Source organism: Camarhynchus parvulus, chromosome Z (assembly GCF_901933205.1).
Source record: "Camarhynchus parvulus chromosome Z, STF_HiC, whole genome shotgun sequence".
NCBI lineage: Eukaryota > Metazoa > Chordata > Aves > Passeriformes > Thraupidae > Camarhynchus > Camarhynchus parvulus.
This window is the reverse complement of record NC_044601.1, coordinates 29882293-30026471: the sequence shown is the minus strand read 5'-3', so window position 1 is coordinate 30026471 and position 144179 is coordinate 29882293. Positions and strand designations below refer to the sequence as shown.

At 39.5% G+C, this 144179-nt stretch overlaps 2 protein-coding genes across 9 annotated transcripts; one reads left to right on the top strand and one right to left on the bottom strand.

The window, feature by feature from the left end:
• The first annotated feature begins 26875 nt into the window (after nt 1-26875).
• On the top strand, nt 26876-83283 carry CHD1 (chromodomain helicase DNA binding protein 1). Of its 6 annotated transcripts, none has more exons than XM_030968056.1 (37): nt 26876-27052; nt 29345-29554; nt 46598-46811; nt 47810-47911; nt 49194-49261; nt 51407-51556; nt 51870-52144; nt 54531-54756; nt 55647-55747; nt 55998-56176; nt 57200-57327; nt 57906-58122; nt 58774-58863; nt 59715-59905; nt 60964-61152; nt 61468-61630; nt 62051-62203; nt 62692-62763; nt 64432-64581; nt 65163-65311; nt 65549-65645; nt 65739-65834; nt 66773-66949; nt 67117-67277; nt 68591-68632; nt 69351-69481; nt 69870-70008; nt 70743-70893; nt 71853-71975; nt 72345-72482; nt 74687-74950; nt 75356-75496; nt 78228-78406; nt 80266-80362; nt 80583-80640; nt 81567-81777; nt 81983-82346. In XM_030968056.1, exons 2-37 carry the CDS (start codon nt 29502-29504, stop codon nt 82344-82346), a joined length of 5439 nt encoding a protein of 1812 aa, XP_030823916.1. In that variant the 5' UTR covers nt 26876-27052; nt 29345-29501. The 6 variants fall into 6 exon arrangements, with proteins under 6 accessions (XP_030823916.1, XP_030823917.1, XP_030823918.1 ...); XM_030968057.1 differs by lacking the exon at nt 26876-27052 and adding an exon at nt 27081-27581 and having other exon boundaries at nt 81983-83283; XM_030968058.1 differs by lacking the exon at nt 26876-27052 and adding an exon at nt 27081-27581 and having other exon boundaries at nt 46598-46802.
• Nucleotides 83284-127152: 43869 nt separating this feature from the next.
• Nucleotides 127153-142851, bottom strand: RGMB (repulsive guidance molecule BMP co-receptor b). 3 transcript variants are annotated; one of them, XM_030968762.1, is made up of 4 exons: nt 142522-142851; nt 140280-140389; nt 139652-140163; nt 127153-130640 (listed from the first exon to the last, which is right to left on the bottom strand). In XM_030968762.1, the coding sequence occupies exons 2-4, from the start codon at nt 140281-140283 to the stop codon at nt 129972-129974; spliced, it is 1185 nt and encodes a 394-aa protein (XP_030824622.1). In that variant the 5' UTR covers nt 140284-140389; nt 142522-142851; the 3' UTR covers nt 127153-129971. The 3 variants fall into 3 exon arrangements, with proteins under 3 accessions (XP_030824622.1, XP_030824621.1, XP_030824620.1); XM_030968761.1 differs by having other exon boundaries at nt 140280-142851; XM_030968760.1 differs by lacking the exon at nt 140280-140389.
• Between the last annotated feature and the right edge of the window lie 1328 nt (nt 142852-144179).

Sequence of the window (144179 nt, the reverse complement as noted above, 5' to 3'; positions counted from 1 at the left end):
TTACATGACTGTTAAGACACTCTAAGGTACTTCTAAGATCCTGTAGTAAACAGAAGAGGAGGAGAGGTTGTGCCTTACTTCTGACTTCCTTTGGTTTTCTTTTCTTGTTACTTCCTCTTGCTGTTTTTCATGTCACCTTTCTAAATACTGTGGTTTAGATTTAGATTTGCAGTTTACTAAACTACATTTTTTGTCTGGAATTCTTGGAAATTTTAAAAGGAACCCAACCTGTAAATATGCATATTTTTATGATTTGCTACCTACATATAAAATCTTCCTGCTGCTCCAAAATGCTTTTATTTGATATGCATTTTATCACCATTCAAATTAAAACATAACAGTTTCTATATTCACTGCTTTTGTACTGGATTCAGTTCAACATGCACTAACAGTGAAAAATGTCCTGATAGAAAAAGGATCTGCATACAAATTGACCAAGACACATGGTACAAGGGTCTTGTAAAGGTTCAAAGTTTCTCTACCTTTCTGGCAGTCTATCTTCACAGCAAGATTTGATGAGGTATTTGGCTAGTATTTATTTGACAGAAGATAGCAGCAAAATGTACATTACCCTCTCTGCTATTTATCATTGTCTAAACAAATTTATTCTTGCTGTATTACATAAAGTCTACTTACGACAGCACCGTAAAGATGTTCTCATAAGTTTGTCCACTCAGATGATGGATGCACCTTAGGTCACTTCTACAGACCAGTTTTCATAAATGTCTTTTTACAGATTCTGTTAGCATTTTAAAAGTGGGAATATTGCTGCAGTGGTTTAAAATACATCTCATGCTCTTTATGCTAGTTTTCTGCCAGACACAAAGCATAAATGCCTGCCTGCACTGCCACCATCCTAATTCAGAGTCTAGTAGTGCCACTAAAACCTGACGATGTTACCCTCCAATAGATACATGCTGACAAATGCTGGGAAGCACTGGGAGTAGTCCTGACAGTCAGCAGCCCATAGTCAAGGGGTCTGTCGTTTCTATGGACAGAAATGTGTCACAACTATTCGGAGTTGTTATCTTTGCCCAGCTAATTACTTGGCCATTACAAAATATTTGCTTGGCCATCAATAATATTTGCAATGTTGTTCTATTGGAATATAATCCCAATATTACTGGGTGGAATGTGCCTGAGCTTGTCTGGCCCTCGCTGCTTGACCAAAGGCGGCAGCTGTGGTGTTTCACCTCAGAGATACCTTTGGTTAACTGTATGTTGCAGCTAGGCACTTGGAACAAGTCCAGACAACAGGAACTCAGGCTTGACCTCTGATGGAGAAGCTTTAGGCGAGGCAAAGAGGAAAAGGAGACGGATCCGGCTAGGGGGTCATAATCCAGAGTTTATTCCTGGGCACACAGGCCTCTGAATGTTGCAACAACCCCAACCGAATCCCGACCGCAGGGTCCTGTGTCTTTTTAAGCTCAGGGAGAGGGGGAGGGAAGGGGTAGGTGTGCCACCAACCAGGCAGGAGCGGGGGAGGCTCAGGGGACAAATGACACTTGGATGGCCCAATTGTCCCCAGGGCTGAGAGGCATCTTTTGAACTTCACCTATCAGACGACGGCCTTGCTGACCTACTGAGATTGATGGACACCTCTCAGCAGGACGCAGGGAGAGGAGAAGGGGGAAGGCATTGCTACACCTGGGAGGAACTGGGATAGATAAAACAGGACATTGCTACACACTGCAACATTGTTCCCTATTTCTCCAACAGCAGATGTTAATGGAATATACAGTTCATTTTCTGAATGAATGGAGAATATGTATGTGTGGTCAGTGACTAACAATATTCCAGAGAGATCTGCAATTATTACACTGTGCACAAGTACTGATTTATCTGGAATTATTACACAGTGCACAAGTACTGTATTTTTTGTTACTCTGCATTGACAACATTTTTTTGTTTTGTTTTTTTTTTTTAATTCTGAGCTATATTGCCTTTGTTTTTTCTCTTACTAAGTCTATTTTTAGCTTCCATAAGAAGGTCATAGTCCCTTGTGGACAAAGGGAGATCCAACTGCATCACAAAAGCTTAGAAAAAACGGAGAAAAATTACTTTTCTTTTCTGTAATGTTTAGCAGACAATTACGCATTTTGAGCAATTGGCTTTATTAAAAATTTAAATATAATTACAACAACACATGAGGCTTAAGTAGTTTTAAAATTGACTAGTTTTTACTGGATGATTTACAACCTAGCTTCAATACGTTACACAATGATTTCATCATCTTCCCTGAATACTAGGTATTGTGAAAATCTCACCTGTCAGAATAGGCTTCTTTTGTTGCAAGTTTATGATCAAACTCCAACTTTTCAACTTTCTTCTTTTGTATACTGCAATCAACAACTTTTGCATATTGCTAAGCAGCAAGTGTAAATTAATACTCTTCTCAAAGTTTTCCATTTCCCATAAAATTAATTTACTTGTATTGAACTCTTTTGTAAACTCATAGCAGGAAAACCTAGCCCTGTCATTCTGTCTCTGAAGAAAACATGGTCAAGTTCCCAAATCTGCTGTCACACCGTTACTTAAACGGGCCAACTTGTTGTGAACAGTTCATCATCTGAGACCTTACCACAAGTTGCAACATTCTTATAAGCCCTTCTCAAGTTCCTAGTAGAAGAATTAATTTTCTCCTTAAACAAAAAAATTCAAAAATTTGCAGTTAAACAACAGCCATGGACTCTTTCTTACTGACACCTTCTCTTGTGCACAGGCAGTTTCCCAAGAAAAGGTAATCAGTTCTCTGATAAACCCAGGCCTAATTTTTTTTCTCTCTCCTAGAAAATTCCTGCCTAGACATATTTATTTATGCACTCTTACTCTTGTTCAGTACAGGTGAAAAAAAAAACCTTTCCTGGAAGCAATTCCGTGTGTTTTGCAAAAGCCTGTAGGTAGGGCACCACATTAGGAAGATCTGGGCTTTTCTCCTTGATACATGTTTTTGTGGACTTTTATGCCAGCATTTACTTCCTCCTCCTTTCTCCCTTCTCTAAGCATTAATGTATTCAAATTCAAGGTAGTTTATTACACTCTAATACATGTATGCTACAAAGGAGTCCAAATTAAACAGCAATTTACCTGGGTAATACACATAAATTCCCACAACCCCAACCATTAAAGAAAAAACAGAGCACCTACCAAGAAAATGACCATGTCCTTCCTACCATTCAAATAATCATCTGTTGAAATTGATATATGCCTTTGGGACAACTAGCAGTACATTAAGGAATCGGATTTACTTGACATGCAATTGAAGGAAATTTAAAAGAACATTCAGACCACCAAAGATTTAAGTCCTTCTTCTCACTCTCCTTTTGTTTACTTTAAACTCTATGTTTCTGAATAATACAACAAAAATGTGTTAGAGATGGCTAATCATTGTATTTGAAAAGAAAGCTTTCTTGTGAAAAATTAAGCTTGCCTAAAATCTTCATTTACTAAATTCTGAATAGGTTGGACAGAAAATCCAACAGCTTGTTTTTCCTTGTAGAAAACTTTTGTAGAAAACTTGGGAGTGAAGTTTTGCTTTTCCTGCCTTGCCTTGGAAAAAAGAAAATAAAGGAAACCAGAAATTTTTTAAAATCCTGACAAATTATGGAAAAGAATAGCCCTCTCTCAAACAACATTAGTGGTACCTTCTTGTGCCTCTGCCATTTGTTATAATCACTTTAAGCAGAGCTGTGTTATCTAGGAGAAATAAATAGTTTAAACCACACCTACAGAGCTTGAGATCGATGTGACAAGCTCTTCCTCAGATGAACATTGTCAACAATAGTCATTATTCTGTTCCTTTGACAATGTTATTGTTTTCTTTTATGTTGTTTTGCTATATCATTTCATTTTTTTCTGTCACTTGGATATTCTATCCTTCTCCTAAAAAAAAAAATAGAAAAGAAAAAGTAAAATTGGTCTAAGGCAGCTAGAAACAGTATAGGGGCACTCAGAGTCCACTTCTCTGCAGAACTGGATCTGATTTTTTTTTTAATTCTCTCTTCTTTTTCCCACTCCATCTAACTGTCCATCTCCTTTGATTATTTTTATTAATTTGGGTATTCATAAGTATTTTAATGTAAAAGAAATAGCTGTTAAAAATTTAAAACAAACAAAATAAGCACAAATGAAAAACCAAAACCAAACCCCTCACAACAACAGCTGTCAATCTTACAGCAGCTTTTCCTTCTATATACTTGTACAGCAATAAATTTTAAAAAACTCCAAAGGAAATTGCAGCATGAGAGTTCTTTTAGCTTAATAAAGATCATCCAATTCTGACACTTTATGTCAGCCAAGTCCTGCATTGGTTGCCTTGTGTAGCAGAATTGAGGCCCTGCAGTGCATTGGTCAAACATCCTTCAATGATTTTCTCATTGTATCTGTATGGGTGAGCCAATCTGCCACGGTAATATTGATGCCTTTTCTCACTAGAGGGAGCCAAAATCCCTCTGTATATAACTGCAAATATGATATTTCCAAGTTTTCAATCCAGTCCTTGTGTTAGCAGTTACTATATAAAAGATAAATGTGCTACTCTTGGAATATTATTTTTATTATCAATAATTTTAATATGTTATTGCAGCAGCTGAACTTAAAAATCTTGGCTATAGCAACAAATTTTGACTTTGCATCCTAATACTAGTAAGGTAGCCACTTTACAGCTAATCATCTCACACTAATTCATGCTCAGAACAGGGTCGTCTCAGTGTCTCTGTTTTCACTGACAGACAATGGTCCAGAAGATATGCTAACTTTAAATATGCTAACTAATTGCTAATAATTGCTATCAGACAGGCATATCCAAGGCTCCGTTTCAACAAGGCAAAACAGGGGTAGTGATTACATGGAAGAACAAGAAGTATGAGGGACAGCACAGCAAAGAGCTAGAGTAAATCACCACTCAACTTTGGCAGTCCTTCTAAGATGAAGATTTTGTACCAGACCTCAGAGCTGAGGAGGAGTTGTAGAACAGGATCAGCGACATTACTGCAGCTTGGCTTCATGACATGTATGTTCTGCAGTAACTCAAAGGCAGCATTCACCAAGCAAGCACTTGGGGAAACTACACAACTAAACATGGCTTAACCATAAAATCACAGCTAGAGAACACAGTGCTAATTTTGAGTGTAACAAGGAGAATGCTCAAATGGGTTTTTGGCTAAAAAACTGATCTTGTCCATCGTTTTGATAATGTGAGAAGGGTCAATTTTTTTCATATGTATGTTTGATGATTCCAGTGATGTTGCAATACTGGATTTCTATTTGGCAAAAGGCTTCATACAAAGAATGAAAGAATTGTATTTGGGGACTTCAAAGTTTGGAATTCTCTTTCAGGTTTTCTTCTTTTTCTCTTTCCTTTTTCCCCCCCCCGTTTCCTTAATAGCTTCTGAAAACTATGGCCTTAAGTTACTGAAAATCAAATGTACATTTTCTTAGCTATAAATCCTCTTTAAACCTCGGAAAAAATTTATACAAGACAGTTTAGTTTCCATTTGTTATCTAGATTACTATTATATTTTGGTTTATATTTGGTCTTAGCTGTTTAAAAAAATTTATTTATGACTAACAGCAGCTCACATCATCGCCATTGTATACACCATCACACAATGCTGTTTCCTTAAATTATTTACTGTATGAAATGGATATAAGGGAAAAATGCTGATGCTGTTGGAAAAAGACCCCTAACAACCCAAACCATTCTCTGAATCTATGACATTAGAAAAAAATTGTTAATAATAATAATAAAGATAGCATCTGATCACTTGTTAATCTTGAAAGCAACATGTCTTAGTTTCTATCTGAGAAGGAAATCATCATGCTGTTCTCCAGGAAAATTTTTATTGACCACATCAAAATATCTTTTAGAGGATCCATAATAGAGTTCCTTTTTTTTAATCTTCCTAGTCAATTTCAGTCATTTCAGTCAATTTTTTTCCCAGTTTATTTTTTTAACCTAAAAAAGTTTTACCTTTCATCCAATCTCATTGTTTTGGAAGGGGAAAACATGCAAGAGAGTAGGGGAAATAATTACCTTTACCAGGGAAAAGTAACTCTCATAGATTTGCAAACATAGCAGAAGGACAGCAAAGTCATATTTTGATATATTTATTGCACTGCATTTGTGCTTTGAACTTACAGACATATACTTGCAAAGGTTTGATGAGATTATAGGCTTGTTTTAAGAAATTACATAAATAATTTGGACACAAAAGTGGAAATTTCTACACACAAGAGGAATTAAGGGGAGGTAACATTTTTTATTTTAAAACATGACCTCGGTCTAATCAAAAAACAAAGTGAACAAAACCAAAATATAAGAACATACCATTGGCTTCAGAATCTAAAATTCCTTCAATCTTCAGTGGACAGTGTCAGATTGTGAATGCATATCTAGTGTCTACATATTAATGACCACTGCAGCTTCAGCTCTCTGTGCTAATCACTCATGACAGTCACTCCTGCCCTCCACTGCGTTACTGAATTTAAGAGCACTTACAGCTGTCTCTGTTAATGGCACAGTTTCCTTGTCCATAATATCTCTCCAAAGCCCAATAGCCTTCTCTCCTTCACCCTCCACCTCTGCACTGTCCAAGTCTGGGTGCAAACACAATGCACCTGGGGATATTTTTTAAGGAAGCTCTCTTGTTGAACCCTAAAGGGGTTCAAACCTTACTTTCCATAACAGAACTGTGCTTGAAAGCCCATTATAGATCTAATAAAGCTCTCTAAGTACAGAAGGAGGAAGTAGCGGCTAAGCAAATAAAGATTGCCTAATAATAATTTGCACCATAGTAATAGAGTTATGCATTAGCACCTGTATACCTGTATTGTCCCTGCTTGGTATATAATTATGTTTCTTAATTTCATAAAGTGTGGAAGAATGGCTGGATGAACAGGGCCATGGGTCCCTGGAAATGTTGTACAAGCAAACCCCATGTTAGCTTAGCATAAGTGGGCTTCACTTGACATAACTAGGCCTTATGCCATGATAAGGAGATTGCAAAATATGCTGCATCATGCTGACAAGGTTGAAAGGGCAAGGACAGTAGCAAAAATAAGGAAGAAAAGAGATTTTGCAATATAAAAATAGAGAAGTAAAAGCGACTAGAATGAGGAAGAACCCCGTGTTAGAAACCACGAAGTAGGAGGAGTGCGTAAAAATAACCTTTTGCTTTAAACCAATGAACTAACGATGAGTATGAATAATTACTGAAAACATATAAAAGCACCACTGTACTCAAAATAAACTGAAGCTTGCTTTACCAATCATATTGATTGATTGCATGCCTTCCCTTGCTGCCATTAATAAAGCAGCTTTATGGTGCCTCACTCTGCATTTGTGACCAAAATGTTTTGGTTATTGAACCGGGCTTGCACAGTCCAGTGCCTCTCTGTTTGTCACTCTGTCCGGGCAGCAAGCACGTCAGGCGTGAGCAAGAAGCTGGGAAGAGAAGCAGCCAGGACAGGTGACCCCAACTGAAGAAATGCAAACACCATATGCCATACAATGCCATGCTCAGCAGTCAAATGTGGGTGTAGTCTTTCCAAAGTAGCCAATCCTCAGACACAAGCTGGGCACTCGTGCTGTTTGGAGATGGCAAGTCACTGCCATAACAATACTTCCTCTTTTCCCCCCTCTCTTGCTCATTATCTAACTGTTCTTATCTCAACCTATAACTTTCTCTTCATACAAAAAGCAAGAAGTACCTCTCTAATTATTGTGCCTATTCAGCCCATGGATCACCTTGCAGAATTTTCATACAAGAGGAAGAGGAATGTGGAGGTTGATGTAGAAAATATATTTACTCTTTAGGTCAAATTAGTATGTAGCCTCTTCACATTTTCTCTGAAGGAATAAATTAATTACACAGAAAATAATTTTCCCCATCTTTAATTCTATTAAAAAGAAAATAAAATTGTTGACTAACAAATTCAGTTTTGTTAAGACCAGCAGCAATTTCATGGGTCTTTATACTTCAGTATGTTATAAAAGATCAATTGAAAGCTAAACTATAAAAAATGCAAAAATATTTATTTATCTTTTTCTGGGACCAAAATACGGTCCTCAAAACTACCACAGCCAAAGAGACAGCATCAAGCCCAGGATTTCTAACATATATTACAAGTATAAGAATGTCAAGAATCTTAAGTTGAAGTTTTAACTCCTAATTTTAGAGATCTTAGGGAACAGAATCATAGAATCACATAATATGCTGACTGGGAAGGGACCTATCATTGAGTCCAATTCTGGGGCTTACACAGGACATGCCAAGAATCACACTATAGGCCTGAGAGCATTGTCCAAACACTTCTTGAACTATTTCAGGCTATCTGTTGTGACAATTTCCCTCGGGATTCTGCCCAAGTGCCCAGCTATCCTGTGGGTTAAAAACATTTTCCTGATATCCAACCAAAACCTTCCCTGACCCAACTTTGTATTAAACACGTTTACAACAATACATATACAGTAATATATTATACAACTATACTTATGCATTACAGTAATACCTTATACCAGTTACATTACACCAGCATCTATCTCTATTTGTCGAGGCGGTCAAAGTAAATACCTTAAATGTCCCAAATCAAATCTCTCAACATAATTATTACTGGTTGGTGGCTCACCTATCCCCAGGTGTCTTGATTAGATAATCAGGTCTAGACCTCTTTGTGGCTTCCACCTGCCACTCTCAGCTTCACCAACGCCGCCTCCCCCACTCCGTCCCAGTGGGTCACAGTAGCCCTAAACACTTTACACTAATACTTATACATTAAACAGTAAACAATGCAACAATACTTATATATTACAGGGAACATTACAACAACAGAGTCCAGCCTCTCCAGGGGCTTTTCCCAATGCATGTCCATCCCCTCCAGGGGCTTTTCCCAAAGCACACAGCCAGAAGCATCTGCAGCTAATCCAGCAGCGATCCAATGAAGGATATTGCTGCCAGACTGCCACAGAGCCCTGGCATGTCCGACGCTTCTCCAACCCTCTCCTGGGGTCTACCCTCGTGGGGTCAGTCACAGAGTCCATCCCCTCCAGGGGCTTTTCCCGATGCATGTCCATCCCCTCCGGGGGCTTTTCCTGAAGCACCCAGCCAGGAGCATCCGCAGCTAATCCAGCAGCGATCCAATGAAGGATATTGCTGCCAGACTGCCACAGAGCCCTGGCATGTCCAAAGCTTCTCCAACCCTCTCCTGGGGTCTACCCTCCTGGGGTCAATCTTCCTCTGGAATTATTCATCCCCTCCAGGGGAACTCACCATCTTCTCCTCCTGCAGTCTTTTCCTGAGCAGCCTTCTCCTGCTTCTTGCAGTCTTCCTCTGCAGTCATCTTCTGGGCAGCCTTCTGCTAGCTCTTCTTGCAGCCTTCTGACTCTTTGTCCGGCTCCACCCTTTTATGGCCCTGGTTCTCAATTACTTACAGGTGTCAACACAGCTGCATCTCATTGGGGAATACTGTGCCCCCTTACAATTCTCCCTACACAACTTCATGCGATTTACTCGAGTCCGGTCACCACAGAGAAGAGATCATTGTCTGTTTGTGACAATATCTGGGCAGCAACAAACAGACAATGTGCCTCACAAGGAAGTTGTAGAGTCTGATGAGGTGTCTCCTCAGTCAGATCAAGTGACCTTAGCTGCTTCTCGTATGACTTCCCCTCTAGACCCTTCATCATCCTCATGAGCCTCCTTTGGATGCTCTCTAATAGTTTAATGTCTTTTTTATATTGCAGTGCCCAAAACTACTCCCAGTGCTCAAGGTGAGGCTGCCCTACTGCAGAGCAGAGTGGGACAATCCCCTCCCTTGCCCACTGGCAATGCTGGGGCAGGCTATAGTTGGCCACTTGGGCTGCCAAGACACTGCTGACTCATGTTCAGCTTGCCATCAACCAAGACCCTCATGTCCCTTTCCATGGCACTGCTGTCCAGCACCTCATTCCCCATTGTATACACACAGCCATGGTTGCCCTGTCCCAGAAGCAGAATCCAGCATCTGTCCTTGTTAAACTTCATAGTAACGTATTCTTGACAAGTTAGAGGACTAGGCTAATCCTAATCCTCTAATTTGTCAAGAATACCTTTTTTATAAGATTTTCCTGCTGGGTTACCACTATTGGATCATATGTTTCTCCATAAGCAACACCTTTCAATATCACTGATTTAAAATTTGATGCAAGAAAACCAGTGACATATCTTATATTCTATTAGAATGATTGATATCTGCTTCTAACAAAATCCTTTTTTCCATAGAGGTTTATGTAACAAATTATGTTTCAAAACATTATAATGAAACTCCCTCCTCTATTTCAGACCTTGTAAAGAACATTAGGCATACTGAGATTCTCTATAGGTAACTAATGATTGATTAATGTACAGTCCTAATGCATTTTAATATTCTTTACTATAATCAATTTACCCTGCTTAAGCAGTAATTTGCCAGAGCTGTTCATTCAATCAAGAAAGAGCATGACAACACTCTGAAGGATAGAGTTAGTAAAATACTTATTCCAAAATTGACTCACCGTTATGTCCTCAGTGACAAGGTATCTGCATTTTTAAAAAATCAAATAATTTTCTAGTTAGTGATCCAACTAGCCATTTCTTTGTCCCTTTCTAGTATCCATGTTGTCAGATTAGGTATCAAAAAGATCAGCAATGAGAGATGAAAGATAAAGGTCTCAATTACAATTTAGTCATTTTGCTTTAATATTTCTCAATTATCTGTAGACTTCATCCTTCTAGAAAGGAATCAGATCTTCCAGTTTTTGAGTTAATGTAAGTTACCCTTAACAATCTAGGAAAAAAACCAACCCCAAAACAACACACCCAGTAAAACTGAAAGGCAAATCAATAGCAGTGGTTTAGAATTAGCGTATCCACATAGCAGTTTAACGAATATCTTCTGTAGAACATCATCATGTGAGTTATTACCGCTCAACTATGACTACTGCAGGACTATCAGTTCTGATTAAAGTAATACAAAAGTACGTAAAACTAACTAACACTTAAAAACTATACTGAAGATTCAATTGAATAATTCTGTTGGGTCTAGCTGGAATTCTCACTGATGCGCCTTCTATTGCACACTGGCAAATTGTACCAAATTTCACCAAGTTTCAGAATACAAACACAAGAATATGTTACATCATGGTTTTTTTCCATTTAGTCTGAATTAAATTTCAAGTGCCAGTAGTATCTCACATTGTAACTCATCAATGTTAAAACACAGATGTAAAAATTATTACAAAAACCATTCCCATTATTATTAAGAATTATAAACTAAAATAGGGCAGATACTTTACTAGTATAAACAGTTCCAACATTACAGAACTAGATCAATTTAATAATGAATAAAAGACTGTCATTGGAGAGCATCCACAATTCTAGTTTTTACAAATGCTGATAATTCCACTTATGGTTTTCCAGAGCTTTTTTCATAACAAAATTGTTAATAATGTGGGGGATTTCCCCCTGAATTTTAGTGTATGTTATGAAAAACTAGTATTTCAAATTAAAATTATTAATACTACTAAAACTACTACTACCAGTTGTAAACTGACTGTGAAAGGCTGTAGTTACATACTTGGGAAAAAAAGTTTAAAAACACAGACAAACTACTTACATTAAATTAGTTCCCAAATAGAATTTCCAATGAAGAACAGTTTACTTCAAGAAGTAAAAGAGACATCTATTAAAAAAAGAAAATTTACTGTACTAAAGAATATTTCATTTCAAAAATCACTAATTTTTACTTATGCAAGGAATTAACACCAATTACATCTCAGATTTCAGGCACACACAAGTACTAGAAGGTACTGAATACAGACTTTTGCACAACAGCTACACAATAACCCAGAATCTCTAAGTGAAGAGCTACTATTTTTAATTTACCAACAGCTTTCCAAAGTGGAACAGCTGCACAGCATATTTCTTTTTTATTTTCCTAATCTTGGGTAATGTTGGCCACCACAAAAATTCAATTTTCTTCTTAAGAATGACCAACAGGATAGTACAAACCTTAGAACTCAATATAATTTATAGTACAAAGAAAGACATGATACAGCTATGGATCCACCCAGATGGAGGCAACTTAACTGGGAAATGAAACTTCAGAAAGTCATGACCACATACTTAATCAGCACTTTGACATAACATAAAATACAAAATTACTAAGATTTTAAATTACAGCACTACTTTTCTCAACGTCACAGAATGTTGACAACTCTTTTCAATTAAATTCTTGAACATGATTCTCAATAACATGAAAGTGATCATCTGTTTCTTACACAAATATACACTTCAGCTGAAGGCTGAAGTCTTGTAAGTTTCAATTTGCTCATTCTTTCATACCATATTACGTCAACACTTTAACCATAGGCTGCAGTATTCACTAGCTGTCTTGTTTTCCTTCCATGTCCTGACTTTGATTCATTGAATTTTCTTGGAAGAAAGAAACTAACCTTTTGCGATTTCCTTCTTTAGCCAAAATGAGGTTAAAATCTGATTTCATAATGAAAAAGGTTAAATGTTACAAGAAAAATCTACCAGAACTTAGATTCAACAGTTTAATTACTAGGTTCCAACAAAAGAAAAATGCATGTGCAAAATCTACTACTGGGACAGAGACAAAAAAATTAAACCAATGATCTAAGTGACAGAGGAGGAGCCAAACAATGGATTTACTACCTTTTCTGATTAGTTTTAACTTTTCCTTTCTTAAATATCCTTTGCTCCTCTCCTGGTTGATTCCCAAGGTTACATGCTTGTAAGGAAGAAACTACACAATCTGCTGTTTCCTTTTTGGTAGAAATATGCTTTGTAAATACAAAGGAAAATCATCATTTGCAAGCAGCTTTCCCAATCTTCCATTTTGGATAATACAATTAATTTTGAGTCCTAGATCCCTTAAATATGCTTGCCCAATTATCCCATCATAAAAAAACCAAACAATATTTGAGATAGCAGCAATTTTAATTTAATAGTTTAGAAAATATATATATTGACAATACAATTTGATTAAAATAAGGGATAATTTGGTTCCAATAATAGCACATAAGCAAAAGATAACCAACGGGGTACGGAGTGCAGGGCTCTTGGACCCTTGCTACCTCATGTACGAGCTTGCCAAGTGAATATTCCCCCCTTATATGCCAGGTGTCAATGTCATCTCCTCCCACTTTCTATTCATCACACTTTTACCTCCGCCCTCATCACCACCTTTACTGTGCATGCTCCACCAATCATTTTGGTGGTTGCACAAGTCTTTGGGGGTTGTCACTGATGAAGGGTGTCCTCTTCCTCTTTGTCCTTTAATTCACCTTTGGGTTACATATGCGCACAAAGCCAGTACAACATAAGCCAAAGCTAGCATATTACTACATTTTAGCATCAAAGCAATAAATCTCTTATAGCTGGCATTTTCCTGGGACCCAACCAGATTTTCCCTTCTTTCTGTTAATTTTTAGTAACTGTTATCTCTTGTTTTTCCTCCTGTCCTTGAACATCTGCAGGGAGGGGGGGTGGAGTCCCTCCTCTCCCTTTCTTTTTTGGCATTACAACTTTTAACTGTTTTATTATTCCCAAATATTAATTACTGCATCAATACTGATTACTGTTTCAATTTTATCAGCACGAATCATACCTATTTACCACAAATATATGAAATTATCAGTGTGTATTGAAGGAAGCAACACTATTCATATTGTAATCCAGGCCTTTCTACCAAAGATAGAGATATACTGTGGCTCTCATTTACAAGCTGTACATGGGCCCCTAAGGTTGTTTTTGAAGGGCTGATTTTCAAAACTATTTAAAATACAAACAAACAAACAAATAAAGCCCTCAAAACCACAGCACTGCAACAGGAAATATTTCTTAGCTAGTAGAAGAATGATTTTAAGACATATTTATTCGGGACAAACTGATTCAATTCTTTGTTACAAAACCGTATCTTAATTTTCCAACAGAAGAAAAAATGTCTTGGAATTTTAAGAAACTTTTTTCAGGTTTGACTTACCTCATGATTGTGACAGTAAAGAAAAAGTTTTAAAATAGACATTATTTTAAAAATCAGTATGAGAAATCCTCAATCACATGATTTGGAAGGCGTATCTCCATTGTCCACTTATCAAGTATAATCCATTCCTGTATCTAGGAAAATTTTGCTTAATTGCCAGAATTGTCTCACACAGCTCTGTGATCTCAAGCAATTCACAATTACTATTTATCTTCCCACTTCCATAAATGCAGCTCTGAAATTTTTTCACAGCATTAGTATGCACCAAAGCACTCTGCACCAAAAGCATTCTGTATCTTGAAGCACCCTTTCTCACTTGTCTTTACATTTCTCTTATTTTTGGAGCTCAGGAATAAAATTTAGTAATATACAGCCTAAGTAAGTAGCTTTCTCCCTTTGACTGTATATTTCCTTAATGCTGTCGTGGGTTTACAGGAAGCAGGTTTTCTGGGAATGGAGTGGCCAGAGGCCAATAGGTGTTCAGATTTTAAATTGACACCAGGCTTGGCCACTGAGGGTGGATGCGCCTCTGAGAACACAGGGGTTAGAAGCAGAGCACTCCCTTGGGAGCTCTCTCTTTGATTTCCGGCCAGCAAAGAGGGAAGGCCTCCCCAGCCCGGCTTCGAGCTGGGTGGGGGAGGAGGAAACCTGCGGCCCAGCAGAGGTAGGCCTGACCCCTCAGGATGGAAGGGTGGTGGGGGCACCAGGAGGCGTTGGGCAGCCCCCCCCAGGAGAGACAGAGGCCCCGAGAAGATTTGGGCAGCCCCCCAGCCAGAAGACGAGAGAGAAAGCTGCTACGGGCCTGTGGCCTTGAAGTGATATCGGCCTGTGGAGAAGGAGGGGGAAGGGGGGAGTGCAGCAGGGAAGGAGCCTGGCCGCGTGCAGAAGTTTGTTAACTCTTTTCTGGACAATGAAGACCTCACAGAGCATTTGGACCTTTCCCGGAGGGGAGATGGAGTGGATGATAAAGAGGAAATGGGCAAGTGAATGACAGTCGGAGCAGTGACTGAGGCTGGGAGAGTAAAGAAGAGGCCGGAAAGAGATGATGGAGTAGCTGGTTGCTGGACTCTTTTTGGTACAGCCATGGACAGAACCATGCTTCCTCGCGACACAGAGGCTGCATCCAGGGGGGAGGCAATGGCTCAGAACTGAGAGGGTTCAGTTTTGGAGACCCCCCGGCCCCAGGGGGTAGACAAGTATGGGGGGGACAAGAGGTCCCGAGAGTGAAAGAAAACTGTGCTTTTTTTTGGAACTGGTCAAAGCACCCTTAAAAGGATAACCCTTGAAGCAGCTCTGTTCCATGTCCAGTGGTGGGAGCACTGGGCATGCAAGGAAGAGGTCACCATGGCCCCAAGAAGGACTCCTCTCCTCTTGATGGACTGGAATTGAGTATTTGCAGGGTGATGGATGGAGAGTTGAAATTTGGAAGATGTATTGGAAATGTGGTGGGGGGGAGGAGGAAATGCTTTTTGTGGAGTTTTCATTTTCCAGGTGTGTGTGTGTGTGTGTGTGTGTGTGTGGTTTGTTTTCCTTTTGTAGTTTAGTTAATAAACTTTTTTTTCTAAGGTAGAGGCCTGCTTTGCTTATTTCCTGGTCAAATCTCACAGCAAACACCAGGGAAGTATATTTTCATGGGGCACTGGCATTGTGCCAGTGTCAAACCATGACAAATGCCAACATAGATTTTAAATGATTTATCAAACTGTTTGGTAAACAACGTGAAATAAAAATAAACTAAAGATAGCCCTCATTCCTATTCAACACTCCCTTCATATTTAAAATTATGAAAATATTTTCCTGTCTGGTACTCTTAGCAAAGTTAAGAGTTAAAAGCACTATCGGATTTATCTTTCCTGGACTTTTAAAACAGAAAGGGCCATTTTATCTTGATCTAGGACTTCTCCTTTCTTCAATTAAAACTCAGAACTTTGTCGATTTCAAATTCAGTAATTGAACTTAGTTTTTATTTAAGTTTTGACATTGAAAAGAAGGAGGGAGGAAAAAGCAGAATCTCTTTAAGTCCGTGTTTATAGAAAGATGTGGTAGGACATCTAGTGTATGAAAGTATCTTCAATCAACAACAACAAAATAGGAAACAGCATTTTGTGGGACCAACTAAATTGAGGTAGTAATTTAACTTGAACACTTTTATTACATTTGCAATACTAGTGAGAATCATCATGATTCCATGGACTGATCAGGGGAACTAACTGACCACTAGAGATTTATTTGAAATGAAGACAGCTGGTATGGTTCATTGATTTGGTCATATTATTGTATTCTCCATGCCTTCAATGAAATAAAAAACAACAGTTACATCAATAGTGAAGTTTTGGGGGTTGGGAGTTTTTTTCTTTTTTAAATGGGTATTCTAAAAACATGTATTAATGTATTTTTGCAGTAGGATTTCTAATTTATGTATCTGGAAATATATTTCAAACTAAAAAGTTAAATTAAGACTCTCCAGATACACTTGTCTTGGTTTGAAAAGATAGGCGTCTGCTAAGGAAGACAGGAGCCTCCCCTGAAACTGAAAATGTAAATCTTCTCCCTCCGAATTTTTATAATTTTGAAATTAAGTGGGCTCTCAGGGAAAGATGCCTGGCAAAGTTGGGAGCAGGAATAAGGGTTCTTTATTTGGGAAGAAAATTTCAAAAAAACCAAACAAACTAAACAATGCAGTAAAATACAAAACAATACTGACAGAGTCAGAATATTACCTGACACGCTGTTGGTCAGGGTGTTGGTAGCAGTCCTCCTGTAATGACAGATGGGGTTCTGTTGAGTGATCCTGCAGAAGGGTGTAGTCTTCTGTTGTATTGTGTTCTTACATGTTTTAGTTGCATTAAGTTGTACTTTGGTTTATCCCAGTTCCTCCCTGTTATAATGGCTCTGCCCCTACTGCCTCCTCCCTTCTTCTTAATGTCAATCTCCCTACCTCCTCCCCCTGTTCCCCAAAAGTGGCTGAATCCTTCCATTAAGCCCTCCACAGTGTCCTGTCCTTCACTTGACAGCCCATCCCCTCCCTCTAGAAACTTCTACCAAGGGTGTAGAGTGATAGGTTCAGGCACTGGGGCCCCTTTCTCAGGTGGCCCTTATTGGTCCCCCTATCTGCCTGTTTCCCTGATCCCCACACCCTCCTATATCCCCATTAGCAGGCAGGCAAACCCCTCCCTGGTCTACTCCTCTCCTTTATAACACTGCAGACCCCACTCTGGTTGTCTTCATTTGGCTGGATTCCCTTTAGGGATCTTGTTTGAGTTCTGGAATAAACCTGGACTTTGCCGGCAACTGGAGTCCACTCTCCTTCTTCTGCCTACGTCGTGCTGCTGTCTCGTCTGAAAGGTGAAAGCCTTAGCTGCTCTCCTGACCTCCCGAGGAATGGGAGAGTGTCCCCCGCTGCTCGCTGTGCCAGAGCAAGCCAGGGTGACTCCAAGCACCCACTCGGAGAGGCACTGCAACAGGCTTCCTCTGAAGATCCAGCCCCATTGGCCAATATGACCCATCCTCTCCACCCCCCTACCCCAATTGGCCCCAGATGCTTATTCCTCCCCTGAGGATTCCCTATTGGTTAGCTGTTTGTATCCACCCCCCTGACTTGTATCTGTACAAAACCCCTTGGAAATACAGCTGGGGGGTTTGTCCTGCTCTTTTCGCTTGGAATAAATCGTTTCTTGTGGAACCTTGAGACAGGGAGCCTCTTCCTTTCTCCTCTGCCTGGTCTCTGTTGTGGCTTGTGTCTAGCATCTTGGAGCAAGTGGCTCTAAAGGTTTTGCCTCTGGTAAGTCCTCACACTGAGGCAGTTCCCCATTCCTGGTGTGGCACTGGAGTTCTAAGAGCTAGCCCATGTTCTGGCAGTCACTTCACGGTCCCACATTCAAATTATATGATACTGTTGCTTTACCAAGTAGTTTGGTATCCATATCACTGAATGTTCTCAGTTTAGAAACACAGAATGGCCAAATACAGTCCTGCCAAATATTAATTTCCTGTGATGCTTTTCTTTAGGAAACAATATTATTGCATCTTCCTGCTTCATAATAATTTACTAAGTTGATGAAATGTCTCGGACTTACAGCAGTGCTTTTACTTCCTATCTCCACCTAAAGGGCCATACCATTGAAAGTTCAATGCTGCACAGCAGCTGAGAGAGAGGAGTGAGGAATATGTGAAACCAAGGTCAGAGAACAAGGGGATAAGGCGCTCCAGGCACTGGTCATGCGATTTCCGTACAGCCTATGCTGGAGTAAGTTTATCTTGACAGAACTGTAGCCCATGTTGAAGCAGTTTGGGAAGGACTGTATCCACAGAAAGGGCCCACTTGGGAGTACTGGAAGAGTGTGATAAGGAAAAAAGGGCAGCAAGGAGCTGCTACAGGTTGATCCCAGTAGCCATTTCCTGTGTCCTGGCACCACTCAGGGAGAGGAGTCAGGATTGAAGGACTGAAGTTGAGCCTGAGAAAAAGCAGAAGGATGAAGAGAAGGCAGTATAGATATTTTGAATTTGTTTTTCACCATCCAGCTCTATTTTAATTGGCAATAAATTAAATTATTTCTCCCATGCCCGGTCTGCTTCCCCTGTGATGTTACTTAGTAGGTTTTTTCTCTGTCTTTATCTTGACCCATAAATTTAATCTATATTTCTCTCCATCCTGCTGATGTTCAGGAATGAGAAAACAGCTCTGTGTGTGTCTTGCAAGCAGCCAAAGTCAACCCACCTCATGTAGTGGAATTTGTCACAAAGAAGAAACAGAAAAATCAGATAAAAGGATTCCGTTTCATTGACAGACAAGCTATAAGGACAAAAACACCCTGCTCACTTAAGATTGCAAACTGTAGCAGAAACAAAAAAGAAAATGTTAAAACTCACATTAGAATTTCTTGTTACTCATGATACCTTCGAAGAAAGTCTATGACACTTTAGAACTTTATGGTTCACAACTGCCAAGAATTCACAGAACTTTATCTTTTTGCTCCTGCCCTCACATACAGCTTCATATTTTCTAGCACGTGATGTAAACCCTCTTATACTTCCTTACCTTGTATGATTGGACCATGGAGTCTTATATGCTAGTCTGACAGCAAAGGGATTTCTCTTAAGTTTCTTTAAGTTTTAGGGTTGACTTAGCTCTCTTCTGCCTCAAGTAACAAATCCCTGTCTCTAAGGTGTTTCTTCCTACTAAACTGAGTTCTCAGCTCTACTTCTAAAGTTAAATCAATAACTTCTATAATAATCCTTTGAAAGAATTAAGTCTTGGTATCAATAATTTCAGAATTTTTATCCAATCTTGTTGGGAAGACCTGTAGACAGGGATCTATATTTTAATACATTAATGATCTGTCTTAGACAAGACCTCAGAAATCTGAGGTCCCATTGCTCTACTTTTATTTACATTAGCAGTAAAGGATTATGTAATTAGCTTAAAAATCAACTTGAGAAAATAGATACAGAGATACTCTTATGTCTTCAGTGTCTTGCTGTAAAGCACTGTTGAAGATTGCATGCAAGATGTTTTCCATTACCATCTGTATAGCAGATTACCTTGTCAAGTGAGCAGTTTGCCTTATCTCTCTCTTTGAGTGACCACATTCACACCTCCCTCAAGAAGAGACCTCTGCTGATAACAGACTATTGAATATCAGTGCATGACTGATAAGAACTATAACATCCCATTGTGAGATGCTCCGCCCAGAGGGAGGAGCCAAGCATTGCTACCCCGATATACTCTGAGATTCTGAAACTCCAGCAAAGCTTTTCTCCACGAGATTCCCCAGAACAGCAGCTGCCTCTTCCTCCACTTGATCTTCAGAGGAAAGAATACATCCTTCTCTACAGATCCTCCTTGCTCCAACAGAACCACACCTGATACTTCAGAAGACTGCAGCCACATTTTCAATCGGACTGCCACCAGCACCCTGACCAACAGGGTGTCAGGTTGAGTTCTGATTCTGTCAGTGTTGTTCTAGTGGACTGCATTGTTTATTTTATTCTTTTTATTTCTTCCCTATTAAAGAACTGTTATTTCCTGCTCCCATATTTTTGCCTGAGAGCCCCTTAATTTAAAATTATAGCAATTCGGAGGGGTGGGGAGGGTTTACATTCTCCATTTCAGGAGAGGCTCCTGCCTTCCTTAGCAGACTCCTGTCTTTCCAAACCAAGACAAGTACATGCAGTTAACACTTTGTAGCCATTTTTTCTTCCGATGCTATTGTATCCTTTTAATTCTTATTTACTGTGACTTGCAGGAATATTTTGAGGATTAAATTCTGAATGACAGTACAAACACTTTGAAGGAATAAATATATTTTGCATTTTTGCAACTCTTCTCAGCTTCAAAATCACTGCTTTCCATCACTCTCTCTATCAAAGAATTGATTGGTTTTGTTGTACAGAGCAATATAGTGCAGGTCTTTTCCAAACACGCCTTCATATTTTATATGTTACATGTTAGGTACAGAAGCACGATTCCACTTCAGACAGTGCTCCTGCTTATCCTCCATTTAGTAACTGGAATAAACTGTTTACATATGATTCCTTCAAATTCTTTAGTATATTTTTCCTAACAGCATTAATATTAAGTAACAAACCTTAGCTTTGAGCTGAATTCTGCACACTCAAATAGCTCTTCTCAGAAAGAGACTCAGACACTGAAAACTGTTACTCTTTATAAACTTATTTATACCTAGAAGTACTGAAGTATCAAAAGACTACTCATTAGTGTAACTTCTATTATGACCTACCCATTACACTGCTGCAACTCAGAGGGAAACAAACAGTCTTATACAACTTGCACTAAGTCTAATGTAATATATTTTTTCAGTTGGTCCAGTTGGAGAATTACATTTCTCCAGTATAAAGGGCATAGTTTTCAAGGTTTTGACCAAATATAGCCAATATACTAGCATAAAATATGTTGGTTCACTAGAACTGATGCCTAAGAGTGGCCTTCCTGTAGCAGAGAGGAAGCTCCAAACATCTGCATTTGTAAACACTTGTAGTGTAAGTTCTGTCAGATTGGAATATGAGCAGGGGAAGCTTGTGAATGAAATAGACATGCAAATAAAATTTCCAGGTATAAATATAGTGTTATATATAGTAGCATATAGTTATGCCAGTTTATGCTTCTTAAATTCAGTAAATTAGAAAAACTAAGGCAACAGTGATGTGTTACAAAGAATTGGCATTATATGCATAAGGCTACATAACAATGCTTATCAAGCGAAAAACAGGTTCCTGCTAACACATGGTCACAGAGGAGGGCCTGCAGCACAAGAAATGCCTTATGATGGGAGCTCATTAAGCAAGGGTGCATATTCCAACAGACCTGCCCAATATAATGCCTTTTGCTGTGATATTCTACCTGCCAAGTGTACCTGATCAACACTTTACAAACCAGGCCAGCTGGCCAGCCACATGAATTTGGGAAGATAAATCATGAATGAGATCTCTAGAAGTTCATGATACACCACCAAGCAAACAAGGAAAGCAAGAAAGGTGCCAGATGAACAAGACTTGGATGATATGACTGTTGCAAACCCTGAAAAAGACAGTCTGCCCTAGAAATGGTATAACAGATCTCTAAAGGAGAGTTATGGCATATTAAACCTACCAACATGTAGAACCTGACATATTTTGATTGTTCAGGTTAATATCGAAGAAGAGAAAGAAAAGTACAGTTTACACTCAATTTATACTTTTGTTAGCTAAACATTGAGAAGGAAACAGTAATACACATAACGCTTATTTGACATCTATGGTCTACACCCTGCAGCTGCTTTTGGAGAGAATTAATGCTTCCAACAAATCTGTGGTAACTTAGACCAAACAAAACAGTACTTCAAAGAAAACTGTGAAGTTTTCTCAGATGTCCTGATGCATATTAACTTTAAAGGCTCATTATAACCATATAAATGCCCTCGTTTATATTAGTCGTTTCAGCTTTTCAGCAAGATATTCAGCCAATGCAGAGATACAGTGTTTCTGTAGAGGTCCAATTGTGTACAGATACTCTGTTCAGACAAGGTAGCAATCTGTTAAAACTTTAGTTCATTGTAATGTGCAGTTTTAAGTGAAGTGTTAGTCATGCTTGTCCAGCGACCAGTTTGCTGTTCAATTTAATTAAATCCATATGGTTAAGAAATTTTATGCATACATTTGTATCAGCCAAAGGTGTTATTTTTAAATTGAAAATAATTTAAATTATGTACTGACATTTTTTTTACAAATCGCACAAATAATGTAAGAAATTTATATTTAAATAATAAAAAAAATCTCTATGCTTAGTTGGTCAAACTTAACCAATATATCTAACTACTCACTCTTTCTTTTTTCTTCCATAATTCCAGTTTCTGTGCACTGCAGTTGACAAATCGACCTGCACTTTAAGTATTGGCAGAAAATTGACATTTAAATCTAGCAAGACTTTGCATATTACATAAAATTCTTTTGGAATAATCACTTCTGATCAAATGTTTGTGAAGACCTAAGCAAGTCGCAGATCTAAACTAAACTGATTTCAAACAAGAGTAATCTGAAAGAGGCCCACAGACTAAACTGATAAAAAAATTCAGACAAGCTTTTTCCCCCTAGACTTGAATGCACTGAATAAATTTATTTTTCTTTCAACTAATTCTATAAAATAACTGGGGTTTTTGTCGCTGTTGTTTTTCTCTAAATCTTACTCTAGTCTTTAGTACTTTGCAGTTGGCTGGTTGGTTAGGCCCAAGTGAGGACAGGACTCTGGGTATCGTAAAAATAAAAGGAGTGTGAGAGGCAAAGAAGGCAAGAAAGAAGGCAAGACTCAAGTCACAGGATAATGATGGTGTTACTTACATGAATTGCTATTGATGGCTTCTTAGTAGAAGGGAGAATGTAAAATTAAATGGAATAAGAGTAGGGATACAAAATGAATGAAAAGAAACTAACTAGACTATACCTGCTGCATTTAACAGCTACTCAAGAGAAAGAAAATCTTTGCTATGAAATTATATCTCAAGTTGTGGTCTTTGAGCTCTTCAGGACATGTTTTACAACTACCTGAAGGGTAGAAGCAGAAGAATCAAAGTACTAAGTGTGATGAAGGAGTTGTTTAGAAAGAAGAGAACAAAAAGCAAAGAAACCAGAATATAACTTAGTGTATAGTTAAATCTTAAGGCTATTTCTTGCATCTGTCTTGCCTCACTAAAACTGCTAGATGCAGTATTGAAGGCTTCAATACTTTAAAAAGAAAAAGCTTCTTTATCCAGAATTTCTAAATGTTAAGAATAGAACAGTGGTAAGTCCTTTCTAAAACATAAATTACTGTGATAAACATGAACCCCTACCAGTGTTAGAAAGATAAATAATCTGAAAACATAGACATTGAAAGTGATTCTGTTCACTGCATAGCAGTGCAGCTGTCTTGTACAGTGCATTGATTATCTCTTGTCTATAAGCAAAAATCCAACTCACAAACTGCTGGGGTGGGATAAATCAGTGACTCCTTAGGCACAATAAATATTCTCACCCACACCCTGGTGAGGTGCCGTGCAGTAATCCGTGGCTCTCTGGGCTTTATATAAATCCGACCCGGCTTGCTCGAACCCTTAGCCCACACGGACTGCATAGACAGAAGATAAAGACGAGAAGCGCTCTTCCCCACGTGAGAGCGTGTATCCTATTTATTGGCTTGAGACAGGACACTTCTGGTGAGAGTGACCACCCAGGTAGAAAAGAAGCAGAACCACACCTGCAGTAGTGTTTTATACCCTAGGGGATGGGGGAGGGGAAAGAGGACCGCAGTCAATGGGATGCAATTGGGGAAGGGCAAGGGGAGGGGCCACCCATGGGTCAAACCACAGAAACGGGGGGGTATGTGAGGGAGAAACCATGTGAGGGGGAATATATCATCCACATGACCCAACATACCCAGTAACATTTTTCCCATCACCCAACACAAAGACAGCCACTAAATAAACTATTTAGTGCAATACAACAGTGCCAGAAACTTGCAATACAGTTTCACAAAAAAAAAATTAATTCTTTATTTTATATTTAATTATAGTATATTCCACAGGTGGTAGCTTTCTGTAATGAGAAAAAGCTTTGTCCATCTGTCCATAAAATGTTGTGCATTATGTGTATTTCTTTCTTGATGTAGACTGAAAGCTGTGCGTACCAGAAGTCAGTTTTACTTACGGTATAAAATGCTGCTAAGATAGCAATACCATCTATGGCATCTGGGAAAAAAGGAATTGGTTAAAGATGCAATATGAAGAAAGAAAAGTGAAAGAAAAGTCCTTCTCTCACATGGAAGTGGAGAAAGATCTCTAGACAATGTTTTGGCAATTTTTAAGTACTCTAAGTAACAACTGCTGCTACTATCACACTGCACAGGGATCATTGCATGTGCAGCTGCATGGTGACCTAGTTCAGAGAGTTAAGTGGTTAATTTTTGGCTCTCATAGCAGATGAGGTTGGTATCACAGGAGTTCTGAATCCAGTTATTTAAATCATTGTAAAAATATACCTTCAAAAGGGATTTCCAAGGCTCAGAACTGAGAAACTCTACTAAACATATCTAGGATAAAGAAAACTGAAAAAGCCAAGAAGATTATTAAGTAAAATACAACAAATATGTAGATGTGCTAGTTTTGGCTGGGATAAAATTAGTTTTATTTACAATAGCTGGAATGGGGCTATGTTTTGGATTTGTGCTGGAAACAGTGTTGATAAAACAAGTATGTTTTAATTACTGCTGAGCCAGGGTTATGCAGAGTCAGTGCTTTTCATGCTCCTCATCCCATCCCACCAGTGAGGAGGCTGGAGGTGCACAAGGAGTGGAAGCCAGGATAGTTGAGCCCAAATGACCACAGGGTCAGACCATATGGTGTCATGCTCAGTATATAAAACTGAGGGGAAAAGAAGGATGGTGGGACAGGTGATAGGACGCTGCTCCCCTAGGGATGGCTGAACAACCACCTGCCCGTGGGAAGGGGTTAAATATTTTTTTTAATTTACCTTAATTTAAAAGTTATTTTTATTTTGACACTCTTCAATTTAAACTTGAGTCCATTGCTCTTTGCAGCACTCTTATCTATCACAAAATACTCTCTGTTAAGATGACTTAGGCAAACTTCAGTGCTTCAGTAAGGAACATAGTATACTTATCCCCTTGTTGTAAACTTTCAAGCTGTTTTCTTGTCCAAGCAATTCCTAAATGTATCTTTCTTAACTCCAGAGGGAAATTTTTTTTCTCTCTGGAGTTAAGAAAGATACATTTAGGAATTTCTTCTTCTCAAAATCACTGAGATTTTGTCGTAATCTCCTATATGGTGCTTGAGAACTGAGCCAGTGTATATGCCTCATCTGGCCTCTGCAGCCCCTCAGACAGGGAATTGACAGCCAACACTACATCATGCTTGGTGCACTGAAGGTTCCTTGGTAGGCTCCAGGAAACCTAACCAACTCAGCTGCAGGGTGGTGCGTCTAACAGCTGTCCCACACATCACTGAGCACCAAGGCAGCCAGCATTGCTCACCCTGGAAGAGTAACCATGAGTTAAGGCCTCCAGCTGAATGACTGTGGCTCACATCTGGGTTCAAACCAACACAACTCTTCAAGACTGAATTAATTTGACAGCTGCTGTGACTATATTCCTCTAGTATACCGACAGGGTGAGTAGCTTCCTTCAAGATCTGCTTCACTGATGATGGAACTGTTTTCCTGCTGATCTGACCTCTTTCACCCTTGCAGGGTGTTCAAAGGTCTGCTGCGAGATGTCAGTCAGTAATGTCCCCACAATCCTCTTGCAGAGTGACAGAGCCTTACAGCGCAGGTGTGCTTTCATGGGGAAGAAGGCAGGTAAGCTCATTCCACTTTCCAGCGCCATGCTGTGTTTACAGCACTCTTTCACTCAGCTGCGACTTTCCTTTGCCACTCACTCTGGGAACATTTGGACACAAAAATACTTTTTTGCTTGTGTGTTGTAGTGTATGATAGACATAATTCATGCTATTATTGTATAAAATATTGTAAGATCCAAACTATGTCTTTTGACCACCCCAGCCGGGAGCAGTGTCTTATTCTTATTCATCCAGTTCCCTGAGGAGGTTAAGATAACATCAGGTTATTTAACGTAAGAATGGGTGATGATCACCGACTTCCTGGGTGATCATCAACCTTCCTGGGTGATGATCACCGACTTCCCTGGGATGCCAGGGACCACCCAAGAGTGATTTTCACCTAGGAGATTGCATCTACCACGGTGATCACCGGCGCCACCCTGTTACATGTGAATGCTGACTTCTCCGGAGTTCTCTGACAACATCTAGACACCTGGATTGGACTTTTGTCTAACTCTGCACATGTGTAGCCCCGGTTCTGCACGTGAGGGAACACAAAGGAACATTCGGTCATCTCTGCCACAGGCGGAATAAACTGTATAAGAACTTGCTGTGCAAAGCAGCATTTGTGAACAGGGGAGACTCTGACATTCGGGGGTCAGGTCCGTGTGTTCACCCAGCGTCGATCCCGGGCTCGACGCTGCCCTTGGCTGTGGTGGATTTTGCCGATCGAAATTCTGTTTCGCTGACAATTTAATAAATCGTTGCTAAATTTTCTTAGAAGTTTGGCTCTCGATTTGATAATTTATAACGTGTTGGTTTTTTCGGGGGTGAGTTGTTCGGTTTTTTCCAATAACGACCATGCGTCTCGTTAAACCATGCTGATCACTGGCAAGAAGCGGGCGTAGATATTTGGATTCAAGGAGGAAGGCCAGCTCCCTGCCAGGGAACAGTCCAAACCTCCTTAAGCACGCTTCATCACCGTTTGTGACCACGTGAAGTGAGAAACGAGGTTGCATTTGTAGTCGGGCCGTAACTTTACACCGATAACCGCAAACAAAACCGCTGCGCCGCGTAGCGCAGTATCAGGCGACCCGCTCCGGGCTGCGGCTGCGGCCGCTGCGCTCAGCTCATGGCGCTCCTCGGGCAGCGCCCTGCGCCCGCACACCGGGATGGGAGTATTCCCAGCGCTAGGCAGAAGGGAGGTAAGGGCGGATGGCGGGCGGGAGCTGCAGAGAGCCCGCTCCCACAGCGACCGCACGGCTTCCGCAGTACTGTGCGAGGCCCGGCAGCGGGGCTGCCACTCATCGCCCCCGCCCGAGGCTCCTCCTCCCACTGCCGGTCGGTCCCAGGGCGCAGGGCTGACATCACGCCCGGGGTTTCCATCCGACCGTGGGAGGGGGAGGCTGAACGGAGCGGCGGCGTGATGGCGGCGGTCGGCAGGACGTAGGAGTCGGCGGCGGAGCGGAGCTGCGCCCACCCCAGTTCTGCCTGCGCCCCTCCCAGCGTGGTCCTGACCCCATTGTTCGAGCGACAGAGCGAGCGAGCCCGCGGCGCGGGCAGCGAGGAGCCGGCAAGAGCAGCGGCGGCCGCCCAGGCCCGGCCGCGGCCGCGGGAGCCGCCCGCGACCCGGGGCTGCGGTACGAGCGGCAGTACGACCCGCGGGGCGCATCGAGGCCTCGGGCCTTGGGGGTCCCGGGGAGGGTTGGGCCGGCCGGGCCCCACGCACTGCAGGTAGGCAAAGGCCGCCATGGCTCCTTTCGCCGGCCGGGAGATGCAAGCCAGAGGGGGGCGGGCGGTGCGGAGGAAATGCGAGCCCGCTGCCGGTCTCGAGGAGGGTCGATGCCCGGCGCCGGGCTGGCTCGTCGGGCCCTCTGCCTGTTCTCTGTGGAGAAGGGGGAGGGATTCTCCGGGACCGAGGTGGGCAGTGTGGCCGAGCTGCTGCCGCGCGCTCCTGCGGGGGGAGCCAGTGCGGAGCCACCCGGGCGGCCCGAGAGCGGCTCCGCTCCGGGCCTTGGGGGGCGCCGGGGCAGCGATCGTGGAGGGCGGCGGCGATGGCCTTGGAAGCGCTGCCAGAGAGCGGCGCCCGTGCAGGCCGCGCCGAGCGGTGCGAGCGGGCGGCGCTGCCCGCGCTCCCTGTGGGCGGGCAGCGACAGAGCGGCGCGGGCGGTGGAGGATGAGAGTCGAGATCGGGTCGGCCCGGAGCAGAGAGCAGGCGGCGAGGAGAAAGTTTTGCCGCCGCCCGCGATGTTTCCTGGATGCCCAAGGCGCGGCGGTTCGTGCCGTCGCGGGATCTCCCGGCGCCCCCCGACTTAACCCGCGGAGTCTCCCCACTCGTTCTTCGCGGCCCCGCTGTGGCTGCGGGGTTCCTTCCGATCTTGCTGCCGTTCCTCATCGCCATTGTTCGCGGTCCGGAGCGGCCCGGTGGTGTCAGCGCAGGACAGTACCAGCCCCAGAGCGAGAGTTCCCTCACCACCGCCTCGATGGGCTTGGGTTTGGGCTGTAGCTTGTTCTTGGGGAGCACCCCGGGGCAGGCAAGACCCTAATCACCTTCACACCACTAAGTCCATGAGGGCGCGAGTTGATCTGATTATCACTGAGCTTATACTTGCGGCCTGTTTACCGTGAGCCTAAACTTCCTCTGGCTGCATTGAATACTGACTGCGTAGTAATCAGACTTAGGAGACTAATGTGTATGGAGTAATGATCATTCCATTTCTGGGATCTTGCTGATTTGATTTTGTGGAAGCTCGTGTATAGTTTTTATTTTCCTGCTCCTGCCCACAGGTGTAAGTGGGTAGCACTACGTGTGTTCCTGGAAATGCTTGCGCTATGTTTTGTGTAGGAAATACATTTTACTAAGAAGATCTTAGCAGAACATTAATATTTACCTACCTCATCTAGTAGGCGCTTTTTCTTTACTATTTAGGTCTGTTTTGTCCTGCATTCAGTACTATGCCCAAAGTTAAGACACGACGTATAGTGCAGATAGGCAGTAAATTGTTCTCACCTCACTTAATGAAAATGTGATTTCTGTAATTTTTCCTATTCTGGAGCTAGTAGTTCAGCAGAAATTGCCATCTTTATAGCACTATCCGTGAAAAGTTGCATAAAGAAGCATAATGACAAAAAGAAGTGCACTAGAACCCTGCTGCAGTCAAACAAAAAGCAAGACAATCTTTCCCTGCATTTTGTGTATTTTATTTAGATCTTCCAGTTTTTAAAAAATAATTAATATGAAGACCTGTTGTTATCTGGACATTATTTTTTCTTGTTTTCACAGACAGCAGGAATTTTTTTTTCCTCAGAAAAGGAAATAGTGATAAAATGATCAGCCATGAACAGGTAACACGCACACAAAAGAAGCTTTCTTTGAGTTACAGACATGATGTCAAACATGCCCCCTTTCACTGCTAGTGGAAAAAAAGTTTATTTTTGGTATCTTTAATTGCAAACATACTTCAAAATTGTGTTAATGTTTTCCTTTCCTATTTTAGGTGTTTTGGGAGAAATCTTGAATACCCGCTGAGAACACTAAAGCAAACACGTACGGTGTCTGGAAAACATACAGAGTAGCAAGAAGTGGATTCCTGATATCCACCTTGTACCTTGAGTGGACTTCTATTTATTTTTTTAAACTTTTTAATATTTACAATGAATGGGCACAGTGATGAAGAAAGTGTAGGAAACAGTAGTGGAGAGTCAAGGTAAGCACTTGTTTATTTCAGTTCTTCTTGGCTATGTATTTTCTTAAATTTTATTTACTAAAACTAATTTATATTTGAACTGAATGTTGAAATGTAGTGGTTAGCAGGCAGATCATCATTAGGAAGACTGGCTTTGTTTTCTTACAGGTTCTTAATCTGCTTGTTACATTCACATCACTTCAGCTAAGAATGGGAATGATCATATGTATGTCTTACATAATAAAGCTGAAGTAGCATTAAAGCCATGTCAGCATCCAGCAGCATAGTATCTCTCTTGAGGGAAAAAAGTGCCTGAAAAAACAAATTCAAAACCATTGAATTAAAGTGTTAAAGCTGTCCTCTAAAAAGTGCAAGACACACATGCATAATACATGTTGTATAAAACCCTAATTAAGGTGTCTTTAAAGAAGCAGTGGTTCATGTCAGTTTTTGATATGAAATACTTTATGATTCTGTCATTCTTCAGAGCTGTCAGACTTGTGTAGCTGAAAGTGTTAACTTTGTTTTTGAAAGTGAAAGAAATGTTGTCCAGCTGTGTTCTTAACTTAAACCTAAAATCAGTTCTCTAATGTCAAATTATAGTCTTCTGTCAAGTGCAGGACGTTAAGATGTTTGGAGAAAGATTAGAATGCCGTTGTGTTTATGCAGGGTGACAGCCAGTTTGTAGGGGGTGGAATTAAGTTCACTTACTAGAACAATTCTAAGTTCAAAAAGCCCCTCCTGCGCTACAAAGTTTAGATTTCTAAAACTGGAATATGATAAACCTAGAGATTTAAAAATCAACTTACCAATAAAAGGTGAGCATTAGACTTCTCCTCTAAGAGGTGGTTTGTGACTGTGCTGTTTTTCTGCCCCTCTTCCTGTCAGATTACAGCCTGTTCAGCTGGTTAGCTAATACTGTCAGTCAGAGGGCCATAAAGAAAACTACGTTCTGCAGACTATGAAACTTCCAGCTGGGTAGAGAGAGATCTGAATTATTGCCTCAAGAGAAGAAATGCAAGAACCACATATAACTGCCAGCTAATCAGACAGCCTGTGCTGGCCATCAAACTTCTACAGTGTGTGATGGACTGGGAAGACAGGGAAGAGAGAATTGTTTAGGAGACCCTGGGTACAAATCACAAGGAAATTTATGAACAGTGAAACTAAAGAGACTTCTATTATTGTGTATTTTTATGTCAAGATTCCAGTTATATGCAGAAGTGTCCTAGAAAGACAGTAGATTTTCAATTTTGTGAATAATTCATAAGCTCTTAACACACAGTAATTTTTGAAGATTTCTGCTTCCTATAAAGTTGATACTGTTACAGTTAACAAACAGGTATGAAGTCTCTTATGGGAAATAATATTGCTTGTTGCTTAAAAAAAAAAGGCAAAACAAAACCTTCTAAGGAACACAAACGTACCTGGGACAAGTTAGCATGTGAATTTTCTTACTGCTTGAAAGAAGCCACCTTGCTAAAGGTCTATGGAAAAGCTATTTTGTATTGAACTGTGATTGCTCATAACTATCTGTATATCAAAGTTACTTAAAAGCTGTAGCAGTTCTCAAGACTAAAGTAATTAAATGTCATAAAGTTCCCATGAATTTAATGAAAAATAAGTATCAGGAGGATGCACAGTGCTCAAAATTTCATTTTTGCCTGGAAAGTGAGACTTTATTCTTCCTCTTAAATGTCCTGCTGAGCACATCTTAAAACTTTTAAGAATTTTAAAATCCAAGCAACTCTTTTTCCTAGACTTTTGTCACTTGATAACCCCATAGTCTAATTCACAGGCAGGCCTTGGAAAGTTTATTTCATGTTCATTATCAGAAAGCTGTTTGTATAAGTGAAGCAAGAAAACTTGGCATTTAAAATGATGGAACTCTCATCTGTCTAACCTAGTTCCGTTATTAAAATAAGGCAAAATATTTTTATATGACTTAGCCTTGGGTTATAGCTGAGTGGTTTTTTATTTTAATGTGTAGATTTCAAATACTGTAGATGATTTTCACCCTGAGGTGAGGTACCTTAGCAAGCTGCCGCTGTAGACAGATACTTTACTGTAACTTGGGATGTGTTGCTGTAATTATCCTTCTAATCTGGATGTGTGAATTTTAGAGCATGGAGGTAGAAATTGGCAACGGAATATGTTTCCTAAGCTTATAGTGATCCCATTCTGTTCAGAATGCTAGGGGTGGAAATGACATAAGTGAAGAAAGCAATTTGGAACTGCTGCTGGGAGTGAATTGCAAAGAAGATCAAATTCAAGAATTAGTAGGAAAAAAGAAGAGGTGACGATGAGTACAGTGATCATCTAAGCGGCAGCATTGGTGTTAGTAGGAGAGGTCTTTGAAAACTTGTGTCAGTTTGCAAATTTGGTACTTCAGAAGTGCAGTAAAGCAGTTCGCTTGCCTTTTGTATATGGTGTCAAGTTCCATTCCTGTGTTGTTTTATTTTCATTCATTTTACATTCATTTCATGGAAACACCATGACTTGAAAAACTTGTTGAAAGCTTGTAGTATTCTCAGCAGTAGGAAGGCTGGAGAAGGGACTGATCATAGACCTTTCACTTGGTGCACTGTGGTAAGGGATTGTAGCTTGCTTTTATTCACTGTGTCTAGCTATGAAGGTGATTGTTTTTCTTAAGTGAGAAGAGTGAACAGTTTGCCACACTGCTTCATACCTTTCCAGCATTGCATCTATTCATCTGTCTTCTAGGTCACTAGGAAATTTTCTCTGGTTGCAGGTATTCATCCTGAAGTTCTCTTTAGCTGCAGGTGGAAAAGTGCATGGCCACACCATTTGGACTTTCTTTGCCTATTTCAGCCTCTGAAGCTCTAAATCACTACTAGAACTGGGCGTGATGGAAATTGTTGTAAACATTGTTAACTAGTCTTGTTTCTTGGTGTTCCAGTTTCTGTCCAGTAATCACAATGGAGTCTAGTTTCCAGTTTCTTGTTTACTAGAAATAACTATTCTATAATGTTTTTATGTGGCTCAAGGTAAAATATCACAGATACTGTTCATCTGGATAGCAAGGGAGTGTAGACGCAGACTTATTAGCAGTATGCTGAGGAGCTTACTCAAGCAGAGTATCTTCGTGTAGTGTTCTTGACGTGATTCAGTACAATTCATCATATAAACTTCAATATGAATACAGACATTCAAGTTACATAGCAATAAGAAAGCTTAATCAGCAAGGAAGGTCAGTTGTATCTGAACTGCAAGACAAGTGCCAGGTAGGACAAGGACTGCAGCAATGAAATGTTGGCACTATTTGAATAACAATCTGATTTCCTATCTCTTTGCTGTTTCGTGTTTCTGCAGAACAAGGTATAGAGGGCTTGAGCATACCTTTCTTCCCTAGGTAAAAAGGCATGTGCTCAGTGTTGCTTGAGTGGAAGGTAGCTGGCCATTTTTGCAATAACCAGGAAGCAGCTGTTTACAATAAAGACTTCTACAAGTTTTTACACACTTGAAAGTTGATGTTAAAATAAGATAGGAATTTCAGTGGGTTTGATTTATTTTGTGGACTGCATAATCTGTGGCCCACATAATTAAGTAACGAGTAAAGACGTGGTCAACAGGCTTCAATTTACTATATAAATGCATACCTTCCATAGAAAGTAAAGAAGATTTGTTTAAAGTTGTGACTTTAGGTTCTTGCTTTCCTGAAATCTAAGTGGGAGTTAAAACAGAAATTGTCCAAGCATATTTGCAGAATTACTTGTATGCACTGGCTTCTTTTTAGTAGGAGTTTAATAGATGCTATTAGTAAAAATGTGTGTATACAGCAAGAGAGAGAGCCTATAAATAAAACTGCATGTATTTAGATACACATTTACTGCACAGGAATTCTCAGATCCAACGAAAGTACCTGAATGGTAAAGAAAACTGTTGGTAGCATGTACTGTAAATAGCTAGTGGATAAAGCAGGCTCTTTGCAGTATTTTTCTCCTTAATTAACCAATGGCTATTTTATCAGGAACAATCTCTTAAAGAATTAAGCATACTAAAGCATGATAAGGTGTCCAAATCCAAGTTAAAAGCATCTTTTCCCTTCTTTTTGGAAGAGTTCAGAGAGAGCATGTATCCAAGCCCAAGTATTTTTTTCCTAGAAACCTTTCTAACTAAAGAAAAAATTTAAAATTCATGGTCTGGCTCTTGATCTGCATGTGATTTTAACTTTGGTTTTGTAACTCTTGCTGAGTTTATCCCTGTGTTTTGTGTAACCCAACTGGATGTCACATACCTGTACCACATATTTTAAATTAAATTCCTTTATTCTGAGAGTTTCAGGATTTTAGCTGATACAAGCTTTTCATGTTCCTCAAAACGAAGTGTTATGGTACCAGCAGTATATACATACATCAGACCCGTCCAGATGTGGTCCCTCAGCTGTCTTCAACTGTTTTCTTTGGTTGGTTGGTTTTTTTTGTTTGTTTGTTTGTTTGGGTTTTTAAAGGTTTGGTTTGTTTGTTTGTTTGTTGAATTCCATGTAATACTTTTTTGCTGATAGTCTCTCAGAAGCTTCCTGTAAAGACATCATTGTGTTGCTGCTGGATCCAGCTATGTGTTGAAGGTTTCTCAGATTACACAACAAAGTAGTAGACCCCTGAGTAATCACTGATACCTCCTGCCTGGGAAGGGTTCCTGAAACAACTTTGTACTCTTAAGATGTGCGACTTGCATCTTTCAAATAAAGACTTACAATGTAGCTCATAGGTTCATGAAACTTGGTAGGTAATCAGTTTAATTTTGATAACATTGCTTTGCTTACAGTAGTAGCAGCAAATAATTAGTCTGCAGGACATGAAACACAATATTGGTGAATGTTAGCCCATACCAGGAAAATTCAATGCAGTTCATACTCTGTAATAGCTGAGAACAGGAAGTACCATTTGGCAGATTGAATATTATACTCTTTGTGCCCTCTTTACTGGCAGTGATGAACAAGATAAATCTGCCTTATGCATTGTAATTAAGTTAAATAGTTAAGATTTCTGGAAGAAATAAAACTACTATTTACATAATGTTTGCATATAGAAACTTACTTGTAATTTTATGAGTTTGGCATTTAGTATCAGTTACTTCTGCATGTTTTGAATGGGCTCTTCATATTCCTATGCTTTTCTTCCTTCAGCTTTTTTTAAAAAACCCAGCAACCAAGCATCAAAGGAGACAGTCCATTGTCATCTCAGATAAGTTTCAAAGAATTTGCAGATAGTAATCTCTACTTTTTAGTGTGTTGAGCTTTAGTTTGCTTAAATTGTTACACTCTGTCTTACTAGCCTTGAAACAGAAGATAACTAAGGTAACATTGTCTAATGAATGCGCTTGAAATCAATGATGTTAAATTAACTGTTATTGGATCAGTTACTGTCCTAGACAGGAGTCTTAAATTTTCTGTCAGTTCTTTCACAATGTGGCTTGTTTAGCTTTCCATTTTAGGATTTGTATTCGTAGTGCCTAGTTTCTCATTGTACGATCCTCTCAGAGGCATCTTGTTCTAAAGAATCAACTAGTGAAGCTGAACTTAAGACTGTGGCAGCTAAACTAATGGCTGTGTGGCAGAATACTTGTTTTGAGCCTGTCATTTCCCCAAAGTGTTCCCCAGTTTCATTGTATAGGTATTTATTTGGTGAAATTGAGAAAAAAATTATATTTGTTTTAACCTGTTACCTGCTTTGGTACCTTCTTTAACCTATGTTGCTTTTCTTTCAAAGAGTTCACAAATAAATACTGCATTCAGGCATAGATTTGAACATGTAGGGAGTACCCAGAGACAGTGTTCATTAAAAAAATAGACTAATTCTTTTCAGAGTGTTTCTAAATTCCATACCAAATCAGATTTGACATGTGCTGCTGTACGGTTGGAACTATCAAGGGCTAGAAGTAAGAGATTTCTTAAGTGCATATCCTGGAAAATGCTCTTTCTAGACTTTACACCTCAGTTTGTCAACATACACAAAACTAATTTTTCATGTACAACTTCCATCCTGACAATTGCTATTCATTTTCAGTATATGCTATTGGCCTGCGACTGAAAGTTACTGCTGACTGGTAAATTTATCATCATTACTGGGGTTTGTTTGCACAGTAAAGAAATCGTCTCACTTCAGCAGTACCAAGAAGATCATTAGTGCTTTATCCATCATGCGTGTTTCTTATTTTCCATATCCTTATGAAGGTTCACTGTTCTGCAAAGTCTTTTATACTAGTGTTAGTTCAGTTTGGAGAGGGGACGTTGGGTTTTTGAGTGTTTGTTTTTTCTATTTCAGTTAGGCAAAGTGAATGCAATTTAAGGTTTCTTATTCAGGAGCATCTTTAAACAAATAGTGACATTTTCATATTACTTTTTAAAAAATAAGTAATTTGCTTGGAGGCAGAGGAGGGAAGAAGGGTTATGTGACACAGAAGATGGACTTAAATTTCATTTTGATTAATGGAGTTAAGTGCTAAAAAGCATAAATGGTCTTCAGTGGTTATCTTAGCAAACATCATATTACTGTATCTAGTATAATAATACCTTGTGTTATGTAGCTTAAGTTGCTTTGCCCTGTTTGCATCTGCACTTCGTGTTGTGGTCTTGATAGTCTTTATAATTTCTGGAGCCATTTGGCTTTTTGGAATCCCAGTCATCTGGGAAGAAGGTAAGAAAAGAAGACAAATTGGACAATAAAATACAATTGGTTTGAAGAAGTCAACAGTACAAGACCAGAGCAAGGAAGGGATAAACATAATGTGATGTGGTAAAGTAGGGTGAATTTGACAAACACAGATTCACGACAAACATTCTTAGTTAACTGAGAATGAAATCTGTTATGCTGATAGTTCCTCTGATTATGTTAGGTAAAGTGACTGTTCTGCCAGAAGACTTGAATGAAAAAGTAGGTTCCAGCTCTTCACTGTCCTGTTGAGAGACCATTTTGGCTAAGTTTGGAAAGGCTGAGGGAGAGACAGAGGTAGGTCCTAATTTGTGCTGCCTAAAAATGAAGTTTTCTTTTAGTTACTTGTTTTAATCAGGCGTTTTTGGAAGAAAGAATAAAGTAGATACAGATGCACGGGCAAAATAAAAGGCTGGTTAAGTTGTATCTAGGCCATCTGTCCTAGTCTTCCTTAGATATCTACAGGAGTGTCAGTAAGGTATCGGCCTTTGTGCTTTGCTGAACTGAGGTATTTGCAGGAGTGTTGGTAAGGTATTCACTTTTGTGCTTTTCTGAACTGTTTCCAATAGAGCAACTTAAGCAAAGACCCTGGCTTGTATTGGAAGAAGAATTGTCAAGAAATAACACATTTGGCGTCTCTTTTTCTATAAAACAAACCCTTAAGAGGGAGAGCCAGCAGCCCTGTTCCTGAGACAGTATTTGTGTGATAGCATTACACAGCAGCAAACAGCAAGTTGTTACGGTATTCCAGTCATTGTTTTAGGAAATGCCTAATGTTCCTTGCCATCGTTCCCCTAGAGATATGGCACCAGAATCTCAGTAATTTGTGAGGTCAATTCAGGTGATTAATTTTGTGAAAGTCAGTGGTGCTGCTTTGCACTAATGGGCATTACTTGTTGCAAAGAAAGTTGGTCAGATTAGGGACCCTAGTTAAACTGTATCAGCTGATGCTTAAAGTTCTTCGGCTAGAAAATAAATTGCTTGTAGACTGTGCCTGGAAAAATGAAGATGAAGTTAAAGAGTCCCATAGGCCACCATAGAAAAGAAAGCAATCAGATATTATGAGTACCTCACTGCTGTTATCTCCCTGTGTTTTTAATACCTTCATTGCAGAACTTAGGTTCTGTTTCTTAAGTGCAAGTAAACTGCCTTTCTATCAGACAGGGTTTTTGTCTTTATCGTAGCAATAATTTTAAAAGTCAAATTTTAGCATAGTGTGAAATATTCTCACTTATCATTTGGTTTGCATTAGTAGCTTCCATTGAGTATTTTCAGAAAATACATGTTTTCTTCTTATTTCACGTTTCCTTTCCTTTTCCACTTCAAGGAAGATTAAACCATTTCTGAAATTCTGCTAATACAAGTTGTTAAAATCAGAGATGACTTAAGAGATCATTTGTCTTCGTGCTCTGAAAAGCTTTTAGACCTCTCTCCAGCTGATTATAATTATTTTTGCCTTGTTATAGCTGATTGTTGGGGTGTCTCATTTCAGCAGATGAAGAGAATGTCAGCTGAACTACTAAAAATCTGTCTGAAACTTGTGTATGTATTTTCCTATGACCTTCAGAAACTGAAACAATTGCATTTCAAAAACCGGTAAATGGGCTCTAAATTTGCAGTGGTGCTGCTAGACACTGCAGTGTGGTTTGAGTTCTCTACGCTGTTGCCTGTTTTATCAGTCACACCTGCAGTTCCATGTACTAGGGGAAAGGAGAGAAGGTGTTACACCATGTAGTAGATGTGCTAAAATTGAATAATATCAAAGACACCGTTTTCATTTGAAATTGGTTTAGTGTTTTTTCCTAGATTCTATGTTGATTTCCACTGGTTTATGCCTCGGTTTCAGGACAGCAGTCTCAAGAAATACTGCCTGATTGTTCCTGCTTGTTTCTTCCACGTATTCATAGATGCTTAAGGATGTTTATGAGAACAGAAGTGGTTTTGAAAAGCTCTGTCTTCTCTTTGACACCATAGGGGACATTGAAGAGGGCAACAATATCAGTGTCAGAAAAAGTTGGTTTTACACATCCTCACCAATAGATGAATATATTGGTGAGGACTGAATGTGTTTTCAAAGTGTTGCCAGGCATACTGTTCCCAGTATGAATTGTGTAAATATTTCTGTAACTCAGAGCAAAGGTAGGAGCAGTTAAAGAGAAGTTTTACAGTCCTGTTTCTTGTTTCTGTGTTCCCCTTTTACTATGAGGAGATGACAGATGTAGATGCTCTCTTTGAATCCATGTGTGTAAATGTATATACCTCTTCTTAAGTAATTCCATTTCTACTCTTAAGTTTAGCATCTAGCATACTAGGATTTAATCTGAATTATTGCTCTTGTGGAAGAGGGCCATAGTTAATTTTGCAAAATGGATTACAGACTGATGTTTGTTTTCAATAACCAAGGCTTGCTCCTTGTCTAGGTGAAGGAGGACATCTCTCCTTTACCTTTTTTGTTTAATGCCTTAGTGCAGTGGTCTCCAAAATTGTTGTTTGTGCACTCCTGTCAATATTTCAGCATGCATCTCAATGTATATATATCTCATTTATGAAGTACATAAATGTAATACTTGTACTAAAATCTATCTTTATAAAACATATACAAGAATTAGAAAATTTAAAATTATGAGATAAAGATTCAATATTTGAAAATATTAGATTTTTATTGGTAAAAGAACCCTTTTAGCACTTAATTAAAATATTAAGAATATTCTTGTTTAGTAATATCTTGGTTCAACATTTTGTGACACAGTGGCTTGAAGGTATGGTTCCTCATTAAGTTTATTGTTGCATTATTTTAATGACTAGCACATCTAAGAAGATACCCAGCAAAGATACATGGCTTCATATGGAAGAAGTGCATTGTCTACTGAACTTACTAAGTTGTAGTACTATTTTTTTTCAATCCCATCAGCTAATTATGTGAAGGTTTTTATTAAATTTTGTCTGGTAAATTTCCAAGTACCCTGTCAATCATTTCATGCATGCTAATCTGAAGGGGTAGCAGTTTTCATGTTTTTAACAAATGGGTTCAAAACCCACTGAAACGTCTTGGAAGATTTTTATAAAGGCTGGAAATTTTTATCTCCCAGCTTTTAATGTGTATAAATACAATAGCTTTTTTAGATAACAGCCATTGGTTTTAGTAATATGATCATACAATGATGGAAACTTTTCCAAACATCTGTTTTCAAAATGCTATCTCTATGGCATGAGTTTCTTTTGAAAAGTGCCTGCTTTTTCACTGTTAAAATGTCGCCTTCACTTGGAAGGGGGGATACATAAAGTCTGTTTATTTTTTTCAAAAATATCTGCTAGGTAGCATACTACTGGTAACAAATTATTTCCACAGAAATGGTCAGTGTATTTGAAGCACTCTTCTTTTTAAAACAAACACCCTCAGAGCTCACCCAGAACTAATATTCCTTCTCGACAGTGCTTCTTAGCAGTTAAACCTCTTATGGCATAAATAGTTTCTTAAGTTAATTTCCTATCTTGTTACAAAATATGGTAAATATTTTACTATTTAATAGACTTATTTTCATAAAATTAAGAACATCAGTGACTTCCTGCATTCTTCTGGCTCCAGAATCTTTGCTACAATAGCTTGCCTGTTGTTGATGGAGTGGATGAATTTATTTTGTACTGCAATCTCTTACCACCCTTACTAGACTCTGTTTTTTATTCCAGTCAAAGCAACCACACATTCCTAGTGATATTTGCATAGCTTTTTAATAAAAGTTTTTTTAACTTTTTTTTTTAATTAAAGAAGTAGTTTTATGTTGATAAAGTAACTTCCCTAATGCTTTTCCTTTAGTGGCTTAGGAAAAGTAATTTTTAATGTACCTCATTATTGAAATTCCTGAATTCGAGACATGTTAGAAACATCTGTACTTTCATCCAATTGTAGAGCAAACCTGAAATGGATTTGTTCTTGTACTTGTTTTTTCAAATCTTCAGCAATGTTTTCTATGTGTCTTTGAACAGCATTGCTGACAAAGAAATGAGCTCCAGTTTGTCACTGTAGTTTTCCATGCATTATTTTAGCTATTTTTAAGTCACAAAAATTCAATTCTCAGATGGTATGATGTTTTTTTCCCCTTAATCTTAGGTAAGAAAACTTCAGAGTAGGCTGCTACTTTAATTTATCATTAAAATAAGGGACATTTTTTAAAGTACAAGATTTGCTATTATTGCATTACTTGAAACATTGCTGGAAAAAATGATGATTTATCTTTGTGTTTTGGATGGTTAGTTTTCAGATGTCTTGTTAATTGTGATGGTTTCATGCTACCATTGGCTAATATCTCAAGATATGATACACATTTAGGGTATTGTTAACAATGGTAAATAGTATTTTGAATAGTCTTGATAACTGAAATTTTCTTTAATCTAAATTCTTGTTAGATGTCATTAATTGTCATTGTTTGTTACCTTGGAGTGTGGCTTATGAAGAGCTTGTACTGTAGTAGAAGTGTAGTGCTGCCATTTTCTTTTCACATGCACTCACAGTACTTTCAGTCCATTGTTTCCTTACAGGACTCTTTTTAAACTACTCCATTCTGTAAGGGTTAATTTGGTTAAAACTTAAGTAATACTATCCAGGAATCCACCTCAACAGGCTGCACACGGGTCTGTCTCACTTGCACACAGAAGGAATGGAGTGATTGCACCACTGTCACCTGTCTGGGTTGTGGAGCACATACTTACTCCAGGGCCCCTCAACTGCCTTATGTGACACCAGGCCATCAGACAGACATACGGGCTGAGTGAGCTTACAGATGTCAAACTGTTGGCGATGGAGAGAGACTGGGAAGACTGATTCGTTGATCAGAATCCAATTTTATTGTTGGATACAAATGCTTATATACCATTTCAGAGAGACTAGTAATGTGTACTGCAATGATTAAGTTAAAATCTCATACACAAACTTAAGCATATAACATCTCTTCCTTGCAGAGTTTAATGGGATTTTTTTCTCCAATAAACCTGTCTGATTTAGTCTTCTTGCAATCTAGGTCTAATTTCAAAGTTCCGTTTGCTTTTTCCAAGGCATCCTGTAATCAAATCTCTTATGTTAACCCGGTCCAAAGTCCATTGTCTGTCTTGTGTCCCCCAACATTCCAACATCAAACCATTTATTAAATAGTTGAATGTTTGTAGAATTGAATTTGTGGTTTGGAGTCTCCCTGCCTCCCCTTCCTTCCTTTCTGTCCCTTGCTGTCCTTCCCATCCTTTCCTTCTTGCATTTCATAGGTTGTTACTTTGGTTTTGGGTGGGGTTTTTTGCTTTCTTTGTTTGTTTTAGATAAAAATTAAAGCTTAATATCAGTCCCAATATATTCTTTACATAACCCCACTGATTGTCTTGTCTGCTTATGTGCACTCCTCTTTGATAACCATTGTCTTCATGTGCCAGTTTTCTCTCATCGGTGAAGTGTTGGTAAGGCTGGGAGAGGGGGAAGCTGTTTCTCATTCATAGAACACCTTAGGGCAAATACTGCAGCTCCAAGGCTGGCTCCTTGGAGCATGATAAAGCCTTTAGGTAAGTCCTGGCATTCCTCACATCAGTTTGAAGTATGGATTGTCTTTATCACTAGGAAGGCTGTCTTTAAGAGATCGTTTCTCAGCTAAGTCCTGAGGCAGGGTCAGTCTGGCTAATGCGATAATGTGAAGCAACGACTCATTGTTTTGTTTAGGTTAGCACTATGTGTGAAACAAAAGTAGAAGTACAGATAATGTCCCAGTGATGTTACATCTGCAGAGGCAAAGTGCTAGAAATCATTGGTCTCTGTGTGTTAAATGGATATGATATAGTAACTGCTAGTATCTATACTTAATAGAAGTTGAAATGGAAAACTGCTGCTACATTGGGTTTTTAGTAAGACTTAATTTTTACTGCTCGATTTTTTCATTATGGACACTGCTTAAGAGATATGGCTAGAAAATGCCACGGATATATTTAACTTTTCCATTTGTTGTGAGGGGAAACGTAATTCTTTATTCTCCTCTTTACATAACTCTTCTCCCTTTGTCCCAAGTAAGTCTGTGCGTGTTTTGGTGGATTTGTTCATTGTTAGAAAAAGTTTCATAGGTCTATGCTTTTACTTCATTGCTGCTGTTTTTTTACAGGTGTTTTGTAAAAAACAAATAAAATGCTCTGTTATATTGAAAGCGGATTGTTAGTTGAGTCTGATATTGGTCTAAAACTACTTTGCGTGAGATATGTGAAGAAATAAAAAAAAGGAAAAACAGTTGATAATCAACTCTATTCTTTCTGTGTCTTGTAGATACAGAACTTTATAGCTAATTAAGAACTAATTCTTGGACTGAAAAATTATATTCAGTTTCTATTTGAATAGATATCTAGTCCTGTTAGACAATAGAGGTTTTGTTGTTGTTGTGTTTATACAAAAATGTTTTATTTAAACTGCTGTGTTACACAAAATATTATCATTGAAAGTGCTAGACAAATTTTTTTTTTTTTTTAAGTACAGGAAAAGCAAAAGGACAGTATGCATCCAGAAGTGTATAAAATTTTGATCTTGGCATAAACATGCTCTCTTTTGGGTCTTTGACTTATAGAAAGAAAAATACTAATTTTCTCTCTAATATTGAAAATACTTTACGCACTGAAAACTGAGCCCTAAACCTGTAGTTCTTCCTGTGGATGTGTTTTTTGCCTTATGTGCCCCATCTCTGTTACTGTTGCTTCAAATCCTTCATATTTCTGTGGAGGAAAGTCCTTTGAAGTATGGACTGTTGCAGCTGTCGGGGATTTGTAAGTGTTATATCTCATGCAGTGCTGCTTGTCTATACTGTCTTAAAGATCTGCAATTTGTCTTTATGCAGAGCTTATTTATTATTTGACTTCCTATCTCCTTTGCAAACAAGAGCTTTAGGTTTCTGACTTATAGTGCTGTCTTTGTAGAGTTTGTGCCTTCAGGTTTCAGGCTGAAAGAGTGTATGAAAGTACATGATAAAAGAAACATTGCTTTGGTAGCCCTCAAGAGAGCCTGTCAGTTACTTGTTCTGTGGTAAGTCAACAGGCAAGTCAACCGTAGAAATAAAAAACTATTCATTATTCTTATGTAATTTTCTTAATATACACTGTAGTTCTGTGAAGATATCTGGGACTATGTGGTGCACAGGCAGAACTTGTAGTTCACACAAGTTTCACGCAACTGCGTTAATTTGGATGATTATAGTTGAAGTAGGCTCTTCCCAACATAGAGTAGCCTTGTGTTCTGTAGTGCTTTTTGTGAGTTAATTTCAAATGTTTTATGCATGTATGTAAACTGTCATGGATTACTAAGCTTTGATAAATATTTCAGCAAGTTGTTGCTGTTACCCTGGTTGTAAAATTATTTCAGGCTACTCAGTTTGTCTTTTGCCCTTTCCTTGTTCTGATTTGACGCTGTGGGATAAGAAAGCCTAGTAAGTTATTATGGGTGCTATAGTGTTTGAATTTCATTTGACTATTTTTTTCTGTTCTGTGTACCATATGTTAATCTCTGGTAGGGATCCTGCATTGTCCTTCATGCATGGTATCGTTAGGGAAGCTCTAAACCAGTTGTGGTGAACTGTATTATTTGTTTTTTTCTTCTTGTAATTTCTTGTAATTTTCTTGTAATTTCTCTCTGCATTTCTTTTACTTCTGTGTGCAGATTTGTTTTGTAGTCTTGCATTTATTAGTAATGTAGTTGAATTAAGATTTTTACTCTTTGTGAGGTGTTACTATGTGTTGTGATGTGAGTTCTATTAGGCTGCTCTTCTCCAAATCAGGCAAATTTATTTTGAGAAACAAGGATTATGGAATAGCTCTTACTTTGCTGGTCCTTCTTATAAGCCTAATGGAAATTCATTACCAGACTCAGAGCTTCGATGAGAGCTAGCTGGCAAGATAAGGAGCCCATGTTCTTTTCTTTGAATACTGTATGATCTACATCAAAATCCACATGTTGACATGTTGGTATTGTTTAACAGAGACCTTAGATGATAGTTAGCTGATCTCTTAGTAAATAATAAAATCTGGCATTAGCTTTTTTTTTTTTTTGCATCGAACTCTACAGCAAATAGCATTACCCACTACAGTTTTATTTTCCCTATTTCAGTCCCCTTTGGTTTTGAACTTAATTTCTGGGAAGAACATAAAACAACTTAAAATTTCCCATCAATTGTTTATCCCTGGAGATGTCCAAGAGGCATTTGGTCTGGTGCTGGGTGATGATGTGGTTTAGGAGTTACAGTGATAGTGCTGGGTTCACTGGATGTTCTTGAAAGTCTTTTCCAGTCTTGATGATTCTGTGATTCTATCTAATCAGTGTAATTCTTCCTTACTTATCTGAGTAAACTAAATTTTTTTTCATATTTTCTTTTATCTCTCCACCGTTCTCTTCTGTATCTGGTTTAGATGTTTCTTACAGTGTTAGCAAGTTAACGAAGATGTATTATTCCAGTGTTAGTTTCCCCATGCTACCTTAGAAAACAGGCACTTTGTTTTGGTTGCCTCTGTCTCTATATGCAGTTAAACCTATGGTTAGCACTGTATTAGAATGTGTGAACAATTTTACTGCTATATGGAAAGCTAACTTAATTACAATCGATATGGCTTAGTGTTTTGCATAAGTTTTTGATTTGGTAATCCATGTTATTAATGTCCTCTTTGAACAAGCCTTGTCCTGCATGAAGGTATTTGATTCCTTTCCCCTCCTTCAAGGTTCTGTAGGATTTACATATTTTTGTTGGCTTTTTATGACAAGAACTTTGTCAGGTATTTACTTATGTCTCTCCATACTGAGTTTTCTTCTATATATCTTCATTTACAGTTAGTGAATGTCTTCTGTAGTCTCTCTGGCATGTATTTATGGCACTTTGCTTTGCTGAGCAATATGGTTGTTTTATAAAGGTGCAATTCACCTAGGATTTAAGGTAAGGCAATACTTGTGTGCAAAAACTCTATTACAATAGTTTTTCTTCTCTTAAGAAGACAGTCATGGAGTGTCACCAATTTCTGGTGTCATCTAACCTCCAGTCATATATTGTAGCATCATATTCTGTAACCTGCTTTTTGGGCAAGTGGAGTTAGTGTTACAGCACCATGCCTGAAGTAAGACTTCAATGAAAGAAATTGGAAATTTTGGAGCAGCCTTCTTGTTTCCCAGCTTTCCTCTTGGCAAGTGCAAGGAACCCAGTAGCAACATGTTTCTCCACATCTTGCCCTTCAGAGCAAGGACGCTTCACTGTGTTCGCTTTGCCCCTCTTTATTTTCCTGGTTGCTGGTTGCAGATGGCTGATGGAGGTGCACTCTGCAGGGATCTGTTAATGAATAGCTTTGTTTCTTCTTTTCTGGCACAGTTTTGTTGGTGGCGGCAAAAGCAGAGGAGTGATTTTGCTTTGTTCTGCAGTTCTAAAATAGTCAGTTAAGTATATTCTGGGGCAAATGATCAATCTTCCCTCTCTCCCACCTCACCTCCAGCTGATTGTCAGCCAGATGAATTGTGCTGGCAGAGACCAGCTGGGCTTTGATACAGTTTTGGCTTTAACATTTTCAGTTCCAACTTCATGTTTACTCTGGTTTTTAAGCATTTGTGTCAGTCTGTACATAATTTGAAATTATTTTTCTATGCGGTGTTTCTTTCTCATGATGTCTTTGAAATATAGTATTAATCTAGTAAGGAATTTTACTAAAGTTTCAAACTCGTCTACTCTGAAAAACAAATGCTAAAATTATAAAAGAAGTATCTTGAATTAATGTGTGTTCTAATTATGTTAAATGTGGTTAAGATGAATATACAGATGAAGTAATTTAGACAGTTCAGGTGTATGCCAAGGAAAGTGCTTTGGCACAAGTCATACCACCTCTGACAAATTCAGAGTTGCCTGTGTGGGAAAAGTTTGTGCCGCTCTTTTAACAGAAGACCAGAGTCAGTGTAGCTTTTTGTTTTGTTTTAAGGACTACCACAGCTTTATGAAGATTGAAAACAATATTGGATAGTCTTTTGTGAAGTAGACTAAACCATTAGCTAGTATGGCATTTGATGGCACTAAAGCAGGGATTTTGAAGGGAGTGAAGCTCGTTTGTATGGCTACAAAGCATTTCTACCACTTTTAATTTCCCTGTATGACACTGCTTGTATTAATTTGAATAGTTTTGCTTTATCTTTATTTTGGCTTCACATAAGGTATCTAATTACACTTTAAATTCTTATTCCCTGTTTATTTTTAGCTTTATTCAACTCAGCTTATGTAGTCGACTGCCTCCATTTGTGTGTTACCCATTTGTCTGGTCTGACTAAGCAGTTGAGTTATAGGTAAAGCTAAGGTGACTTATTTTGTCTTTTAATCCAGTTACTTTGGCACTTGTGTAATATCCTACTAACTTGTCTTTGCAGCCGATCAGATGATGATTCTGGGTCAGCATCAGCTTCTGGATCTGGTTCAAGCTCTGGAAGCAGTAGTGACGGAAGCAGCAGCCAGTCAGGCAGCAGTGACTCTGACTCTGGTTCAGACTCAGGCACTCAGTCAGAATCAGAGTCTGACACATCTAGAGAGAAGAAACAAATTCAATCTAAACCACCAAAAGTTGATGGATCTGAGGTAAACAAGGTACATAAATGAATTCTTTGTCAAGAAAATGGCAAAGGAAATACTAAAAAAGTGGCAAGGAAATAGTAAAAAATATTTTAAAATTATTTTTAAAAGCAGTGCTCATTAAAAAACAAAGAGGTAATGAAATGTTCTTAATTAGATTTTAACTTGATTGGGTTAGTGAAAGCATGTACTTTGCTGCCTTAAACATTGGGCAGGTTTCTCATATAAGTGTTTAAATTTGTGCTTTTAAAATTCTCACATTTGTAAGTATTTTCAGTTAAAAGGCTACCTAAATTTCATCATACAGAAGCATGTCCTAATTTACTGGAACTTATGAAAGAGAAAGATAACATATACTGTTGTTCCTGAATTCTGTTTTTACATTGTTTCTCAAATGCTTGGTTTCATTGTATGTATAAATAAATTGTGTAAAAATTTCAAGCTTACATATGGTTAGCTTTCTTTATCAATAAGTCTGCTAAGAGCAGGAAAAAAGTGGTGTTGAGAAATCTCTTCAATCCAGTGGGCCAGAATTACATGCACTCTCCCATGTTTATGGAGTGGTATACCATATTTATGAAGGTAGTTATGGATGAGTCACACCAAGAAGTGAAGACTGTTAAGAATTCTCTGTTAAATTTTTTCCCATATGTTTAACTATTACTGTATGAAACAAAATCATGGCAGTTGAGCAATCTGAAAGAATTTATCTGTGTGAATTTAAAAATGTACTTTATGAAGTTTTGCTTTAACAATTACCTACACAACTATGGTTAAACATGTTTCAGTAATTATCCTAGTGACTAGCATGTAACATTCTGTTTTGTAGAAATCTTACGACTTTAAAAAGCTGTCTGATATTGTTAGTTAATGTTAGTGTTTTGTAGTGAATTATTTTGTAGTGAAATGTTTTAATTGATAAAATTAGGATGCTACTTAGGAAGAGTAAGTATGTGGTAAACTGGAGATTTTCAGTATGTTTAACTGACTCTTGCGTGTCTATTCCTGTTTAGTTTTGGAAGTCTAGTCCAAGTATACTTGCCGTGCAAAGATCAGGAGTACTCAAGAAGCAGGAACAACAAAAGGCAGCCTCATCAGACAGTGTTTCAGAAGAGGTGATTAATGTAATTTTTAAAATGTACACATTACAATAAAATTACATTGAGCGAATTTATATTCTCAGAGTGAGCATAGAAGCCTGGGGTTAGTCTATAAAATTAATGTTCAAATAACTGACATTTTTATGCAGAAAAGATACCTCTGGTCACTTGTTTCCAAGTGAGTTGTCCCAAAATTATAGCAGTGCTATTCTGTGCTTTTTTTAGGTAGCTATTCTGTGTTGTCCAGACAAAATTTTCAAGCCACGTGGTACTGACTTACGCTGTATTTCTGGCTTCTTGAGTTTATTGTAAAGATAAATAAAAATGCTAAGTTATTTTTTCAGTGTGTTTTTGGAAAAGATGTCTGCTATAGTTTTCAGAAATTCCATATGAAGTAGAAAACTATTTTTTACAAGTCTTGTAATAGTTACTACAGAAGAATTCTTGTATTTTAAGTATGAGGCCTGTATTCTAGGTATTTCAAAACCTAAATCGTAGGCTGACTTTTTGCAGTAGGAATATCTTTTAAGAACACTAATCGGAACTATGAAATGTAATCTATTTCTAAAGCTGTCTTTTTGTCCTGTATTACAAAGACTTTGTACTGTAGTCACACTCATTTGGTTGAATTTCTGTTTTTGTCTGATTTAGGAGCTCATCTTTTAAAGAGGAAACTTAATCATCTATCATTAAAATTTTAATTTACACCTGTTAAACACTCTCTTCCACAAAGATGCTTTTCAGGATAAAAGTTATTCTAAACTAAGTCTCAGACAATGAGACTGGCCTTAACAAAACTTAGCTTTAAGGGGGTTCTTGTTTTTACTTTTATTGTAAAGAAAGAAGGGATATGCTATTCTCAAAATTTTCTTGTACTGGTGTTTCAATGTGAACAGATATGAAAAGTGAAAAAGCTCTTGAGGGTAGGAGATTTCATTAGGATTTTTATAGAGACGTCATCTTGAGTAATGTGGAGCAGCTTACACCATGACTGTTCTTATGCGGGCAGAGTGTTGGTTTTTGAAGATGGGGGTTTTATGTGGTGTTCTCCAGAGCAGTATTGGCATAGTGTATTCATAGATGGATAAGTACAAAAACAATACCAGTATCCAAACAGCTAAATTGGAAGGCATGAAGAGGGTAAAATGTGACAGTGGAAACTCAAATTTGACAGTGGAAACTGATACATCTTTTCAAATTCTACTTGTTAGAAGATTTTTTATGTAATTATTTTTTGTAAAAATGAGTTGTCTTTGGTTTATTTCCTTTGGCTTTGGTTTATTTCCTTCCTCTGCAGGACTCCTCAAGTAGTGAAGATTCAGGAGATGACTCATCCAGTGAAACCAAGAAAAAAACACATAAAGAGTAAGATATTTTCCTAAGTAATAGCACACATTTTTTTATCATAGAGACAGATGCTTATGTTTGATTTCCTCACTCTTGAAATGCTTAAGTTCTCTTCTTAATTTGTCTTGATCTTTCATTTCTAATTTTGTAATTATAAAATGAAGAGTCAAATGAGTATCTCTGTCACACTAGTTTCTCAGCAAAAGAGTCCGCAATGTGTTTGAAAACATTCATCAGTGCTTTTATTTCTAAAATACTTTGTTGCAGTTTAATAACTACTTAACTGTATTAAGTTGTTATTTAAGGTATTAAGATTGAATTTTCCTGTATAAAGTCAGAGTTTGAATCAGGATACTGTACATCATCTTTCCTGTCACAAAGTAAAATATTTCAGTTAAGCAGAAACCAGGGAATCCTGCTACTCAGAGTTCTGGGTTGAAAGCAAAACCAGTGAGAGACTCCAAGTCAGACATACAGTTTATTAGGAAAAGGGAATAAAACCTGAAGCGGCCAGCTGAAGAAGGATTGTCCTTCTTGGATGTCCTGGCTAGCAATCCAGCACTGCTAGCAGTATTGGGGCACTATCCTGATTTCAGTGATCCAGGACAGCACCTAAGGCAATCGCCCTGTGCTATGATAGTGGCTACAATCAGCAGAAGAAGAGAGTGGACTCCAGCTGTGATGAATGCAGGTTTATTGGGCCCCAGGGGAACCAACAGCCAAAGACAGTTTCAGAGAGGTTACAATAGCTTATAAGGGGGGAAGGAGACAGGGGAGGAGTCGGTCCTCGGGTGAATAGAGTTTCAGAGGAGAGTGAGATACAAAAGATTGACTTAGGGAAAGCACCAGTGGGGATAACTTGAGAGTGGGGCCCCGGTCTCTGAGCCAATTACTCCAGCTCTAGCTGGAAGTGTCTAGAGAGAAAGGTGGGAGTGCTGAGTGACAGACAGGACACTGGGGGGGGATTTGAGATAGGATACATTGGTTGCCATGGCAACTGGGGAGGAGTTGGGATAACTGGCAGCACAAGGGAGGGAGGAGATAACCAGGGCAGAACCATTACAAGAAAGGGGGAAACTGAACAATCCAACTTAAACAGACACAACAAAAAACAAATTACATGCAATAGTACAAAAGAAGAAAACCACTGACAGAGTCAGAATACAACCTGACACCCTGCTAGTTAGGGTGGTGGTAGGAGTCTAGATAAAATGGTCTTATTGAAGTGGTGATCCTGTGAAAAAGATCTGGAAGCTCTTGTCTTCTGGAAACAGGTAAGGGCTGCCGGTTCTGTCCCAAAGCCCAGATTATATCCAGGTGGCGATGCTTAGCTCCTCCCCCCTGGGTGGAGCATCTCACAATGGGCTGATACTATTCTGAGTCATGCAGTGGGTTCTTGATTACCCAATAAATAGAAATGGCTCCTGGAGGGAGTTGTCTCTGAGTCATGTGGCAAGGCATTGTTGGGCCCATTAACAGGAGATGAGGAAAAAACAATGCCCCTCCTGGTTTCAGCAGCTCTTGAGGATGGGAATAGAATGCATCTTTATATTGTAACCTAGGACACTCAGTAACAAGTGTCTTACTCATAGTACCTTGCCTGTCTGTGAAGCACTGATTTGAGAGTTTAGTGGAAGCTTTTGGGAGCCAGTGCCACTCACCAGTTGTTTTCAGTTCAGGTTTTCAGGTTTTTCTGCATTTCTCAAATCTGCCTCTGTTATTTTTCATTTCTCGTGCCAAAATTGCTAATTCTTCACATGGGCCACAGGGACCATAGGCATTAGACAATATGAGACCCTCCGCAATACAGTATGATAGAACTTTATGATTTGAAAATGTCTAACTTCTGATGAATATGTATCTTACCAGGTAGACTTGTTTTCTTAATGTCACGTTAACTCATTTCTTCATGTTGAAATTTATAAAGAAATCCAGATTTTTGTTGTTATTTTAGATTTTAAATCGCTTTGATGCCATTGGACATTTTTTAACTTACCTAGTATTCACTGAGGACAAATTTCTATCTCATCAACTGAAATAACTGTTACAAGATTTTTATTTCTGTGAAGAGTCTTGAAATAGCAGCAGATCCCTCATGGATGAATAACTGTTCTAAAAAATGCAACAATATGAAATTACTGTTTTGTCTTTCATCATGTACAGTGAAGACTGGCAAATGTCAGGATCAGGGTCAATGTCGGGAACAGGTTCAGATTCTGAATCGGAGGAAGACAGGGAGAAAAGCAGCTGTGAGGAGAGTGAATCTGACTATGAGCCAAAAAACAAGGTCAAAAGCCGTAAACCTCCAACCAGGTAAGAAGTTGGGCATTTGAATGCTCTATTTTAAACTATTTCTAAAAAGCAATTGAGTATTTACTACTACTATGCATGAGACTGAAAATGGTAGTACTTACTGAGGAAAAAAATAGGGTTTTTTTTAATATACATAATATGATAATATATTAATGCTTTCTAGTGACTATCTTTTCCTGTCTGCTTTAAATGAGAGTAATTGCGCATTCATTAAATACTTGTATTCAGAAAACAATGCAGAAAATTAATTGTTGCCTCCATTGAAACATCATTGTTGTGTCATACATTATTGTCTTATTGTCTAATTGTGAAGAATTAAGCCCAAAAGTGGGAAAAAGAATGCAGGACCAAAAAAGAGGCAACTTGATTCTTCAGAGGATGATGATGAGGAGGAGGAGGATGATGATTATGATAAGAGGGGATCTCGTCGTCAGGCGACAGTCAACATTAGTTACAAGGAAGCTGAAGAAACCAAGACAGATTCTGATGATTTGCTAGAAGTTTGTGGAGAAGACGTTCCACAACCTGAAGAAGATGAATTTGAAACTATAGAGAAATTTATGGATAGTCGAGTTGGCCGTAAAGGAGGTATATTTTTTTAAGTGTTTTTAAAGTCCTTGTTAAGATCATGGTGCAACTTCAACGCATATTCTCATCTATAGGTTAAAAAGCAATTGTTTTAAAGTTACAAAGAAGTCATACTGTTGCACCTTTTATATTCGTAAGAATGCTTCTATTCCTTTCTAAGTATTGTAGAATACAGAAAAATTGCATACCTGAGTAGAATATAAAAATTAGGTGGAAGATAACTCTATATTGCATGAATGCATGCCATGTTATTATGACACTGTACAGTTCAGTGGTCTTGATCAGTACAAATTATTATGTATGTGGAGAAAGTAGACTACATGGGAGAGCTGACTAGTAGTTTGAACATAGAAAGACAGTGTTGGTAAGGCTGAACCACTGAAATAATGATTTCAGGTACTGCTGTACAAATACAGAACAATGTGTGGAATGGCTACCAAAAATACATCTAAAATTGCAATGGTATCTAGAATTCTGCCTTGTATTTGAGTCTGCAGGTTAAAATCTTAGACTCATAGAATGGGTTTGGTTGGAAGGGACCTTAAAGATCAGCTAATTCTAACTCCTCTGCCATTGGCAGGTATACATTTCACTACACCAGTTTGGTCAAAGACACATCCAACCTGGTCCTGAATACTTACTTCCTGGCATGGTGAATCAACAGCTTCTCTGGGTGTAGCCAGGCAACTAGTTATGGTGCCTCACCCCCCTCTTAGCAAAGAATTCTTCCTAATACCTAATCTAAGTCTCCTTCCGTTTAAAGTCATTACCTCTTGTCCTACTACTATGTGCCCTTGTCTAAAGTCCCTCTCCAGCCTTCTTATAGCCTCCTTTAGGTACTAGAAGGTGCTGCAAAGTCTCCCCAGAGGCTTCTCTTCTCCTGGCGTAACAGCCTCAACTGTCAGCCTGTTTTCATACCATAGCTGTTCCAGCCCACTTTACCTTGTTGGTGGCCTCCTCAGGATGTACTCAAGAAAGCCCACATCCTTGTTACAGTGGGGAGACCCCAGACCCTGGGGTCTTTCTTTTTTCTCTTTTTTGAAAATGAAGTTTATATTTTTCATTTTCCAGTTAGTGTGAACTTCCCTGCCCCATGATCTCAAAGGTTATGGTTGTGGCTTAGCTATTTCATCTGCCAGTTCCCTGTAGATGTATCTTATCTGGTCCCATGCACTTGAAACTTCTCAAACCTGATATTTTCCTGGAGTGGGTGATTCCTCCTTCTCTCATTCCCTCCCTGCCTTTGCTTTCTCTGGTGTGGCTTAGTCCCTTGCCTAGTGAAGACTGAGGCAAAGCAGTTGTCGTGTATCTCAGCCTGCTCTTTGTCCCAAGTAACCAGTTCTCCCATACTACTCTTAAATATCTAAACAAACACATGAAAAAGCCCCACCCAAATGCTGAGCCCTTACACTGCAGGGCTACCTTTCTCCATTGGTTATACGTACTGTCTTAAATGATTGACCCTTGTCAGAATTAGTACTCTTCTCTCAAATTCCCTCTTCCATGCTGTCCCATATCCTCTTCCAGTATATGTTGTTACTGCTGTAGTCAAAGTCTTAAGAACAAAGCTTCTTTCATTCTTCCAGCACAGATGATATTGCTACTTTTTTGGCATTGCCTCTCTGGGCAGAGTTTATCTGCCCCAGCAGCTTGCTGGTCTCATTTCCTTTTCAACACTGCTGAGATTAGCTCACTTGGTTAGAGGTGGATGGTAATAATGCCAGGGTTTTGAGTTTGATCCCTATACCAGCTGAAGAGTTGGACTCCATGATCCTTGTGGGTCCCTCCCAGCTCAGAATATTCTGTGATTCTGTACCCTGTCCTCACCAAAATGAGCCCGTTACCTGCTGCTAATGTGCTGCAGCTACAACACAGTCTGTGCTTAATCTGTACTTTATAATTTTTACCTTGTAAGATAATGGAGGCCGGACAAACAACAAACTTGTTTAGGAAGAAGGAGATTTATAGTGTCCCTGTTTGTAGTTTTTTATGTCTTGAGGCTGATCAGACATAACATCAGATGTCTTTTTTATGCTCAGAGATAAGACTAGTGTAACAGAAGATGACAAGCGTTATTAGTGTGGAGCATTCCCTATTGACTGCTTTAAAAACCAGGAATACAAATAAAATTTTCATGAGGAAAGATAAGGTATTGCAGGGTAGGTGTAGACGTTTTGGTTGCTCTTTTATTCTCTTGACTACTTGTGCATATCTTAATGTATGTACATCATAATCTTTCAAATAATAGTAATGACATGAGTGCAGTAGACACTGGTCAAGTATATGCTCATCTAAAATTACCACCAATTACTTTGCTACATTTTTAACTGGTTAACTTATGACAATGCACACTTACTCAAGGCATATGATGTGGTTTCTTTCTCAGCCACAGGTGCTGCAACCACAATATATGCAGTTGAGGCCGACGGTGACCCAAATGCTGGGTTTGAAAAATCAAAGGAGCCGGCAGAAGTACAGTATCTTATTAAATGGAAAGGTTGGTCGCACATCCACAACACTTGGGAAACTGAGGAAACACTGAAGCAACAAAATGTTAAAGGAATGAAGAAACTGGACAATTACAAGAAAAAGGATCAGGAAACAAAACGATGGTGAATATATTTTTTTAATCAATTAATATATTTTTAAATTATTTTGAAACACTGTAGGTATTCTGTTGTGTTTCTGAGACCTGTTACCTGGTTTTGAGAAGGTAACAGGTTTTTGTCTTTTTGGGAAGATGACAACTTTGAAAGCCAAAGCCCCTTTAATATGTTCCAGTAACATAATTCTCTGAATCTGGTGTGTGTGTGTTTGTGTATGTGTCTGTATGGTGTGTATGTGTCTGTATGGAGTTTGAACAAGGTGGGTAGTATTTAAAAATGAATAATAAATTGTAGCTTTTGGTAATTTTTCCATTATACTTTGATTGGTGTTCTTCAAGAATTGCTTAAGGATCAATGTTTTCTTGGTGCATTAGCCATTTCAGGTGACTTTGCAGAATTCAGTTTTCTTTGCTGAAACCTGAGGTTGAAGCTTGAGAATAAAAACCATGAAGAAATACATGCATTTTAAAGTCATCTCTTTGGTGTCCAGTTTTATTAGTATGTTTAATATAATCAATGAATGTTGGTGGGATTTTTAGCAACTAATCATTAGATGGATTCTTACAGAGTGAGCCACCCTGAGTGCTGTTCCATGAAAATAACCTGTAAAGTGTACTGCTTATCTGGAGACATAGCTACTACAGCTATCAGTTGTACTAGTCAAGCAACTAATGGAGAATACTAATTTTCAGCGATAAGTATTTTCAGTCATTAATGGTGAGGCACTTAGGCCAGACACAGCCATTTTTTAGTAGGGATTTTTAAGTTGTTCCTTCAAAAAAACTTTCCAGGGAAGATTCATGGGATGATTACATTCAGAGCTGTAGAGTTGCTGAATTTTCTTAGTTTTAGAAGTATATGGTGTAATAAGTGTTGTGAATTAATTCCTGCTCCAGGCTGAAAAACGCTTCTCCAGAAGATGTGGAATATTACAACTGCCAGCAGGAGCTTACAGATGATCTACATAAACAATACCAGATAGTGGAAAGAATAATTGGTATGTTACAAACTTGTGGACAGAAATCAACGTCAGAGATTCTGTATGTTCTCAATGCTCTTGTATTTATAGTTAAGAAATGTAAAATATTGATACCACAAAATTTTAATCCAAAACAAAACTTCAGGTAAAGAGAAGAGCTGTCAGGCTGTCTGTATGGGTCTAGCTTATGTTGTATTATTATGTAAAATGAATGTTTTCCTACAGTACAGAAGTAAAATGCTGATCAGAATTCTGATGCATTTTGCAGCTCATTCAAATCAGAAATCAGCTGCTGGTTATCCAGACTACTATTGTAAGTGGCAGGGTCTGCCTTATTCTGAATGTAGCTGGGAAGATGGAGCTCTCATTGCCAAAAAGTTTCAGGCACGCATTGATGAATACTTCAGCAGAAATCAATCCAAGACCACTCCCTTTAAAGATTGCAAGGTGAGTAGGTAACTTGCAATGGATTTATAATCAGTTGTACTGGGTCTGACTAGGATAGGGTTAATTTTCTTCATAGCAGCCTCTGCAGTCTGTGGTTTATTTTTGTGACCTAAATGGTTTTGGTAACACATATTGGCTGTTACTGAACAGTGCTTGCACAGTGCCTTCTCTGTGTCCTATGTAGTCATTCCCCACCATGAGTAGGTTAGGAGGGAGCACACTAGTAACAACTGAACTACCTGCTGACCAAAGAGGTGCTTGGTTCCGTTTAATGTCTTACTCAATAAATTAGGTGGGCTGAGCAGGGGCTGCCTGTTGCCTGGAGATTTGTTTGTCATCAGTCTGCTGGTGAATTGATGTATGGCTCATTCTGTCCCTTGTGGGATTTTTTTTCTGTGTGTTTTTTGTTTTGATTGGGTGGGTATTTTTCCTTCACCCAGTAGACTCCTTATTTTGACCCACAATTTTTTTCTCACTTTTTACCTCTTCATCTCTCTCTCTTGTCCCTCTAGGGTGGTAAGTGAGTAAGCAGTTGGGTGGCAGCTTGGCTCCTGGCCAAGTTCAAGCTACCACGTCAGTTGCAATAGTAAAAATGTGATTTTTTTTTTAAATCTACATATCAAATAGACATTATGAGTTTTTTTGAAAGTTTTTTCAGAATACCAGTAATGATGTATAGTAGGATGTATGGACAATAGCACTACTGAGAATAGGTTTTGTAGATGCCAGTCCCCTGCATTTTTACTAGCATTCAGAAATGGATTTGTTCAGTATTGTAGTTTATTTTAAAAGAAAACTTTGAGTGAGTTAATGTCATTCATGTTGTGACATTTAGGTTGGCAATCAAACTAGTTTCAATTTGCTAATTACTTGGTGGTTTTATATGGTCTGGCTTACATTGATAGATAAAAACTAGAGTTGATGAGCTAGTAAATACCTCCTGTTACTTTTTCTATAGGAAGATCTTTTGGTAATTTCAGTTACAGTTCAATCATTGACCGATGATCAATTTGCTTTTCACAGGTTCTAAAACAAAGGCCACGATTTGTTGCACTAAAAAAACAACCGTCTTACATTGGAGGACACGAAAGTTTAGAGTTAAGAGATTATCAGTTAAATGGGTTGAATTGGCTTGCTCACTCATGGTGCAAGTAAGGACTCTCAATTTTGTTTGTAAATTGCAAGCATTTGTAACATACTGAAATAGTTTTTTCTCTTGGGTGGGGTTTTTTTGAAGTTGGAAACTTTCATACTGTAAGCTCAAAACAGAGATCTGAAGGGACTGGTTTTGCTCTAAGTAGTACCAAAAATATCATTTTATGGCCATTCTGAACAAAAAGCAGCTAAGATGTGTCATTACTTTGCTTTTAGTTTCAATGGAATAAGTAATATTTTTAAAATAACCAACAGACTTAAAACAGTAAAATGAGAAAAGCCAAACAAACATTTATGGAATGTCAATATTACTGTTAAAATTTAAAAATTAGACTCAGGAGAACTATTTGCAACCTTTTTGTTAATTCAGGGGGGTAGGAGGAATTGGAAATCTTTGGCTTGAAAAACAATGTAAATAAATGTCTTCAAAATGTGTAGTAGTAAAATCTTGAAAACTGTTATGAGTGGATTTTATATTCAAAAGATAATGATTTCTTTTAATCCAAACCTTCCCCATCTCCACACATCCCCTAAATAGTTTTGTTTCCTTTTTTTTTCTTCTTTTTTTTTTTAGAGGGAACAGCTGTATTCTTGCAGATGAAATGGGTCTAGGTAAAACAATACAAACAATTTCTTTTCTGAACTATCTGTTTCACGAACATCAATTGTATGGGCCTTTCTTGTTGGTTGTGCCACTTTCTACCTTGACATCTTGGCAAAGAGAGATTCAAACCTGGGCTCCTCAGATGAATGCTGTAGTTTACTTAGGAGATATAACTAGTAGAAATATGGTGAGTATTTCTCCTTGTCATTGGAAAGTCTTGTTCGTAAACAAGACATACTTAATATTTTTATCATCTGCATATCTCAGATTTTTTGGTTGGGACTGAGGAAATATTTGCAGAAGCCGTATGTCTTTAAAATGTGAATTGAAGACTTGAATTTTGATCTCAGTAAATGTGTGTGAGAAGTTTCCTTTCTACTTAATAGTGGACAGAATTAAGAATTTTGCATCTGAAAACCAGTTATCTTCTCCCATGTGATTATTTAGGTGGATATAGTGAAAATAAGTATATAAGAAAGCCAGTCATGGTCTTACTTTATTTCCTGAAAGGTTGTTGGTTTGTTAATGTTATTAATCCTACCTGTTAAAGTAAAAAGTTCTTGTCTGTTATAAATGTGTATGTGTGTGTGTGTATATATATATATATAGTGTGCATATGCGTGTGTACATATTCATGTATAAAATGTGTATATATTCATATGTATATATATTTATATGTTATATACATATTAATATTATATATATGTGTGTTGTCCTTCTGTTCCATTATCATATTGTTTTATGCTAGTAAATATCTACATTGTTGCAGTATTTCAGTTGATTCCAGTCAGCAAGACCTTTTTACTGGAGCTTATAGTTTACCTGTTTCTTTTTGTAGATAAGAACTCATGAATGGATGCATCCACAGACCAAACGATTGAAATTTAACATACTCTTAACAACATATGAAATTTTGCTAAAGGATAAGGTAATTGCCCTTCTTTGGGGAGGCAAAAATAATTTCCCCAGTATAGAATAAATCTGCTTAGACTTGCATATATTTGATTTATGGCCCATTAAATTAATGGAGAGTCTGATAGTTGTGCTGCAACAGTGTGTAGTTTGGGGTTTTGGTTTTTGTTTCTTGGGAGTCTTTTCTTATTTTAAGCAATTCTGGATTTTACATACATGTGGTGAGGCTTTCAGCCTTTTCCCATTTTATGAGGTGGGTAACACTTAATTTTCTTCAGTTTTCTTGAGAGTCTCATTGCTGTAATGATCTCCTCTCAGCTTCTTGCTCTGCTTCTTTGCAGACCACCATCAAGGAACTGAAGCAGAACCTAACAGAACCTTAATCCCAAATTTGATACAAAACTAGGAAATCCCAAATAATTTTTCTGTGATATTCTGCATATGTATGTGCACATGTATTAATACTGTCTCTGAAGTGATAGCACACAGAGTTATTGTTAATACTGCTAACAGTATGTGGAAATTGATACAGTTATTAAAGAAGCACTTGACTTTGTTTACTTCATTGTTTGTATGGGAAGAAGTCAATAATGATTTTTTTTTCCTGCCATGTAAAAAAATGTGGGTCAGAATTCTGGGCATTTTTTAAAATAAGAAATTGAATTTATGTTTTCTTAGGATGACTACACAGCTTTTCATTGAACCTGAAAATGTAAAAGCCATAATTAGTACTAAAAACATATAGCTGTTATTTTATTGAAATAAACCAAGAAGTGACCGGGTTGATAGCTTGTTTATATTATTTGGAAAATAATGTAATTTGTTGATTTCAATAATGTTTTTCCCCTTCTCCATTTCCTTTTCAAGTCATTCCTTGGTGGTCTGAATTGGGCATTCATAGGAGTTGATGAAGCTCATCGTTTAAAAAATGATGACTCTCTTCTGTACAAAACTTTAATAGACTTTAGGTCTAACCATCGTCTTCTTATTACTGGAACACCTCTGCAAAACTCTCTCAAAGAGCTTTGGTCTTTACTCCACTTCATCATGCCAGAAAAGTAAGATTTTTTTGTTAAGTTTTTTATTGTGAAGTAGTGTAGTGATGTAAGAATCAGTAGAAATAGGGAATTGTACTGAAAGATAGCTTAAATATCCTGCATAAAGTATCTTTTGATGCTGCTTTAGGGAAGTAATGCTGGTAGCAGATGTCACCTTTTCCCATTTTAACAGTGTGCTAAAATGATGGATTGATGTGTGGGTCAGAACCTGGGGAAAAGGCTTCATCTTCACCTAAGAGAAAAACCATATAGGTTTGCTCTGGGGGAAGAAGAATGAAATTCTTCATATGTTAATACTATTGATGAAAACAAATTTGTGTCAAGATGCCAAATATACTGTAATTCAATCAGCTAGCTGGTTTTCCTTTGTGTTTTGAATACAGTAAACTTATTGCATTGACCTGATTGTGTACTGACTTGTTTAAACCTAAGGTAAACTAGAGGTCGTGTGTGAAAGCACATGTTCCTGTTAGACATCTTGTTAAATCCCAAGCACCATAGCTCTGTTTAAATTGAGCTATGGATTATACAGAACATTACAAGCAAAGCCACTTAGGTTGGGTAGCCATTATTCATTTGTTTGATCATAAACTCCATTCTCCAAGTCTATTAGTACCGACAATAGCTACACATTAGCTAGACCATACAAGCTGCAAGACATATTTTAAGTCTGTTCTTATTCTCTTGCACACCCTCTGGATATGGAGCTGGCTTTTTATGCTGTCTTGATAAAATATAATAATGGACTTTTCTGCAACCATCAAGACAAGTGTCCTTGCAGAAAAACATTGCATTTCCATTGTGGATCAGAAGTTTTCATTCTGTAGACATTTTTGGAAAATTCCATTCTTCTATTTACAGGCACAGTATCTGGGATTTCTTGGGAGGTGAAAATTCAGAAATGCGATTAAACAGAAGGGAGTGGGGAAGAAATCTGAATGTATATGTGTTTTTGTGGTATATGTTCTGTGTCAGTGTTACCTATCTTCCTGAATTTTGCTTCATCAGGGTGTTCACAGTGTGTCATTATTTTGCGCTTATACTTCTTTATGTTAAAGGTTTTCTTCATGGGAAGAATTTGAAGAGGAGCATGGTAAAGGGAGAGAGTGTGGTTATGCAAGTCTTCACAAAGAACTTGAACCATTTCTGCTGAGAAGAGTTAAAAAAGATGTAGAAAAGTCCTTACCTGCTAAAGTTGAGCAAATTCTGAGGATGGAAATGAGTGCATTGCAGAAGCAATACTACAAGTATGTACCACCTCTTTGTATATTCTGCTGTTTCAGTGATTATACCTATGTACAACTTACTGAATTGCAGTGATTTGTATACTGCATGGAAGTTGGGGCTTTGATAGAGTTTCACAGCAATAAAATTCTGTGAAGCAAGGGCTCAGGAATTGCATTGGTCTAATGTCTGTCTGTGTAGTTTCTTTTGTTTGGTATATTGATATACTCTTCTGGGAGATGCTTTTAATCTTTAGCTTGTTCGTATTTTGACAGCTACATCTGTCTTGCTTCCACATACAGTTAGAAGTTACTAATATTGTACATTTTATTTCATAGGTGGATTTTAACCAGGAATTATAAAGCCCTTAGCAAAGGATCAAAAGGCAGTACCTCAGGCTTTTTGAACATCATGATGGAACTCAAGAAGTGTTGCAACCATTGCTACCTCATTAAACCGCCAGATGATAATGAATTCTATAATAAACAGGAGGCCTTACAGGTAGTATCACTTTTTTTAAAAAAAAAAAAAAAAAAGAGAGAGATTTTACATCGTTAGTTTTCACAGAATTTTATGATTTCTTGGCAGTTCATTACTTCTCATTGAAGTATATTAAGGAAAAACAGGTTTTCCATTAAATGTGCATCCTGTGTTTTTACATTGGAGTATGTTTTGATTCTTAATTGGAATTGAATAATTGACAGAGAATTGAGTAAATAAATATGCCCAGATTTAATTACACACTATTGTATGGATATTTTAAATTGTAAAATTCTTCAGGAATGTCATAAATTGCCTTTTATTTTTCTGCCCACAGTAATAGAAAGAAAGGCAAACCTCAGATGGATGTCCAACATACCCCAGTGTGTATTAGTGTTGAGATTAATTGATTTTGTAATGTGTGTTTCTTGGTTTTTGTAGCATTTAATACGTAGCAGTGGGAAGCTGATCCTTCTTGACAAGCTACTGATTCGTCTGCGAGAACGTGGCAACAGAGTCCTAATTTTCTCACAGATGGTAAGGATGCTGGACATCCTTGCAGAATATCTGAAATATCGTCAATTTCCATTTCAGGTAAGAAACTTGCTGGTGATAGCAGCTAAGAAGCTTTGATCTTGAATATGAATTTTTTTTTCTTTACTGTGAGGGTGTCAAAGCACTGGAACAGGTTTTCCAGAGGTTATGAAATTTCTGTTTCTTGTTGAGGTACAAAAGCTACTTGAACATGACCTTGGGCAGCATGATTTAGCTGTCCCTGCCTGAGTAGGGAATTTAGACAAGATGACTCTCAGCAGTCCCTTTGAGCTTTGTTTGTGATTATGTAGCCTTTACCCCTTTGATTAAAAAAAAAAAAAGGAGGAGAATGTCTTCTTTTTCCAGGACGGGACTGGCTCTGTGATGAATGTTATTTTGAAGTGAAACAGATGAATTAAAAATTATGTGAGCTGTTTATTTACTTTTTTTCCCCTTCAGGTAATAGTTTGGCAGCTGGCAATTGAAATTGCTCTGATGTTGAGTACAGTATAAAATTACTTTTTAACTGTAGTTCTCAATCTCTCTAGAGACTTGATGGATCAATAAAAGGGGAATTGAGGAAACAAGCACTGGATCATTTTAATGCAGAAGGATCAGAGGTAAAGTTTTTTTTCCCTGGGGGTCTGTCTTGTTTTTTCCCAAGTACCAAAAGACATTGCACAAAAAAGGAGTGAAGAAAAAAGTGAGGAATATATCAGTAAGGTTGGAAATTCATTGCTACTGCCTAGAGTATAAGGTTTATGTAATATTTTTTTAAGATGTTAAGTAGATAACACATAAATTAGGAAAGTGGTAGCTGATTGCTTTATAAATGCTGCAGAATTTTAACCCCAGCTTTGTTTCCCTGTAGAAATTAGTAATATTTACAAAAGTAGTGAACTTAAGCAGTTAGTATCCAAAAGTCCTTTGGCAATGGGCAGAACTAACTTCATATATCCTTGCACAAACAATCATGTTTTACTTGTTTCAAATACCATTCCCGTTGTCTTCATTTGTTGACACCTGTTACATGCCATGGAAGAAATAGTAAAGTATTGATTTCTAGCAATTCTTAGTGAGCAACCTGTGAGTAGGTAGGCATCTGTCATGATTCTTTAGATTCTGAACTGGAATATTTGTACCTTATTTAGCACTCCTATTTGGCATGTCATTCCATACCGTTGGATTGTTTTAAATCTTTTGTCCTACACTCTCAGATTTGAGGGAGAGGAGGTTGGTTGGTCATTGATTTTGGTTTAGTTTAATTTGTATTTGAAGACCGCATTTCTTAGTTGCCGCTGAGCTTGCTTCTGCTTTGTGTAGGGAGAAGGACCAAATTCCATGTTAAATACAAAAGCTAACTCTCTTTCAAATTTCCTTCTTAGACAGTGTTGACATTTTCTGAAATCTTAGCAGTAGCACTGTACTTTTTTTAAGATGAAGAAGAATTTATGCATTTGAAAAATTGAGGCAAACTCTGCATTTGTGCAGCAAAAAGAAGAAGAATGCTCTGAGTTTTATTTTTTTATTTCCTAAAATTTCGTAATATTTTTGGGTGGATTTTTTAGAGTTTTTGTGTTACTGAGCTACAGGGTACCTGAAAATCTTTAACACAATTCTCAGGACTCTTTCCTTATTGTAATGGTTGCTGTTTCCTGTAACTGTACTGAAAATTTGGTTTGGTTGGGGTTTTTTAACCTGCTTTACTTTAGTTTGGATTTCATATCTTGTTTTTCGCATGTCTCAATATCCTTCTACAGGGTCATCCTTCTCAATAAGTTTATATTGCCTACAGGGTTTTTTCTCCTTGCTGCTTATGCATTTTCATATTGTTCGTGAATATGCTGAACAGCATTGAACTTGGGAGAAGATTTTTGCTTCTGTCTCTTAATCAGTTATGTGTAGGCTCAAGTGCTTTCCCTGCTCTGACATGACTCTTTAGTCTTTCAGGGCTTGGGGCAGAGAGGGTGGGAGAGGGTTTTTGTAGCATTAAAGGCTTTGACAATAGGATTTGGTAATTTTTTGGCCAGTCTGGTTTTGTTGGGATGTCTTGCTCAGTGATCATCATCTAGGACACTGCTTCCCTTAAACCGACTTGAGAAGTCAGTAACTTTATGAAAGAAATTGGTAATAAGCATTTGCTTTATATTTAAAGATGCTTTAAGCATAGAACAATTATGGATCTGGTAGCACCACATACTGCATAAAGTATATTATGAAGTGTGTTTTCTCCTTTAGGAATAGTACTAGTACTGTATATAAAACTATTTCCTACTTTATGATTTCAGGACTTCTGCTTTTTACTGTCTACCAGAGCTGGAGGATTAGGTATCAACTTGGCATCTGCTGATACGGTGGTTATATTTGATTCTGACTGGAATCCACAGAACGATCTGCAAGCACAGGCTAGAGCACATAGAATTGGACAGAAGAAACAGGTAGACACACTCAGTTTAAGCTCCAGACCTGAAAGATAGTTCTGTACATTAGCTGTCCACCCTCAGTCTGCACCATTCAGTCCTCATGTATTTTTGAGAATAACTAATACTTTCTGCATATCTCCTGAAATGTTAGTAATGTTAATTTCTTTTTTCCTAAGTCTCCATACAGGAAGAAATAATATGGCAGCTGTGGTATTTGGGTGGGAGAGGGAGAAGAGTTGTCAACTTGTCTGTCTTACATTCATTGGTATGATGTCATTCTACAGAATAACTGCTACATCAGCCGCGTCCCCAATGCTTAAATATTCTAGTTCTCAAGATGATTTTTTCCTTCTTACTAAAGACATACAGTAACAATTACAAATATGGCATTATTGCCTCTGGCAAAGCTTGTGCCAAGTCACTGAAGTTTATAAAGAAAAGTCTAAGATGATTTCATATAAAACATTTCTGTAAAGACTGTGGTAATGTGATTAAGTTAGTATTTCATGTTTGAAACCCTTGAAAAAGTTCAGAAATCATGTAATGAAGACTGAGATTTCTGCTTTTAAAAATTTTTATTTTTTAAATACACATAGGTTAATATTTATCGACTAGTCACAAAAGGATCGGTAGAAGAAGATATTCTTGAACGAGCCAAGAAAAAGATGGTTTTAGATCATTTAGTAATTCAGAGAATGGACACTACAGGGAAAACTGTGTTACATACAGGCTCTACTCCTTCAAGGTACCTTTATGTTTGTTTCTCTGCCAACTTACTTTAAGAATATTTCAGTTGTAAATGAAAGTCAAAACAGAAGATGCCAAGTCTTTGTAGATTTTATTTGCATAATAAATGCATATCACAAATATATGAAGAGTTTATATTTAACAGTAAGAGGAATGCTTAATTGACTCATGATTATGGAAAACTTTTCCAAGTTTGTAAGTTAAAATGTTTTTCCTGAAACACCATTTATTTCAGCTCAACACCTTTTAACAAGGAGGAGTTGTCAGCAATTTTAAAGTTTGGTGCTGAGGAACTTTTTAAAGAACCTGAAGGGGAAGAACAGGAGCCTCAAGTAAGTAGTGCTTCTGGACTAGGTAGATAAAACAGCCCAAAATATGTATGAATTATTTAGTTGTAAAGAGAAACTTCTTTTTTTTACCCTCAGGAAATGGATATAGATGAAATATTGAAGAGGGCTGAAACTCGGGAAAATGAGCCAGGTCCATTAACTGTAGGAGATGAGTTGCTTTCGCAGTTCAAGGTATGGCTCTGTTCCCTCCTTCCTGCCATAATTATACTTTCCTTTTTAAACAGTACTATTTCTCTTCTATGTATCTATCTCTTGATTCTTCAGAAATAGATGCCTCAATAAGTCAACTGTATCACTTCCTAGTAAAATGTTTTTTTGCCTCTATGTGACATCTTACAATCAGTATAAACAATAGTAATATATTATGTATTTTGATAATAAAATTAGATGTATTTATGAATGTGTTAATGCTCAGAATTTAAGTTTGTGTTTTATTTGCTGTCTTTGTTATTAAGCAGCTATAGTACCATTAAATGCAATGTGTTCTTTGTGTTTCTTAACTGATCATTTCTCCAAGTTGCTTTTAGCCCCAAAGTAAACTTGGAATGTCATGTATTTTTAAGTGTTATCAGTTAAATGTATTATGTGTGCAAGAAAATAAAAATGCAGAGCATGATATATTTGTTTAGTTCAGGAGATTATTAAATAGCTCTCCTGCTAATCACTCATTCACAACATATTTTTATATCAATACTGTATGAATGTTTGATTAATTTTATATTATTATAGTTTCACATTAAATCAGGCATTAAATGTTGTTAGCCCTATTTTGAAGGAAGTTAAAAACCACATTCATACAGGTGTGAGTGGTGTGATTCTTGTTGTGTCTCTTCTTAGCCCATGCTGAAAGGAGTCTGTCTTTCCTAAATGATTAGAAGTACTTTCATTAGAGTATGTTTTATGAAACATTTTGAATTTATAAATCTAATATATATCTTATAAAACAATAGCATATATATATAGATAGATAAAATACGTAAATGTTATGTGTATAAATGCATAAAATATGGGCTCTGTAACCTTGTTTTCCTTAAATAGTAGTTGATTAGTTTTTTTTAAATTGTGTTATGTATTGACTTGATAAGAATGTATATGTTTTGATGTACAAGGTGGCCAACTTCTCCAATATGGATGAAGATGATATTGAGTTGGAGCCAGAAAGAAATTCAAGAAATTGGGAAGAAATCATTCCAGAGGTCCAGAGGCGAAGAATAGAAGAGGAGGAAAGACAAAAAGAACTTGAAGAAATATACATGCTTCCAAGAATGAGAAACTGTGCAAAACAGGTATCTCTTGGTTTTGACTGAATTATAGTTCTGTGTTGCTTTTGATGTAGTTTGTTGCTTTTGGGGTTTGGGGTTTTTTTTCTTTTTCTGAACACTTTTTTTTGACAGAGCAGGTAAAACTTGCTTATATTTGTTACTTACATAGCTTGCTTGCTCTGGAATTCCAGATTAGCTTCAATGGCAGCGAAGGGAGACGCAGTAGGAGTAGAAGATACTCTGGATCTGATAGTGACTCCATCTCAGAAAGAAAAAGGCCAAAAAAACGTGGAAGACCACGAACTATTCCTCGAGAAAATATTAAAGGATTTAGTGATGCAGAGATAAGGCGGTAAGATATGGGAGGACATACATATTTAAAGGAACAAGAAATTACGATTATTTTTATTAATAATAATATTATCATCAGTCTGGAAACTACAGCTGGTGATCTTTTTATTCCAGACATTTATAGTTTTTACCTTGTGGTGCTGACATAGTGAAGAATCTGAACCCATTTTAATGAGGTGTAAAATTAGGTTTTAAAAATGTGTATGATTGGTTTAAATTTTTTAGTTCCTGCAGCCTATGAAGACAGTAATTTCACTGAATAATGACTGACAGTGATTTTACAAGGGGGGCTTTTCTTTTAAAAATAAACAAGCAAAATAATCTGGTTTCCATCAATTTATCTAAAACTTGCAGTGTTCAAAGACTATGTTACATCTCTTTGATGACAAATGAAAGTTTGATTGGATTTTGTTTTCATTTTAAACTTCTTGGCACAATAATTGAATTGTTACATCCTGCTTTTTTAAAACTAAGACAATATAAAATCCTATTTGAAACTTGTATTATCATTGATCCCTTCCGTATATGCTAAATATTTGCTGAAGTATTGTTTTGGTAGGAGGAGGAGGAATTCTTTTGGTTAGCATTTTTGGGTTTGTGAAATGCTACTTTGCTTCTGAAATTGAAGTATGCATGTTTCCCTGAATTGCTGTAAAGTCTTCAGAGTATTTTTTTTAGAGGAATAACTTCAAAGATCCTTTTTGGCTTTCTATCTCATCTAACAGCAAGGCAAATTGGTACTTTTTTAAAGACTATTCTTGTGCGTGAACAAGCAGTTTTGTCGTTGAGGAAGTTTTCTTTCTTCTTCTTCTTCTTCTTCTTCTTTTTTTTAATTTTTTAAAAATTATTTCTATTTAATTTCCTTTCTTATTCAAGTATTTCCAGTTTCCATTGCTTAGATATTTGAACAGAGAGTATTTTTCATGTAATTTTTGTAAATCTTCGAGTTACCTGTTGGAGAATGCTCTTTTTAGTAACCATACATAACATGATATCTGAAATCTTCATTTACTGTAAATCCACATTCAGTTTTCATTTTTAGATACGTACAGCTGCGGAATCCTCAGTCTTGTGAAATTAATAAAGTTATTTCGGAAATAAATTATATCTTCTATTGTTTTATTTATATCAGTTCTTAAACCCATAAAACTGATTTTATTTGAGTTATCTGAATATATGAAGCTGCTTTACTTTTTTTCTCCCCATTGTCCACATAGTATTATACTAAGATTAACAATTGTATCAATGCAACTTTAAAACAAATGTTACTTGTTAAGCATATATTTAAATGGTAACATTATTTTCTGTTACTAGGTTTATCAAGAGTTACAAGAAATTTGGTGGCCCTCTTGAGAGGTAAAGTTGTTTGATTATTATTTGTGTGGCAGCTTGGAATCTCTTTTTTTATAGACATTAGAATGTACCATGAAACTTTAGGCAGTAGGGGAAATACATCATCTTGAATATAGAGTGACTTTAGTGTAGTATCTTCCTTTTCTTCATGTATGGTATGTGTGCAGACAGCCACACAACAGACTTTGCCATTTGGAGGAGCACTTCCTTTATATGTATCTGCTGACTTGTTTACTCTTCATTGGTGATAATCATTCACTTGTCATGTTTGATAAGTCTGTTGAAAGCCTATCAGTTTATCCACTCTGTCAGAGTTAGTTTTGCATTTTACATATTGTCAATTGTCATTTTTAAGTTTCTCTCATTATTCCTATTTTAAGAAAAACTTCCCATCTTTAAAAATATTAATCCTTAGAAATATTTGTAGTGCATATGATCATATGATACATATATGTATGTATGATTTAATGATTCGTTTTCTCTTCTAAAGAAATGTGCAACAATTTACCACTAGGGTTAGGGTTCTTACAGTTCTTGTTTTATTGTCCTCATATCTCAGTAATGTAGAGGTTTTTCTCTTGGATTGAAATTGTACACCAAACAGAAACCACAGCTGACTGCTAACTTATGTGATCATATTATTTTGTTTTCAAGTCTAAGGAATCATTTACAACTGCCAAATTTCCAGAGTTACAAAAATTAGTCTTTTTTTTTATTACAGGTTAGATGCTGTAGCTAGAGATGCTGAGCTTGTTGATAAATCAGAGACAGACCTCAGACGTTTGGGAGAGCTTGTACATAATGGATGCATTAAAGCCTTAAAGGACAGTTCATCTGGACAAGAAAGAGCAGGTACAATATTCAGGGGGCTTGAGAGGACAGTGAAAAATGACAAGAAAAATTAGTTACTCTTGCACTCTGATTATAACAAAAAACAGGTTTTTTTGGGAAATACAAACAAAAATGTTAGGGTGCATACTGGATAATTTAAATAAACCCAGAGTTATAGTAAGGTGACTTTTTCCCCTTTCTGTGTGACTTACCAGTGAAAAATGAAATAGATTTTTGATTTGCTGTGAAATTTAGATGTACTCCAGTTATATAGGGACTTTTCAATTCTGAAGCATTTAATTCAAGCATTTTGTCAAGAAAAGGTGATGTGATATAATTGTTTTCTGTATGTTTTTCTGATGTTATTTGTAGTAGTAAATATTTTAATAGCATTGTCATTTATTTTAAGGAGGTAGACTTGGGAAGGTTAAAGGCCCAACATTCCGAATCTCAGGAGTGCAAGTAAATGCAAAGTTAGTCATCTCTCATGAAGAAGAGTTGGCACCATTGCACAAATCCATTCCTTCAGATCCAGAAGAAAGAAAAAGGTACTGATTTTTGCCTATTTTTAAGGGAGTAGTAATGCAGAAAACTTCTCAAGTTTTTTTTTTGGGGGGGTTTTTTTTTTGGTTTTTTGCAACTTTGATTCAAACACTCTATTAAAAGCATTGTCCCTCTATTCCTCTATTCCCTTGAAGAACTGGCAGCAGCAACCTGCTCCACGGCTGTACTTTGTTTTTTCTTCCTTTGCCACAGAAGCCAGTAAGAACTTTAATTTGTCAATTGTATTCCCTATGAACTGTGTTCAATTACTAATAATAATTTGGACTAGAATTCAGGCTTGAGGAGGAGCTAAATATGTCACCTCTGCTTGAGAGGAGTATCAAAGTGCAGCAGTAGTTGTTCCTACCCTCTAAACTTGCCGCCTTGTGTATTGCAGTTCCTAAACTACCCACTTAGTTAGAACACTTGGATGTTAATTTTTGCTTTTATTCTTGGCTAGCCAATCCTATCACAAAGCTCATGGCTACAGACAGATATCTGTTCTTCATATTTTAGTCTTAATCAGCTTTAAAACACATTCCAGTGCTGATTTCAGTACCTGTTTTATAGAAATAGTAAGAAAATATTATTATAAATATTTTGATTAATTTCTTAAATTTACCAGCATCTCAGCAGAGAAAATGAATCTAGTTATATTACCTTCAGTATGTTCTCTTTTCCCTCGCTAAGTTTCAGATGTAAAAATCATGTATTTTTCTTTCAAATGTATTTCTTCTAGATATGTCATCCCATGCCACACTAAGGCTGCTCATTTTGATATAGACTGGGGTAAGGAAGATGACTCCAATTTGTTGATAGGCATCTATGAATATGGTTATGGCAGCTGGGAAATGATAAAAATGGATCCTGATCTCAGTTTGACACAGAAGGTATGTCGTCTACAATAGTTTATCAAGGACTGTTTGCTTAGGTATTCATGCTGCTAAGTAGTGTTACTGAAAGAACTTATTTTATGATAAATGAAATTGCAAAAATATTATATGTCAGTTGTACTTCATACATAATTCATATCCTTCCCATAGTATAGTACTAGATTTTGGGGTCTTGAGTATTTATTTTGAAGCATGCATTCTTGCAGTCAGTGTGTGTTTCCATATTCTCATGTGGTTGGTTCTATGTAATTTGATTTTTTTCAGTCTTTTCTTTCTTTACTTCAGATGTTCTGCTTTTGTTTCTCCATCCCTGCTTAATCCCCAGGTTCTTCACCTGAAGCTGTCTTCCACTCCCAACATTGAGAGTAGCTATACTAGAATTAGTGCAGTAACTTCTTAGCAATAGTGAGCAGCAGATACTGAGGAAAAGTCTGGGGTGAGGTAAACTTTGTGACAACGACAACAACCTATAGCTTTGGGATTTGAGAAGACAGGTTTGTGTCCAAATTTGCTTAGTAATGATTCCTACACCTGCTTTTCATTAATTTGTCTGGCTTTTGAAACCATGTATTTGTGTTCTTGGCAGCTGCATTTAGAAGATTAATGAGTCAGAGGCAGGAGTTCTGTGACTGACTGGTACAGGTGCCCATAATTTCTTAGATGAAACATCAGAGTGGAGACAGAAATATGAGGCTTGTTTCTTGAGCTAGTTTTAAACTCTGAGGCAATTTCCAAGACTCTGCATTGGTTACTTGCATTGGTTTCATTGGAGAGAAATGAAAACTTACATGAAATTGTCCTTCGCTTTAAACATTCTGATATATTTACTGGGTATAGTTGCAATGGATTGTTTACCATGTCCTTTTGCACAGCTTTTTCTGTTCTGTGTGCTCCAGGCTACCATCTGAAGTTGATAATTTGTACTCACAGCTGTGATGCTACCCTTTTCTCCTCAGATTTTGCCTGATGATCCAGATAAGAAACCCCAGGCAAAGCAGTTACAGACCCGTGCGGACTACCTCATTAAATTACTGAATAAAGACCTTGCAAGGAAGGAAGCACAAAGGCTTGCTGGAGCAGTAAGTAAAATGGGGCATTCATTAATAAGGTAAAACAGTATGCTTATTGGCATGTCACCTGATCCTTTTCATTTTTCAGTTCCACACTTTCTATTTGTATACTATTACTATGTTCCTAATTTTAGAACATAAGACAAACTCAGGATATTAATTGCAAGTGTCATATTGTATTAGTCTCTTATTATTTGTGTGTATTCTCTACTGTTGCACTAAGCTCTGTCTCCAGTCCTGAGTAAAGTGTTGGTCATTAGTGGCAATAAATAAAATAAAAGGAGCCCTCTCTTTGATGTAAAACCAAATCTTACTTTGCAAATATGGTGCAAGGATGCCTGTCAGTTGACATGATTAAAGAGATCAATTTATATTCAGGGCAATTCAAAGAGGCGGAAAACAAGAACTAAGAAGAATAAGGTGTTAAAGCCTGCAAAATTAAAAGAAGAAATAAAAAGTGATTCTTCACCACAACCCTCAGAAAAATCTGATGAAGATGATGATGAGAATAACAAGGTGAGTATCTTTCACACAGTAAAGATACTTACCATACATTCAGTTCTTCCTGTTAGTATCAATTTGTATTTCATCTTCTGCCTGGTTTAGTAAAATTATAACACCTGAATGTCATTCTTTTCCCGTGGCCACTACAACTGATGTTGCATCAGTACAAGCACATGGAAGACTGTATCTATTTTGGTTTAATGATAAATAAATATGGAATTATGAGTTTTCCAAATAGTTAATAAAATATTATAGTCTAAATACTAGTGACATTGGTCAGTTTCAACTTTTTTTTTAACATTAGCCCTGTATTTGCAAGAATTGCAAATCACAGTTGTAAAACTACTGGATTTCCCTCATGTGTTACTATTACTGGTAATGATTCTTAAGGTAAAGACTTTTTTATTGAGGCTGAGAAAAGTGTCACCAAGCTCAATTGGAATGCGCAGCATAAAAAGTTGTATTTCAAGGCTTGCATATGAAAGCTCATGTATACATCATGGCTCTCATTTTTCAGAAAAACTAACCTTGTTGGGTTTTTTTACTTACAATTATTAATCTTGGTATTATGCTTTTGTTGTGTCTTTTTATTTTCGTTGTTTATCACATAGCAAAATCACTTGACAAAAAATTTGGATAAAATTTAGGGTCATGTCACAGCTAATTTGAAAGCAGTTGAATTAAGTCACTGCAATTCTGTAATCAATAAAATACTTAGTTTAGAGCAAACAGTTACAAGCCATTGTAATTGTCAGCTTGTTCTGAAAGAAAAACTACTTATGGAAATACATAGTTAAAATTGGCATTAGAAAAGCCATTATAAATCTATGAAAAAATAGTAATTTTTAATCACTCAGTGTATGTATTTAAATTGTACTATAAAGAATAAAATGTGAAGCCAGCAATTAAAAAAAAATCAGTGTAGACTGCCCTGTGTTTATAGCTAGAATAATCTGCCTAGAATGTAAGACTAAGACCTGCAAATGTTGCCACTGTCCCCAGTACATTAATGGGGACAACTGGACCCTAAAACTAAGCAAATTAATTGTTCAGACTACTTTAAAAATTAGTGTTAGTCTTCATCTCCACTCATAAGTAAAGACACTGCCATCAGCTGATGGACTTAATTGTGTTTTGGGAAACTGCCTAGAATGCTGTCCTCTCTGTTAATAACAGGTACTCATCACTTCAGTACTTTAGGACACTGAATAACAATTCCATTTCTGAATACTGGACTGTATACTACAACCTTCCTAAACTACTGGCTTTAGCTACCTAGATTGCATACTGTGTGCAGTATCTAAAACTTACCTATTTTACTGCTAGAATTAACAAGAAAGTTTTTAAATAATTGGATTTTTGCTAGAAAGTTTCCATGATACCTGAACACTAAAACCTAGCCCTGGTTGAGCTCATAACTTCATGCTTGTTCTAAGTAACTTGTTCAGTTCAAGTACTAGACAGTCTTTAGTCTGTTTTCATGCAACAGACAAGCAGTTTCTGTATGTGCCTTTCTGGTATGTTCAAATAAATTCAAACATGATAATGATTCTTCCATCTGTGTTATAATGATACTTTATTTATAGTATTTTTCTGTGTCTGAAAGGATATTAGTTTTTATCTCAGACCTTCTCAGTGAATATTACAAAGAGCAGTGAGTAATACTTTGTTCACCTCCAAACAGTTAAATGGGCACGTAACAGAGAGTCTGTAATTAAAGATTTTTTTAAAGCCTAGTATAAAATGAACAGTTCTGGAAAAGAGAAAGTTGGGATTCTGTTACCTTCTCCTGTGAGTGTTTAACATGGGGCTGGGACAAAGCTAATTAGATCAGAGATCTTCTAACATCTCCCATCACTTGACTGTCTTGACTGACCAGGTCAGTTTTGCAAAATCATACTTCATTTTAGATTTCAATTCTTCAGTCTAACAGCCTTTAAAGGGATCAAATTCAAACTTTATTCCAAGTTAACCAGATGCAACTTCTCATGCCCACTGCCTCCACCAATCAGTACTTGCTTTGTCACATCAAGGAAGTGAGTGCATAGCTCTCATATTTCTTGACCAACTGCATTCAGTTGGATTTAGAGGTGATTTGATAAATCTACGTCCAGAAATAAAAAATTCACAGATAAAAAGTGTTTTAATCTTACAGCTGCAAAACTTGTATAGATAGGAACCCAGTTTGATGTGACATATATGCTTGCATATTGCAGGATGAGATTGTTTCAGTGAAACATCTGCATAAAAAATTTAAAGCAGAAAAAGAAAATGAAGAAAAGCCTGAGCCAGATACTGTTATAAAGAAGGAAGCTGAAGAAAAAAGAGAGACAAAAGAAAAGGAAAATAAGAGGGATTTGAAAAGGGAGAAAAAAGAAAAAGAGGATAAGAAAGAATTAAAAGAAAAGGATATTAAAGAAAAGAGAGAAAACAAAGTAAAAGAATCCACACAGAAAGAAAAAGAAGTAAAGGAAGAGAAGGTAACTAGGTTTACTTATTTTACATAGTGCTAGAGAAGGCCACCAGTTTTATGTAAATGATTTTGAGATGAAAAAGTGTTGTGGATCTGATTAGTTGTCATTTCAATAAAGTATTTTATGTTATTTGAAGCTTTACTTTTACTACCTGAAGTCATTAGGACAGGCATTTGAAATGGGGAAGTTCAATTAAACAGCTCTTAATTGGATTGAATGTGTGCAAAAAATTCTGTTTTTCCATTTTCCTTTTCCATTTCACAGAGAAAGTAAAATGTACTGTCATTGAATGTCAGCATAGATTTTATTCTTATATATTGAAGAGAATGCAGTGGTTATGGGTATTGTCATCTGTTATAATTGCAGAACCAAAATAAAATGTAGTTAAATATTTTTGTATCTTGTTCTTAGGTAAATGAAATCAAATCCGAAAATAAGGAAAAAACTAAAAAAATTCCATTGCTGGATACTCCAGTTCATATTACTGCATCTAGTGAACCAGTTCCTATATCAGAAGAATCTGAAGAGCTAGATCAGAAAACTTTTAGTGTGGTAAGTCGACTTTTAATAAATTAGTGTGTATACTTAATACTCTAAATAAATGAGGACAATTACTGATATTCTTGATACTGTTACTTGGCACAGTAGCACAGGTGATCTTTTGCTACATCTCGGATCAATGAATGTTATTGACAGTGTACTAAAGTGATTTTTGACTCTGTTCTAGCAGTTTTATTTTGGCTTTTTGTTGTATATATGCAAGATAATAGAAAAACTTACCCAACAGTGTGTAGGATTAATAGGTTGAGAATATAAACTAAAGATTTATCTGTGAGAATCACTTGTGTATCCTGCTTCTTAAGAGCAGATGTGAATGAATGTTATTGGAATTGATGGAGTCTTTGGCTTCACCATATAATATATGCTTTTCTTCTTTGTAAGATAGCAAGAAAAACTAGGATTCAGCACGTCTCTTCTGAAGTATTGCAAACTTTAGTTAGTAAACACAGGAAGAAACAATGCTAAAGCGCTTAGAAATATCTTGCTGACGTAATGTTTCTGACACCAAAAGAATTCTGTTTAATCACTACTGCTTACAAGAATATAATTAACATTTGAGAAAAATGTATATGCACAATTTGTATGAAATTTTATAGGTTGGCTGAGGCCCACGGAAAAGTATCAGTGAGTTATTTTGAACAGCTGTGGTTGTTTTGTCATTCAGATTTCAACAGCTGTGTTTTTGCCAGCTAGGTCTGTTTGGTGTATTGTGGGTACTGGCCGTGAGAACTCCAGTAGGATTCTTATGAGTATGGCAGTTACTGTCCATGGGTTTATTCTTAACTCGCCTGTGATTTTCAGCATGGGCCTTGAGTGATTCAGGTGGATATGTCAGTGTGGGTAATGTCAGAAATTAATTTGATTTCCATGTGCAGTTATATATTTCTGATCACTTCTCTATTTAGGAATTGCACTCTATAAGCTGTCTTTTAAAAAGCTACTTTAGTCTGTGGCACATTTAATATGTAAAACAGATGCTTAATTCCTTAGTGGCATGTGATGGCAATGGAACAGCTTCCCCAGTTTTTCTGAGTTGTCCCTAGATGCTTACCTGGTAATGGTGATATTCCATTTCATTCCATTCCAGGTATTTGTTTGATTTTTCTAGGTTTGGTGGCATATAGTGGGGTAAAATGGGGGAAGGAGGTGATTGGTGTTTATCATTATGCCGTGGTCAGGTGCAGTCTAAACATACTAGTTCAGTGCACTTTCAAAAGGAAATGTTGTTCAGGCTTAACTGACAGTGACCTTGATGACAAGGAGGATATTCTTCTGGTCCTGGGTACCATGCTATTGGAGTTTGATGTATGATTAAGCAAGTGTCTGCAATTTAAACCATGCCAACTGGATTTGTCTGGATTTATTATTAAAACACTGGGTTCAAAATACAAAAATTCAAGAATGCACGACCTTTATCTGTGGCTAGTCTAAGCATTCCCTGCAGCCACATCTCAAGTGTTCAAAAAGGACATTTTGGTGCCAAAGCCAGTCCAAAGAAGGTAATGGAGCTGGGGAAGGGTCTGGAGCACAAGTCTTATGAGGAGTGGCTGAGAGAGCTGGAGTTTTTGAGCCCAAAGGAGAATCGGGGGAGACTCTACCACACTCTACAGCTGCCTGATAGCAGGTTGTAGCCAGGTGAGGATCAGGTCTTTTCCCAGGGAACTGGTGAGAGGACAAGGAGAAATGGCCACAAGCTATTTCAGGGAAGGTTTATGTTGGATGTAAGGCAAGATTTCTTCAGTGAAAGAGTGGTTGAGCAATGAACAGTCTGCTCAAGGAGGAGATAGAATCAGTATGCCTGGAAGTGCTCAAAACAACAACTGATGTGGGACTTGATGTAGTTCAGTTGGGATGGTGGTGTTCAGTCAAAGGTTGGATTTAATGATCTTGGAGGTTGTTTCCAACCTTTATGGTGCTATACCCAAACTAGCTTTCTTCTAGGTAGCTTAACTTCTGCTAATATCTGCAAAGGATTGTGGTTTGAAAAATGCTCAGGGAAGCAATTTTGATCCTTTGTTGAATGCCAATTGTAATGGTGGCATGAAAGTATTTGTTTGAAATGTACTGAACACTCTCATATTTAATTTTGACATTGAGTTTGTATAGCTTTGTAGGCGGTAAGTCTTGCCCTACATGATTATGCTCAGAGTTGTAATTGCAAAATACAGTTGTAGTAAGTCCTTTTCCTCAGAAATCCTATATATTAAATTAGTGCTTTCTCATATCCTAGTGGTGTCCTACCCTTAAGGGGAAGACATTACCCTAGATTTGTGGAAGCTTGCAAGAGAAAGGAACTTCGAAAGTGAGTGGGTCTGCAAAAGCTTAGAAGGTTTTATTAGTAGATTACACGCTTTGAATGAAAATCAGTGTGCTAGTCCCTGACGTGCCATATAAGCCCTCAGCAGGGGGTTTTGAACAGAAAAAAAATGTGGCTTCACAGCTATCTGGCTGCTAATGTTTGAGATATACACATTAGCACCTTCTACAGCTTGATATGTGTATTTTATACAATCTGATGCTTTCATAGAGAAGTGAATTTCCAATTGGATTTATAATCTTCCAAAGGGAACATTTTTTGGACCTCTGAGACAGTCTTGTGTTTCATTTGACTTCTAACAATCCTGTCTTCACCTGTGGTTATATATCACAGTAAAAGGTGAGTCATGCTTGAGAATGAATTTTTTTCTTTTGAATCGATACATTCCTTTTTTCCATTTTATAGTGCAAAGAAAGAATGAGACCTGTCAAGGCAGCATTGAAACAGCTTGATCGACCAGAGAAGGGCCTTTCTGAAAGAGAACAGCTGGAACATACTAGACAGTGTCTTATCAAAATTGGGGATCATATTACTGAGTGTCTAAAGGAGTACACAAATCCTGAACAAATTAAACAGTGGAGAAAGTAAGTTATTTTTTTGGGTTTTACTTGAAAAAGGGAAATCTACAATTGGTTCCTTTAAGAATAGTAGGTTTTAGTTATTTCTCCTGTTTATTTTTCCCCTTTTCTTTTATCTTTCTGCTGTTTTAAATAGGAGTCTATTAAAAGGTGATTAATCATTATTCTGACTTGTAATGGATTGACTTTAAGCATTGATGCAGAGCCCTGTATTGTAGAGCCCATCAATGTATTTGGTCCAGAGGGTGGAGACATCTCTCTCCTTAACACTGACAGCAAATGCTGGGGACTGGTCACTGTCACTGTGTTCAGTGAAAACCATTCTTACCTTTAACGATCTGGTTTTTCAACTTCAGGTCATTTTGGTTTTTTAATAATTCATGTTGAAAATACACAGTTCTAAAATTGTGTTGAATGTATGATTCCAAGTTGTAAAATTCTTTCTTTTTTTTTTAATGTACTCTAAAATGAAATTGTGTATTATGTATTAACTGTTACTTGATAACAAGTATTTGTCATAATGTACTCAGATGCACTTGAAAAGTGAGGGAAGAGTTTGCATCTATATCAGATGACAATATAAAAAGAACTAAGAAAAAAATACTGGTCTTGTATTTCATTGATATGTTCTTAATGCAATTTGACTCACTTTTGTCAGAATGTTCAGTTAATGTCTCTATGCTTGAAAATACATCCTGTGATTATATATATCAAATTCTTAAGTCTTGCATTTTCTTGAAGAATTCTGTTAGTATAATTTGCTTCTGCTGATTTTACTTCCTTTACTTGAAAATAGTAAGATGATCTGAGATACAAAAACGAGATCCGTGTCTTAGGTTTTGGTAATTTTTTTATTATTTTAAGTGGAAACTTGTAATAGAGCTGTTATTGAGAATAATGCTATGATGTTATGTGTAGATAAATAAAATTATTTTAGCTACATCTGATAAGAAGTATTGTAGTTTATATTAAGTTAGAATGGTCTCATTAGACACAGCATTGACTGGCTGCGTACTTAGTCAAACTTGTTGACAGAAATTACAATGTTTAAATAATCACAGTGAAGGAGAATCCTGCTGCTTTGTGAACCTCCACACTTCAAATATTTTTGAACACCGTTTATTCTGTAGACTTTTCTAAGCATTCCACCTGCAAATTTCACTACAAAAATCAGTATCTGTTAAAAAAACTTTGCCTGTGATCATGGAAGAAAAAGTTTTCTTCAGAATTTTGGCATCTCGACAGCAAAAAAATTGGCTCTTCTTCAGTTCCTTCAAGCACAGATTTGGCACAGGTTTATTACCCTATGACTTCTGTCCTCTTTCACATCTCTTACTTGGTTTCCAAAAGCCTTGACTACTTTCAAAAGTCTGTGGAAAATTTCTCTTGCGGATGGTTTAATTCAATAAGGTTTGTTGTGTCAAGTGTGTTATCCTGTAAGAAATTTCATGTTTGAAAGAGTTTTTACTTCCTTTAGGTACTTAAATTTTTAATTTACAGACTGGTAAACACTCAGAATTCAAACAAATTTTTAGAAGATATATATATAAACTGATAGCTATGTTTTAAATAAGCATTTCACAAAAATTTAACAATTCTTATTAGTACTATTGTCCTTGCACTTCACACTCTGAAGTACTTACAACAAATATTAAAAAGTGAAAAATTTTTAAAAGAATCAATCTTTCAAATATTTAATTTACAACTGCATAATATTTCTTGTGCAATTTGGCAATATTGTGTAGCTTATATACCATTTCTGGTTTATTGAAGTAGTGTTCAAATAATTTCAGTCAAATCCATGTTCTGCTACATAATAAAGGGCAAAGAAATTTAAAGACAACTTCTTTTTTCTTCTTCCTCAGAAATTTGTGGATTTTTGTCTCTAAGTTTACAGAATTTGATGCCAGAAAGCTGCACAAACTGTATAAACATGCAATCAAAAAACGTCAAGAGTCTCAGGTAATATTTTTAAATTGTTTTGAGATACTCAAATACATATCTTAATTATTATAATTTTTATTAGATTTAGAGGATTATGAAGAACATGGAAATACACTTCAAGTTGGTATTTGTGTTTGCAGTGTAAGAGTCTCTTTTGATAGGATATTTTTCTAATGTATTCAAATGAACTTTGGGATTTACTAGTAAGTACATTTACCAGTGTACTTGTCTTTTTTAGCAACACAACGATCAGAATATTAGCGGTCATGTGAATACACATGTAATTAGAAATCCAGGTAAGAAACTTTCAAGTATATTCTTGTGTTAAATACCTTAAGCATTCATGTTTATTTCATTTCACATATCTTCTGGTTCTGTTTTCCACATGGTTAAGTAGCACAGTAGTAGACTAATTCGAAAACCTTCACTAATTTGCTCTTGAAATCCAGCAGAGCGCAGAGTGAAGCTGGTACTTACCAGATTATTTGAGCATCCTTTAGAAAAAAACAATTTTTGTGTTAAATTTTGGAGAGGGCAAGAGGTCTACTTAAAACCTGTGAACTTATCAGAAATTCTGAGACTGTCGCTGTCACAGTTATCACTATGATGAAAGAAAGCAGTTCATTAGTCAGTCACAGTCTGACAGGGGCTGTCACAGCTGTTAGTTACAGGGGCTGTCTTTTATTGTTGTCAGTAACACTGATTTTTTTCCCCACATGTTCCCACACCTGCCTTTTTGTATGTAGTGCTTCATTTAATCTTGTGTTACTGAACCTCCAAGTATATTGTCATGGACTTAAAATCAACAATAACAAATTTTAGGAATACCACTGAAATTTTTTTGCTAACAAGGTGTTTCTTTAAACTATTACTCATACTAAGTCTATCCCTTCTTAGAGAGGAAGTTGCTGCCATTCTATCTAAAATTGCTCTACTGAAGGTACCCTCTACTCACTGCCCATTTGGACACTCAGCTCCATAGGCTGAATGGAGAGGTTGAGAAGTCCTATGCATCTACATTCTAGCTTGATTTCCTCTTAAATCTGAGATTTTCTTCAATTCACTGGCATTAGTGCATTTGATTTTCAGCTATTTAGATCTTCTTTCTTTTAAATTATGTCCATTTCCTACTGGTTTACAGCTGACAGATAGAAGTGCTGTTTGAATTAGGTGAAGTAAAAATGTTATGGTATTTCCTTTTAACCTCTGCTTTATTAAACAGATGTGGAAAGACTGAAGGAGAATACAAACCATGATGACAGTAGCAGGGACAGCTATTCCTCTGATAGACATCTGTCACAATACCACGATCATCATAAGGACAGGCATCAGGGAGATGCTTACAAGAAAAATGACTCCAGGAAAAGGCCTTATTCAGCCTTCAGCAATGGAAAAGATCACAGAGACTGGGATCAGTACAAACAAGACAGCAGGTGAGTTTCTTTAGCAATTTTGAAATCTGGTCAGAATTCCCTTTGTGTTTTTGTAGTTATGCTTGTAGGAAGCGCCAAACAATCTTTTCTGAGTAACACAAAATTGCAACAATTATCTTTCTCTAATGCAGTTCTGTCAGTTTTACATAATTGTGGCTCTTGATGTGTTACCAGTAGCAAATACAAATAAGTTCTTGTTTTTTAGGTACTACAGTGATAGTAAACATAGGAAGTTAGATGACTACAGGAGCAGAGACCACAGGTCAAGCCTGGAAGGGAGTCTAAAAGACAGCCGGGTTCATTTGGATCACCGTTCCCATTCAGACCACAGGATACATTCAGATCACCGTTCCTCTTCCGAGTACAGCCATCATAAATCTCCCAGAGATTATAGGTACCACTCCGACTGGCAAATGGACCACAGAGCTTCAGGTAGTGGCCCAAGGTCACCCCTGGATCAGAGGTCTCCTTATGGTTCAAGATCTCCCCTTGGTCACAGATCTCCATTTGAACATTCATCAGATCACAAAAGTACACCTGAATATACATGGAGTAGCCGGAAAACATAACAAAGACTGATATTTTCTGGACCTTCTTTTAGCCATATACAGTAAATTAACACAGTAATTGCCTTACATGACTTGAAAGATACAGATGGGATATTCTCTCAGTAGCAGTATTGTTACTTCTTTCCAGGATGCAAGGTCTATTATCCCAACAGAAGAAAAATATTTTTGTATTTAAAGTTTATGCTGCACTGTGCTGCAAATGCTGTGGCACTTTTTTTTAAGAAATGGAAGATGTTTACTTTTACAGGGACCTCGACACTGCCCATTTCAGACTGGATCTTAGTATAACACTCTTCATGTCAAAGTGGTTTGAGGCTGATAATGTTTTAAGTTATGTTTGTAAATGAACTTTTAAACACTGACCTGTGCTCATATTTCAGGAGGGAATGGGGAAAATATTTTTTTTCTTAGTAAAGAATTCTCAAGGACTTTGTTCACTTTCCAAAGCTACTTGTTTACATTGTACACTGCGACCACCTTGCCGCTTTTCATCACAAGCTTGAATATTTAAATTCTGTACCTATAACTGTAAAATAGTCAGGATTTCTCCTGTTTGTGATCAGTTACAATGCCTTTTTACAAAACAAACAAAAAAAATAAAAGCAAACCACAAACTAATGGCTGTAAATTGTTGTAAATTTATTAAATGAGCTTTCCCCCCCCCCCAGCCTTTTTTTGGCTGTTCCTTTCCCCAAGAACTCAGGACTTCTTGTCACAGTTATGAAACAAAATCAGTGTACATACATGTTTCAATAAAAGATTTTGATGGAGTCACTGTTCAGAATGTAAAAATGGGGAAAGGAAACTATTGCATTTAGTGCTCCCTTTTTTTGATACTTTAGACACGTGTTTTGTTTTGTGGTTTTGGGGGGTTTTTTGTTTGTTTTGTTTGCTTTTGTTGGTTTTGGTTTTTTGTTGTTGGGGTGGGTTTGTTTTGGTGGGGCTTTTTTTTTTTTTTTTTTTGGGGGGGTGGGTTCTTTTTTCTGTATTAAGCTGTCAGTGTTGTGATTGTTTGTAATGAAATGGTAAGAAATATCTTGCTAAACTGTGCTCTGGAAAGCTTTTCAGGTGCATTGGTTTTAAAGGAGGTGTGTCAAATACCTGAACAGTTCAGTATCCAAATCAATCAAAATTAATTGTAAATTCATATGTTCCCTCTTCAACATGGGCAATAATGTCAAATGTGCTATGCAGGTAGTTAATATTTTAGAAGATTTGAATTATGACTTTATTGACAGAATTGTTACAATGCACACTGATTGTACATAGATAACTTCTATCTGACAAATTAAATTTAAACTAAAAGGACATGTGGGTCTTGTAGTTTTCTGCTGTGTTTTTCTATACTGTGTTACTGTTGCCCAGGTTTACCATAAAAACATTAAAAGTACTGAATTTTATTCCTGGTGATAAATAGAGAAGGTACCTAGCCTGGCATCAGGTGGCAGGAGCTGCATCTGCTGCTGCAGTTTTTCTCTGCTCCTGCAATATAGAGTATTTTTTCCAATTAAGCAGGTTTGTATGGAAGCATTTCCATAGAAGCACAATCTGTCCACAGAGTATGTCTAAGGACCTTACTATAGGCACAGTTGCTGCACATTAAGTAGTTGCTGCTCATTTAGTGTAGGCTCGGACTTGGTTAATTAATGCTGCTTCATTTCTTAACTTTTCATCTTGACAGGAGCTGAGGGGCTTGAGTGGTTCTGCTTTTCAAGCTTAATTGTTGAACAGTGTTGTAGGCAGCAGAGTCTGATAAGGTTGTTCATGGGTACCATGCACATTCCACTTCAAGGGTGGAAACATAGAAGTCAGAACATCTCCAGACATGGACACAATTCTTCCTGGCTAGGAAGCACACAGTTGCATCCTATAGCATAGACAGGGCATACCCATGGAGTCTGGTTTTCCATCAGTGTGGCTGGGATACAACATTGTGGCTTCACACGACATGGTTGGTCTGTACATTTTCACCGAAGGTCCCTCAGGTCTCTGAACTACTTGATGGCTTTGATGATGTCAATCTTTGGGAATTAGTCTCCTTATGCTTTGTAATTAAAACTTTTACTCAGTCATATTTACAGATCACATTTCCAATAGTTTAATTTTTCCCCTCTGCTTTCCATTACATTTTAAGTATTTGAAGTTTGATGATGGAAATAATCTTCATCGTGGGTAATGGCTCTTACGCTGTATCTTACTTTTCAATTCCATATCCTCTGCAAATGATCCTTTTATCATTCAGTCTAAATGTAGATTTGATCTTCTTTTGCTCATTTTTAATGAAAAGTCTTCAAGGAGTGTGTCCAGTTCTGAAGCATCCATCAGATACTAATGTTGCCTGTCTGTTAAAGATTTTGGGAAGAATTCTGAAGACTGCAAGTCCTCATGTGGCTATTGATAAAGGCTTAGGTGTTTCGTCTACCATGCATGGAAGTCTAAGACTTCCATCTTAATCCAGTTACGTGTTTCTATCTACCATTACCAGTACTACCCAAAAAAGAGTAGATTGTTGTTAAGTGTGAAAAAGCATATTAAAAACCACATTACTGCTCTTAAAGTTTTAGGGTCAGAGAAATGCATTTTCTGGTTGCTGTTAGAGAAATGCATATTCTGGTTGCTGTTAGTTGTCAAGGGTGATGATGTGGTCATAATTTACCTGATCACAGTTGCTCTATGTTTTCCCCTATTCTGATCCTCCATGCATATGTCATGGTGTCTGATCAGCATGCAGACAGTTGCTGGTTTCTGTGAGTCTTTCACCACAATCAACAGGAATTGCAAAAGACTCGGGCACCACTCACTGAAGGATTGGCAGTTCCTGCGATGTTAACATGACACTCCTATGAAAGGAGTGTGCCCTGACCTCCCTTTGAGACACCCACTTCCTAGGATAAGTATCTTTGATGCCCTTTTGAAGCTTGATTGCTTGTTTTGTCCCTGTGAGATAGTTTGTCATCCACAGACATATCTTGTGAGTTTCAAAGCCCTAACTGGGTAGCTGCAGGGCTCCACTTAAAATATAAAGTCTCAGGGAAGTACTCTGGTAGCAAAGCAGTTTTAAGGAGTTGTTTCCATCTCCAGTGTTGCGCCTAGTGTTGTGTTCAGTGACAATAGCTCTTCTTGGTAGGAAATTACCTCACCATTACTTAGGAATTACAGGAATCAATGTAGACAATTTCTTGTTTCTGTTAGAGAGAGTAAATGATGTTAAAATCGTAATATCTGGTATGAGTTATCCATTTGTATCAAACAAGGTTTGTTTTACTGAACTGTGTTGGGACAGGTGTGTGCTGGCATTTTGTCATCATTCTTTCAACAAACTAGTGTGGCTGCAGCTGAAATTTCAGTTTTGTTCTTAAAATTTTATGCTGAGTCTTTTATTTGTGAAACAGTCCAGAAGCAGTAGCTAAGGAACACAATTTTGTGGGGTGCTGATAGAAGCAGAATGAAGAGAAGGGTCATGGAATTAGTTGTTTGTTTCTTAAGCTTTTATTTTCCTCTCTATTCCATTTACTTATCTTAAGATAAAAGTGGAGAACACCTGAGTAAGGTAAGTACCTTCTGGTCCACTTATCCTTAAACTCCTATGGTGTATTTGGATATGTCCAACACAAAACCAATATTTCTAGCATGTATTTTCTAGGCCCATAGCCCTACCAATTTTTTGGTAATTTTTTTTGTATTTTTAAAGCTCTTAAGAAATGAAAAATTTGTCATAAAAGCTAAAATTTAGTGATTATTGTTAATTTGCATAAAATGTAAGAATTGCTGTTTAATTGTCCTGATTAAAAGAAAATAACTATTTCTGAACCTTGCATAACAAAATAATTCTGATTTGTTAATTATTTTGGCATCTTCATAAACCTATTCAAAAACTACTGTTGAGATTGAGGCATTACCACAGTTGATCCCATGTTTGCACTAACAAAAAGAAGGGCTTTGCTGGAAGGCTGACAGTCTTAGCTGTGTTAGGATGCCTGTGAGGGAGTCAGGTGAGTGCATGTTTCTTGTATGCCAGATAGGTGACTGTGAAGGAAATGGTGCCCCAGGGTGCTGCAAGTCCCTTTGATGCCTGCTATTCAAACTTGAAGTGTCCAAACCCGGCCTGATAATGAGTGAACCTATTTTTATACCCCAAATTCCCACCCTACTACTTCACCCTCAGTGTTTCTTGAAGACTTTGGGAATCGCAGCTGCAAGACTTCTGAGACATTTTGACATATAAACTTTAGATCTATATTCTAGTTCAAGAACTAAGACTGAAGCCTGAATAACACACTTGAACATTACACATTATTTATTTCACACAGGTTTTTCATGAGACAAGTTTGTCTTCTCTGAAAATAAACACACAGTTATCATGGCAGAAAATCATGTGACACTGATCCCATGAGAGAAAATAATCAGAGAGCTTTTATTTCTGCAGTACTCTTAGACATCCATTGTGTTTTATTTGCAACTAGTATTTGCTGCAGTAACTGAAGCGTTTGGAAAGTAATCTCATTCATCACTTAAAATTAGCTACCAGATTTGGGTTTCCCTAATTCTAGCATTGATAAGTGGCTACCTGTATTGTATAGACCAAATATACTTGACACTTTGACATTCTTTTTAATCACTAAGAAGCACAGCAAACTTCAAAGCTTTGATTTGTGTAAGCATACTAGCTCATCATTTTTTTCCAGTCTTGGAACTGTGAAAAGTAGTCAATGACTGAGAAATGTCTTAGTTTGAAAGACAGGTGTCCACTAGGGAAGGCAGAAGCTTTGAAATGGAGAATGTAAACTCTCTCCCTCCAAATTATAATTTTGAAATTAAGGGGCTGTCATGGTTTGACACTGGCACAATGCCAGTGCACCATGAAAATATACTTCCCTGGTGTTTGCTGTCAGATGTGACCAGGAAATAAGCAAAGCAGGCCTCTACCTTAGAAAAAAAAAGTTTATTAACTAAACTACAAAAGAAAAAAAACCACACACACACACACACACCTGGAAAATGAAAACTCCACAAAAAGATTTCCTCCTCCCCCCACCACATTTCCAATACATCTTCCAAATTTCAAGTCTCCATCCATCACCCTGTAAATACTCAATTTCAGTCCATCAAGAGGAGAGGAGTCCTTCTTGGGGCCATGGTGACCTCTTCCTTGCATGCCCAGTGCTCTCACCACTGGACATGGAACAGAGCTGCTTCAAGGGTTATCCTTTTAAGGGTGCTTTGACCAGTTCCAAAAAAAGCACAGTTTTCTCTCACTCTCGGGACCTCTTGTCCCCCCCATACTTGTCTACCCCCCTGGGGCGGGGGTCTCCAAAACTGAACCCTCTCAGTTCTGAGCCATCGCCTCCCCCCTGGATGCAGCCTCTGTGTCGCGAGGAAGCATGGTTCTGTCCATGGCTGTACCAAAAAGAGTCCAGCAACCAGCTACTCCATCATCTCTTTCCAGCCTCTTCTTTACTGTCCCAGCCTCACTCACTGCTCCGACTGTCATTCTCTTGCCCATTTCCTCTTTATCATCCACTCCATCTCCCCTCCGGGAAAGGTCCAAATGCTCTGTGAGGTCTTCATTGTCCAGAAAGGGGTTAACAAACTTCTGCACGCGGCCAGGCTCCTTCCCTGCTGCACTCCCCCCTTCCCCCTCCTTCTCCACAGGCCGATATCACTTCAAGGCCACAGGCCCGTACTGGCTCTCTCTCTCTCATCTTCTAGCTGGGGCGGGGGGGGGAGGGGGGGGGCTGCCCAAATCTTCTCGGGGCCTCTCTCCCTCTGTCTTTCCTGGGGGGGGGGCTGCCCAACACCTCCTGGTGCCCCCCACCACCCTTCCATCTTGAGGGGTCAGGCCTACCTCTGCCGGGCCGCAGGTTTCCTCTTCCCCGCCCAGCTCGAAGCCGGGCAGGGGAGGCCTGGCCTCTTTGCTGGCCGGAAATCAAAGAGAGAGCTCCCACGGGAGTGCTCTGCTTCTAACCCCTGTGTTCTCAGAGGCGCATCCACCCTCAGTGGCCAAGCCTGGTGTCAGTTTAGAATCTGAACACCTATTGGCCTCTGGCCACTCCATTCCCAGAAAACTTGTTTCCTGTAAACCCACGACAGGGGCTCTCGGGCAAAGATATGAAGATAGTGTTATAAATGATCAATCAAAAAGCCAATTTATCAAAAATGTGAAAAGATTTTTTTTTTCTTTTTCCGTGACAAAAATACAGTCCTCAAAATCACCACAGCCAAAGAGACAGTGTCGAGCCCGGGATCGGCACTGAGTGAACCTAGATCCGACCTCTATTGCATGAGCTCTACCCCCGTTCACGTGCACTGCTTTTTGCAGGGCTGTTTTATACAGTTTTTCATGCCTGAGGCAGAGGAGTCCCAGTTTCTTTTGTAACTCTGCATATTCAAGACTATTTCTTTCACTGTGCAGAGCTGGAAAATCACTGTTTCCTGGTCGATAGCCAGTGTTAATCACATCCGGGGAAGTCACGTATTCAGATGTATCTTTCTGGCAACTCCTGCTATCTCACTCGGGATAGCAGTGATCATTGCGCTGGGCACGTCTATTCATAAGTTAACTGAGTATTGTTCTCCTGCTGCCTCCAGGAATCTCAGAATTCAAGTAGATGTCTGTCTTTGGGTTGCTTGTGGTCAGAGACTCGTTTGGATTTCATAATCTTATAATTCTCTCTATAAGCATGGATTATTTCATAACATATATTACAATAGGAATAATAGTTCTTTACTAGTATGTGTAACAAGGCAAACAAACAACAAACAGAACCAGGAACCCCGTGACAGCCTTCTCGGCCGAGATGGGAAGGGATGGAGGAGCGGCTTTGTTTCATTAAACCCTGCAGCAGTAAATTCTTAGCGCCCCTGCAGGACTCTCAGGTGCACCAGGCTGGAAAACAACAGAAATGAGCAAAAAAATCCCAGAGTGGTGGACGGGATGTATCAGAAGCTCGGTGGCGGTAGCTGGAACTGCAGGACGTTCTGGCAGGGCAGAAGGGTGCGAGTTACAGCATGGGGAAACCGAGAGCAGTACAGAAGAAACAGCGAGGACAGGGGAGCGGCCTGCCGGCTCTGAGCAGGGCCGGGAGAGGTGAAGCTCAGGATTCCTGAGACACGCGAGCAGATGGTAATTGGTCCCTCAGGGCTGAACTCTAGCAGTGCCAGTGAATTCTCCCCACAGTAAGTGACAGCCTGACCGTCCTTCTCTGGATGCCAAAGAATGATAGGGAGCAGCTGGCCCAGCCCCTCTCTTTTACCTGCCTCTATTCTCTAAGAGTCTCTCCAAGAGAAACTCCTCGAAAAAAAAGTAGTCAGATGCCACACTCTTCTCCTGACTTCAGCTACTTCTTTTGTATTTAAGTACCCATAAGTACCCAGTAATTATTTTCCTAGCAACTTACTGGAAAAAATTCTATAAGTAAAAGAAAAAAGAAACCCAACCCCCAACAACATAAAACTACCATGGCACCAACTACCCATAATAAAGTTGTTACATGTCCACAACCTTAAATGTCCTTTAGTCTTTTTTTCTGGAACTTACCGTTCCATCTCTTTTTAGTACTGCTTGCAAAGTAGTTGTTAATATGAGAGCTTTCTAGTTTAAATTTTAACTGAATTTCACTTGGGATTATTGTAGATGAGTTAATGAGATGATTGGCTCTCACAATTAAGGGGTAAACATTGCTCATGTTCAGAGTATGTTAAGAGAAGTTTTCTAGATGCGTAGTTATGTTACCTGCAATATGTCCTCTCCTCCCCACATTGTTATCACAGGTTGGCCTTGGTAGTTCGGGCACTTGGGGAGGGTTGGCTTGTTACTACAGTAACACCTGACCTCCAATCAAGATGTAAGAAAGTGATCTCCACCACTGGACTGACAAGGAGGGGCTAGAGTTATAAAAAGAGGGGCTAGAGTTATAAAAGGAGGGGCTAGAGTTATAAAAGGAGCATCCATTTTGAAGAGGTGCATGTGGCTGGTAGTCACAGCGGCTGCCAGAGCTGTAGTTTTCCCTTATTTAGCCCTTTTTGTTGTAGTTTTCGTTAAAGTTTTAATAAATTTTTTAAAAAGTGAGCAGTCATTTCTCATAGGAGGGTTGATGATATTCCTTCTGTAATTAAATCTGCAGGTGAAACCTCTATCCAGAATACAATAAGCAGGAGCTCAGTTTTGAAACACCTAGACTACAAAATTGTAATTCTACCTCACAGAACTCTATTACAGCTATAAAATCTGGAAGGGTAAGGTTTAACTAATTTTTTTTCCTTGTCATGTAAGAAAACAGGGCTGGAGAACTACTTTCCAAGTGTTCAATAAGTCATGTCAAATTCCAAATAAACACATCTGAAGAGTTAGGTTGGAGTTATGCATTAACCATAATGCTGCAGGGAAACATGCACAGGAATATGCACCATGAGCTTTAATGAAAAAGAAAAAGCAAATGAAGCCCAACACTCTCTAGTTTGATGTTTTAAAACTATTCTTTCTTTTAAATGACTCTGCTAATGACTGAAGAAAGGTGAACTACCACAACAAATCATCTTCTAGCATGTTCTGGACAAGTTTTTAAAATACAGCTTTCATCTGATGTGTTACCTTTGACAGTGCAGCATTTTGTTTTAATAAAATTTCGTTTTAATTAAATGAATACATTGTAATTGAATGGACTTTATCTTTGGTGTAGTATGTGGCAGAGATAATTCATGCTATTAATGTATAAAATATTGTAAGATCCAAACTATATCTTTTGACCATCCTGGCCAGGAGCAGTGTCTTATTCATATACATCTAGTCCCTGGACTTCGTTGAGATAACATCGGGTTTTTTAACGTAAGAATAGAAGCTTCCAGGGCGATAATTACTGGCTTCCCGGGTCGATGGGTCTACCCAAGAGTGATTATCGCCTCGACGATTGCATCGGATGCCTGACGATGATTGATGATTGATGGTGCCACCCTGACGCATGTGAATGCTGACTTCCCCAGAGTCTTCTGACAACATCCAGACACCTGGACTGAATCTTTGTCTACCTCTGCACATGTAAAGCCATGGTTATGCATGTGAAGAGACACAGAGAACATTTGGTCGTCTCTGCCTCGGGCAGAATAAACTGTATAAAAACTCTCTGTGCGAGGCAGCATTTGTGAACAGGGGGAGACTCTGACATTCGGAGGTCAGATCCGTGTGTTCACCCAGTGCCGATCCCGGGCTTGAATGCTGACCCTTGGCTGTGGTGGTTTCGATGACCGAAGTTTGGTCTCACAGACTAATTAATAAATCTTTGTTAATCTTTGATTTTCTTATAAGTTTGGCTCTTGATTTGATCATTTATAACAATCTAGTGAAAACCTGTTGTGATTTGATATTGGGGTTCGGGACTCCCCTTCCCACCCGGAAGGCGCCCCACTGATTTCAGCAGTCTGAGGGGGATTGGAGTCCGAAAAACCAATCAAATTCACAAGAACTGAAACCAGAGACACAGCCAAGGGGGATAAAAACGGGCCCAATTCTCGGCAACTCAGTGCGATCGAGAAAGGTCTCTGAGCCCGAGGGTTTTTTTTTCACTCAGAAAAATCAATGTGCACGAAGAAATCCACATGGGAAAAGGAACTGTAAGTATCATGTGGTTGAGTGAGGCGTGACCGAATGTGTGTGTGAGATGTGACTCTCTCATGAAGCGAGTGCAGACCCCACGATCGCATTTCCACCATCCCACAAGGGACATGGTCAGTCAAGGGGGAAGTGGAATGTTTTGCTTCACGTACACGAGACCCCAGGCTCACGGGGAGTCTAGGGGGAAAATCAGTCACGGTTGGGGTCAGGAGGGGGAAGAGACGATCCTAGAAAATTCTAGGAGCCTGTCTGCCTTCTGATCCTGAGGAAACAGGTAAAAATCAGTCTAAAAAGTCAGCAGAATGGTTCTCTGCTCGACTGAGTCAGACTGGTGGCTTTCACGAGCCCAAGAAACCGACACTGGACAAAGAAATGGGACCCGCAGCAGATGTCCCAGCGAAAGGAGACAAAGCAAGAAAAATCATAGAAGTCCTTGAAAAAATGGGGTTGGGAAAAAGTAAACTCTAGACAAAATCCCAGGAAAAACCTCCCCAGGGTCCTGGGAAAGTTCTACCAGAGATCCCAAGAGATAGTCCGCTGGGATGGGTGTTAGAACATTGGGATGAAAGCCCGAGGAGAGTGGGGAAGTCCAAGGAGAAAATGGTCCATTTTTGCATGGAAAAATGGGGAGGGAAGGAGATTGGAAAATACGTGGTGTGGCTGATTTTCAGCACGTTTGAAGCTTGGATTTGCGCGTCTTTGTACGATCACGTGTTCAATTGCAGCCTGCAGGATTCTGAAGTAATTGAGTATGCCGAAATATGGAAATACGCTTGTACGAGTCTATACCTGATACGAGCTCTCCAGCATGCGGCAAAAGTGGGAAAGGAATGGGAACTGCTGGAAAATCTTCCACCCCCTTACCTTGTGTCTCTGCAATAACCCAAACCTGTGCATGCACAAGCAGTGCCTGAGATGCCTCCCGATGCAAGGGTTCAGCAGGCTTAGGCAATGGTGCCGCCACCCCTGCCAGAGCAGGCAGCTGCATCCACCTTCCCACATGGCCAAGCAGCGGTGGGGCAACCGCTGCCGCAGGTTTCTCCCAAAACCGAGGAGAGACAGGTAACTGTCTCCAGGGACGCCTCTCCCCCTGCCCATCGGACGAGGCGGCAGACAAGGAGGGTGACCACGGGGGACAGTGGGGATGAAGAAGAGAAGCTCGGCATCTTCCCTTTATGGGAAGTGCCAACGGCTCCAGGGGTGATTGGGTTTGTACATACCCCAATCGACATGAGTGACATAAGGGCGTTCAAGAAAGAGATGGGAAAATTGATGGGTGATCCTTTGGGGGCAGCAGAAAGGTTGGATGAGTTTTTGGGAACCAACATATACACCTATGAGGATCTCCAAGCAATTCTAAGATTGCTGTTTAACAACGAGGAAAGAGACACGATCAGGCAAGCCACAATCAAAGATTGGGAAAAGAGAAACCCTAATAGGGGAGGCAGGGAAGAAAGGTGGCGCCAAGTCAGAAACCATCTTGGGAAGCCCGGACGGAGAAGGGGAGGCAGAAAATGATAAATCTGAGAAATATGGTCATTCAGGGTATCCGGGAGGTGGTACCGAAGGGACAAAACATGAGCAAGGTACTCCGAGAGTGCCAGGGGAAAGATAAGACCCTCACGGAATGGCTGGAGAGACTCCACAAGGGTCTGAGAATGTATTCAGGAACGGACCCCGACTCTCCAGTGGGGATGGTGTTGTTGAAAACACAGTTTGTGGCAAAATCTTGGGAAGATATTCAGAAAAAGCTATAAAAGATATATGGGTGGCAAGAACAGGGGTTGCAGGAACTGCTTCGGGAAGCTCAGAAAGTCTACATGAGATGGGATGAAGAGAAACAGAAGATTCAGGCCAAGGTTTTGGTGGTTGCAGTAAGGGAAGCACAAAAGCAGGAGCAAGGTAAGGACACGGCAAAAAAGTGTGCCAGCGAAGAAACAGGGTTCTTCACAGGGAAAGGGTTTGAGTGAACAAAGGCAGGATTTTGAGTGCTATTACTGCAAACAAAAGTGGCATATTCAAAGGAATTGTCTCAACAGAGCCAAGGACCAGGCAATGTTTCAGGAAGATTAGGGGTGTCAGGGGCTTCTCAGTTTGGGGTCCGGAACACCAAGGGAGCCCTTGATAAAATTAAAAGTGGGAGCCCACAGGGAGGAGATGTGGTTTATGGTAGACTTGGGGGCAGAGTGGACAGCAGTGCAAGAAATGCCAATGGGGTGCTCTCTGAGCAATGATTCCATGATGGTAACTGGAGCAAAGGGGGAAGCTTTTGAGGTTCCATTCATAAAAGATGTAGAAATAAAGCGGAAAATAAAAAATGCAAAGGAAATATATTGTTGATAAGGGATGCTGATTTCAATTTGCTGGGGCAGGACATGATGGTTGCTCTGGAAATTGGGTTGGCAGTGGAAAAATCCCAGCTCAAGGTGAGAATGTACAAACTCACTGTACAAGACGAGGAAAAGATAGACCCGAGGGTGTGGTATGTTCAGGGGGAGGCCGGGAGTCTGGACATAGAGCCGATTCAAGTTGAGATTGAGAGACCGGAAGACCCAATACAGGTCAAACAATATCCCATCTCCATGGAAGGGAGAAGGGGTTTGAAGCCAGTGATTGATGAATTAATAAAGAAAGGCACACTGGAGCCGTGCATGTCTCGACGCAACACCCCAATTCTGGCAGTGAGAAAAATAGATGGCAGCTTCAGGCTGGTGCAGGACTTAAGGGCTGTGAATTGGAGAACTAAGACTTTGTTCCCCATGGTTTCAAATCCTTCCACTTTGCTGAATAACATTTCTCCCGAGGACACTTGGTACAGTGTGATTGACTTAAAAGACTCTTTCTGGACCTGTCCTCTAGCTGAGAACAGCCAAGATTACTTCGTGTTTCAGTGGGAAGACCCGGAGATGAACAGAAGGCAGTAGCTCAGGTGGACTTTGTTGCCTCAGGGCTTTCTGGACCCTCCGAATTTATTCAGGCAGGCACTTGAACAGGTTTTAAGTCATTTTGTACCAACAGAGGGGACAAAATTGCTACAGTATGTAGATGATTTGTTGGTTGCAGGGCCAAGGGAGGAGATTGTAAGGACAAGCACAATCAAGCTTTTGAACCTTTTGGGGGAAAAGGGGTTGAAAGTGTCAAAGTCGAAGTTGCAATTCACAGAGCCCGAGGTCAGGTACTTTGGACATTGGTTCACCAAGGGCAAAAAGAAACTGAACCCAGAGAGGGTGGCAGGGATTATTGCCTGCAGACAAAAAGGGAGGTTAGACAGCTTTTGGGATTGTTGGGATATTGCTGGCAGGGGATTGAAGGGTACAGTGAAAAGGTGAAGTTTCTATATGAGAAACTCACCACGGACCAGATCAAATGGACAAAGTGTCATGGTTTGACTCTGGCACAATGCCAGTGCCCCCATGAAAAAAATACTTTTTCCCTGGTGTCGGCTGTGAGGTGTGACTAGGAATAAGCAGCCTACTTAGGAATAGAGGGAAAATAAGTTTATTAACTAAACTACAAAAGAAAAGGACACACACACACACACACATACACATGGGAAATGAAAACTTCACAAAAGCATTCCCTCCTCCCCCTACCAGATTCTCCCAATACATCTCCCAAATTCTCATCTTCCATTTCATCACCAAAACTTTCAAACAATCAATCAATCCTCAGTTCATCAAGAGGAGAAGTCCTTCTTGGGCCATGGTGACCTCTTCCTTTTCATGTCCAGTGCTCTCACCACATGAACATGGACCAGAGCTGCTTCGAGGGTTGTCCTTTTTAAGGGTGCTTTGTCTCCTTCCCAAAAAGGGCACAGTCTCACCTTCGGGACGTCTTGTCGCCCTCATATTTCTCTGCCCCCTGGGCCCTGGGGGTCTCCAACACTGAACCCTCTCAGTCCCGAGCCTTGGACTCCCCCTGGATGCAGCCTCTGTGTCAGAAGGAAGCACGGTTCTGTCCATGACTGTACCAAAAAGCGTCCAGCAACAGCCACTCCTCATCTCCTGCCATCTAGGGTTCTCTCACAACCCTGCATCACACCACACTTGCCCATTTCCTGCTCCAGAAAAGGTCAATACTCTGCAAGATTTTCATTGTCCAAACAGGGGTTAAAAACTTCTACAAGCGGCCAGGCTCCTTCTCCACTGCAACCCCCCCTTCCCCCTCCTTCTCCACAGGCCGACATCAGCTTCAAGCTTCAAGGCCACAGTCCCACCGAGCGCTGGCTTCTCTCCCTCTCGTATCCCGGGGTGGGGGGAAGGTGGGGGGGGCCTGCCCAAATCCTCTCAGGGCTTCTCTCCTGGAAGGGCTGCCCAATACCTCCTGGTGCCCCCATCACCCTTCCATCTTGAGGGCCTCTTCACCTCCCCTCTCTGTCCAAAGCCCGGCCTACCTCACCCAGCACATGGCTTCCCCTCCCCTGCGCAGCAGCAGCAGCTGGACGGGGGAGAGATATGAACTCTTTCCCCACCGGAACTCAAAGAGGAAGCTCCCAGGGGACAGCTCTGCTTTTAACCCCTGTGTTCTCAGAGGCGTATCCAATACCTCAGTGGCCAAGCCTGGTGCCAGTTTCAGAATCTGAACACCTATTGGCCTCTGGCCACTCCATTCCCAGAAAATCTATTTCCTGTAAACCTACAACACAAAGACAGACAAAGAGGAATTTAGGGGAGTCAAGGAGGCCCTCACAGCAGCACCAGTGCTGAGTCTCTCTCATGTGAGAAAACCCTTTCAGTTGTTTGTGTATGTGAGCAGTCACACGGCACATGGGGTGTTGACGCAGGACTGGGCGGGGATCAGGAAACTTGTAGGTTACGTGTCCCAGCTTTTAGACCCAGTCAGCAGGGGCTGGCCCACCTGCTTGCAGGTGATTGTAGCTGTAGCATTGCTGGTGGAGGAAGTGAAGAAAGTAACCTGTAGCGCACCTTAGGTAGTATTTGCACCGTACAAAGTGCAGGACATACTACAGCAGAAAGCAGACAAATGGCTCACTGATGCAAGGTTGTTAAAGTATGAGGCCATTTTGATTCACTCTCGGGACTTGGAACTGAGAACAACGACTGCACAGAACCCTGCGCAGTTTCTGTTTGGGGAAGCTTCAGAGGAATTCCCAATTGCATGGAGGTGGTTGAATTGCAAACCAAAATCAGGGAGGATTTAGAGGAGGAGGAACTGGACGAGGGGGAAAAGTGGTTTGTGGATGGATCAAGCAGAGTGGTCAAGGGAAAAAGGAAATCAGAATACGCAGTCGTGGATGGGAAAACAGGAAAGGTGATTGAAGCGGGCCCCCTGAGTGTGAGTTGGTCGGCACAAGCATGCAAACTGTACACAGTTCTGAGGACACTGAAGGAGCTGAAAGGGAAAAAGGGAACAATTGTTACAGATTCAAGGTATGCCTTTGGGGTGGTTCACATGTTTGGGAAAATTTGGGAGGAAAGGGGACTGATCAACATAAGGGGAAAGGGACTGATGCACGGAGAATTAATCCGGCAAATCTTAGAAGCTCTAAGGGGGCCGGAGGAAATTGCAGTGGTCCATGTAAAGGGACACCAAGCAGGAATTCAGTTCCGGACCAGGGGGAACAACTTGGAAGACCAAGAGGCCAAAACCGTGGCGTTGATGATGGTGGGTACCCGAGAGATTGAAGGGGCTGAGGTCCCTGACGATGCTCCTCAACCCTCCCAAAAGGAGATTGAATGTTATGAGAAGATCAGGGGAGAATTGAAAGAAGGTAAGTGGAGATTACCTGATGGGAGAGAACTAATTTCCAGAGGTTTTACCAGAAGGATTTTGCGACAATTGCACCAGCGAACACACTGAGGGGTACAGGCCCTGGCAGAACTATTTTTGAAATTTTTCGGGTGCAAGGGAATTTACGAATTGGCCAAGCAAGAGGTACAAGGGTGCCTGATTTGTCAGAAAGTTAACAAATCAAGAGCAAAACAGGCTGCCCTGGGGAGCCGCTCCACTGTGTACCGACCATTTGAAAGAACTGAAGTTAATTTCACATTGTTGCCAAAAGTAGGGAGGTTCAAATTTGTGCTTGTAATTGTGGACAAATTGACTCATTGTGGGAGGCCTTTCCCAGCTCGGAGGCAATGGCTCAGACAGTGACCAGAAAATTACTGGAAGAAATTGTACCCCGATATGGGGTGGTGAATTGCATTGATTCAGATCAAGGGACACATTTCACATCAAAGGTTATTAAGCAGATAGCTGATGCACTAGGCATCCGATGGGAATACCACACTCCGTGGCATCCCCAGAGTTCAGGACAAGTGGAAAGGATGAATCAGACTTTGAGGCGCAGTTATCTAAATTAATTTTAGAAACGCAGATGTCCTGGTTGAAATGCCTGCCTTTGGCACTGCTTAATATCCAAACCATGCGTCATTCAGAGACGGGGCTTTCACTGTTTGAAATGTTATATGGAATGCCATGTAGACATGGAATGCCAGTGGGACACCCCAGGTTTGAGGATGGTCAGATTCAACCATATCTGGTTGCAATCAACAAAAATTTGCAGGAACTCAGAAAACAGGGGATAGTGGCCCTGGGATTCACTATTCACAAAATCCAACTGGGTGACAGAGTGTTTGTGAAAGTGTGGAAGGAGATGCTTCTCTCTCCTCACTGAGAAGGTCCTTTTCTTGTGCTCCTGACAACAGACACAGCCATTCGGATCGTGGAGAAAGGCTGGACACAAGCATCTAGGGTGAAGAAAGCCCAGCATCAGGAGGAAGTGCCCGAGTGGAGGGTCACTTCTTCCCCAGGCGACTTGAAACTCAGACTCCAATGTCCTTGTAAATGACCGACAGCGAGCGGATAAGTTGTGTATGCTATCCATTTGTACACTTTAAGTGTGAATACTGTCAAGGGGTTTTTGTTATTCACTGTAGAAGGGGACAGAGGCCAAAGGGGCTGTGTACTCAGTGTTTGGAGGAAGAGCTTGAGCTGACTGACCGTATCCTAACCTTAGCCACAAATTTGGGAATCATTGAATTGGACTCACAGGAGTGGTTCTGCATTTTTCAAAATGGGGTGCGTGGGAAGCTTAGATCACAAGCAGAAATTTTGGGTGTGGAGTGCTGAAAATCCATCAGGGTACCGTGCAGTTCCGATGCAATCAGAGTGTCACGGTGGGGCACCTTTAAAAGGAGGTATGCGGCCTAGTCCGAGGGCGTGTTCCCCGAAGAATACTCCTGCTGCCGTAAAGATGGTCTTCCTCGCCGGCCGCTGGTGGCACCCCAGGGGGCGGAGGCAAAGGCAGAGGAGTACGCCTGGTGGGAATCCTAATTGGCCTGAGCCTAGTCGTGTGCGGGATGCAGAGCCTGCACACTGAGGTCCCGATGAGAGGCAGAAGTGAGAGCTCCACAGACGAGTGTGGAAATTGCACTCAGGTGGTCCCAGTCGCAGGGGATGGGGGACACTCAGCATACCAAGCCCCAAAGGAATGTCTCAGGGAACCTGGCAGGTACTGTTGGAAGAATGGCACAAAGGTGAAATTGTGTGAATTGGAAACAGCGATTTGGTGTATCAGTCCTGAGGCAGGGCTAAGGAACAGGCAGTCAGATGAGCACAGGCATCAAATGAGAAAACGAAGTGTGGAAACAATGTCAATCCCCATTTGTAGCCAATGTAACTGGACCATGTGGGTTGGGGGAAAGACAGAATCAATCTTTGTCGCGTATCACCAGGTGAATCCATTGTGCTACGACAATGCGAGGCTGGGGATATGCATGATGAACGGGAAAATGTATTGGATAGTGAGAAATGCTAAATTTGACAGCAAATTTACTTTGAACAGAGACCCACTCATATTGGACTTGGCACAGGCAAATGACGACAGGGTGTGCCTGCAATATGATCAGGTTGTCTGTTTCACAAGAAATAAAAATTATGAGGATCCTGAGGGGAGAATGAGAGACATAACACAGGAACTGAGGCGAAGGGAGTCAGAATTGAGGAAGAAAAGATTTGAAAAGGAAAGACTGAAAACACTGGGAGAACAATATGAAATGCTGGAAAAACAATATGCTGGTGGGGCACTACCTTCCCCAGACAGGAACCTGTTCATTGACTTGATGCAAGAGGTTGCAACTGAATTAGGATTGTCAAATTGTTGGATTTGTGGGGGGCTGAAGTCTGCAGAAAAATGGCCTTGGAAAGGGGAAGGTTTGGGTCCAGAACAGCTTTTGATATGGGACAATCCCAGGGTCTCAAAATTGGCACAGAAACCTGAGGGGTGGATTTTGGACCAGAGGGTGATTGGAACCATCTGCATCAGTGGAGAAGGAAGGGAGTACACTGAAATGGTGGGATACACTCCTTGTGTATCTACCCTGACGGCGAACTCATACACAAAAAGCAAGGTCTGGCAGCCAGAACCCCCTTTGGGGTACTGGAGCCGGAGGAACAAAACAAATTGTGAATGGAACAAAAGAATGGGACTGTGTTGGGTCAAAAATCCAGGAGCCAACCCTTTCCAGTCCTTGGAGGGCATGAGGGAATACTGGAGACACCCAGAGAAAATAAATATCAAATGGAAAGCTCCGGATGGAATTTATTGGATCTGTGGAAAGAAGGCATACAGTGAGTTACCCCCAAGGTGGAAGGGATCATGCACCTTAGGCATGAGAGACCCTGAGAAGGGAGAGAAGAAGCCTGAAAAAGATGATACCAGTGATAAGCGGTAAGCAAACCTGGCGGGAGGAAGAGTGGCCAGTGGCAAGAATAATTGATTATTATGGACTGGCCACGTGGGCCCAGGATGGAGGCTACAGGTATAGAACTCTGATTTATCTACTGAACAGACTGATTCGACTGCAGGCAGTGGTAGAAATTGTATAAAATCACACCTCTGAAGCCCTGGATTTACTTAGTCGGCAGCACATCCAGGTACAGGCATTTGTGTACCAGAATCAAATGGCTTTAGACTATTTTCTGGCCAAAGAAGGGGGAGTGTGTGGAACATTCAATGAATCAGAATGCTGTATTGAAATCGATTATTATGGGGGAACCTTAAGAGGTTTGGTGGCCAAGATCAAAAAGGTGGCCCATGTCCCTGTTCAAAAATGGAAATCGATTTTACAATCCTCATGGTGGGACAAATTGTTTGATGGGACCTGGTGGAACAAAGAGATGTTTTTCGTACTCTGTTCAGTAGCTGGAATCCTATTCCTGTCTTATCTAATTCCATGCTTTATTCGACTGATCCACTCTATGGTCCAGGGAATGCGGATAGCAATAATTCCTGTGAATCCAGAGGGAGCTTCTGGAGGCAGCACATCTAAGATCATGAGACTGGGAGAAAGGAAGTATGCCAGCAACACTGCCGAAGTCTTGGCAAAATTCAAAAAACAGGCAAAAGTCAATGTGAATAATATGGGATATCAGGGTGTTCCACAAGGGGAGTACAGAATAGTGTAAAGGGGTACTCTGCTTGTGAAAGATCCTTAATGGTGGTGGGTAGGAAATAAGAAATTTAGCAATTTGAGAGCATGAATTAAATTGGTGATATAAATGGGGAGGGATTGTAGTATATGGTAGACATAATTCATGCTATTAATGTATAAAACACTGTAAGATCCAAACTATATCTTTTGACCATCCTGGCCAGGAGCAGTGTCTTATTCATATACATCTAGTCCCTGGACTTCATTGAGATAACATCGGGGTTTTTAACGTAAGGATAGAAGCTTCCAGGGCGATAATCACTGGCTTCCCCGGGTTGCTGGGTCTGCCCAAGAGTGATTATCGCCTCGACGATTGCATCTACCATGATGACTGACGGTGCCACCCTGATGCCTGTGAATGTTGACTTCCCTAGAGTCTTCTGACAACATCGAGACACCTGGACTGAGTCTTTGTCTACCTCTGCACATGTAAAGCCATGGTTATGCATGTGAAGAGACACAGAGAACATTTTGCTCATCTCTGCCTCGGGCAGAATAAACTGTACAAAAGCTCGCTGCGCGAGGCAGCATTTGTGAACAGGGGGAGACTCTGACATTCAGAGGTCAGATCTGTGCGTTCATCCAGCACCGATCCCGGGCTCCAATGCTGACCTTTGGCTGTGGTGGTTTCGACGACCGAAGTTTGGTCTCGCAGAAAAATTAATAAATCTTCACTATATTTTCTTATAAGTTTGGCTCTCAATTTGATCGTTTATAATATTTGGGATAAATAGATATCTTTGGGACAAATGTTGGACCCCCAATTGCCTTCCTTATGATTGTTCTAAATATTGAGGCAGATGGAATCACATGCATATTAAGCTCACTAATGGTACCTGGGTAAAGTGATCCTACCACATTTATCTCAGGGATTTTGAAGGCTGTAAAGCACTAGGGAGGGACAGTTTTCTGACTACCTATTTTATAAGTAAAATACATGTCCATGATAATCAGTGGAAGTGGTAACATCAGAATAGAACTTGAACCCTTTTTAGTGAATTCTGGTCCAAATCCAACCAAACAGTTTGGGATGCAACTGCAAATGGAAACCCATTTAGGAGCTTGGAAACGGAAATATTGTGGCTCTTATGGTGGGGCAACTACTGTTGGAATACTGTTAGGCCCAGGAAATAAGCTACATTTGACCCACCAGTTGTTGATGAAAAGTGGGAAGGCCCCTTTGCCAACAGAATATGGAACTTGAAAGGACATTATTGGATTTGTGGCCAACATCATTATCCCAAGTTACCTCCAAACTGGTCAGGGATATGTTATATATCCTATATTAGACCGCCTGGAGTATTTTTGCTACCACAAATTCAGGGAAATCAGGGATCAAAGCATATGATGATTTAAGTAGAGAAAAGCAGTCAATTTACACATCCCTGGCTGGACGGATTGCCCCAAGGCAGGGAAAAGATGAATGGCCACCAGAACAGATTATACAGCACTGCAGACCAGCCACTTGGAATCCTAACAAGTTAGGTACCAGAGAACCCATTTATAACTGGAATTAGATAATTCGGTTACAAGATGTCTTTTAAAGAATAATCAACCAGACAAGTACAGCGCTTGATCTTCTTGTTGATAAATCCACTGAGTTGAGGAATGCAATATTTAAACATGGGATGGTGTTAGATTATTAGCAGAAAAAGGAAGAGTTTGTGGAAAGATAAGTGACTCAAACTACTGTTTTCAAACGGATGACAACAGAAAAGTGGTCAAACAGATAGCAAAGGAAATAAGACAATTAACTCATGTACCAGCCCAAACATGAAAAGGATGGTAATGGGACATTTTTCATGGTTACCTGGTGGACTACAGGTTAAACAAATGCTACTTTTCCTTTTATGTGTTATAGCAACTCAAATCTTTTTTTACCCTGCATCATACCTTGCTTAGTGCAACTCATTCAGCATGTAATCAAGGGGATGCAGGTGGTAGCTGTTGTGAATATGAACGAGGCCAAACCTTCTCTGGAGAAAGAGGTTCTCGTTTATTAAAATAGCTGCAAGGAACAGAGTACCTAGGATAAGCCCAAGCACCCACACAGCGAGCCAAAAAGAGAACAGTGCGCTACCCCCAAGTGCACTGGGTTTTCCCCAGAAAACAAGTTTCCAAAAACAAGAATCCTGACCCAACTAAACTCCCCCCATTTATAGCCCCCTTTGAGTCCATGATTGGTCCATTTTGGATCCACATGATGATTGGTCCATTTCCAGGCTTCTCATTGGTCTTTACTGCCGTTCATTCTGGACCAATCATTTCTCTGGGCTTCAAATGATTGGTCAGATCTTCCATCGATCCCTCTTTGACCTTGCCTTGCCCTGCCAGTCCACCCCTCCACCAAACCCTGGACCCTTCTCCTAGAACATTCTAATAACCCCCCCCCCCCCACTCTTAACATAATACAATTAATATAATTACTACAATGTAATTGAACTATACCCTAATTTAACATAACTTAACTTTTGCTTATAACATCTCCCCCCTCTAAAACTTTGATCAGGCTTTAGCCTGCATCAGCCTCCTAACAGTCTCTTGACAGTTATCTAATTAGTTTCTTAACCAGTCTTTCAATCAGTGCTTTAACATGTTTCCTCTTCAATTGTGTATAGTTGTCTCAATGTCCGGTAAATCTGGTTCATAAGCCACCTGTCTTACTTCTCCTTTTAATCGGTTTCCTTTCTGAACAGATCAGTTTTTCTTTCATAGGGCATTCTTCCAACAATTTCTGTTTGAAAATTCCCTATATTTTCAAATAGCCAATACACTTTGCCATCCTCTATAGAGGAGGTTAACGATAAAAAGTTGATACAACTGGGGCTCGGATTTGAGTGTGTTCTGAGGATGGCAGTCCAAGACTCTCTTGCATACAGAGGATGATAGCATTTTTCACACAATTGTATCTCCCCCTTATTGATGCTGATAAGTAGGAGGATCATTAGAACTGGGGGTCTGGTGCAGGCTACTCTCTCATTCATGTCTCTCCTCTGTAGAGGATCATCTACTCCTTTTGTCACGAGTATATCCTGATCTGGTCTTGCCCCCCCTCCCCCCTCCCTCCCACATCCTCTTTCCTTACTACTGTCCTGTTCTTACCAGCTACTGTTGCAGGAGTCTACTTCCCCTTTTGTATCAACCTGTTCTTTCTGTCTTTTAAGGCCAGATTGCTAGGTGCATGGGAGAATGTTCTATCGCTTCTCAGATCACAGGATCTGTAACAGGGAATACCAGAGATTAAAACATGTTTTTGATAATTCATGTAATCTCACTCCCATATATAAATACCATTTCCTCAAGTTAAAAGAATATTAAAAGCTTTTCAATTAAATGTCTTATAATAAATCTAACAGAGTTCTTAGTATAACTTATTGCTTATGTGGTTCTTATGGTGTTCCTGATGTCTTCTTCAATTTATCTGTAATGGGAGATCATCTCTCAGGGGCAGAAACTGCCCCTTTTACTCTGGTGACATGTGTCCATCCTCGTTCTTGCGTCCTAACAGCTGTTTCTGTGATGAGTAAAACTTGAAATGGACCTTCCCATTTCAGAGTTAGTGGTTGTTCTTTCCAGGTCTTAATTAACACCCAGTCACCAGGCTGGAATTTGTGGATTTTAAAATCAACAGCAGTAGTTTGAGGAAGGTATCCCTTGTTCCTTAACTCCTCTAAAGTGCAGGTTATGGTCTTTATATATTTTCTCATGCCTAATTCTCCTCCTTCATACATTCCTGTATTACCTGGAGTAGTTAAGAAAGGTAAGCCAAACATCATCTCATATGGAGAAATTCCTTGGTTTAGTCCTTATTCTCAATAATGCCAGAGGGAGACATCTTAACCAATTCATTTTTGTTTCTTCTGTTAATTTTGTGAGAGTTATCTTAAGAGTCTGGTTCATTCTCTCTACTCATCTGGAACTTTGAGGTCTCCATGGGGTATGAATTCTCCAGATGATATTTAATGCCTCTGTTATTTGTTGTAATATCTTGGCAGTAAAATGAGGACCTCTATCAGAGTCAATAGTATTAATCATTCCATATTGGGGTATGATTGGTTCTAATAAGATTTTACTTGCAGTCTTGACCGTTGCTCTTGTGGTTGAGTATGCCTCCACCCAATGAGTTAGATGATCTATTATCACCAGTAAATACTTATATCTCTGTACTTGTGATAATTCTGTAAAGTCTATCTGTACACATTGAAATGGCCTTTTTGCTAATTCTCTACCTCCTTGAGGTAATTTTCTCATTACTTTTCTATTTGTCTTCTGACATACCATGCATTCTTGAGTTATTATCTTGGCAATTTCCCACACCCCAATACACACATAAGTTCTCATAAAGTGATCATGTAAAGCTTGACTACCCCAATGGGTTGAGGCATGTAGGTCCTCTAATATCTTTCTGGTTAATGCCTTGTTTAATACTTGTCTACCGTCTGGCATCCTCCATTCTCCTTTTCCGTTTTGGACTGCACCATGTTTTAGTAATTCCTCTTGTTCTTTTTCATTGATAAAGGGATCTCCTCCTTTTCTTGATCTTCCTCATTCCCATCTCCTACTTCATTTAACCTGAAGATCTTTTCAGAATCCTCTAGAGCAGCCTTTTTTGCAGTTATGTCTGCCAAATTTTTCCCTTTTATTTCTCTAGTATGGCCTTTTTGATGTCCCTTTATAGGTACCACTGCAATTTCTTTTGGCCCTTTTAAGGCTTCTAACACTGCCTTTATGAGGCCTTCATGAATTAGGGTTTTTCCCTTTGAGTTGACAAATCCTCCCTCTGCCCAGATCTTCCCAAAAGTATGTACTACCCCATAGTTATATTTCGAGTCAGTGAATATGGTCCCACTCCTTTGATCAAGCCATTTTAGCCCTTTTAATAATGCATATAGTTCACAGCATTGTGCAGACCAACTATTGGGAAGCTTTCCTTTCTCTATGACTGTCATCGTATGTCCATTTACAATAGCATCCCCTGATACTCCCTTACCATCTACTACCTGTGATGAACTATCTACAAGCAATATGTCTCCTTCAGGTAAAGGTAGTTCTAATAAATCTTCTCTAACTTTTATCTGCAAATCTCATGTTTCAAGGCAGTGATCTTCCAATTCTTCTTTTGGTTCTCCATATAAAAATTGTGCAGGATTTTGGATACTTGTTGTTGTCAATTCTATAGTTTCACTTTTTTTAATATCAATTCATATTTTAAAAGTCTGCTATCTGAAATCCATTGACAGGCTCTCTTACTTAGTATACCTTTTATATCATGGGGAGTAAACACCTTGAACTTGTTTCCTAATGTCAACTTGTAATCTTCCTCCACAAGAGTTACAGTTCCAGCCACTGCCTGGAGACAAGTGGGCCAGCCTCTAACTACTGGATCCAGCAATTTGGAGAGATAAACAATGGGTTTTCGTACCCCACACCATTCTTGTACAATAACTCCATAAGCTATTCCTTCTTCTACATTGATGAATAATTCAAACAGCCTATTTAAATCTGGTAAACTTAGTATTGGAGCATTTGCCAATTTTTCTTTTAGGTCTTCTAACTTTTTCTCATCTTCAACTAATTTATCATACAGAAACTTAACTAATTTTGTGTGTCCATCTATCCATAATTTACAATACCCAATTAATCCTAGTAATTTTCTTACATCGGTGTTTTTGTTTTTGGGGCTGGCAATGATAGTATTCCCTGAATTCGGTCAGCATCTAATCTCTTATATCCTTTCCCAATTATGTGGCCTAGATACTTTACTTCTGGTTCCACAAATTGTAACTTTCTTTTAGACACTTTTAACCCCTTTTCCCCTAGGAAGTTCAGTAAATTAACAGTTGTTGTTTGTACCTCTTCTTTCTGTTCTGATTAATATATCATCTACATACTGTAGAATTTGAGATCCTTCTTCAGGTATAAACTGTTTCATTAGTTCTTCTAGAGTTTGGCTGAATAGGTTTGGTGACTCCGTGAATCCCTGAGGCAACATTGTCCATTGTAATTGTTGTTTTCTCCTGGTTTCCTCATTTTCCCATTCAAATTTGAACCATTTTCTACTTTCTTTCTCAAGCAGACAGGACCAAAAAGCATCTTTTAAATCTATAACACAAAACTATGCATGTCTCAATGGTACTTTGCTCAATAAATTATACGTGTTGGCTACTACTGGATATCGAGTAACAGTTTGCTTATTTACTTCTCGTAAATCTTGGACTAATCAGTATGTACCATCAGGTTTCTTTATGGGTAATATTGGGGTGTTATGTGGCCACATGTATGGTTCTAAAATTCCTTCTTTAATTAAGTCTTTAATTACAGGTGTTAATCCCTGTTTCCCTTCTACAGAAATTTGATATTGTTTAACTCTTATTGGGGGAATGTGAGGTTTCATTTTGATTTCTGTGGGTGGAATTTCCAACAGTCCATGACCCCCTCCTTCTGCCCACACTCTCAGATCTATCTCTTTCTCTTCTTCTTTTAAAACCATCATTTTCACTACCATACGTTTTCCTTTAGGGACTACCCCTATTCTTAACTGCACTTGTAAATCCTGGCCTAAGAGGTTAGAGTCTAATTCAGGCATATACAGCAGGTCAGCACAGCCTTCTCTGAAACTTCCGTTTATAGGTACTTCTTCAATAATGGGTACTTCAAAACGGTTATTCTCAGCACCTTTAACTTTACAGGTTCGGTTACTTAATTTGCATCCCTTGGGAATCTTTGAAATAACTGAACAATCTGCTCCAGTATCCACTAAAAATTCCATTTCCTCTCTCTGAGGGCAAATTTCTAGGTTTACCAGGGGCTCCTTTTGATGTCCAATATCATCCCTCAGACAGTATGGCCCCTGACACCCCTAGTCCTCTCCTTTCAGCCTTCTCCCTAAGGTGTCTTGTTCCTGAGCAATAGTCTCATCCATCTTTCTGCAGAAATTTCTGGTATGTCCTTTCTTACCACAGTAAAGGCATATGATTTCTGCCCAAGGTGGTCTTCTCCTGGGCCAAGGTGACATTATCTCTGTCTGGCTCATGCCTTCTACTTGGCTGATCTTTAAACCCATTTATTCTTGGATCTGTGTACTCACTTTTTCCATCTCCTGGTGACTCACTATTCTCAAATCTAGCACTCTCTCTAGCTACTGCTGCCATAATTTTTGCTTTTGTCCTGGTCTTCTCCTCGTCCCTCCTTAGATATATTTTATGCACCTCTCTTAATAACACGTTCATTCCTTTTTCCTGCCAGTCATCTAACTTTTCCAATTTCCTTCATATATCCACCCAGGCCTTAGTTACAAATTGAATTTTAACCAAAACTTGTCCTTCTGGACTATCTGGATCCACACTTGAGTATAACTGAAAGTTTCTTTTTAATCTTTCTAACTAGACACTGGGTGATTAATCTCACTCCTGGTGACTATCAAATGCCAATCTTGCATTATTTGTTCTTGGGACTGCCTCTCTTATCCCTTTTACAATTAGAGTCCTATATTGCCTCATGCTTGCTCTTCCCTCTTCTTGGTTTGGATCCCAATTAGGTGGGTTAATAGGCATTTTATCTTCCTGTCTAGGACCTCCTCTATTTTCTCTTTCCCAAATCCTCATACCCATGGTATGAATCATTTGTATTTCTTTGGAAGAGAACAATATTTCTAGGATAGAATTTAATTCCTCCCACGTAAAGGTGTTAAGCCCTAAGAATTGGTCTAATTGTTGGGAGATGCCTACTGGGTCTTCTAATAAAGTTTTAATTTCTTTCTTAAAATTTCTAACTTCAGAGGCAGTTAATGGGGCATTCACAAAACCAATACTGCCTCCTCCCCCCTAGGCACTTCCCTTAGAGGAAACAACTTTTCAGTTCTCCCTCCTTCATCTTGAATTTTCTTTGCTTGGAACCTTGTATTATATCGATGGCTTGCCACATGCTCATCTGGTTCAATTAACTTCTTTTCCTCTATATCTTTACAACAACAGGTCTTTTTCACTCCCTGACCTTTTGTTCTTTCCTTCTGCTTTTGACTCTCAGTATCTTGGGGTATAGGGGATAAATAAAAAGGAATGTTTTTTGATGTTCCAGGAATAAGAACAGGGGAAGAGATACTTTGGATTATGGGTTGAAGTATGGGGGAAAAATAAAGAGGGATATTTTGGAAAGTTTTGGGAACCAAGACTCTGAGTGGTACTAGAGACCAGTACTTGAGGAACTGTGAACTGAAGGAGTACTGGAATGGGCAGCTTCTGGTATATTTGGGAAGGGAGGTGATACACAAGAGGGGATGCCAGGAGCAGGACAACTTGAATTAAAAGGTTGAGGTGATTTTAAAACTCCTAGGGAGTAGATACTGAAATTGCATCCACCTCATGAGATGGTACCAAGGGGTACAAGGTTGGAGGGGGAGGAGGAAGGTGGTCTATAGGAGGAATCGGAGGAGGAGGTAACAGGAGGTAATCTAAGGGATCAGGAGGAGGAGGCGGAGGAAGATTATCTAAAGGATCCTACCCACCTCCTTTCTGGTAGCTTAGTTTCTTCTTTTTCTTCTTCTCTGGATACTTTATATAATTTTATTTCCTCTTCCTGTTACTCTCTTTCTAACCAACATTTAGCATGTCTAATCTCTTCATTGCAAGGTTCTACTCGGGTATTGACATATCTATTTAAAGCTATACATAGCCATCTTTCTTTTGTCTCGTACCAGGGCCAATAAATAGGTCCTTCAGCAATACTCTCTTTAGGCCATATTTCTGTACAGTATCTTATGATTTTTATCTTATCTAGATCCTTCATTACCTCATTAGTATCCCAATTATTTAGAAGTTCACCTAAAGGACTACTAGGAGGTATTTTCTTAAAAACTTCCTTCCCTTTTCTCTTCCTCCTTTTTCCAGCACACTGTCCCATCTTTAACTAGCAATTGGTATCCAAATAATTTTTTTTCTAATAAGGTATATGTATTAGTTATAAATGAGGAAGAGAAAATAAATATTAATTATTGTGGAAAATGTAATAATAATGGTTACTTTAAAAGGTTCCTTATCATAAGAGACAAGACAAAGATGGCAACTTTAAAGAAATACTTGACGTGGGAAACAAAATAAATATGGCAGCTTTAGTCGGAAACAAAACAAAAAAAATGGTGACTTAAATATTTAGTGTGGGAAACAAAATAAGTATGGTGGTTTAACAAGGGTTTCAGAATAATAATGTCAATTCAAATGAACATTTATAACCTAAGAATAGGGAAATGTCAAAATTAATTCCAAAAAGAAATATATTATCTATCCTTTTAGCTGGAAAACAAAACAATAATGATGGCTATTTCAAGAAATGAAACAACTTACAACCACCTGCTCAACCAAATACAAAACAGGCGCAGCAAGACACTTACTCAAAATGGCCTTTGCATACCACACACGAAACTCAGAATGGCCACTTCCCAGCCTGCTGCACATGAAAATCAAAATGGCCGCTTCCCAGCCCACCGCATAGAAAACTCAAAATGGCCGCTTCTCAGCTTGCCTCACCAAAAACTCAAAATGGTCATTTCTCAGCTCGCCTCACAGAAAACTCCAAATGGCCACTTCTCGGGCTGTCTCATAGAAAACTCCAAATGGCCACTTCTTGGCCTGCCACCCAGAAAATTCAAAAATTCCTAAGGAGTGGTCGAAGGAATTTTGGCCTGCCCTCACCTCCGAACCTCACTCCTTAGGGGCCCCAACTCTTAACATACAAGAAAAGAGAAAAATTCTCCCTAACAAAAGCTGGTTCTAACCTCCCCTTCAGCCCTAGTGACTGAAAGGGCCCTTCCACAGCTGGCGGCCCACCTCCCTCCTGCGGGTCACCATCCCTGTGAAGTCTATTTTCAGCCACCCCTTCGACTCCCTTTAGCTGGGATCCTAGGTCAGGGTAAGCCTACTTCCCCTCTATGACCCCCTTCCCACTGGGGTCCTAGTTCAAGGGGACCCTACTCCCCTTGGGTTGGGCACCCTCCCCTTCCCCAGCTTCAGAAAAGGGGCACTTCCCTACATGGTGGCCACTTTGTTCAGTGGTCTCCATCTAGGAGTATTTTCTCCCACCCCCAAGGTCCTAGTTCCTCAGGGAGTAGACTCTGCCAGTCTATCCCTGAGGAACAGCCCTCCAGGTGGTTTGAGCTAGCAGTCGGAGCTCTACCCCTCCCTGGGCACTCCGCCCCACTAACCCTCCTCGGGTACCCCTATGACCCCCCAAATGGGATCCTAGTTCGGGATACCAAGTGTGTTCCCCTCTGTGACCCCCCAATGGGAACCTAGTTCGAGGGATACAACTCAGGCCAAGGGCTCAAACCACCCCTAGGATTCTCCAATCACCGGAGGAACGGGAGCCTGCGCGGGTAAGGGCAGCTATAGGTGGGCACTCCCCATCTCCCCTACTCCCAGGGGTCCATAGGGGTACACGCACTCCACGACAACACTCACTTCCCTCTGTTCCCTGTCGACCCCCCTGTGGGAGTCGAGAATCACGGTACTGGGAGGACTGCACTCACTTCAAGGGTCTATACTCACAGCTCCTGTCTCATTCACTCACATGCACTTCGCACCCCCTATTACCTTTAACCCCACTCATGTTACTCTGAGGCAACGTGAACCCCGCTCCCTCTTGGAGGGGTCTCACTTTTTGGGTCGCTGTGTTCCCTGCAGCCTTGGGTATAGGCGCAATCCCTTCCGCAGTCTGACGTAGTCCAATCTCTGGCAGCCAAAAAGGTGGCTGGACGCATCTCCCAGGTCCTGGGCTACCCTGAACTGTTTCGGGGTGGGGCCTATCCCAGACATTCTCCCAAAAAGATGTTATGAATATGGATGAGGCCAAACCTTCTCTGGAGAAAGAGGTTCTCGTTTATTAAAATAGCTGCAAGGAACAGAGTACCTAGGATAAGCCCAAGCACCCACACAGCAAGCCAAAAACACAGCAGTGCACTACCCTCAAGTGCACTGGGTTTTCCCCAGAAAACAAGTTTCCAAAAAGAAGAACCCTGACCCAACCAAATTCCCTCCATTTATAACCCCCTTTGAGTCCAGGATTGGTCCATTTTGGATCCGCATGATGATTGGTCCATTTCCAGGCTTCTCATTGGTCTTTAATGCCATTCATTCTGGACAAACCATTTCTGCAGGGCTTTGAATGATTGGTCCGATCTTCATCCAATCCCTCTTCTACCTCACCTTGTCCCGCCAGATCACCCCTCTACCAAACCCTGGACCCTTCTCCAAGAACATTCTAATATCACCACCCCCCTTAACATAATACAATTAATATAACATAATACAATGTAATTGAACTATACCCTAATTTAACATAACTTATAACAGTAGCCATGCCTACTGATCCAGAAATGGCTAAAGAAAGAAAATTATGTGACCATGAATAATTGCAAAACCAAAGAAGACCCAGGAAGAAAATATTAAATGAATGATTGTCACAGTTTGGGAGACAGAAAAACAACAAACGAACTTTGTGTCCACGCAGCAACAGCCAGTATTTATTGAAGGGCAGCCCTTTTTATAGGGGTTTCAACCTTCCTACTCATACTGAGTTGATTGGACAAAGGTTTCAACTCCACCCAGCTTACTGGCCAATGATGTGGGCACATCCCTGGCTCAAAGGGATTGCTTGGGGCCCCCTTGTTTGAGCTTGAATTCAGCCAATCACTTTCATACTTGGGGACTTCTGTGCTTCAATAAGCTAAGGAGCTAGCTGGTTGAGTAAGTGACTGTCAAGGCTGAATTGTTTGTGTAGGTGTATACCAGCTATAGCTGTCACAAATTAAGGTTTGCAAAGAGAATTATTGAGAAAATTAAAAGAGGAGGGATTGAAATGAGTAAGATGAATGTGTCTTTATAAACAGACTGTGTGAATTGGCTTGTAGATAGGGCCAAGAACTTACAGATAAGGAAGTAACAGAAGAAAGAAACTATCAGTTCTAAAAAAATTTACTAATTGACATGGACTGATGCTCAACTAAGGCTGTATTAAATTCCTGAACTTAGAGAAAAAGAACAGAGACATAATGGAATTATGAGTAGTGTTTTGTTAGAAAATTAAAAAAGGGGGGTGCATATTAGAAGGGGTCACAGAGTAGGCAATTCAGGGTGTCTCTACCTTCCAAGTACCTTGGCCAATGGGGAAAGGAAGATGGTGATGCGCCTGAGAACTTCCAATAATAAAGGAGTTGCTTTCCCCAACAATTTCAGAGACTCCAAGGGAAATGCCCCATGGCCTCTCCCTTTATTTGAATTAAATTACAGGACTCCTATGTCTCCTCCTTGGACATAAAACTCTGGCATTTTGAATTTTTCCACACAGTTTCCTCTTTAAGATTATATGACTGTGAAATCTTGTGAAGCTCTATTATGGTTACAAGAAATGTACTTACAAATGTCTGTATGAACAGGCTTACATAAAAACATTGATTTCTATAAACTTGCTAGCAATTGTTAGTAATGCCAAAGAATACAGCACCCTGAAATATTTTAATATGGTTGACTTCTTTTCCCAGAGCAACTATTTTTTAATGTTAAATATGTAATAATTAACCATAATTTGTATTCATTTTCAGCTTTGTGAATAGTAAAATTTTCATGCTTCCTACAGTCTGTGTATTTCTCTCAAGCCTAATTCAAATGCAAAATATGTATGTTAGCTGTATTTTGAGCTCCAGAATGTAGCAACCTTCTTGCAGTTAACCCCAAAACTAAAACTTAGAGAACTAGATGGTTGGTATGTTCAGGTCTTTCCAGACTCTGAAGTGAGCCCACCAAAAGAGCAGATTCCAAAATAATAACTACAGCACAAATATAAAGGTATAATCATGGCTATTTCTGATCCACTTTATTGATTGAAATGAATATTTCAGGTAAAATTTACAACATTATAAACAGAGACACGAGAGACAAGAAGAACAAAGCATCACACAGTCTTTAGACTGTCTAAAGACCTTTAGAACTGAAGTTCCAGTTGGTAAATAAAAGAAAGTGAATCTTTCATCATGTGTTTAGATAACACCATGATAGACTTGCCAAACTCTTAGTAGGCATGAACAAGGGCAAAGCAGACAAAGAGCAAAGGAGAGTATTTCCGGCAATAGACAGATCTTAATTACATGCCAGAGCGGTCTTGTGAGGCTTGTTAACCTGTGCCTGACCTTCTCTAATAATTTCTCCTGACAGCAACAAGGATGTGTCAGCTTGTCTGTGTCAGCCTGAACCACTTGGGGGCTGCACATGGGGGCACAGGCAGAGTCTATGCACACACAGAGGTGTGGGAAACGAAGGTCTATACTTGCAGGTCTGTACCTACAAAAGGGATTTAATACCCCAACAACATATGAGGGGCTGGACCATCCCCTCATCTGGCAGCCCCTGCGTCCCCCCAGGAAAAGCTGGGTGAGGTGGCAAGTGACATTGAAACTCCCTGTGGAGGGGCAGAGGCCCTCTCCTACCATGCTGCCTGGCCTGGGTCAGGATAAAGGAGATGTACTGCTTTACAGGGGCACTGTGGGGAGGCTGATAAGGCTTCTCTAGTTCCTGGACAACTTGAAAACCAGCCATACCTTAAGGTGGGGTGACTTTTGCTTTGATCCACAATTAAGCAAAGGAATTAGGTTCTATCTGAAAGTAATATTAAAACACAAATGAGATTAGATGTTTGGATGCATGTGGGGCGCGGAGGTTCAGGGACATCACACCATGACCAACATGATCCAGTGAAGCCAAGTTTACTATCCCTAAAAAGACTATATTTATAATAAATCTCTACTGTCCACGCATCTCTAGCTAATACATGATTGGTTAATCCTAGCTGTTCACGCGTCTAAATTAGAATGCTGATTGGATCCCCTAATTTCTCACACGTCTTGCTGTGATCGTCTGGCCCACCCATGACTCACTTTTTTCTTACTTTCCCAAGCTTGCTGACAAATTTGCTGAGTCCTGATGATTCTTCTTGCATCTCTTTCAAGGCTATACCGACCCCATTTCTGAATATGTCCATTTTTCATTGCTTGTGTTTGTGACCATTGTCAATTAGTACAAGCAGGCTGGATTGTGCATCGGCTGAATATGACCATTATCTAACCAAAACTCCTCAATCTGCAAAAAACCTCTCAACAGTTCCCTGGTTTTGTTTTTGCACAAGCCAGACTGATTTAAAAGCATGGTCAATTATTTTCTGCACACAGCATAATAAGCAAGGCACTATAAGCAGAATTGAAAAAATAATACAAAGTATCATAATACCACAGCGTACTAAGTCCTTGAGCCAGCCTGTTATTCCCCAGGATTTTAGCCACTCATCAAAAGAATTCTCAACAACTGTAAGCTTTTTCATATTCTCCTTAAGCAATGACAGTTTCTTGTGAATAGATTCAGAGTGCTCAGAGAGATTCATGCAACACATCCCTTCAAAATCTTCACACCCATGTCCTTGTGATAGCAACAAAAGATCTATAGCAGCCCTATCTTGTAACGCAGCATGGTGTATGCTACCTACATCAGTGGTAAACTCATTAAGTACTTCAGATGTAATGTTAATTTGTTTTCCTGTCCAACAAGCCAATTGTTTTAATTGTGTAAGGGCCTGTGATGAAGCTGCTCCTGGTGTAAAAAGTGATGCCAGTATAACCGACGGCCTATTCCAGAATTCTACATTATCCTTACAGTCTGAGCCTAACAGATGCACACTACATTTTAGACGGTGGAATTTGTGCCTGATATCAAGTATCTGTTGAATACTAGGGGCAAACAGGTTAATTTCCCAAAAGAGCACGGGCCTCCTAATGCTTTCTGAGGAATTGCAGGCCAGGCTCTATCTCCACAAATGAGAAAAATTCCAGGAGGTTACATGCTTGCTGATTTTTGTTTTAGGGAGATGACCATGTCCAATTGGCACAGTATGCTGTGGCCATGAAGAAATAGGAGATATCCAAGCACTATCACCTCCGGGTTTTCCTGACCTCTCCCTAATCAGGTCTTTACCTTTGTAGTACTCAAAGAACAGACAATAATTTCCTGGCACTGATCCCAAAATATCTAGTTCCTGTGGTTCCTGACTTGTAGTATTTAAACCTTGAGTGATTGTAAATGCCTGAGCTCCTAAAGGATTTCTAGGGATTTTTTGTTTTTCACACCAATTTTCTGTGATCCCATTTTGATTAGTACACCAATTTGACCAGGCCTTACTTAAATTGCCATAAATTTGAGCTCTGGTCCAATTTCTGAATTCTTCCATTGAGTCTAAGGGAATTCCAATCAAACAGGTGCGAAATGGACCCGAAGGTGTAGCTAGTGATAAGCAGAAGGATTCTTGCCTTGTTCTGTTAGCCCATGTAACCCACATGTTAGCTCGCTGCTCTATATTGTATACTCCCTGTGTTTCCTTAATCATTACACTAAGCAACATTGTTAATACTTGCCAGATTGCTGCTATTGTTGCTGTTGTCTTCAATCACGCCTGCGCTTTGCCCAAATTGCTTTAGCCCATTCCCACTCAAAATCTCTGAAGTGATGTATTTGTGCTATTGCTATTCCTACTCCACATTCAGTAGCTAATATCTTGCTTTCTAGTATAATTTGGTTTGCTATAACAATTAAAGCAAGGTTAAACTGCACCCACAGTAACAATCTTTGCTCATATACTTCTATCAAAGATACATCCTGGAGAAAACTCTGATAACCTCCTGAGTTACGCCCTAAAAATTTAGCTAATGCTACTCTTGGGGTAATAGTGTTAAGTATGTGAAAGCAGTTATTGCATATCAGGTTAATAGGCCTAAATTTTTGCTTTTTCCCTTGAACCACTGCTAAATTGTGTTCTTGACAAACTTGTCGCCAAGTTTTTAAGTTACACTTCATACAATGAACCTTAAGCCACGGCTTACATACACAACCATGAAGATAACAAGCATTTTCTATCTGATTTACAACTTGTGATGAAAGTGAAGGTAAAAGAAGTCTGTCTATATCTAACCAGTGTGTATTAAGCCTATGTGGAGTTGCTAGTACTCCCTCAGCATTCTCTAGCAAACTTGGCAGATATTCAGACTGTTGTTCAGCTGTCAGGTGTTGAAGAATCGGATTCAGGGCTGTCTGGAATCAGTGCTTTTGCTGATTCTCCGCCTCTGGACACAGGATGGGTTGATGATGATGGTTTCAGATAGGGTTTCACCCACTTGGCTGGAATCCAACAAATGCCTTTATCTGTAAGTAAGCACATATAACCTCTTCCTATTGATTTTACTGTAGCTGGTCCTTCCCACACCCCTGTTTCTGGACTTTTGAACATGACCTGAATACCGTCAGGCAATTCCTCATTTGGATTATGTGTGAGGGCATGATGCACAAGAATAGGTGGATCTTCCCTATCTCCTGTTGTTCTAAGGTAATTAAGCACAAAAATGGCTTTAGCAGTTTTTTCCTCAGGGGATAACCCTGTATTGCTGATTGATGCTCATCAGCTGAACTGGAACATCCTCGACCAGACGATGTGCATGCGATGTAGCAACCTTTGTGGCAATGTGATCCAAGGCCTGCTGTTGTTTTTTATCCAGGGTCCGACATTCATCTGCCCGAGATGAGGTACCTAGTAACTGTATTAATGGTTCAAGTTCTTCGTTAGTTATCCCACAAATATTTCTAATCCATTGAATATCCCCCACTAATTTTTGGACATCATGTACAGTTTTAATCTCAGTGGTAATGGTGAGTTTCTGTGGTTTCACTACAGACTGATCAATCTGCCGCCCAAGATATTTCCAAGGAGCAGAAGATTGCACCTTATCAGGAGCAATTTTCAAGCCCCTTTTTTCTAGCAAAACTGTCATGGTTTTTAGAACAGTTACACAATCTAATTGTTTTCCAGCCACCAATATATCATCCATGTAGTGATAGATGATATACCCAGGGAATTGCTTCCGAACAGGTTCTAATGCCCAAGCGACATAAATTTGGCACATCGTAGGGGAATTTTTCATTCCTTGTGGCAAACAAACCCATTCATACCTTTTGGAAGGTTCTGACTTATTGACAGATGGAACAGAAAAGGCAAAATGACTTGTGTCATGTGGATGCAAGGCAATAGTGAAAAAACAATCTTTGAGATCAATGATCAATAGATTCCATGACTCAGGTATCATAGTGGGAGATGGAAGACCAGGTTGTAGGGCACCCATAGTTAGCATTACTGCATTAACAGCACGCAAGTCTTGTAGCAACCTCCATTTCCCACTCTTTTTCAGGATGGCAAAAATTGGAGTGTTCCACGGGCTAGTGGATGGCTTTATGTGTCCTTCCTCAAGCTGTTCTTGCACTAATTGTTGGATTATGGCAACTTTTCCTTTGACAGTGGCCACTGCTCAATCCAAACAGGTGTGTCAGTGGTCCAGCTAATTTTGAGGATCGGCTGCCCCTCAGTGGCCGCTGCTAAAAAGGCTGTGTATCAATGGTAGCTTTTGTTGACTTAACAGATCCCTACCAAGCAAACCTAGTAAGGTACCAGGGGTTTGCATGACATAAGGCCTTGTAGATACATTCACTCCATCTGGGAAAGTAAAAGTAATTACTTCCCTGCTCATCTGAGTTGCCTGAGTCCCTCCAATACCTGCAATGCCTAAAGTAGGATCAACCAATGCCCAATGTTTTGGCCATATTGTGTTTGAAATGATGGTTACATCTGCTCCAGTGTCAATTATGAGTTTCATAGTAATAGAATCCCCATTTGGATGTGTCAGGGTTACCTGTTTGTCTGGTTTACCTCTTGTGATGTCCATGGCCCAATATACTTCTGGTTTACCTGTGGAACCAAAGCTTCCTGTTCCCCGTTCCTTGCAGCCTGTACAGGGGACACAAGACTTAAAAGGAACAAGCTGAGCAATTTGTGAACCTTTGGGAATAGATACAGGAGGAAAAAATATTCGAACCATAATTTTAACAACCCCTTGATAATCTGCATCAATAACCCCAGGAATTACATCCAATCCCTTTTTACTGGCAGATGATCTCCCTAACAGAAAAGCACTAAGCCCATCTCCCCAAGGGTCCTTTTACATTGGTATCTATCAGGTGTACAGCAGAGTCCGTGATGGTCACGTCTGCTGCGGTTTCCACGTCCACTCCGGCGCTTCCAGCAGTTGACGATCTGAATGAGTAAAGTCCACCTCCCCCTCCCTGGGAGGCTGAGCTATCCAGGCAGCTCTCCGAACTTTTTTGTGACGCCCGGAGAAAAGGCGCTCCGAGACACGTTTCCCTGGAACTGACATTCTTTAGTATTGTGGTTATCCTTTTTGCAGATAGAACAAAATCATTTCATAGTTGCAGAATGACATTGACTCCTAACATGTCTGATTTTACCACATCCAAAGCACTTAATGTTCTTTCCTTCGGCTCTCTTTTGCAGCTTAGAAAGCAATGGTTTTACTGCATCCTGTACTGCAGCAGCTACATAGGCTGCTTTCTCTCTCTGTGTAGTTCTAGCGATAAGTTCCAGCATTTCTGTAACATCAGCTCCCTTCCTTAATGTTCCCAAAATCTGCCGAGTTTTATCATTAGCATTGTCAAAAACAAACATATTAAACAATTTTACCTTTGTCTCTGCATCCAAATCAGGATGATCATAAATAGCTTCATGCAATCTGTCTACAAATTTATCAAAATCCTCATTCACCCCTTGGCGAATCTGTGTGAAAGACTTAGTGCGTAACCCATCTGGAAGTGCAAGGATAGCATTATATGCTAGCTGTTGGCTCATCTGTAAGACTTCATCAATGCTCCTAGCCTGGGCAGTGGCAGTAGCCCAGGGCCCTTGGCCAAGTAACTGTTGTGCTGTTAAACCATGCAGAGGATCACCCTGCACTCTAGGTCTTGCTGCTTCCTGAGCACACTTTTCCTCCCAGCTTTTATGGAACATCACCTGCTGATGGGGTGGCATTATAAGTCTTACTAGGGTATACACATCAGCTGGAATAAATGTGTTAGATGTAAAAAGATACTGCAAAAGTGACTGTGCAAGTTGGGATTTTAAACCAAATTGTGAAATTGCAGCTCTTAACCTTTCTAAAATCTTCCAATCGAAAGGTTCCCAAACTCTACCAGCAGCATTAGTTACTACAGGAAAAGCCTTTACATCATTTAAAAGAAAAGTCCCTTCTACAATAGCTTCTGTAATAACTCCTTTCCACTTTTGTTTCTGAGCTGCTTCTATTTCAGGGTCACATTCCAAGTCTAATTCCACATTTTTTACAGCATGAGAGGGAGGGTTTCGTTTAACCGGCTCGAGTGCTAGCTCAGGGACAGACTGAGAGGGTGGTAACTGCCTTCCAGGTTGTCTGTCTGAACCTACTATCATTAGTAAGTCCGCTCTCTCAAAAGAATAATCCTTTTTGGGAACAACTGAATCTTTTTGTTGAATTACGAATTTTGGCAAACTATCCACTAAAGACTTTAAATCCTCTTCAATAGAAGTATTATTCATAATAACATCGCCTTCCTTATCCTTTTCACATACAGCATGTTTAGTTTCTGAGTTACTGTTATCAACAATTTCTTCACTCTGAGTACAACTGTCCTTTGTTCTACAGACCAATCCCCCCGAAGAAGTTTTATCACTTTGAGTACCACTGTCCTTTGATCTGCAGGCCAATACCCCCGAAGAAGTTTTTTCGCTCCAATTACACTTGTCCTTTGGTCTGCAGGCTAACCCCCCTGAAGAGGCAGCAGCTTCTTCATTCTCTCTCTGAGCTGGAGGAGCAGTCGGTGTAATGCTCGATTCTGAGCTGAGGGGTTGCGGGCTGCGTGAGGGAATATCTAAGGTGGTAGAAAACAGTTGCTGAACCGAAGTTGCCGGACATGCCTGAGGCTGTTCTGACTCAGAGGCAAGGGCTGCACAAGCCACAGCAGCAGCTTTCCTCTCTGCCTTTAAGGCTTGCAACACCTCTATGATAATTTTCCACAAAGTAGCATATTTAGATGCCTCTTTTGCCTCACTCCCGCCAGATGCAATACTGTCCCACAACATCCGCCCCACAGCTTCCCATGTCGAAATCTCAAAAGCAACCTGTGCTCCTGCTATGAGATTATGGTCCCAAGCCCAGTGTAATAGTCCCTTCAAATTGGAAGCATCATACTTCAGTTCTCTCTTAGAGAGGATATGTTGGAGGAGTTTCTGAACACCTTCCCTTTCGTGTTCAGACCCCATCTCCTCCCTGGCCCCTCACCTTGATCAGGGCGAGATTCAAGTCGTTTGCAGCTGGAGCTCCAGTAACCTTTTCCTCTCACCGGGGCAGTGAGGATACTTTCGACCGGCTTCTCCGCTCCTCCAGGGTTGGCTCTGATCCCCTGCACAGCAGCCAAATTGCTGACCTCGAGTCCCTTTAGTGCTACGACATTGGGTTTGCCCGCATTCTCCACCAAAAATGCAGGACGCGGAGGTTCAGGGACAACACACCACGACCAACATGATCCAGTGAAGCCAAATTTATTATCCCTAAAAAGACTATATTTATAATAAATCTTTACTGTTCACGCGTCTCTAGCTAATACATGATTGGTTAATCCTAGCTGTTCACGCGTCTAAATTAGAATGCTGATTGGATCCCCTAATTTTTCACGCGTCTTGCTGTAGTTGTCTGGCCCACCCATGACTCACTTTTTCCTTACTTTCCCAAGCTTGCTGACAAACTTGCTGAGTCCTGATGATTCTTCTTCTTGTATCTCTTTCAAGGATATACCGACCCCATTTCTGAATATGTCTTCAGCTTTTATGATCACAGGGTCATTTTGAAAGATGAAGGATGGGTAGTTGGTCCAACATGACTATGACAAAACAGCTTCTTATGTCTGTCAAGTCTGGGCAAGCTAGTGAGAAGAGTTTTGAACTTGAAAGAGCAAGTGATGATCCACCAAGTAAGAGATAAAATGATGTTTTGCTTCAGCCATAAGAATGTATACTTATGTCTTTTAGGCAAAGATGTAGCTAGCATGAGCCTAGGCTGCTTGAGTGTGGGATGGGGTGGGATAGGAAAAGGGGAGTTAACCAGTGCTTGGTACTTAGAGGTATAGAAAGTGGGGCACTGTGGGCATTCAGAAAGAATGTGAGGAATGTGAGTTCCTGAGTACCCAGCCAATGGGATAATGGGACAGGGACAACAGCGGTTGAGGAAGGGTATAAAAGTTTGTGCATTTTAGAGAGATGTATGCCTCCTCAGTGAGATGCACCTGACTCAGATGACTTGTTATCAGTAAGTGATGCTTTGATGACTTTGTTCTCTTTCAACTTCTTATAGATGGACAATGAAATGATTTGCTCTCGCAATAGAGGGATGAATACTGTGTGAATATTAAAAGAAGCTTTATTGATGTGTAGTTATGTTATTGTAGTTTATATGTCCTCTGTTCTCCCCATAATTCCCTTTCCTCCTCTCCCCCTCTGTATTGTTGCCATCAGAAAGCCCGGGTTGTCTAGGACAGGTAGAAAGAAGGTGGGCATGTGTGCCCCTTCCATGGGGCAGTTAGGAATGGAAAAGCTTATTTCTAAGGGGCATGACAGCATGTGACCCTCCAATCAAGTGACAAGAAAGCAGTCTCCACGATAAACAGCAAAGAAGAGTCGACTGACAGACCTTGGGGAGGGGCCAGGGTTGGCTGATGCAATCCCCAGGGGTATAAAAGACTGAGCATCCATCTTGAAGATGAACCACCCATGTGATAGGCAGCCATGAAGGCAGTTCCCAGTGCTGCAATTTTTCCTTATTTAGTCCTTTTGTTGTATTTTTGTTAAGGTTTAATAAACTTTTTAAAATTTTTAAAGTAAGCAGTTGTCTCTCACAAGCTTTATCAGCAAGAGAGTATTCCTCACAAGCATCAAGAGAGAAAGTTGTGATCTGGGCTGATGTGCAAAGGGCTCAGGCTGATGCGGACAGGAGAAACCTTGAGCCAGTAAAACAGGGCAGAAGGGGCCCCAGCTCACAGGAACAAGGATGTGCAAAGAGCACTTTGTGCATTATGGTGAAAGTTATCACACCTTTTACACAGGATCATCATAACTGGGTGCATTTCTACATGCATGGAACATATAGTCATTATAGACTTCACCTGACAGCCATGGCTTTTCAAATACAAAGGATGAGGATGTTCAGATGCAGCTCACTAGGTCCTAGGATTTTTGGATATTCAAAATTAAAGCTCATCTGCAAAAACTGGAGTTTGTTAATTTGCAGGGATAACAGGCTTTTGCAAGGCTATTCTTAACATAATCCCAGAAATGGGTTTACCCGTGAGTAGAAGGTTATGTTGAGGATTTTTTCTGTCTAGGTAAAAAATCAATATAAGAAGAAAAGTGAGAACACAAGGCTCTGTTAACTTCATACATGAAATTTTTCTTGTAGGATGCTTATTTGCTTGTTAAAATTACATTTGTGGGTGCAGACTGCTGGATACTAGAGATGAAATGGTAACTTCAACTCGGCTGCTCCTTGGTAGCATAAAACAATCAGTGTAAGGAAGTGACACGCATTGTTTTGTCTCTTTGTAGAAAAATGCAGCTAACAGTGAGTGCTATGAGTTTGAAAAAAAGCTTTGGAAGTTACATGCAGGGGAAAGAGTCTGTCTGAGATTCTAGGATCCAGTGCTTTAACCAAAGGTGATACACAATAATCCCTGTATTTGAAGTTATGTGTAAGGGTGAAAGAAATTAATAATGGAAGAATTGTATTCCCTCTTTATGAATGCTGACTCTATGCATAAGCAACAGAGGTGAAAAGGCAAGATGGAGAAATTCCTAATTGTCTTAGTCTCTAAACCACCGAATATTCTGGCACAAAAGAAAACTGTATCTGGAATCTAAAAATCAAGGATACTCTCTGTATACATAATGGTCCACACACACATATAATAAAGAACCCCACTAAGGCAAAATTAGTAGTAAAACATCCTGCTTAAATTGTTACCTTGGGAAACTTCATTAATGACTGTCAATGTAATGTAATGTAATGTAATGCAATGTAATGTAATACAATCCTATTGTGCACAATTACACTGCAGTAAATATCCCTTAATTCAAAGCCTCCACCAGAGGCCAATATATTGCCATTTAACTACTGTCACTTTGCTCAGAGGATATTTTTACTGGCTAGTTAAAGTTGAATGGAAGGTTTTTTTGGTCATTAGACTAATGAACTGCTTTTAGATTGCAGGGTTCTGGTTGTTATTTTTTCTTCCAGAGATATTACATAGAATATTGATTTTAAAGGTTTCCATTATAATTACCAGACAACTGACCTTTTCTTAATATTGAAAGAGCTGGTGAGATTTTCACTTGTGAAGAGAACCTCCTTATTTCATCTTCCCTCTTACTCTGGTTTTGATTCACATATCTGACTGGGTGAAATGGATCCTTCCTGGTAGAACTAAATGGAAAGAAATGTTTAGAAGATTATGTAATGCTAGTGTAGAAGAAACTTAGAGCAAAATCACCTCAACTGTGCAGAACTAAAGATTTCCCTACACATTTTGCTCTCAGCAGACAATGATGGAGCAACATCTTAACACATTCATGAAAAGAGCTCTATTTACCTTAATTTTTATTATTGTGAAATTTGGATTTTTATGAGTCTAAACCCTGAATTAGAAAGTGTTTCCACTTTTAAGGGCCTTCTATTTCTGTCTGCAAAACACCAACACCAGGACTGTCAAATTTTATGATCAGAGTAAAACAATATAAAAAATGCATCCAGATGGTCTGCTGAGACAGAAGAAATTCTCAGCCCTTCTGTCAATGAACAGACAGGTCTGATTATGGAAAGCTCTCAAGGACTCAAACACAGAGGGTCATCTCTGCAGGATTTCATATTTTTTAGCCAAGAAGCCTAGACTAGTTGCAGAGACAGGGCAGAAGACTGTGATTGCCATAGACACAGGCACATCTGAAATTATTTTTCTACCAATTATTCTTATTATAGAGAAGTATCTGCCTGTGGTTTCCCAATGGGACTATTTATTGATCTCTTTAACATACATAAAGCTCATTTGCAAGAAGGTGAGACTGACTTTTTTACATATATATTAAAAAAAATCACTCTGAAATGGTAGCATTCCAAAGAATCCCAAACACTACTGTGCATAGCACAATTTAGCGATTAGGGCCTTTTTACAGGATTTGTAATTGCTGAAGTATAATATCCCATTATGGGATGGTATGTAAGGGTTTTGTCAGCCTCAGCTGTTGAAACTGTTTTGTTTTCTGTAAAACACTTGTAATAGCAGCGAGGACACATCCAAGAAGAGCCTTTTATCTTTTGATAAAATTCTCTAATTAGAAAATGCAGCCCTTGTTCCTCTGCAGATTTGTTACATACTAGAAAATGTAAACAGTTTGGGATTTAAACACCACTAAGATCTTACCCACATGGTCCACTCTCCTCTTTACCCTCTGACTTCAGCTTCTTCGTTTATCTTTTCCACCCTTCCCCTGACCCACAGAGTGCTTTGGGGGAACAGGCCAGTACAACAAGCATGGGGTGGCCTAGTTGTCTTCTTCAATTCTCCTTTCAAGATAATCAAACATTGAAGGTTTCAGACTACAGGCAAGACCTAGGTCTGGTGTGAGACTTTCCCAGGCCAAGGTGCCTCCATCAGCCAGGTCTGGAAGACAAGGAGCTGTGCAGGAAGTACTGGATCAAGTGGCTTGTCTCTAGTGAACTTAGGTTGTCCCTGGGTGTGAACCTAGGCTGGAATTTAAAATGTACCCATCAAGATTGGACTAGTTTCATGTGACTTCAGCTACTTAAAATAGCTGTTTCCTCCTCTCCTGGACAATAGCAATAGGCATTTCCAGAAGATAATTTGATCCATGTAAAATGTTGCCATTCATTCCACCAACCACAGAAGTAGCTTACAGGTTTAGTTTGCTGAATTTAGGTGAAATACCTCTCACGTGCTGAAGTATGCCTCCATCTCTTTTGAGGCACCTAGGACCACTGGACCTAAGTCTGGAAAAAGCTATCCCCCTGTAATACCACAAAATTACGTTTATTCAGTAATAGCTCCCAGCTATTACTCACAAGATGTGAAAGACCAAGGCAGAAGAGGAATTTCAACTTGCCTCTCCCAAACTGCAGAAGAGTGCTCATCACCACTATACTCTAAACAACTCCACCATCACCTGCCAAACATGAGTGAGCAAGTCAATCCTGCCCAAAAGGTCCTGCAAGTAAACCAGGCAAATGACCAACATGTGACTCTGGCTGGGGTGTAGGTACAACTCTGAAGACTGCTTTCATTTGCTCTGCTCAGCAGCAAAAGACAGATTCTTTAAGGGGGCTCAATGGACTAAAGAAAAGAATTAGAGATCCCAGAAAAACATCTGGGTTCAAGATGAAAAGGCTTTACTGTGTGTCTCAGTTTTGGATTTAGATACTTCACACACTAACTAGATATACAGAACTTCTGTAGATCCAGCCCTCAGCACATGTTAAATCAATGACATGTACATATTTTGTGTACATAAATAAACATTCTTGTATTGTTACAGTGTAGACAGATGTGTCATTGAGCTTTAAAATAATTGTAAAATAATGTAATAATGTAACTGTAAAATAAGTGTAAAATTATTCCTATAAATAAGGTATTGGCACACCTCGTATGACGTGCTTTTTTATATCTAGTTAATGAGTTCTTATATATACCCCTCCACAAAGACTGTAATCAATCTTACTCTTCACAGTTAATTTAGTAATAGCAGTTTTTAATGTCAGCAAAGTTCAGTAACAAACATAAAGAATTCTGAATCAGATCAGATGCAGTTGTTTTACATCAGCATCACAAATTTACCTGCATACTTGTACTCGATCTGTAGCTATGTTGCTCTCCATAACAAGGTAATTAATGAGAACTATAAAATCTAATGGACAACACCGATCCCCACAATCCGTTTGTTTTGAATACAATTGAAGAGAAGTAGCAGCACAATACAGAGAATACTTACTTTCTAAAAAACACAGAATACCAGCTAAAAAAAGTGAATTGTTACTAGTCCCATTTGGATAGTGTATAGCTGGAACAGGGAAAGACACGAAATAATTTATATCAGTCAAGACATAATAGATGGGCATTAAATAACCAGAGCATGAAAATTTCAGTGTAAAAGACAATAGCTGTACCTATATGAAGAAAATGAATGCAAGATTTTAAACTGTGCTCTGTGTCTCTTCTCAGAAGAGAAGAAAGCCATAATGCTCCTAGGCTTTTTTTCAAAACATGTCCAGTAAAGAAAGTCATTAGGCAGTACAAAGCTTGCAGAATTGCTTGCTTCACTTTGGAGTATATGTAAGTAAACAGACACTGGCACAGCCTCAAAACTCATAAAACAAAGGCACAGTAGTTATAATGCTAAAGTAGGAGAATGTAAATAATTGGTATCCTATTTTCTTGCAGTACAGCAGTAGTCTGAAAGGAAAGGCAATACTGAAGGTCTGTAACTTGACCCATAAGAACAAAAGGTTATACTCTCCAGTTGTATTCCACTTAACAGATGCTCTATGCACATTTTTCTTCCAGATAGGTTTTCCAGGAAGAAAAAAATAACTTTTGGTTTGACAGGCAATTGAGCCTACTATTTCTTTTTATAATACCCTTGTTTAGGAGCCTTCTGTACACACAAAATACAGGATTAGGCATACAGTCTCCGCCAGTCCTGCAATATGCTTACTAAAGAAGTTGTCAGACTCCACAACTATAGAGAACTATCATCACCTGTTGTTAGAAGCTCTGTTAGCATATGATTAGGACAGTTCTAGAAGATACTCAAAAACCCTTTTGAGTGACAATATCCAAGGGTAGCTTAAGACAACGTCCAGCAAACAGATAGCATCAGTAATGGCTGACTGGTTGTTGCATTAAAATACCAATGGATGATCACATTACATAGCCTTCTCCAGAGCTTGTGGTGTTAGACTGACACCTGTGAGCAAGCTCCTACAGATATGACAGCTGCCTTCTGTGTACAGTAAACATATACATATTTAAAGCTCCTTTTGCCTTCTATGGCAATTTCCACAACTTGTTTGACTCATTCATCTTCCAGATAAGATTATTTCTCACACACCTCAACTTCCAGTTGTAATACAAGCTTACTGAAGCATCATTCACAGTTGTGATTAGGTTTATTAGGTCTGTATTTCTTTGTATGTATCTGACATAACTTCTTTTAAGTTTTGGCACTTTCAATTTACCTTTACACTGTGTGATTAGCCTTGCAGCTGAAATACTCCATATATATTTAACAGATCATCTTGTTACACTAAGTTCTGTAATCTTGTTGACTTTTCTGTATAATTTATTCAAATTTCCCCACCTCTTCTTTAGTTTTACAGAAAATAATTTTCTGTTCTGGGGTTCTTTTGGTGTGAGAGTTCTCCAATAACTTGAAAAGAGGATTTTTATAATGTCTCTCAGGAGGGATGCAGAAGTTACACAGATCCCTGTGTTAAAATTCTTGTATCTCTGCAAACACTACAAAAGAACTGTACAACTTGGAGTTGTTGATCTTGAGGGAATGGTTCCTCATCTTAGTTTCCTCATCTCTTTCAATAAACTCATCTTTTCAATAAACTGGCCTGTTTTGCAGCTGCTGGTCATAAATTTACATATCTTATATAGCAGAGAGAAGCAAGCGTCTGCAAGAAGTATAACAACTGTATTCGGCACATAGCTATCCAATATCCTATCCATCCTGTTTGGCTAGGAGACAAACTGAGAATTTGTTTATAGATTACCTGCCCAGTACGTGGTCTATATATCCAATTTCTGTGCACCCCACCAGGGGTCACTTATACCACCTTACTGACATTCCTCAGCAGGGGCAGGGACAGGACACGACAACTGTTCTTCTATTATAATAATTTAAAATATTTACACACTGCTCAGCCACTCTATTACACACGCACAAATACTTACTGGTATACTAATGAATCACACCTACAACATTTTGCAAAGATTGATACAATGTGGGGTTTCCAAGCATGAAAAAACCATAAAACTGTAGCCTTCTAGAATACAGACAACTGAAGGGCCTGTGAAGAGGAGAAAAAAAAAAAAAAAAGGTGTTCCCTCTAAGTTTAAGCTCTCTCCAGCGACCATTCACTAGCTTCAAAAGATGAATGTTTGACATTAACTAAAGGTCTCTTGGGAAAACAGTTTAAAAAAATGTGTTAAACCAAGTAGTACTTAGAGAAAAGAGAGCACTGTGTAACACATACTTACTGAGGTACATACTTATATATTTAATGTGTGAAAAATAAAGTGCTTTTTATCAGGTCTCAATGCAGGGACACTGTAAAACTTTTCAACAACTGTAAAACAAACCGATACATAAAATACCGAATCAAACATACATGAAAACAGTGAACATCCTATCTGATTGATGCCGCAAGACAAAACATTCCTTCATATACATGGTATATACATATATATTCCTCTTTACTCAATATATTATGACCATATATATTTCAAAATTTTGTTAGAGTCTAAAAAGTCTAAAAAAAAAATCCTACAAATATAGAACATGGATCAAGCATAGAAGTCCAAGACTGACAAAGAATTTGCTATCCCTGCCCACACCATTATCTCCACTCCTGGGAAAGATATGCCAGTTCTCTTTGCTGGGGTGCAGTGCCTCCACATCCTGCAGGGCACTGTGAGCGGCAGCCATGAAGTTGTCATCGCCAGTGGTGAGTAGATCAAATACACATGAGTAAAAATAGATGTCCTTCACAAGCATCTTCTCATGGCATTTGGTGGTGGCTGTTTCCAGTGTATACCCTGATCGGGGATGAGATGCAGCACCCCAAGGATGCAGCTTTCCCATCACAGGCAATGGCAAGTAACCACTCTGATCAATACGTTCACTGGAAGGGCAGCCGTTCAGACACAGCTGCAGATCCTGGCTCTCCTCAAAGGCCATGACCAACTCCTGGGGCATGCGAATGGCCAGGGTCAGGTAGTGCCCAAGCTGGCGAATATACACTGTGGTTCCGATGTACCTTGCATGCATCTCAATATATTTGCCACTGACTTTCTCCACAATGTAAAAGCTCCTGGTGTTCTCGTCTCCTCCACTTGTTGTACCATCAACAAAAGCTGCAGGCAAGTCATCAGTCATTGCTTGATATACTTTCTGATCTGTACAGTCTTGGTATGATTTGAAGATAACAGTTATCTGCGGGGGAGGGGGGGAAAAAAGGGAAAAGTTAGTGGAAAAAAATCATCATCTCAATCAGTTTTCCATTTTGTAAATGAATATGTCTTGCCCACTACCTTAAAATCTGACAGCTGTCCACAACTCTCGCCTAAGGAAAGCAGCCTGTACACATGCTTAAAGCAGTATTTTACTGGATGGCAAATGTTAAATTTGTTTTTTTGTTGCTCTGGAAGTAAGACTATTAGCACGTGGCAACAGCCTCGAGGTCAGGAAAGGAAAACACTTTATACTTAATTAAGCATAACAACTACCTCCTGCCTCACACTTTCTTAACACTTTGGAATGCATCCTGCAATGACAGAGAAGCATAAGGACTGAGTAATTCCCACAATGCTGGCAACTATGGCAAAACCAGAATGAGACCATGCAAAATCAGGACCAAGAACAACAACTAGTCAAATAACAGCTTAGGGATCCTGGATACATTAGTCCTAGGAACTGGGAGATCTGACATTTGAGTCCACTGTGCTAGAAAATGTGCCCACAAGAGAAACAATGCAAGACTGAAAGGCACCCAAAGATGTGCCTTTGAAGAATGAGTGACTTTCAACATCAAAATCATTAGCATAAAGCAATTAATTTTTTTTAAGATTGGAACTAGCCTTTTAAACCTTTCTATTTATTGGAGTAGGTCACAACAAAAGAAAAAGCAGGTCCTCCAGTCTTACTTGAAGGGAATAACTAGGCTATATGGCAGACCAAGTTTGGAGTGTCTAGCAGCTTTCCTAAAACAAAAATTAGAATTAGAATTCACATCCAAGTATTACAAACAGATATGCTACTGCCTTTACAGGAAGAATGGCTAGAGGGGAATGACTTCTTGAAAAGCTCAAAAGACATTTTGCACCAAGAATAGATATTTTAATAATTATTTTCATCATTGATTGATTATATCAAATTATTTACAGTCTATTATTTAAGTAGTCTGCCATGAGACTCACAATACTTCAAAACATATCAGAAAGGATTTTTAAACTAAGGCTAAACTTAAAATCTGTTCCACAGCAACCTCACATTTTAATTTCAATTAACCATCACACTTCTGCACAACTTTTATTTCTGCCTCTCTGTTTTAAAGTAAGAAAGAGCAATAGATTACATCAAGAGCCAGTTACAAACAATTTGAATAAAACCTCTGCCCTCATTAGCCTCACCTCTCTACACCACTTGTATAAGACACAAGTCTTCCCACCTCTCTCCTTCCATTGCAACAATTTCTTCTTTGGAGTATGCAGACATATCCTAAGCAATATTACATTTATTTTCAATATTTGGTTCATCTCAGGTGGTTGATGCTTTGTCAGTGTTTGTCTCACAACATGGACACTACTCACTATTTTGACTTCATATATTCTCACTAGTGCTGATTGGATTTTTCCAATGGTTCTTCCTTGCATTAATCAGTATAAGATGTATCAGCTATATACCTTGAGACCATCTGTAGTCAAGTAATTTGGCAAAGTGATGATTGTGAACCACAGCTGAGCTGGAATGCTTATGCCCAAAATCCAGAAAACACACAAGTGCCCCTGTTGCTGTAAAGATGGTCTCACAGCTTTGTTCTCAGTAAGCTCAGCAACCTACAGAAGAGAAACTTGAGGTCTCTCAAATTATTAATAATTCTGCATATAATCCAGGCCATAATGCAGTAAAAGGCCTTTTATTTTGTGTAACACAGTTTGAATGAAACAGACTTCTATCTCAGCCTGCTCAGACAAAGAAGCATTGCTATTTCCTTGAGCACATTTGCATTGTTCTGCCAGGAAAGAATAATTTACACACCTACAGAAGTAAAGCTCTAAGTCTCCTTAGCACTTGAACAAGCCTGGAGCCAAAAAGAAGTCTCATTGTTTTAATGAGACGCTGAACTGGCTGCTTGATTAAATATTTAAGCAAGGCACCTGGCAAACTTTATCAGGAAGCAGCTATCAAATTGCTCTCTCCAGAACTCCCTCATTTACAAGAATGAAATGCACACAATTTCAGAACACAGAGAAGGAACAAGAAGCCTTCATCCTAATTTAAGATTAGCAATAACAATGGATGCTGAATGAGAGCTGAAATACTATTAAATGAATAAAGGCCTCCATGTCCACTGCAAGGACTCTCTAAACAGAGACTCAACAGAGACCATTAAGATTTTCCAAGGACATAATTGTATTTAAACATTGCAGCTTAAGACACTGATTTTTAATATTGTCTGTTGGGTGGCATCCATCTAATCCATAGGCCAGATCAGGAAAACCAGAGTGCTGCTTGGGCTTTGTCTTAGCACACATTCCTATCTCAGTATCATGCCCTGGTACTGACAGATACTTCAGAACCTGTTGCAAAGGGAGATGAAGCAAAATGTCATTGCAGAGCTTTCTCTCTTTAAATTCCCAAGGTATTAGAGAGCATTAAAAAGTGAAAATGGTTATTTCTAACAAACTCATGTTATATATATTTATGTACCTACAGTACTTTTCATATTCTGTCTGGTTCCCAAGACCTTCACAAAACTGCTTATGCAGTACTGTTTACAGACTAGATTAGCTGCCCTTTCTAAACTGAGGATGGAAAAATCCAAATGCCAAAATCTTCATGTGAAGAAAGATCTTTGAAACTATCAGTGTATCAGCCTTGTTCTTTGGGCACATACAGAGGTCTTCTGCAGTGAGGCACCCTGAAAGATGAAAGTAAAGGTTTCCAGAGGCTTATGTGAGGATACAATAAACAAACATCAGCTATAGTAAGATTACTAAACCAAACATAAAATTTACACATTTCATTTTGGACTTCATCCTCCCACTCCTACTGATGCCAGTACTGATGAGTACACTGCTCAAAAAAGCTTTCTTAAATTCCACTGCACATACAAAACCTTTCAAAGATGGTGTTACTGAGCTGTAAAACTACCATTTCTAGAGAAGACCCTAATGTGTTTGTAGAAGGTTTAAGGCTTGCACGCCTTAAACAAAAACAACACTTTCAACTCTTGAGTTCTTGTACTTATCTTCCTGTGGGAATCACACATGGAAGGTTTGATCTGCAGCCTTAGCAGCTTAGACTGATGAAAAAATACAATACACACATACTAAGCAGAAAAATCATAAACTTGTATTTCTACAGTTGTAGGTGAGAATATGCCTTAAGTAAGTGAGAAACTACTGGTAAGATGGTGAAGGGTTTATAATGTAGGGGTGTGGTTGTATGGAATAAGCTGAGAGTTTAGAAGTTATAATAGAAGCATATGTGTGCCTGTGAGTTAGAAGACCATAGGATAAAAGTATCCACAGTGCAGCAGAAGTAAGTAGAGATGACAGGTTAGAAAAGTAAAATAAATCCTGTGGCAACTGTCGATTGGTTTAGAAAGTTATATATTGCCTTGTAACGAAGAAACGCGACTACTTTGTGCTACAGCTGACTGCCTGCTCCTCTGAAATCTCACGGCCTCTGAGACTGATAAGCAATAAATTGTTCTTAGCCTGACGGTAGTTCCATCCCTACATTTCTAGTGACAACAGTGATATCTTCCCTAGTGCCACAATTCAATTACAATCATGAAGGTATCACTGTGTTGTTATTTTACTGTGCATTTCACAGAATTCTAGAATTGTCTGGGTAGAAAAAGACCTCTAACATCATTAACTTCAACCTTTATTATAACACTGCCAAGCTTGGGGAGGAGTGAGTGAAAAAGTGCCTAGTGCCTAGTGAAAAGGCCCCTAGGGATGCTGGTTGTTCAGCTGGCTGAACAAGTCAAGCGTGGGCCTAGGGGGCCAAGAAGACCAAGGACATCCTGCCTTGCCTTGGGTGCCAAAGTGCAGCCATATGGACCAGGGCGGGACTGTACCTGGTACTCAGCACTGCTGAAGTGACACCTCAAAACCTGAGTTGAGTTTTGCACCTCTCACAACCAGAAAGACATTGAGGTGCTGGAGCAAGTCCAGAGAAGGGAAAAAGAGCTAGGAAGGATCTGAAGCACAAGCCTGATGAATAGAGGTTGAGGGCACTGGGGGTGTTCAGCCTGGAGAAAAGGAAGCTCAAGGGAGACCTCACTGCTCTCTACAAGTCTCTGAAAAGAGGCTGTAGCCAGGTGAAAGTCAGTCTCTCCTTTCAAATAGCAAGTAACAGGATGAGAAGAAATGGCCTTAAACTGTGCTGTGAAGATTTAGATTGAATATTAGAGAAAATTTCTTCACTGAAAGAGTTGTCAAGCACTGGAGCAGGCTTCTCAGCCTCTTGAGTCATTATCCCCAAAAACGTTTTAAAGGCATGTAGACAGAGCACTTACACATCACATTTAGTGGTGGAATTGACAGTTTGCAACTGGACTCAATGATTTTAAGGGTATTTTCCAACCTAAATGATTCTATTGCAGCCTCCAATGAAACTGTAGTATAAAGCTACTTCTACGTAATAAGACAAATTAATCTCTGCCTTAAGCAAAATGTCCATAAAGATGAAAAGAATAATGACATGACAAGTTACCTGATCCTTCTACTTCTTAAAACATTTAGACCATTTATCTTCCAATTACCTTTTAATTATTTTTCTATTACACTGTGCTCGCTCTGCAGTAATTTCCTGGCAAAATGAAACTATGCTACAAAAGACGTATTTACTCTGGGTAAAAGAACATTTATCCCCAAAATTCCTTTACCCTGCTGACAGCACCAATTCCCAGGTTCCAAGGTTTATACCAAATAAATCACTACAGTGAAAAGCTCTGTAGTTTTTTTCCTTCTCTGTATCCTTAAATTTACTCTCTCACCCTCAAGCTATCTATTATAAAACACCTGGACAAGAAAACCCCATTTCCAATTAATGCAAACAAGAAGACACCTCCAAACAAGAAGGAAAGCTTTCCATTGGCAAGCCTAAGCATCCCTGCCTCAGTTCCTATTCAGGGACAATTACTTTAGTGATATCCAGAATACCTGTCACAGGTGCAAAAGGCTGTAAAGACTTTGTACTCCTCCAAATAAAGCACACAATAAATAAAAATTTTAAAACCTCAATGTACTATTTAATGCACTATACAATACCCTTTCTACCTGCTCCCTATAATAGACATTTATTCTCAGGAAATTCAAAACTCGCTCCAAGAAAGGGAAGCTCTTTATCTACAGCTGCAGAAATCAAACATGAATAATGCCAGTGACCTACTCAAAACACGTGCAGGAAGTCTGTCAGAAAAAAAAAAAAAAGAAAGAAGAGTTTAAACTTAAACTCAGTTTCCCAGTTACTTGCTGATGATCTTCCTTTTCCATCTGAAAGGCCCTAGGATCCTATGCCAAGGGGCATAAACACATCAGGCAAGCTCAACAATCTGGTGTTTCAAAGTTTCAGCTAGACCACAGAACATAAAATAGCTCTGCTCATGGTGAAAGACATATATGTTTTGCACACAAATGTGCAAAACATCTACAAACAAATTATCAAGAGCATTTTTGTAAGCACACAACTCTCACAAGATGTGCTCTTCCAATTAAGGTATTCAAGGGAAATTTTTCCTGCTTTTCATACTTTTATGCCAGATGCAAGTTGAGGAGTAGGGGAGAAACAACATGTGTTTATTCCTCACATTCTTACTTGAAGTGTCCTCCTGGCATTCTCTTGCCCTTTATGAACTTACTGGATAGTCCTCAGGCTGCTGGGGTTCCCACAGTCTCTTACGTTTTGGAGAGAGAAGAAAACTTCACAAATAAAGTTGCCTGCATTATCAACTCCCTCAAAGATTGGTACAGCAGAAAGCTAGGATAAAAGTGAAAAGTACTAGCTCCCTATAAGGGCAAGGGAAAGTTTGCACCTTTCAAAAGGACAATGGGCTGAAGATTAACATTCTATTTCTATGGCTTCTTAAACCACTTCCCTGAAAAATGCATTCAGGAAAAACTAAATCTTCTACTCTTGTTGTACTTCCTTTCGTTAGACCTCTTTAGACAGGACTAATTAGGTTAGTGTTTGCTTGGGCTTCTGTACAATTTAAGCTCAGCACATACCTTTGTTTTTATTTCCAATTAAACATCTATTTCAAATCTGTGCAATGAAAAAACAGCCAAACTAACAAAAAGGAATAGTCTGAAAACTTTTCATATGATGAAGGTAGATGACCTATTGGATGCTCTCAGCTAGGAATTACTCTATGTAGATAAGTGTCACTGAAGTGTAGCTCTTTAGAAGTCCTTTAAGCTATCCAGTGGCCAAAATAATTTAAGTACATCCAACAGCAGATAGTCAACCACAGTTAAAATGGAATGCTTGCAGAGGAAAATATTACTGGAGTGAATGAAGCAGTGGTAGTGTAGCTTAACAGGCCTTTTCTATTTCATTATTGTAGTCTGCTCCTACTAGAAATAACAGAGTCAAGAGCATGCATTAGAGGTATTAAAGCTTATCTTCTACGTCACTTGCACATTCAACCAACCTTCCTCGCCTATAACAGCTGTGGTAAATTCTGTTATCTGTCAAAAAAAAGGAAAAAAATTCAAGGACTAGGCAACTGTTGTGGTGTAGTTTTCAGCTTTATTGTTTTTAGTTCCGTGCTTCAACATGTTTGTAATCTCCTGTTCCATGTACCCCTATATTATTCCCTAGTTGGCTTCACCCTACATTGCACCAACCCTCTCTATCAATCACCCTTGCTCCTGCCTCTTTTTCCAGACACTTTGATGTCAATCGCTGTAATCCTGCCCCTACAGCCTGTCAATCTTGGTAATCCTCGCCCCTTTGTCTAGATTATTCCACGTCATTTTTCTCCTCTTATTAGTCGGTTACATCTGCTCTCCTCCCCTCTCCTATTGCATTAGTTATATGATAATTTAGTCCCTCCTTATGCCCCTCCCCAGTTCTTAACAATTGGTTTTTAGGCTGACTCCTCCCCAGAGTCAGCCCCCCTTCATAAATTAATGTATCTGCATACTCCTTGCTCCTCTGTGCTGCCTCCCTGCTGGTTTGCTTCTTTGTTATCATCTGCGGTCTCCTCTCCGGGAAGGAACAAAAGCAACTTGGAAACTGCAGCCAGAGAGTCCCTCTTTTTCTCCTTAACCACTCCCGCTTGACGAGTACTCCTTCGGTTGCCTGCTCGGCCAGGTCACGAGAAGGGGTTCCTACCAGTGGCCAAACTGCTACCCTCGGCCCTAGCCTGTGGCTCAGGGTGGGGAGCGGCCCTTGGAGGTGCGTGCAGAGGAAGGGAGCTGGAGCTAGCTGGCAGCCAGCGTCACCCCCTCTCCCGAGATCGGGGGCACAGCATCATGCAACATGTAAGAAACATCAGCATTAGAACTATTTCTAGTACCGTAAATAATAGATCTTGTTTTATTTGATTGCTTCTGCACACTTAGCTGCACTTGGGCAAATGACAGGGGATTACTGGAAGAGAATAAAAAAATACCCAAAACAAAAGAAAAAGAAAAAAACCCCTTTTATCAAGAATAAATAAAGACAGAAGGCACACTTTTTAATATCATACTTTCCCTCAGTATGTGCATACATTTACTCCTGGTGTTCTCCTCTTTATCTCTTTGCAAAGATATATACCAGCATAATGTGCTACCATAATCAATAATTTTCAGAATGGGACTAAACTTATGATCACCTATCTACTACAACTGCACCCTAGCCATCCACACAATTTGTACACAAGAATCTCAACTTTTTCCTCTACTACTACCAGGAACAAGGAAATGAAGAAAATTCAGTGAAAGTTTAGCAAAACTGAGCATAAAAGCTTACTGCAGATTATGAAATGCAGCTTTTTCTTTCACTTTAGAAAAAGTCACTGGAGGAGACTGCAGGAGATATAAGTCTCTTTTGCAAAGCACACTCATATTAGTCTCATTCCTTATTTTACACACCTTCAGATCTCATTCACAATGAAGACTCTTTTTGAAACTGGTGTAAGTTAAGAAAGTGTAATTCTGAACTTTGGTCCAATCTCTGTTCATTCATCCAAGCATTGCCATTACTTCAATACTTCAGAACCCAGCACAAACTCAATAGTAAAACTGATTTTTCTACATTAATACTACTGCCCAGCCTGTGACAGACACCTCCTGCTTCTGAGTCCACTAATTAAGAAAACCTACTTCCAGGTCTAACAATACAGTGAAAATTCTCTAGTGTAAATGTCTTGAGGCTCTGTACACATAGCCTGATGTAGCTTGACAATACAAGAGCTACACTACCACAATTTTTAAAAAAGCCCTTTCCCTCCAAAAGAGATATGTGACAATATTAGCTTCAAATGCACAATTAAGTAATTGATGGACACACTTGCTACCCACATCCAGCAGGAAGAAACAAGGACTTTTCTTAAGTTAAAGAAATAGCATCAGTTATTAAATACTAGCGGGTGTATTCCTACTGAAGACCCCTCAAAGCATCTGAGAAGCATGCAATCCTAAGTCTTGCCTGTCTCAACAAGGGTTTAATATTCTTGGGACAATTTTAAGGCCACTGCTTGTTTAGTAAAGCTGAGGTACTAAGTCCTTGTCACAAACATTTAGCTTGCTACCTCCTCTCAGTCCTCTTCTTTTGGCTCTGAATCATCAGTGTTTTGGTAACCAGTTTTGTTTTGGCTGAGAAGTTTAGAAAATTAATAAAAAGCAGACACATATATTCTTTCCATCTTTAAATTCCCTTCCAACCCAAAGCATTGTATGATTTTTTAAACTTCTAGTTAGTGCAGAGGCAGTCACAGATGTACAATAATCAATAACTCTTTAAAGTGTTACATCAGTATCATTACACACTTGTGTGGTGATATGCACAGGTTTTCTTGTCTTAAGCAGGAGCAGAGGGAAGAAAAGAACCTGTTTTGTTTGCTCACTAAAGAAAATGCTAAGGGTTTTACTTTTTTATACTACTGCATAGAAGATTCTGAAGCTAATACACTTCTTCACAGTTAAGAGCTAAATTACTTACTTAACTGTCTTGGCCTTTTACTTCTGCATGCATGCACAGTGCACAAAAATAATCTGTACCTTGTTTGTAGCAGTAGCGCTGGATCCTGGGACCACAGGCACATTGGTCACTTGCACTGATAAGTATTTATTGTCTATGAGGGGCCAAGCGCCTTCCACTTTGCATGTCTGGAAGTGATCCTTAAAAGTCCTCAGATGAGGATCCCCAAACAAACCACAAAACAGGTAAGTAGGAGGAGGTGTCTTCTCTCCCCCCTGACGTTCTCTCACTTCTGTGTGGCCACTGTAATTGCAAAGATCATGGGTCATTTCAGAGTTGGTGGAGGATGTGGGTCCATTTTTGGTACAGTTTCTCTGGGTCATGAGATCACCAATCCCAAGCACTGCAGAATGGTAGACTAGGTTTCCACGGCATACTTTGGAATTGCGATATGTACACACAGAGTATGCCCGCAGGGCCTTGCAGAATTCCAAATCAAAGTCATCAAGAGCTGCGTTTAGATGTGAAGTAAAGGATACAAAATCAGTGGTGCACTTCTGGATTCCACAAGATGTGTGCAGCTCACAGTCACCTGAGCACGAAATAGACAGCAGAAAGACATAAAGCAAACCTCCTTGGTGGTAATATCCCTTTCCAGTCCCACAAGTACCATAGAAAACTACTTAAAAGAAACTTAAAAGTGCTCACCCATTAGAGAAACATTGCATTTTAGAAAAAAAAAAAAGGTTGAAAGATAACAACGGAGACTATCTCAGATGACAGGACTCATGATGTCTTAATCCATTACTTCATATTGCCTAGATGAAAAAAGAGCACTAAGTCCCATCAAGTACAAGCCAGACATTTCTTTCTAGATATCAAGATGATGATGCAGTTCTGTGTTTAAATTTATCCCTTAGACAATAAGAAAGTCCCCATGTAGTCTTTAAGTGCTTTACACAATTTATGAATTTTTATATAGAATTCTGCCCCTCCAAAGAATGTGGTAAAGGCAACAAAGTAATGTTGTTTAGACATTGTTTAGATGTTAGACGTCAAATGTCTAAAAATGTTTAGACAAAAACTAGACTGAATAAAGCAAAAACCAAGTTCTCTTTTAGAAACCAGGGTGAGGGAGAATGGGTAGGTAAGCGGACAAGCAGTTTGCTTTATTTCCCTGACACTGCCATAGCTAAAGCTTTGCTGCTCATTTTTTGGGGACTAAAGCGTGAAAAAACCCAGTTGTCTGAAGTGCAAGTTTTCAGCTAACACACCTATACATTGCAGTACCTATACCTTTCAGAGCGTAATTCAGTAATAAGACTGGCGGGAGAGAAACTCTCTGCCCACAAAAGCCTGAAGTAATTATCAGATGTATACAACTGCTACATAGTTCAGTTTACATGAACAAACCAGACAGATTTTATCTGCTTACCTGATTTCCATAAAAAACCAGTTAACATCTTTGCAAGCAAACCGAAGTTTTACAGTTTTCTCCTTCACAGTTCTCACACGTATGATCTGAAATCCTTCTAGATTCTCATGGCAGTTAACAACAGCTTTCTGAAGGTAACTTTTACCAAATTATTAGGGGTAAAAAATAAATGAACAAGACACACTAAGGGCAACAGAACTCCACTTTTCACACAGGTTAAAACCAGGAGGACCCCAATCTAGGAGAGATCACATTTCCTGCCATCCAAAGAGAAAATGGGCCTTCATAAAGAATAGGTGCACAACTTCATGCAACAGCTGTTCAAGCCTGCAAAACTATCTACTAAAATTCATCTTTGGGAACATTTAACTGAATTTTTTCACTGTCATAAAGCAGGTTTTGAATACCACAAAGACACATAGAAAAGTTAAAAAAAAAGGGAAAACAATATGTATGAGAAACTCCTGAGCCATGAGAAGCGGAAAATAGGCTGAATAGCAACATTTTTCATTTTTTAAATAGCTGTTTTCGGCAATGCACCCAGTGATAAGAGGATATCAGCAATTTCTTTGCCTGCCCCTTAGCTGACCTTCCTGAGTCAGTATTCACATGACTTACTCCAAATACCCAAACCATGAATTTATAAGAGCACTATGTTTTGCCAGTGACGCATAGCTAACACAAATCTGTTAAAATCCCAAGACAACACAAAGTCATATGAGGAATCCCCCACCTACAGCTAAGCATGACCATGACTTGTGCAGGTAAGCTAAAATTTTCTTTGTGCAAGCCATACATACCTCTGCAGAATACGGAGGAAAAAAAATCCTAACAAGAATCAACTTCTGTGTTTTCAGATACACAAAAAAGACCCACGCCAAGAAAAATGACAGAGGGAATATTGGGTTTAGAGCCAGACTTTCAAAGCATCAAAACTTTTATTTCCCTTTAGTTGTATTCATATTATTATTTAAACAAATATATCAGGCTAGCTGAGCAAGTCTGTTAAGTTATCAAACAGTCCAATAAATCACAGAATGGCAGAATTTTTAGGGCTGGAAGGGACCTCTGGGGATCATCTAGTCCAACTCCCCTGCCAAGGCAGGATCACTTGGACCAGGTGACACAGGAACGTGTCCAGGTAGGGTCTAAATGTCTCGAGAGAAGGAAACTCCATGACCTCCCTGCCAGCCTGTTCCAGTGCTCTGCTACCCTTGATGCAAAGAAGTTCTACCTAATGTTGAGGTGAAGCTTTTTGTGTTTCAGTTCATAGCCATTGTTCCTCTTCCTGTCGCTCGGTACCAATGAAGAAATCTGGCACCATCGTCTCGGATGGAGATACTTATATGCACTAACTGATCCCCTCCCAGTCGTCTCTCCTCTGACTACACAGGCCCAGCTCGCGAATCCCTCCTTCATGAAAAGCTCTACCGGAAGGGAAAGGGCCCGGCAGCTCCTTGCGTCTGCGCGCACACGGCTGCGCTCCTGTCCCTCCTAGCCCCACATTCCCGGTACCTGCGCCCAGCAGCAGCAGCCCCAGTGCGGCGAGCAGCCGCCGCAGAGCGGCGAACGGTGCCTCAGCCCTGGCGGCGCGGGAGGGCACAGCGCTCCCCATGCCCGGCCATGCAGGTTCCCGGACTGGCGGAAGGACGGCGCCACGGCATGAGGCGGCGGAGGCGCGGGCGGGCGGGCGGGCGGACGACGCTTTCCACGGCGCTTCCCCGCTCCTCCTCCTCCAGCGGCGCGACCGCAGCTACGGCACCGGGGCGTGACGCGACGCGACGCGCACAAAGAGACCCCCGATGGCAGGGGGGCGGGGGAAAGCGGCAGCGGCGCCTGCGCCCACTCCGCGTCCGCTGCGCCCCCTCCTATTGGCTATCTGAGCTGTCCCTCACGACTGGCCCCGGCCCGACGCCCCCTGGCGGCAACGACCCGCCCGCTGCGGGCCCCGCCGCCGCCGCCGCGTCACTAACGGTCGAGTGCGCCCGCACAACGAGCCGCACCTCTGGGGCGGGACGGGTCGCGAGAGGCCGCCAGGGGGTATTGTTGGGACAGGGCATGGAACAGCGCCGGGTGGGGAACACCACCAGAAGGAGAGAGGGCGCTCCGCCGAAATAGGTTAGGAACACCGCTGGGATAAGAAAGGGGGCACCGGCAGGATAAGGCAGGGACACCTCAGGGATGGGACGGGGAAAACCTCCGGCGCAGACAGGGGACACGGCCGGAGAGGGCAAATGCTGGGTGCACTGCTGGGAACAGGGCAGAGGGTACCAGTGGAACAGAGCAGATGGCAGCACAGGGACAAGGGTGGGTGACAGAACACCGTGACAGAGCAGGGGACATCACCGAGGTGAGAATTAGGAAAAGAATCTGGAGGAGAAGATAAATGCCATCATATCAGGATATTTTTTGAGCATCCAAAGGTAAATTTCCCTTTGAACATGTCATTAAGAAACTAACATGAGGAACTACAGCACATCTCAGGTGTAAGTAAAAATACTGCTTTCCGGCTGTTTGGTTTTTCAATCTGTCTCTCCTTTCTAGCAAACATATTTCATACTGCTAAGACTAGACTGGCTGAGGCCAATTGGTCGAGGTTCAGTGAGGCCAGGTGCTGGGTCCTGCCATTGGGTTACAATGCCTAGAGTGCTACTGGCTGGGGCAGTGGCTGGAAGGCTGCATGGGGAAAAGGGCCTGGGCATTCTGGCTGGCAGAGAGCCAACATGGACCCCGGAGGCCAAGAAGGCCAATATGTTCCTTTATTGCTGACCCTGGCTTGGGTCAGCAATAGTGTGGCCAGCAGGCCTGTCCCCCGGTACACACGACTGGTGAGGTCACACTTCAAATCCTTTGTTTAGTTTTGCACTGCTCATATCCAGAAAGACATTGAGGTGCTGGAGGGAATCCAGAGGAGAGAAACAGACTGTGGGGAAGGGTCTGAATCACAAGTCCTCTGAGAACTGGCTGAGGGAGCTGGAGGTGTTCAGCTTGGAGGAAAGGAGGATGACTTTCTTGCTTTTTACAACTCACTGAGAGGAAGTTGTAGGCAGGTTGGGATGGGTCTCCTGCTATATCTCAAATGAAAGGACAACCAAAAATGGTGTTTAGTTGCACCAAGGAGCCAGCACTGGTGATTCTGTAATATGGTTCTTCAGGAAAAGCATGGACAATGT

Bases quoted from the DNA above. Each gene is read 5' to 3' on its own strand.
- CHD1 (XM_030968057.1), top strand. From the start codon at position 29,502: ATGAATGGGCACAGTGATGAAGAAAGTGTAGGAAACAGTAGTGGAGAG. The intron at 56,177-57,199 runs GTGAGTAGGTAA...TGCTTTTCACAG, and splicing joins CTCCCTTTAAAGATTGCAAG to GTTCTAAAACAAAGGCCACG. The intron at 67,278-68,590 runs GTAAGATATGGG...TTCTGTTACTAG, and splicing joins AGTGATGCAGAGATAAGGCG to GTTTATCAAGAGTTACAAGA.
- RGMB (XM_030968760.1), bottom strand. From the start codon at position 142,621: ATGGGGAGCGCTGTGCCCTCCCGCGCCGCCAGGGCTGAGGCACCGTTC. The intron at 140,164-142,521 runs GTACCGGGAATG...TTTCGTGCTCAG, and splicing joins GCTGCTGCTGCTGGGCGCAG to GTGACTGTGAGCTGCACACA. The intron at 130,641-139,651 runs GTACAGATTATT...CCTCCCCCGCAG, and splicing joins GCGCTACTGCTACAAACAAG to ATAACTGTTATCTTCAAATC.